The sequence below is a fragment of the Arachis hypogaea genome, chromosome 4 (assembly GCF_003086295.3).
Source record: "Arachis hypogaea cultivar Tifrunner chromosome 4, arahy.Tifrunner.gnm2.J5K5, whole genome shotgun sequence".
Taxonomy (NCBI): Eukaryota; Viridiplantae; Streptophyta; class Magnoliopsida; order Fabales; family Fabaceae; genus Arachis; species Arachis hypogaea.
This window is the reverse complement of record NC_092039.1, coordinates 123,466,816-123,610,994: the sequence shown is the minus strand read 5'-3', so window position 1 is coordinate 123,610,994 and position 144,179 is coordinate 123,466,816. Positions and strand designations below refer to the sequence as shown.

At 31.5% G+C, this 144,179-nt stretch overlaps 16 protein-coding genes, 1 long non-coding RNA gene and 1 pseudogene across 22 annotated transcripts in view; 8 read left to right on the top strand and 10 right to left on the bottom strand.

The window, feature by feature from the left end:
• The window catches only part of LOC112797816 (uncharacterized), a 4,580-nt gene extending 3,778 nt beyond the window's left edge, over window positions 1–802 (bottom strand). Inside the window, exon 1 of one of the 3 annotated variants that reach the window (XM_025840914.3) lies at window positions 663–802. The gene's annotated coding sequence lies outside the window, so the exon portion shown is untranslated. Of the gene's footprint in view, window positions 505–662 lie in introns of those variants that run through there. The other 2 variants (XM_025840916.3, XM_025840915.3) reach the window with 2 other exon arrangements.
• A 2,816-nt stretch (window positions 803–3,618) lies between these two features.
• Window positions 3,619–8,128, bottom strand: LOC140184508 (uncharacterized). The gene is made up of 2 exons (XR_011881509.1): window positions 7,618–8,128; window positions 3,619–7,449 (listed from the first exon to the last, which is right to left on the bottom strand). It is a non-coding gene; the product is annotated as an uncharacterized lncRNA (long non-coding RNA).
• A 6,637-nt stretch (window positions 8,129–14,765) lies between these two features.
• LOC112794476 (SNF1-related protein kinase catalytic subunit alpha KIN10-like) lies at window positions 14,766–20,153 on the top strand. Its single transcript, XM_025836481.3, has 10 exons — window positions 14,766–14,809; window positions 15,043–15,227; window positions 15,316–15,503; window positions 16,265–16,447; window positions 17,132–17,263; window positions 18,056–18,244; window positions 18,332–18,508; window positions 18,723–18,863; window positions 19,528–19,728; window positions 19,834–20,153. The coding sequence occupies exons 2-10, from the start codon at window positions 15,059–15,061 to the stop codon at window positions 19,945–19,947; spliced, it is 1,494 nt and encodes a 497-aa protein (XP_025692266.2). The 5' UTR covers window positions 14,766–14,809; window positions 15,043–15,058; the 3' UTR covers window positions 19,948–20,153.
• Window positions 20,154–23,621: 3,468 nt separating this feature from the next.
• Window positions 23,622–29,521, top strand: LOC112797814 (SNF1-related protein kinase catalytic subunit alpha KIN10). Its single transcript, XM_025840912.3, has 11 exons — window positions 23,622–23,922; window positions 24,744–24,935; window positions 25,236–25,420; window positions 25,628–25,810; window positions 25,933–26,064; window positions 26,824–27,009; window positions 27,355–27,444; window positions 27,525–27,608; window positions 28,128–28,268; window positions 28,501–28,725; window positions 28,837–29,521. Exons 2-11 carry the CDS (start codon window positions 24,752–24,754, stop codon window positions 28,948–28,950), a joined length of 1,524 nt encoding a protein of 507 aa, XP_025696697.1. The 5' UTR covers window positions 23,622–23,922; window positions 24,744–24,751; the 3' UTR covers window positions 28,951–29,521.
• Window positions 29,522–30,076: 555 nt separating this feature from the next.
• On the bottom strand, window positions 30,077–31,770 carry LOC112797815 (ethylene-responsive transcription factor ERN1-like). Its single transcript, XM_025840913.2, has one exon. The coding sequence runs from the start codon at window positions 31,398–31,400 to the stop codon at window positions 30,291–30,293; it is 1,110 nt and encodes a 369-aa protein (XP_025696698.1). The 5' UTR covers window positions 31,401–31,770; the 3' UTR covers window positions 30,077–30,290.
• Window positions 31,771–34,078: 2,308 nt separating this feature from the next.
• LOC112795384 (CSC1-like protein HYP1) lies at window positions 34,079–37,641 on the bottom strand. Its single transcript, XM_029298119.2, has 10 exons — window positions 37,308–37,641; window positions 37,050–37,199; window positions 36,824–36,887; window positions 36,516–36,725; window positions 36,197–36,385; window positions 35,687–35,985; window positions 35,158–35,434; window positions 34,785–35,060; window positions 34,469–34,702; window positions 34,079–34,373 (listed from the first exon to the last, which is right to left on the bottom strand). Exons 1-10 carry the CDS (start codon window positions 37,580–37,582, stop codon window positions 34,203–34,205), a joined length of 2,145 nt encoding a protein of 714 aa, XP_029153952.1. The 5' UTR covers window positions 37,583–37,641; the 3' UTR covers window positions 34,079–34,202.
• Window positions 37,642–39,197: 1,556 nt separating this feature from the next.
• Window positions 39,198–41,086, top strand: LOC112797813 (vesicle transport v-SNARE 13). The gene is made up of 5 exons (XM_025840911.2): window positions 39,198–39,506; window positions 39,613–39,671; window positions 39,763–39,951; window positions 40,203–40,373; window positions 40,764–41,086. The coding sequence occupies exons 1-5, from the start codon at window positions 39,413–39,415 to the stop codon at window positions 40,914–40,916; spliced, it is 666 nt and encodes a 221-aa protein (XP_025696696.1). The 5' UTR covers window positions 39,198–39,412; the 3' UTR covers window positions 40,917–41,086.
• Window positions 41,087–41,307: 221 nt separating this feature from the next.
• LOC112797812 (pentatricopeptide repeat-containing protein At5g48910-like) lies at window positions 41,308–43,495 on the bottom strand. Its single transcript, XM_025840910.3, has one exon. The coding sequence runs from the start codon at window positions 43,095–43,097 to the stop codon at window positions 41,631–41,633; it is 1,467 nt and encodes a 488-aa protein (XP_025696695.1). The 5' UTR covers window positions 43,098–43,495; the 3' UTR covers window positions 41,308–41,630.
• A 2,337-nt stretch (window positions 43,496–45,832) lies between these two features.
• Window positions 45,833–48,674, bottom strand: LOC112797811 (transmembrane emp24 domain-containing protein p24delta7). The gene is made up of 4 exons (XM_025840908.3): window positions 48,270–48,674; window positions 47,634–47,843; window positions 47,067–47,143; window positions 45,833–46,514 (listed from the first exon to the last, which is right to left on the bottom strand). The coding sequence occupies exons 1-4, from the start codon at window positions 48,501–48,503 to the stop codon at window positions 46,370–46,372; spliced, it is 666 nt and encodes a 221-aa protein (XP_025696693.1). The 5' UTR covers window positions 48,504–48,674; the 3' UTR covers window positions 45,833–46,369.
• Window positions 48,675–49,814: 1,140 nt separating this feature from the next.
• LOC112797810 (cystathionine gamma-synthase 1, chloroplastic) lies at window positions 49,815–53,669 on the bottom strand. The gene is made up of 11 exons (XM_025840907.3): window positions 52,973–53,669; window positions 52,656–52,759; window positions 52,461–52,534; window positions 52,196–52,364; window positions 51,952–52,011; window positions 51,644–51,847; window positions 51,445–51,531; window positions 51,235–51,342; window positions 50,631–50,726; window positions 50,399–50,517; window positions 49,815–50,156 (listed from the first exon to the last, which is right to left on the bottom strand). The coding sequence occupies exons 1-11, from the start codon at window positions 53,421–53,423 to the stop codon at window positions 50,033–50,035; spliced, it is 1,596 nt and encodes a 531-aa protein (XP_025696692.1). The 5' UTR covers window positions 53,424–53,669; the 3' UTR covers window positions 49,815–50,032.
• Window positions 53,670–59,631: 5,962 nt separating this feature from the next.
• LOC112795383 (GDP-fucose transporter 1-like) lies at window positions 59,632–61,505 on the top strand (annotated as a pseudogene).
• A 5,950-nt stretch (window positions 61,506–67,455) lies between these two features.
• LOC112795382 (transcription factor MYB16) lies at window positions 67,456–70,725 on the bottom strand. Its single transcript, XM_025837313.3, has 3 exons — window positions 70,249–70,725; window positions 69,966–70,095; window positions 67,456–68,927 (listed from the first exon to the last, which is right to left on the bottom strand). The coding sequence occupies exons 1-3, from the start codon at window positions 70,379–70,381 to the stop codon at window positions 67,799–67,801; spliced, it is 1,392 nt and encodes a 463-aa protein (XP_025693098.1). The 5' UTR covers window positions 70,382–70,725; the 3' UTR covers window positions 67,456–67,798.
• A 21,494-nt stretch (window positions 70,726–92,219) lies between these two features.
• On the top strand, window positions 92,220–93,483 carry LOC114927601 (uncharacterized). Its single transcript, XM_029297664.1, has 2 exons — window positions 92,220–92,883; window positions 93,065–93,483. The coding sequence occupies exons 1-2, from the start codon at window positions 92,220–92,222 to the stop codon at window positions 93,481–93,483; spliced, it is 1,083 nt and encodes a 360-aa protein (XP_029153497.1).
• A 74-nt stretch (window positions 93,484–93,557) lies between these two features.
• LOC112795381 (uncharacterized) lies at window positions 93,558–94,148 on the top strand. Its single transcript, XM_029297663.1, has one exon. It carries the CDS (start codon window positions 93,558–93,560, stop codon window positions 94,146–94,148), a length of 591 nt encoding a protein of 196 aa, XP_029153496.1.
• A 3,529-nt stretch (window positions 94,149–97,677) lies between these two features.
• On the bottom strand, window positions 97,678–99,472 carry LOC112797809 (NAC domain-containing protein 92). Its single transcript, XM_025840906.3, has 3 exons — window positions 98,827–99,472; window positions 98,462–98,739; window positions 97,678–98,376 (listed from the first exon to the last, which is right to left on the bottom strand). The coding sequence occupies exons 1-3, from the start codon at window positions 99,023–99,025 to the stop codon at window positions 97,861–97,863; spliced, it is 993 nt and encodes a 330-aa protein (XP_025696691.1). The 5' UTR covers window positions 99,026–99,472; the 3' UTR covers window positions 97,678–97,860.
• Window positions 99,473–126,462: 26,990 nt separating this feature from the next.
• On the top strand, window positions 126,463–129,230 carry LOC112795380 (berberine bridge enzyme-like 17). Its single transcript, XM_072234583.1, has 3 exons — window positions 126,463–127,301; window positions 128,018–128,460; window positions 128,892–129,230. Exons 1-3 carry the CDS (start codon window positions 126,476–126,478, stop codon window positions 129,228–129,230), a joined length of 1,608 nt encoding a protein of 535 aa, XP_072090684.1. The 5' UTR covers window positions 126,463–126,475.
• A 1,009-nt stretch (window positions 129,231–130,239) lies between these two features.
• Window positions 130,240–132,089, top strand: LOC112797807 (pentatricopeptide repeat-containing protein At5g15300). Its single transcript, XM_025840905.3, has one exon. It carries the CDS (start codon window positions 130,374–130,376, stop codon window positions 132,009–132,011), a length of 1,638 nt encoding a protein of 545 aa, XP_025696690.1. The 5' UTR covers window positions 130,240–130,373; the 3' UTR covers window positions 132,012–132,089.
• Window positions 132,090–137,217: 5,128 nt separating this feature from the next.
• Window positions 137,218–141,970, bottom strand: LOC112797806 (RNA-binding KH domain-containing protein RCF3). 4 transcript variants are annotated; one of them, XM_025840903.3, is made up of 7 exons: window positions 141,002–141,810; window positions 139,799–140,221; window positions 139,425–139,682; window positions 139,051–139,317; window positions 138,905–138,969; window positions 138,758–138,825; window positions 137,218–137,648 (listed from the first exon to the last, which is right to left on the bottom strand). In XM_025840903.3, exons 1-6 carry the CDS (start codon window positions 141,635–141,637, stop codon window positions 138,777–138,779), a joined length of 1,698 nt encoding a protein of 565 aa, XP_025696688.1. In that variant the 5' UTR covers window positions 141,638–141,810; the 3' UTR covers window positions 137,218–137,648; window positions 138,758–138,776. The 4 variants fall into 4 exon arrangements, with proteins under 4 accessions (XP_025696688.1, XP_025696687.1, XP_025696686.1 ...); XM_025840902.3 differs by having other exon boundaries at window positions 137,499–138,161; XM_025840901.3 differs by lacking the exon at window positions 137,218–137,648 and adding an exon at window positions 138,195–138,587 and having other exon boundaries at window positions 141,002–141,970.
• Window positions 141,971–144,179: the final 2,209 nt, after the last annotated feature.

Genomic DNA, 144,179 nt, shown 5'->3' with positions numbered 1-144,179 from the left:
GATAAAATGTGCAAACAAATAATATGATTGGAGGTTGCTTCTAGGAGATGAAAACAATGATGAAATTCAACACCATACAAAGCAGAATTAAACTATATATATATATGGTTCATAAATAGGCATCATGTTTTGACTTTTGATAGGTCTGAGTTTCAAGGAACCTACTATTGTCTCCTTCTAGGAAGAGGGTAAAGGGTCATAATTGAGAGACAAAGAATAATAATGAAGACATATTAACAACCTTCAAAAGAGAAAGAGAAAAAGATATGTACTAAGAAAAGAACAAAAGAGAGGAAATTATATATATAATTATTTATGTTTATGTACAATGCATCCGTGCACAAAGAATTTTGTGTTATGGAAAAGAAATTAAATTGTTTATATAATAAAAACATATTGGAATGTGAAAAATTGAAAATAGTAGCTCCAGGGCTGAAGAATATGCAGAATTCTGAAACAGTGAAGAAGGAACAAGACAAGGACCACATCAAAATCTGAGGCATCATCTTTTGACTAAAATGTATAAACAAAATATATACCAGAAATCTTTATTGTCATTATTATTATTATTATTATTTGTGCATCATATTATTCAAGCTCCAAATAAATACAATGAAACCAAACAAATCCATGAATAGATAAAATAATAATAAGTTACATACCTAATTTTTTATATGAAATTCAGAGATGAGAGATGAGTAGGTATGATGTTGAATCTTCTCCTCTCCCTCTATGCAACAAGAGAGGGAGAGGATGCTGCAAAAAAATCAAACAGCACCTTCCTCTTTCTTTCAAATAATTATTATACAAACAAGAACACCCTAATCAATGTTGAGTTGAAGAAACAAAACCTAGTTGTTTGTTTATTTATTTATTTATATACACATCAAAGGGATACATATGAAACATTAATTAGTAAATTAGTATAAAATGATAGCTCTTTAATTATAATATTTCGATATGTTCTCCTTGAGTTTAGGCCTTTCATGCAGTAATGGCTTATATACCTGGCAGGAACTTAATCTGTTTTTTTAATTATCTGAATTTGGATTATCTTGATATCTCGTTTTGCTTAATTATACCTTGATCACGTGATCATCTTTTACTTGATATTTTGACTTTATCTATATATATACAGTGCATGTATTAAGAATAGTAGTGTGCTGCATGGCTAAAAAACCAGAAGAGGAATTTAGCTTCTTTATAACTAACGTGTTTAAAGTCAATTAAGAGTTTAAGACTATATATATATATATATTGTAATGTTAGGGTTGACAAAAAAAACAGCCTAAATTTGTTTTATTTAGTATTTATTTATGAACATGACTAATAAATATATCATTTTTGATCCGTACGTGACCATCAATAATTTATACCTGTATTTGCAGAAATTTTACGCATAAGAAGTATATAGTTTATATCTATATTTATTAAAATTTATACAGATAAATTAATACAGTTTGTATTTATATTTTTTAGAATTTGTATACATAAATTAATAAAATTATTTGTTAAAGATAATATAGTATTTATATTAATCAAATGATGATAAAAAATACTAAAAAATTACTTACTCTAAAAAATTTCCTTTATTTATATTATTACAAAATACATTAAATAAAATTAAAAATAATAAACTTTGATAATTTTTTACTAATATTTTTTTATTATCAAATATTTACCCCATATATATATATATATATATATAGTGGTTTAACCTATGATCATTAAATGATATATAATTTATATAATAAGGAGGCAGAAGCACATGATGATGCTGGCCAACAAGATAATCATGCATGCATGTAAGTATAAGCTAACCAGGTCGTACTTTTGTGAATAAGGATCTGTCTTTCACATGCAACAGCACTAATCACACGTGCACCAACACGCACTCAGAGAATTTATTTTAATTATTTATTTATTAGTCCTTAATTTTAATTTGTGGTTTTTTTGTATTTTCCTCAATTAAAATCTAATAAATTCTTGTTAGGATTGCTCTCTAATAGATAAAGTTTGTAAGGTCACTTTAGTATATTGAAAATTAAAATTTTAGACTTCTATTTATATTTAGTTATTAATTCCTATTAGATTATGAAAATTTAAGTAAGATAGATTATTATTAGGATTCGAATCAATAAATAATTTTAATTTTTTATTTATTAAATGATACATAATCAAACCACTGTATATATAAATAAAATATAAAATAATTAATACGATTATACTTATTTATGTGTATATAACTTACAAAGTAGATAATGAAATAAAATTTTCTAATGAACTAAACATATCCTCATGCATAGGGGTGTAAGTTATCGAATCGGATCGAAAATTATCGCAAACCGAACCAAAAATTATAACAACCGATTTGAAAATTGAAAAAATCGATTTTTTTTTGTTTTTCTGACAAAATTGATCGATTCGGTTCGGTTTTCAGTTGGTTCGATAGAAATCGAACCGAACCAAACCGAACTGAAGATATGCATCCATTTTAATATTTTAACCATTTTAATCTTTAACCTAATAACAAAAATCTCCAACTCCTAACCATTTTAATGTTTTACTCTTATTATTTTAGTTTATTGACTATTTTGAACTTCTAATTATTGTGATTCATATTTTGCTCATCAAAAATTAGAAATTAAAAAAATTGACCAAACCAAACCGCTGTTAATTCGATTTGGTTCAGTTCGATTATTGTAAAAACAGCAAACCGAACAATTGTGTATTTGTAAGAACCAAATATATCAGTTCGATTAGTTTTTAATCCAAAACCGAACCAAATTGAACCGATAACACCCCTGCTCATACATAATGTATAAACTCTTACAAAAATACTTACAAATTACTTACTAAAAGTTTTCTTAAAAATTCAAATTTATTGCACTTTTGAAATATATTTCGAATCCGTACCGGATATACCACCTAGTTACTTTATTTGTATTCGTTGCATGCTTAACAGTACAGTATATTTTTGCACTCTATGTATAGTAGATTTTTCTTGTTTGACCATGCTTTGCTTGTACTCATATATAGGTCTCTGCTAGCTTAATTATTTACAAGACACTTGATTGATCTAATCAACAAGTAACTACTATGCATTATAAAATCCATGGTGTGGTTATTACTCATGCGAATAATGAAACAAATGATATTTATAATGAAGTGAAGATCATATATAATTGTCTTTATATAAAATTAATAGTTAAAAATTATTAAATAATAATTTAATTAAATATATTAAATTATTTAATAATTTTTAATTAGCAACTTCATCACATGATATGTAAATTTTCACTTTATAATAATCACCTAACAACAATGTACAACAAAGCTTTCAGAAACTAAATGTAGGTCAGTAATATCATTTTTAATTATCTAACCTAGGTGTTCATGTAATTAAATTGTGGAATTAGATACCAACATGTTAGATGTAGTACGTAGAAGATAGAAGAGAAACTAATCTGATATGGTTAGTTAGTTGGAGAAGAATTAAGTTTGTTACTTTGTTAGAATTAGTTGATCAGTATTGATAAACTAATAAGCTTACATTCAGTTACAGATTAGTTAGAGAGCTAATCCATACGATGCTATATAAGAAGCATTACTTCACTGTAAGAATTAAACACAATTATTTTTTTTTTTAAAAGAAATAAGCTCAACATATTGAGTGGAGCGTACAAGAAACACAAATAGATTTTAGTAACACCTATGTCGTCATCTCTGGTATAGCCATCAACAACATGAGTTACTTTGACACCAATCCTTAGAACAACAAAACAAACTAGCAACACAGTTCACTACATCTGTTGCCTTGTTCTGAAAAATATACTCGTTTCTACATCTCCATATATTCTATATAACGGAGAAAAATCCCACTAACCATGTTTTTCGCGCGTCTTTCCTCAAGGGCATCATCCTCCAACTCTCAAAGTGCTCCTTTATAGATCCTGGGATGCTCTATATATGCACGACCCACATAACTGAACCATGCGCACCACACCTGCCAAGTGTACTCACATGTAACAAATAAATGTTGTACAGTTTCAATATTCTTGTTACACATGACACAAACATTATTACTTCGTTCAATGATGCCCAAGCTACTTAATCGATCCTTTGTATTAACTCGACCTACAAGTACAAACCATGTAAGTAGCTCTACTCGAGTAGGTACTAGACCTTTCCAGATTCCATTTGTGAATTTAAAGCTGAGGATATCTTCTGTTACAGTTTGTACCTGTATAACCTGCACAAATGAGTTAGTAGTATAAACACCTTCTTTATCAAACTTCCACACCACTCTATCTTGTTTCCCTTCTATTAATCTCACAGCTTGCAAGATGTCAAGCAGTTGGTTCAAACTGTCATTCTCCCATTGGCGGAGTTCCCTCCTTCACTGAAAGTTCCATACCCACTCAATCCCATCCCAAAACCCACATTCCTCGGATCCTTTGTTATTTGAAATCAAGTAGAGCCTCGAAAAGGAGTCTTTTAGCTTTTCTGACTGTAAGCATGTATCTTCCCAAAATCTGGTTGATCTGCCATCACCTACTTCCATAGCCAGACTGTCAATCATCTTTTGTCTGATATGTTGCTCCTTTATTTGCAGATGACAGATATCTCTCCACGGGCCTCCTTTTTCCGGTACAGTTTGGATAGACAATAACTGTCTAGGATTCAGATCATTGCAGGAGCACACAACTTTCTTCCACAAAGGACACTCCTCCTTAGAAAATCTCCACCACCACTTAAAAAGTAAAGCGGTATTGCAGATCATCGCATCTCCCACACCCAGCCCCCTAGCTTCTTTGGTGCTTGTATTAACTCCCACTTTACAAGAGCTAGTCCAGGTCGTCCATCATCCTTCCCCCAGAAGAACCTCCTTTGCAATGAGATTTTTTTTTTTGCCACAGTAACTGCATTTTATACAGGCTCAAATAGTAAGTAGGTAGACTATTGATTAATCACTGACTTGATGAGTACCAACTTTCCTGCTTTACTGAGCACCTTTGCTTTCCACAGACTAAGTTTCTCTTCCACTTTCTCTATTACTGGTTTTCATGTTTTAACTAGCCTCGGGTTTGCTCCTAACTCAATACCTAGGTACTTCACTGGTAGCCTCGCCGCCTGGCATCCTAATAATTGGCACATGCTACCCACCCACTCTTGACTACAATTCACCGGTATCAAATTGGACTTGTCAAAGTTAATACTCAAACCTGACATCACTTCAAAGCACCTTAAAAGTCTTTTGAAATTTCTGACTGTCTCTTCTTCCGACAGACAGAACAATATAGTGTCATCAGCAAATTATAGGTGTGATAACTCTATATTATCCCTCCCGACTAAGAGAGGGGTGATCCTCCTATTCCTCACTGCCATCCCTGTCATCCTGTTCAAAACATCTACAACCAGAACAAATAGAAATGGTGATAACGGGTCACCTTGTCGAAGACCCCTTTCCATCTTGAATGGCTTCGATGGTGCCCCGTTAACCATTATGGAGACAGATGTTGATCTGATGCACTATGTGATCCACGCCCTCCATCTCCTACCAAAACCCATCTTTTCTAGTACAATATCAGCGAAGTTCCATTTGACTCTGTCATAAGCTTTCTGGAAGTCCAGTTTGATGATTGCAGATGCCTTCTTATTCAGTTTTAACCATTGTACAGTCTCACATGCTATTAATGCACCATCATGTATCTGCCTTCCCTTAACAAATGCACTCTGTGATTCCCCAACTAACCCCGACATCACACTTCTCATCCTTCTTGTCAACACTTTTGATATGACCTTGTAGACGCACCCAACCATGCTGATTGGTCTAAGATCCTTTATCTCCTTCGCGCCCACAAACTTCGGAGCCAGCGCTACCCAAGTGACGTTGGACTCTACTGGTAACCTTGCCGTCTCAAAGAAACTCAGCACAGCTTTAGTAAATTCCGCTCCAATCTCCTCCCAACACCTTTTTATAAAGTTCATGTTATATCCATCACTCCTCGGAGCCTTAGAAGATTCACACTCCCAGACTGCATCCTTTACTTCCTCTTCTGACGGTAATACCTCTAGTGCTTGAGCTTCCTCTAACTCCAACCGATTTACTAGGCCATCCCAAAAACTGATGTTTGGCGAGGCTTCCTGGTGGTACAGGTTCCTGTAAAGTCTTTAGTGGCTATCTTGATCCTTGCGTGATTCCTTACTAATCTTCCATTAATCACTAAAGAGTCAATCCGGTTGTTCCTTCTTCTTGATGAAGCAATATTGTGGAAGTATCTAGTATTCCTGTCCATCTCCTTGGCATGCCTAGATCTAGATATTTGCTTCCAGTGTATATCTTGTCTTTTATACCATACCTCACAACATCTTACCAGCGCATTCTTTCTTGCTTCTGTTGTACCATCATGTCCACCGTTGCTAACTATATCGTCCACTTTCTTTATCTCGTCCTCAATCTTTTGTATCTTCTCAGTTATGTCTCTAAAGTACTGCTTGTGCCATCTACTTAGAGGCTTTGATAGTGCTTTCAATTTTTCTAAAAACTGTACATCGCCCAACCCCCTCCATTCTTCCTTTACCATCCTTAAGAAACCTTCATGCGTGAACCACAAGTCTAAGCTGTGGAATGGTTTTGGACCCTGGACTATTCTTCTATCTTCCATTATCAAAGGACAGTGATCTGATAAGCCTCTCAAACCTCCTCTTAGTCGCGTGTCCGGGTACGCGTCTAACCACTCCAAGTTAACCAGACTTCTATCAATGCTACTGCATGACTGACCTCTGAACCATGTAAACTTGCGATCATTAAGTGCCAAGTCCACCAATTCAATGTCATTTATCCAGGCTTTGAACTCTTCTGCAGAAGCTGGCAAACTAGTCGCCCCTTTCCTTTCCTCGATGTGCACAATTTCATTGAAATCTTCCATGTAGCAAAAGGGGATTTGACATTGTACACAATTAAGCACAATTATTATCGTGAATAATACTCTCACTTTTGTTCACATTTTCTCTGAGTGCTTTCTCTCTTTTCTTATTCTGCTTCTGATCTCACTCTTCCTCACCTTCATAGTCTTCGATACCTTTCATGGTATTAGAACTCCAATTCTGATCCATACCTGACAAAAGCAACACACACACTTTTACCGTTATGAGCACAAAAGCAACAATCAACACTATTTCCTTTAAGCTTGACGAGAATAATTTTGTGCCTTGAAGACGTCAGGCCCTAACATTCATCAAATTGAATCGACTCAAAGATCACCTCAATCCGAAGAAAATTTCAAAGAGATTCAACACGGAAGAAGATTGGGATGAAGAGATCGAGTTGAAAGTGTTCAGCGATTGAAAACATGATGAAGATCAATTTCTCGTCTCATGGTTCTTCGTATCCATAGATCCAGGACTTGCAAGTCAAGTGGCCAATTGTGAGTTTGCTCATGAGATCTGGTATAAACTTGAAGATTACTTTGCAAAACAACTGAAATCAAAGGTAAAACAACTAAAAGCACAAATTAAATCTATCAAATTGCAAGATTCGGTAGTGGAGTATATGACAAAGATTAAGACGGTGACAAACACAAACACACTCTTTGCCCTAGGTGCGCCTCTTACCAGTAAGGAGTTTGTTGAAGTCGAGACACAAGGCTTGAATGAGGAGTACAGTGCCTTCATCACCATGATTAATTCCAAGTCTGATACGATTACCAAAAGCAAAGTTGAAGCACTACTGATGAGTCAAGAGGAACTGGTTGAATGCTTTAAGAAAACAATAATTCGAACTGCACACGTGAATCTAGCACAAGGAGCTGAAGCACGAGCTCACGCTCAGAACAATGGTGGTTACACACTGAAACAGACTTATCAATCATGCTCTTACTCGAATTTGCAGGGGCAAGCCAGAGGTCAAGGATTTTGTGGTCGATTCTGAGGTAGAGGCATCCGTGGTGGTAGATGTAGCTTCTACGGCAATAACAAACCACAATGTCAGCTTTGTGAAGATTCTAATATGAACAATAAGAAAATACAGAACAAGAAAGAACCAACAACAAGGAAAGGAAATAAGAAAAACTGAAAATGTAGAGAACTAGTATTGAAGTGAACAATAAGTATTCGAAAGAGTAAAGTTTACAGTACAAAAGTAAAGTGTTCTGCCTATTAATATATATATATATATATATATATATATATATATATATATATATATATATATATATATATATATATATATATATATATATATATACTTAGCTCACTCACATAAAAGTATATTGCTAGTACCAAAGTCACACCAGTTGACAGTAACCACAACGAATTACCTCAATCTTGATTTAATTATTAATCAATCTTGATTTTCTTGTTTGTTTGTTAAGCAATTCTGATGCTTTAGTGTACTGTCACTAACAACCCCCCCCCCCCCAAATCAATCTTGATTTTCTTGTTTGTCTGTTAAAAAATTCTGATGCTTTAGTGTACTGTCACTAACAAGATTTGCGATCGAATTGGACACATTGTGTAGGAGTGCTACCATTGATTTAACCAAAATTTTCAAAATCCTCATGTAACAGCAACAAATCTGCCTCCTTTTCCTTCAACCTCTTTCCATCAGCCTCAGCAAGCAAATGCACTACTAACAGCAGCTTCGCCGTGTACTCCTCTCACGGATAAGGCATGGTATCTTAATACAGACGTGTCACATCACCTTACTTTTGATGCGAACAATATGATTTCAGGCTTAGAGTATGAAGGCATAGAACAGGTGTTTACAAGTAATGGCCTAGGTATGAACATAAATAGAATTGGCAAAACACTCCTACTTACAGACTCTAACTCTCAATACTTTAGGCTGCTAAATCTACTTCATGTCCCAACTATCACCAAAAACTTTATAAGTGTAGCTAAATTCGCCCTAGACAATCATGTTTTCTTCGAGTTTCATTCATTTGACTGCTTTGTGAAGGCTCAGGAAACCAAGGAGATACTGTTAAAAGGATCACTTAAGGGAAGACTTTACACATTTGACAACATAAGTATGCTAGTCAAAGGAGTCCAGTCTAGTAGTAACTCACAGTTAAACCATGCCAAAAGCAAATTAAAACCACCAAAATTAACGAGTCATGTGTATACCACATTTACTCCTGCAGCTACTTTTACAAGTGACACAAGTAAAGTTAAAAGATAGATGATAATGAGTCTGGTTCCAGTAAATTGCTTGTTGATGAATCTGATTCAAGTAGAATAAGCAGTACTGATGTTCATAGGTATGACAGATTGGTTGTTGTTGAGTCTAATTTCAGTAGAATATGTGATGTTGATATTGGTAATAGTGGTACAGTGGCTACTAATAAGCCTAACTCAAGTAGTTTGTTGTGTAGTGAGACCAACACTAAGGAAGGAAATAAAAGTAGCGTAGTGAGTCTCCTATTTTTTATGTATGGCACAAGCGGCTAAGGCATCTAGTTGCAAAAATTATAGAAGTTGTGTTGAAATGTTGTAATCGTGATATATTTAGTTTAAATAAAATAGCAAGGCCAGTTGTTGAACCTCTATATGCAATGCATGCTGTTAAGAAAAACATTATAATTTACCATTCTCTGAGTCCAAAATAGTGTATGGTGCACCATTGGAACTTGTATTTTCAGATATTCGGGGACCTGCCCCACTAACAAGCAGCTCTGGGTTCCGTTACTATGTTGTGTTTGTTGATGCCAAAACTAAATACACCTGCCTTTACATTCTCTAAAACAAATCTCAAGCTCTTCAAGCCTTTATCCAATACAAATTGTTGATGCAAAACAAGACTAATCATCATATCAAAACCGTTCAAACAGGCAATGGAAAAGAATTCTTATCCCATAACTTCACCAAGTTCTTGATAGAAAATGGCATAGCACACAGATTAAGTTGCCTGTACACACACCACAGCAAAATGGAAGTGTCGAACAAAAATACCGACACATTACCGAAATATGGTTCACCCTCTTATCTCAAGCCTATATGCCCTTAAAGTTCTGGGACGAGGCATTCCTCACATCAACCTCACTTATCAATTTACTACCCTCCCCCAACACAGGTATGAAGGCACTCTTCGAACTCATCACTAATAAACCACCAGACTACTAGTTTCTCAAGAGTTTTGGCTGCTCATGCTTTCCTCAATTAAGACATCACACCACCAATAAGTTTGAGTTTAAAACTCATAAATGTGTCTTTTTAGAATACTCACGCCTTATAAGGGGTATAAATGTCTATCTCCCTTTGGAAAATCTTTTATTTCACAACATGTTTTGTTTGATGAGTCTGAATTTTCTTATTCCTCTTTGTTTGCCACTAATACTTCCCAGCCGTGGGCAATTGTTCCCCATACTACAGCCCATCCTTATCTCAATCCATCTTAGGCAACCATCTTTATCCCCTGTGACAGCACCTACACCACCATTGTCTCAATCCTCTTTTTCGCCAACTCCTTTTTACCTTGTCACTCAAAGTCAGGAGTCTAACATTAATTCTACTTGTGTTGATATTTGTCCATTATTTATAGATACTGGTTTTTGTACTTCTACTATTGTGTTTTCCTCTAGTAATATAGGGTCAGTGATAAACCACTATTTTATGGTTTATCTTGTGCTCAATTGAGTGGTTTTTATCAAGCCTTTGCACACTTATTCATACTATTTGCATGATTTTACAATTCCTTCCCAGAATTTATTCTATGATTGAAAACTTGCTTCCTAGAGTCTTTAATTTGTGTATTTTAATCATCTCTTATTACCATTCGATACCTTGATATGTGTGTTAAGTGATTTCAGAGTTTAGTCAGCTGATGAATCAGGAATTAGAGCTGGAAGTGTTCCTAGCAGCAACACTTACAATGTGCATCCCATGATAACTTGCAACAAGTTGGGGATCTTTAAACCCAAGACCTATGCAGCTAATGTTAAGCCTTCGGTGGTCGATCTGTCTCAGGTAGATCCCGAGTCTGTGGCCCAAGCCCTCTCCTCTCCACATTGGAAAGCAGCCATGGACGAGGAGTTTGTAGCACTGCAACGGTGCCAAACATGGAAGCGCGTTGCGGTTATGCCAGAAATGGAGACCATTGGGTGCAGATGGGTGTTTCGAGTTAAGAGACATCCGAATGGCAGTGTTCAAAAATATAAGGCACGTCTCGTTGTGAAAGCTCTTTCTTCAACGAGAAGGCTTTGATTATGACGAGGTATTTAATCGTGTGGCTAAGCCTGTGACCGTCTGGATTGTTTTAACTGTGGCTGTGTCTCATGGTTGGGCAGTGTGACAATTTGATTTCAATAACGCCTTCCTCAATAGTGATTTATTGGAAATGGTTCATATGACCCAACCCAAGGGATATACAACGAGTGCCGGTATGGTGTGCAAGTTGGAGCGAGCATTGTACGGGCTGAAGCAAGCGCCTCGCACTTGGTATTTGAAGTTGAGTAGCACGTTGAAATCTTTTGGGTTTGATAGCACAACCTCATACCTTTGTCTCTTTGTCAAGCACTCTTCCTTGTCCACCATCTATCTTCTTACTTATGTCGATGACATTCTCATGACCGGGAGTGATCCAAGGGAGGTGAACTCCATTATTTTGCGATAAAATAGTATTTTCACACTAAAGGATCTTGGTGAGGTTAATTTCTTCTTAGGAGTTGAGGTAACTAAAATTGATACAGGGTCACTGGTGTTTAAATAGTCCAAGTACATTCAGAATCTTCTCAAGAGAGTTGCGATGTCAAATTCTAGACCCATGCCTACATCGATGGTGAGCAATCTTCGACTTGATTCTGACTGAGTTGCTGACCCTGTTGATAGGAGGTCAACGACGGGATATTGTGTCTATCTGGGTGCGAACCTCATCTGTTGGTCTAGTCTGAAGCAGGGCTTAACGTCAAGATCAAGTACTGAAGCTGAGTTCAGAGTGCTATCAGATGCACTGACTGACATCATTTGGGTGCAGAAGTTACTGTATGAGATGTGCCTACCTCCCAGTTTAGTTCCAGTCTTGTATTGTAACAATTAAAGTACTGTTCTCATGGCCAAGAATTCAACTTTTCATAGTAGGTCGAAGCACTTCGAAATTGATCTTTACTTTGTTCGTCACAGGGTCACTCAACAATTTGCCATGTTATGCACACTAAGCCAGTTTCTCATGATGCCTTCGATCCAAATTAAGGCTGGTTATTCAACCACCCTCAGTTTGAGGGAGGATGTTGAGTGTAGTAAAAGAAGATAGGAGAGAAACTAAATCCGATATGAATAGTTAGTTAAAGGAGAGCTAAATTTGTTACTATTAATTGATCAGTATTGATAAGCTAAATTGGCATTCAGTTACACGTTAGTTAGAGAGCTAAGCCCTATAATGATATATAAGAAGTATTACTTCACTATAAGAATTAAACACAACCATTATCACGAATAATACTTCCATTTCTGCTCACATTTTCTCTAAACTCTCTCTTTTTTCGCTCTGCTTCTGATCTTACTCTCCTTTACCTTCATAGTCTCTAATATCTTTTCTAACACTACAAAAAATTTTCGGAACAATAATCAACTTAGCAATCAAAAAATTAGTAATCAAATTAGCAACTAATAACACGTTAAGTAGTTGCTACCAAAGACTGAAAATATAAGTTGATATTTGGCGACAATTTTAAACAATCGTAATTTATTTAACAGCCAATTTTTACAACCAATTTAATAATAGAATTAGTTTGTCATTGCTTTAGTAATCCTTACTTAAAAATTAGTCGGTAGATAATTGTAATTTAACAACTAAAATTTTAACAACTAACGAATGGATTCCTAAATCGATTGCTATTTCTATAATTTCTTCCGGTGCAAGTTCTATCTTGATGCAATATGCTTGCTACCTTAAAATAATAAATCACATAATAACTAGATATCGTGCAAGATCCTTAATTTGCATTATCATCATATCATGTCACTCTACAATGCAACTTGAATTAATTTGCATATACTTTATGGAATATGGATGACCATTTTCCCAAGATTAACTATATGACAAGGTGTTAATCTATAAACCGTGAATTATATATATCTTTGAAATGGCATATATTCTTTATGAAAAATACACACTATATTTACCCACTTCACTTTATCACTTAAAAGAGTGAATTGATGAGCACTAACTCATTGCTCTCATCACTCCCTTCATGCCAGTCACATCTATCACTGCGTACAATTGCCATTTGCCACACTAAAATAACTAACAAAGAGCTAGGATTTTTTATTCGAGATTAGTTTTGATGCGCTGATAAAATAAAATATTTTATATGGTCGTATAATTATATATATCTATTTTTTGGATAGTTATTTATGTGATTAATATAAAAAAATAAAAAATAGTTATTTTTATTAATATAATATTATATAATTAAATATATGTGTAAAATTATTTTATATTAATAATATATTAAAATTAAATTCTTTTTAATCTGACATATAAAATTTTGTTTTCTAGTCATTAAATTATTATGCCCAAAATATTTATTTATCCCAATAATCAATATGTATACCAAATATGGATGGTTCGATTCTCACTTTTATTATAGAAAAGTGATAAAAGTTCAGACCAATTTTCATGAGTTGCATTGGTGCCACACAGAAAAAAAAAAAAAACTTTATTTTTTGTCTATTACCTTACAACATATGGCTCCGTTAATTAGGCTACTTATTAATTTGGTTTTTAATTAATAACATATCTTTTCCATGTCACTTTCAACGTCCTGGCCGGTTTTAAATCCCAAACGTCGTCTTCATCATTTCACTTTCACCAATCATTATCCTGTTTTCTTTTTCCTAATTTTCTTAACTAGCTTCCCTCTTAATTATTTACAAGAAAAGAATATAGAATCAATTTTTAAGATTTAGAATTTATAATTCAAAATAAAAAAATAATTTAAAAAAATTAATTAATATTAACTGAAAAAAATTGACTCCATAACATTATTTTTTGTTTATAATTTATAAGTAGATATAACGATGCCCAAACTCATTTGTCAGATCTCTTTGGCACACTTTAAACTTCTCTTTTGCATACAAACAAATTTAAATAGCTGTATTATTTTTCAAATTCTAATGTATAGAATTTGAGAAGAACACAATCTAGGTGTTTGATGAATATATAAGGCACAAATCATTAATTATTAAACTTATGATAGAGAATTTTAAATTTCCTTGACAAAATGTAAGTCATCTGTCCTAGGTAGTCCTTAAAATAAATCTCAAATTCAAGTTTAAATGTTTTAAAATTAAAGTTAAGTAAGGTATAACAATAAAAGGGTTAAAGTTAATCAAAAATAAAAAAAATAAAAAAGTTATATATATATATATATATATATATATATATATATATATATATATATATATATTTGAATGGTTCCAAATTGCACAACTCATATGTTTTTTTATTGAAGATAGAGAGACTTAAATCCACGATTTTTTAATTGAGTATAAGGAGACTATGTCATTTGAGTTATAATTCGTTGGCACACAACTCATATAAAAAAATAAAAAATGTTATACGCACCATTTATTTATTTATAAGTACTATTTTTTGTGTGTATATTTCTTTTTATATAATTTTTACTTTTGAGTTTTGATACTAAAAATAATTAATAAAAAATAGAAAACGATAAAATTTTTGTCTTTTATTCTATGCTGATCGATACAAGCATTGATGGTGGAAGAATAAGAAGAAGTAAAGCCAAAACTTTTTATTAGTCCACATCGCCATCCATTCTTCCCTTTCCCAATTCATCATTGCTCTCTGGTGATCGAGGGTTCTATCTCATCGTTTTAATATATCAGCTTTCATTTTTTGATTCACTTTATCATTCATTCCTTCTGTTCTATATTAATTAATAACTTAATTCTATGTTTGGTTCCTTAGTTTGTCTCCGTTTTTGGTCAACTACTTTTATAATATAAGTTCATATCCTTTTTTTTTGTTACCGATTATTAATTAGTGGTGTATATGTTTATATGATTATTTGATTTTGGTAGTAGTGGAGATAAAGGAATGGATGGAGGTGCAGAAATGTTTATTGGGAATTATAAATTAGGAAAAGTGATTGGACATGGATGTTTTGGTAAGGTTAGAATTGCTCAACATTTATCAACTGGTCATAAAGTTGCTATCAAAATCCTTAACCGTCACAAGCTCAACCAAATCAAAATGGAAGACAAAGGTAGTAGTCACACTATTCTATCTCTTCTTCCTTATACTATTTAACAATAAAAAGCCAAATATTCTTATATATTCAAAATTTGGTGCAGTGAGAAGAGAAATAAAAGTTCTAAGAGTGTTGATGCATCCTCACATCGTGCGGCTTTATGAGGTTGTAGAAACTTTAACTGACATTTATGTTGTTATGGAATATGCCGAATCTGGAGACCTCAATGATTACATAATCATACAAAAAGATAGATTGCCAGAGGATGAAGCTCGCAAATTTTTTCAGCAGGTAAATATATATATAGGATTGTATATTATATAGACTTCAATTTAGAGAATCGGATCGAACTTGTCACTTGGATTCGATTAATTGGTATTAGATCAATTCGGTTAAAAACAATCAATTAGTTAACCGTGAAATCGATGCAATTTTTTAGTAATTAATGGATTTAAAATAATTAGCATGAAATCACTCGTCTCAAAAGTTTAAATTAATAAGATAATGTATAATGAATAGTTATATTTCTAAATTTTTGGGGTTCATTAAGAATTAAATTTTAAATTTTTTAAATATAGAACTTTAATACTATGTGATAAAATTATTCATCCCAAAAATTTAAATTAGTAGAAAAAAGTAACATAAATGTTATATCTCTAATAATATTAAATCACAAAAAATCAATATTTTTAAAAAAAATTATATATTTTACACATAAATATATTATTTATCAGAATTTAATTAACTTTGATACACTCTCGGTGTAGAATGGTTTTACATATGTATTCAATTACATAATACTACATCAGTAAAAATAAATATTTTTCACATTGACTAAGTGAATGGTTATTCAAAAAAATAAATGTGATTGTATAAGGGTGTAAAATGCTTTATACTATAAATGAATCAAAATTAAACTCTATTTATTATATCTAGTTCCATTTCATTTGAGTCTTTTTGAGTCTCTATTTCTATCAATCTCATGATTTGTTCGATTTCAAAACTTAATTATTATATATGAATAACATTTTTGTTTGTGGTTATGGAAGTAGATAATCAGTGGAGTGGAGTACTGTCACAGGAATATGGTGGTACATAGAGACCTGAAGCCAGATAATTTACTTTTAAACTCTAAAGGTAATATCAAAATTGCAGATTTTGGGTTTTGCAACATCATGAGAGATGGTCACCCTCTTACTACAAGTTGTGGAAGCCCCCTCTATGCAGCTCCAGAGGTTTGCTTTACTTTCAAAATTAAACTTCTTAGTAATTTAATTTTAGTTAGTAAATGATATTGTCTCATTACTTTTTGAAAAATATATTTGACACAACTTTAATTCTTTGAAATGTATGCAATCTCAATTTATTTAGTGGTACATGAATGTATATAAGACTAAAATATTATTATATATGTTATGTGTAAATAAAAAATAGTTATTGAACATTTTTATATAAATATATAATTATATTATGTGTATATTATAAATTAACTATTAACTATATATTAAAATAAATTAAATCATGTAAATACATATAGTGGATGATTCCATAATTTATTTTTTGTGTGATAAATCATAGTATTTTTTATTAATACATGTGTTGTTTTATATATTTTTAATGTGTATTTTATATTTAAATATATATTTTATACAAATAATTAATTTAGTAATTAATTTTTAATTTAGTGTGAACTTAACATCACTACAAAAATTTTTAGCTAAACCAATATAACCCGTGTGTTTCTCATTAGAGATAGATTAGGTTGATATTATAGAAATATTTTAACAAATAATAAAATTAATATTAAATATACATTTGAAGGAATAATTTGTTGCTGTTGTTATTAAATTTTGAGTGATTATTAATTATTTTTATTTTTCAGCTCATATTTTGTTGGTTACACTTTTATGAACATGCAGGTTGTGTCGGGGAAACCGTATGCAGGACCAGAAGTAGATGTTTGGAGCTGTGGAGTAATTCTATACGCTCTTCTTTGTGCTCACCTTCCTTTTGAAGATGACAATGTTCCAAATCTCTTTAAGAAAATTAAGGTACTATATCTACTTTCTTTATGATCATAGTAACTAATTAATTAAGTGCAATAATAATAATAATAATAATGTTGTATCTAAGTTATTTTCTTATTATACAGTAGTCATAATATTGAGAATCGAACCCAAAAAATCATCTAATTTGATTCGGTTAATTAAGAATCGATGATTATATCAGTTCAGTTTAAGTAAGATAAAAAATTATTTAAGAATCAATCAAAAATTCAAAAAATTAGTTATAAAACAGTTTAGTCAATCGAATTGATGCAATTTTTTAGCGGTTAATCAATTTAAAATAATAAATGACAAAAAATCAAATTTTAAAATTTAAATATTTTATATATAAATATATTATTTTATTATATTTAATTTAATTCGAGTTAAATATTTAAATTATTGAAATTCTAATTCTACCAATTTGATTTTTAAAATATTGTATAATGCAGTTATTGAGGAAAAGAAAAATCGATCTCTGATTTTTTTGTATGCGGATATTTAAAATCCGAATACATTGATTTTTAGGTCTAATTTGTTCCATTTTAAAAATTCTTTTACATGTGTATCTGTATCAACTAGGTCAGTACAACAAGAATCACGTTTGATTTTTTTGTAGATCTAACAGACTTAAGTGAACATGAGAGATCAATATATCCAGATTTTGAAAAGATAAAAAAACTTAAATATACTTTTAAATTATCAAAAGACTTAAATTCTACGAAACAAAAAATCAAGAATCTATTTGTCCTTTTTTGGCTGTTATTTGAACCACGTAATTATAATTTTGATATATAGGGTGGGATATACAGTGTTCCTCGTCATGTATCAGGTGGTGCTAGAGATTTGATAAAAGGGATGCTGGTGGTTGATCCAATGAAAAGGTTGACTATACCTGCCATCCGTCAACACCCATGGTTTAGACTTCATCTACCTCCATATTTAGCTTTTCCACCACCACCTCATACCAACCAACAACAAAACAAGGTTTAATCTCTTTACACATTTTTGTTATCAGCCAATTGAAGATATTCTTGATAAAATCAACCAATTTATGATATCATTATTTTGTAGATTATTGATGAGGAAGTCCTTCAAGAAGTGGTGAATAAAGGATTCAACAAGAATCAATTGGTTGAATCACTTCAAAACAATATACAAAATGAGGGTACTGTAGCATACTCTTTGTTATTGGACAACAAGATATGTGATTCCAATGGCTACCTTGGACCAAAGTTTCAAGAATCAATGGTGAGCTTAATTGCTTTCCGAATAATAATTCTTTAACATATCAATTATGATATGTTTATAGTTTATTAATGAGTATTCGAATTGAGATTGAATGAGCTTGATTTAATTCTAAAAGCTAGTTCAAAGAGTGAGGGTTTTCTAAATTATATAGAGACTATATTTTAGATGTAAAACTTGTAATAATCAATTGCAGTCTTGTAATGTGACTTCTTAGGATTTGGATTTTAACCGCATCCTTTCAAGGGAAGTTGTTTCTTCCGTTGTTGGTCCCTGCTTTTCAAGATCTATGAACAATCCAAGAGTATCATTGAGACCACAGTTCTCTGTTGAGAGAAAATGGGCCCTTGGGCTTCAGGTAAGGGCTTTACAAACAACAATTATATTAAACTGATCAGTTATAGGAAAATTATCAGGGGTACTCACAAACATTGCCAGTTTTTTTAACCGTTGATTTTTATTAATATATATTATATATATTTTTTATAATTCAGATCAACGGTTAAAATAACTAAAACACCGGTGTTTCCGGTACACCTGATAACCTTCCTCAGTTATAATATTATTTTTCATATCAAAAGATGGCTGTCATAGTTAGTAAATATCATACTTATTAACTAATTTAAATTGCTTTAGTGGTGAGTTCATTAGTTCGCTTAAGTAAATGTTGGGAGTTCGAATATCGCCTTGTGCATGCAGTAATCCATTGGCCAGCGACAAATCTTTAAATAGAATTCTGATCCGCGACGAATTAGTCCTTAACTTCTTGGATTAGAGAATACCGTAGAAAACCAAAAACAAAAAATATCAGACTTTATCCTGAGTATTTTCTATTATTCCGACTTTGATGAAATACCAAAACTCATCAATTTGTATTGCAAACAAATTATATAAAGAATGGTATTTGCAAAAATAATTTTGATTTAACTACCTTGTAACCTAAAAATCTTAGGCTTAGTCCGGAACAAGATTCATGTACTTGTGTTTCAGAAATTAACATTATGTTTAATAAATTGTGACAGTCTGGTGCCCATCCTCGCGAGATAATAAGCGAGGTCCTTAAAGCTCTACGAGAATTACAAGTTTGTTGGAAGAAAATTGGGCATTACAACATCAAGTGTTTGTGGGTTAATAATCATGACTTTGGAGATTATGGTTCCAACAATGTTGACAATGATATTGCTACTTCCTCTGCTTCAAATGTGATCAAATTTGAAGTGCAGGTAATTAATAATAATTTGCCCTTCTAATCAAATTATTTTAACTTCCATGACATTATTATATATTCTCATCAAATGCTTATGTTGACATCATTATTTATCAAACAGCTTTACAAAACTGCAGAAGGAAAATATCTGCTTGATCTTCAAAGGGTTCAAGGTCCACAGCTTCTTTACTTGGATCTTTGTGTTGCCTTCCTTGTCAAGCTTCGTGTCCTCTAAAGTCTAAACTAATAATTTAACTTACTTATTTGTCATCATTCATGAATATAAATCATAGGAAGACAGATTGAAATATAAATCATACAATTCAAGACAAGTGTTTCGGTATGAGACTATAAGTATTGTATAAATAAAATAGCAATCGTGTTAGGTATATACTAAAATCAGCTATTAATATAAAATATTAAAAATAAATTAAATTTTTCATATATTTATAGTGGCTGAATTTAGTTTATACTTAATATTTTTGATAAAATAGTATAGTCTATGATAATGGTCAATAATCTTTTGATCAATATGTAACCAACATTGATAAAAAAAATTGTGTGAAATATTTGTTCAGGACAATAATGTGAATGTAAATTATCCTCATGGATGTGTGTAAACATGTGTTTATTATAATGGATTGTCCAAAAATTAATCAATTATTTGAAAAAAATTATTGACCTTCTAAATATTTTGTAAATATAAATTTAAATCTAAAACTTTGTGCACATCATTAAAGAGAGTAGTAAAATTGCATGGAGGTATGATGAGGGACAGATGGTAAAGCCAACAATTTCAAAACATATATAAGTTTGTACGAGGCTAAGTTTTTAATTAGTTCCTACAACTTAAAACTTTATTATTATATTTTATACAATTAATCATGACAATAGATTCCCTAAATTTAATTTTTTACCCGATAAAATCAACTATAACATCTTTTCATCACTTAATCAAAGGTAGCTATATCAAGTTATGGTTTTATGGTGATAAAACAAAAGGTATTTGTACCGAGTAAATAGTCAAATTCGTTCTTAAAAGATTATTTGTTTTTTAAATTAGTTATAAAAAAATTTCTTTAATTAAATTTATTATTTAAATATTTTAGAGTAATTCACATAAATAAACTAACATTCATCTAATATTACGTATATAACCCAAAATGAAAAATATAACGTGAATTATTCTAGTTACATCTTTATGCAAATCAAAACAGATATACTAGATTTAGCTTTCTATATAAATCGAAACAGTCTAGTTCGATTTATACATATTTGCATGTTGTCATAGTAAATCTAATTAGGTTATTTCAATTTATACATACATGCATGCTGCTCTAGTAAATCTAATCAGTCTATTTAGATTTTACTAGGATAATATGCATGCATACATAAATTGAAACAGTCTGACTAGATTTACGTTTTGGTTTTCAATTTGTAATTTGAAAAAAATTAAAAATTATTTCTTTAAAATATTGATACACTATATATACACATACATTAGAATTTTTTAAATAAATATTTTATTTATGAATATAGGTATTTTATAGTATATTTATCTATTTTTATTTTTTTACATATTTCATTTACTGTGTAAGCAAATTAAGATTGATTATATCTCGTTTACCGTGTAAACGAGATAAGATACGATTTTATATCTCATTTATATTTTAAATTTTAAATTAATGACTTTTTCATATTTATTTGTACTGAACTATTTAAAATAGATGGTTTCAAATAACAGTAGAGATAGACTGTATCAATATTTTAAGAAAATAATTTTTATACTTAATTTTATAAATAATGATAATTTTGTTGATATAATATGTTAATTATTTTTCTCAAATTACAAATTGAAAATCGAAACGTAAATCTAATCAGATTGTTTTGATTTATGCATGTATGCATACTATCCTAGTAAATCCAAATAGACTGATTAGATTTACTAGGACAGCATAGATGCATGTATAAATCGAAATAACCTGATTAGATTTACTATCACAACATGCAAATATGTATAAATCGAACCAGACTGTTTTGATTTATATAAAGAAATAAATCTAGTCTATCTGTTTCCATTTGTATAAAAATATGATTAGGTAACTCACATTACATTTTTTATTTTGGATGATATGCGTAATATTAAGTAAATGTTGGTTTATTTATGTAAATTACCCAATATTTTAAGTTTGTCACATTAGTCTTTTTGTCGTTTTTATTATTGATGACATCAAAATTTATTGATTTGACAGACTTTTGTACACATGACAGTTTTAATTAACTGGTAACATAATAAATTTATATAATTAAATCAAATTAATTCTAAATTGAAAAAGATTTTAAAACAATAAACAATAAAAATAACAAAATAACTGATACGATGAATTTAAAATTTTTAAAAAATGAATTTAGTTAAAACTTTTTTCGAAGATTAATTTAAAAAAATAAATAATCTTTTATAGACAGATTTGACCGCTTAATCTATTTGTTGTTAGTCACCTAAAAATTAAAGAATAAGTTAATAAAGCTTCCGAAGAAAACCATGGGCTAATGAGGAATAGCATCGTCTTTTATTTATTTAAGTTTGATAGAATTATGATAGTGGAAACAGATAGCAAGTTGTTGATGCTTGCTACTACCATGAAATAATTGACATAGCAAGATCCTTAGAATCACTTTACGGGTGGATCCTAATACACAACCATTCATGTCGCTTTACATCTTACTTTAGCATATATATATATATATATATATATATATATATATATATATATATATCTTCCACCTTCCTAATATTAATTCTAAATACTTGTTTCAATAAAATGGCATATGCTTCTTGCCTCCGAAAATCTCGTTCAAGAAATAAGGGTTTGATTAGATAAAAATAAAATTACATTGGTTTCAAGTTTTATTATACGTTTAGCTGTTTTTCTTTTCAACTTTACAATTTAACCCTCTACTCACCGTTTAGACTATTCTTAATTTCTTACACATTCGTTTTGTAACATATAATACACTGACACACACATTTATCTTATAGTTTAAATTTGATCGCCATAATATTGTTATATATCTAAGTTGAACATAACTACTACCTCCAATTCAAGTGTTGATAAAAGCAATTTTAAAAAATCTAACAAAAATATGACAAAATAATTAATTGTTTAGTACTTTAATTTAATTTGTTTCTTATATAACTACATGACATCATATAAAATTGTCGCTTAAATATTTCTGTTAAGTTTAGTTTTAAGAGGAAACTAAAATTGAGTCATTTGATAATCATTTCTTTTTTTTTCTTTTATCAATAATTTTCAGAGTGTAGTTATCGTTTTTAAAAATTATTTTTATTATAATATAATATTTTAAGGTATAGATTTGGTACCATTTTATTTTTATATAAGTATATCATTATGATATTGTTAAAAAAATAAGAAAAAGCAATAGAAAAAATATTCTATGTATTCAAATTATATGTAACGATATAATATAAAAGAGTATTTATAGGTATTAAAAGAATCGAAATAATAAAGACGTAATATTTTATAATAAATATTCAGATATATTAAATAATACTAATTAATCCTAATTATATTCTAACAGATATGATCTAATTTTCACATTAGATATAAAATTATAGTTGGTTCAAGAGTATTCTGTATTGGTTTCCCACGGCCACGGTACTGAGCTCCATTTAAGGGTTTGTCGCTGGCCAATGGGTTGCTGCATGCACAAGACGGGATTCGAACCCTCGACACTTGCTTAAGCGGACTAGTGAGCTAACCACTAGACCAAACCAACTTGGTTACCTTTGAAACATATATAATATGCTATTAGAAAAGAAATATGCTAGCTAGAAGCTAATAACATTGTTAGTGAAAAAAAAAATAAATAAAAGGAGCCAAGTAGGGATTTGTGATTTGTTAGTTGATTGAAGTAGCATGGTATGATTAAAGTGAGGCATTATTGGGACTGTTTGAAGGAAACGCAAACATGTTTTTGGCGTATTAGCAGATTGCCGGGATGCTGACGTCATCATCTGTCATCAACGCCAATTCCTTCCCTCCTTCTTCCGCAATTCTTCTCTTTCCCAATTCTCTCTTCTCTCTCTAAAATATAAATACGATTCCCAAATACTTTCTCTTTCTCTCTCTAGGGTTCCCATTTCTCTCTCTCTCTCTCTGTGTCTGCGGCAATCACACTCTCTCCGGTGAGCCTTCGCTCTTCTCCAATTCCCCTTCTTTCCTCTACAATTCGAATTCAAATCTCATTCTCCTCCTACTTTTCTTTTACACTCATTCCCCCTTTATTCCTTTTCTTTTATTATCTTCGTTTTAATTTCTCACCGTTTAAGTGTTTTCGATCGAGCAGGATTGGCTACGTTTTCAGATTTCAATTGAATTGATTGGCTTCCATGCTTATGAAGATTCTTTTTTTTTGTTTTATGTTATTTAATTTTGGGAATGATTTTGAATTATTTCCGTTTTTTAGCTAAAGTTATCAATTTTTGTCATGAATTGATGATTGATGAGACATTACTGACCTCAGGTGTACAAGATGTTCATTCGTGTGTGTGTGTGTGTGTGTGTTGTTATTTTTTTTTAGCTGGTTGGTAGTGGAAGTAGATGGCAGCATATGAAATCTGCTGATTATGAAATTGTTGTGTCTTCACTACACTGTTGAAACAGAGTACTCAAAGGATAGTGGTTCTGAATTAAGTCACGGGAAAGGGGCCTGCCCCCTTTTACCGGCTTTAGGTGTGCCGTACATCAGTAACTTGTTGTTGAAGCACCCTAAAAGTCCAGCTGGGTAGCTTGCTAAGTGTGATGTTTGATTGGGTAACATGCTCCGAATACTGGGAAACATAATTAGTTGTTGAACTTCTGCGTTGTTGACCGCTTGATTAGCTTCAGATTTTGTTAATTAATCATTGAGACAATTTAGTAAAGTTCTGTACAGTTTTGCCCATGATCCTCATTATATGCTAGCATATTTCTTTTGGTACTTTCTTTACCTTTATTTTTAATGTAGATTAAAAAATGGATGGAGGCCGCGGTGCTACCGGTGTGGATATGTTTCTTCCAAATTATAAACTTGGAAAAACACTTGGCATTGGATCCTTTGGCAAGGTGAAAATTGCAGAACATGTATTGACCGGTCATAAAGTTGCCATTAAGATTCTTAACCGTAGGAAGATAAAGAACATGGAAATGGAAGAAAAAGGTTTGTGTTGTTTTTTCAACAATAATCTCTAGTATTCTTCTAATTTCGTTGCTTCATATTATTTTCAATTTTCCATTATCATCTTTTGTTGGATGCATATGGATTTATGGCTTGAAGAACATCTGGTATTCCGATAATAAGTGGCATTGGTATACTTTCTAACAACTTTCAGTTTGAAGAGGAACTTAACTGATTTTCTCAAGCTTTAATTAAAAATTTGCATGCTTGGTGAATCTTGTTAATTAAAATATGCTTATCTTGAATCATTAATTCCCTTTTCTTTCTCCAAATTTGTTGCAGTGAGAAGAGAAATCAAAATTTTAAGACTGTTCATGCATCCTCACATTATTCGGCTTTACGAGGTTGTAGAAACTCCAACTGACATCTACGTTGTGATGGAATATGTGAAATCTGGAGAGCTCTTTGACTACATAGTAGAAAAGGGCAGGTTGCCAGAGGATGAAGCCCGCAATTTTTTTCAGCAGGTATGATTGTCTACTACTAACTTTGCTTATGTTGACTTGTTGAGCTTGTTGCAAAGATAAAAGAAAAGGGTTGTGTTAGGCTGTTGACAACCAATGTAAAACTTTGTTGAATACTCAAATTCCAATGACAAGATTGTGTATTAAGTGAACTTGGAGAGCCTTGTTTTGTCGCAGATTATGTGAGTTTATTTCTTTTATTGGAATCAGATAATCTCTGGTGTGGAGTACTGTCACAGAAATATGGTGGTTCATAGAGACTTGAAGCCAGAGAATTTACTTTTGGACTCCAGGCGCAATGTCAAGATAGCAGATTTTGGCTTGAGCAACATCATGAGGGATGGTCACTTTCTTAAGACAAGCTGTGGAAGCCCTAACTATGCAGCTCCGGAGGTTTGGAATTCTTTTGATTTCAATGGCATAGATGATATCGATTAATCATAATTGTTTGCTTTCTAAAATTTATTTTCCTTTGCTTGTGATTCTCATTTCTTGGTTTACACTGTTAATAACAGGTTATCTCTGGGAAATTGTATGCTGGACCTGAAGTAGATGTTTGGAGCTGTGGTGTAATTCTCTATGCCCTTCTTTGTGGCACCCTTCCTTTTGATGATGAAAACATACCTAATCTCTTCAAGAAAATAAAGGTATCGTTGATATTAAATTCATTTATGATTAATTTGTATTATACTTTCTTCATTTTCTTTTTGATGAGTGTGAAAGGGATGATAGTATACTGCTGCTTGTTCTAAATTTATTTTAGGATAAACCACAAAAAATGCACCCGAATTATCTTGGCGCTGACAAAAATGCCCCCGATTTTTATTATTGACAAAAATGTCCTTATCTAATTTTAAAATGTGCCAAAAATGCTCAGTCATGATAAAAAAACTTGCTTTGTTAACGAAAAAGCGTGACGTGGTTCACTTACCAATGTCTGAGTCTCACTTGTCACACAGGAAATTCCATTTGTCACATCACTCTTTTTCGTTAACGTAGAACGTCTCAATTCACGAATGTGCACTTTTGTCACGTTTTTAAATAATTTGAGGATATTTTTGTTGATAACAAAATTTGGGGACATTTTTGTCAGCAACATAATAATTTGGGTGCATTTTTTAATCACTGGTTTGTGCTTGGCATGTTTCTTATGATTTGCGATCTTGCTTCTGATCCACAATCATTTGATCTACTTGCTCTTCTGATCCATAGCTATATCTTACTAGTTATAGTTACTAGTTACTTAAGGCACACTCTTGTAACCTTTGAAATAAAATTTTGTATTTTGTTCTATATTAATATACTTAAAAAATTTCTCTGAGAAATGAGAACTACATATTGGAATCAGATTTATTCCTTCAAGATGTAATCCTTGAAGACATTTAATTACAACATACCTTTTATAGGGCGGGATATACACTCTTCCTAGTCATCTCTCACCTGGTGCTAGAGATTTGATACCAAGGATGCTTGTGGTTGATCCTATGAAGAGGATGACCATACCTGAGATCCGTCAACACCCATGGTTCCAGGCTCGTCTTCCTCGTTATTTAGCTGTGCCACCACCAGATACAATGCAACAAGCAAAAAAGGTTGGTTTGTACATCTTCGTTATGCGCTCTCAGAATACTTTTTCAATTTCACTCTCCTGTGATATTTCTACCTTGGGTCAAAGCAAACCTAGCTCTATTTCTTATTCCCTGTATTTAAACATAATTTATGCAAAATGGTGTGGTTTCAAGCCTTTTGTTACTACACGAACCACGTCTTTAGTGTTCTGGCTTTTTTGAGTTTCTCGACATAATGAGTTCCAATTGCTTTGTCACTTTGTTTCCAAAAATGTTGTAATTTATGCAACAATAATTGTGGATATTATAATTCAAGTTAGGTGATATAATCAGTCCAAAAAGTAAAACTTGCCAATATGTTTTTTGTAGATTGATGAGGAGATCCTTCAGGAAGTAGTGAATATGGGATTTGACAGGAATCAGTTGGTTGAATCACTTCGCAACAGGATGCAAAATGAGGTTTGTACCTTTCCGTTACTCCTTGCATATATAATCCTTATTTTAGGAATTTATCTCTTAATACCATTTATTTATTTCAGGGTACTGTAGCATACTATTTGTTATTGGACAACAGATTCCGTGTTTCCAGTGGCTATCTTGGAGCTGAGTTTCAAGAGTCAATGGTTAGTGTTTTGCTTATGATTTCCTAACATTTCAGTAGTGGTCTTTCTGTAGAGAATTAATGATGCATAACTTGTCTAATTAGTATCCTAGACATACCTCTAATTACCTCTAATCTAATGTTTGTGCATGTATTCCCATTTGATCTGGGTGCATGATATATACCATAGGAGTATTTGAGCTTAGTAAATTTTAGGCATCTTGACTTGCTTGCTAGGAAAATGAGAGGTGTTGCAAGGAAGATAAGGGATCCATTAAGGTTAAGGGGAGGGAGAAGGTCAACAAAAGTGATTGTGAGAGAAAGGGAGTTGCCTCTGGACCTTGTTTATGTAATTTGAGTCCTTCTCAGTATTTTCCGTAATTTTAATGAGGTTCCTATCAGCAAACCATGTGATTTATTTTATCTTTCTTGCCTGAACAATTTCATAATTCATAATATATTTCTTTTGATGGTTTTTCCTTTTCAAAAATGCATCCTATACTAAACTCAGAAGTTTTGGTTTTACAATGTGACTGCTTAGGATTCTGGTTTTAACCAAATGCATCCCAGTGAAGTTGTTTCTCCAGTTCTTGGGCACCGCATTTCCAGCTATATGGATAACCCAGGTGTAGGATTGAGACCACAGTTGCCAGTTGAGAGAAAATGGGCACTTGGGCTTCAGGTACACTGTTTACACATATATATTGTTTTCGTACTGGAAGTAGATTCAATCAATGAAATGCTACGATCACCAGTGATGTTCTATCTATAGCCATTCGAGTGGAAAACTATTGTCCTTTGGGCTCTGGATATGCTCATTTAAGACATTGTTGTCTAACTTCTTGTCAACAGTTGTTGCCAGAGATATTGATTGTTTTGGTTGTTAATAACTCTTCTTGTGTAAATTGTGACAGTCTCGTGCCCACCCTCGTGAAATAATGACCGAGGTTCTCAAAGCCCTTCAAGAATTACATGTTTGTTGGAAGAAGATTGGGCACTACAACATGAAGTGCAGGTGGGTTGCTGGCATTCCTGGTAATCATGAAGGGATGGCTAACAATCACTACTTTGGAGATGATTCCAGCATTATTGAGAATGATGCTGTTTCTAATACCAATGTGGTCAAGTTTGAAGTGCAGGTAATCTACTCGAGAACCATGATCTCTACTTTATTTGTCATCATATCGGGTAAATCTAGTGTTTTCTCCAGGAAATTCTCTAATTCTTGATGATCTCATCTTTTGTAACAGCTTTACAAAACTCGGGAAGAAAAGTATCTGCTTGATCTTCAAAGGCTCCAAGGTCCACAGTTTCTCTTCTTGGATCTTTGTGCTGCTTTCCTTGCACAGCTTCGTGTTCTCTAGAACACAGAGCCTGTAAACTTGAGATGCGTCGCATGTCTCATGTCGCATGTTGCATATGAATAAAGCCTGCAACGTTGTACATAAAAAAGTGACATTTTCAGTCTTTTACTCTATCTTCTGTTCATACCCCTGTTTTTCTGTGGGAAATCATTATTTCGAGCCAATCCAAAATATGGGATTGACTTGGTTAATAGTGGTGTTTGACTAGGTTTCCCTTTATGATGGTGAATCTAATTTAATCAATGTAGTGAAATCTTTAACTATCTGTATGCTGTTCAGCCTAGTGTTGTAGATTGCTATTTGGACGTGGAAGCAGAAGGGTGTGCCCCTTTAGTCTCTAGGGTGGGTCTAAATGAAACTTGCCTATCTAGCCTCTTGTTTTTACTTTGCATGTAATTTCAGATTAATCTGTCTACATTGGCTGCAACAGTCTTGTTTATCAGGCATTAACCAAAGTCTATATGTTCTAGATACATGCTGCTGTAGCACTTTAGCATTTGCCTATATTTGTGTCAAAACACTAGCCAAATATTTGTTATATTTAAATATAGAAAAATGTTGGATGAATCAAGTACTTTTGTAATTAAATTCTAATTAAATTTCTAAAAGTTACTTTTTTATTTTTTGAAACAACTGGGTTTTTTTTTCCCCAAATGATAGAAACAGGGAAGCTTAATTAAACTAAACAAAAAAATTATAATAAATACGAAATTTTTTCGACCAAAAGTACAAATTTTTGAGAAGAGTTAGAAGTATTTAGATAAAAAAAAAAAGGAAAATTGCATTTCTTTTTCCTCCATCCTTTTTAACTACTTCCTTTTCTTACTCTTTCTATTTTTCTCTTCGTTTTCTTTCTTGAAAAGGGAAAGAAAAGGAAGAAGAAGCAAGAACAAAAAAAGTGAAGAAGAAAAAAACTAGAAGTAGAAGAGAAAAAGAAAAAAGAAAAAAAAGCAGCAGCGAAGAAGTAGCATCAGAGATGAATTGGGAGTTTCTATTTAGAATATTATCTGTAAGATTATGTATTGGTGTTCTAAAAGATAAATTGTCTAAAATGATAAGCTTGTGTTCGCAGTTCACTTTGGTTTAACCTTAAAAATAAGTGGAAATTATTTGAAGAATTTATGAATCAACGATAGAATATGAACTTCTATCTTCAACATAGAAAGATCAATAACTTTATTCAGTATCAAAGACTAAAAACATATCTAGTTCTTGTCTTTGGTTTGTATATTTATTTAGTCTATTCATTTATCACTATACACTAGAGAATATTTGCTCATTTTGATTACTACATATGAGCATGCACCAAAGTTACTGAAATTAATAAAACTAATTGTAAGTTAGAAAATATTAGGGAGATTAAGGGAGTTCCAAAACAACAAATCTCCATCAATGGATTCCTTCTCCTTTTCCTTTTCATCTTCCTCCTTATTAACCTCATTTTTGTTCTTGCTGCAAGCCTTGTTAAGTTTGCTAATTTGATCTGAAATTCCTGTTCTACTCTTTATGTTCCCTGACTGAAGCTTCAACTTCAAGCACTCATAATCATGTATCCCATTGAAGGCATAGAGAGAAGCTGAGAACTTTCTCTCATACTTCATTCTGTTCATTATAGCTTTCATCATTGAAGGCTCATCATCACCATCATAGTTCTCTGCCTCCACAGGCTCCTCCATCTCTTCAACAATCTCAAAAGGAGAATAACAGTAACTTGATGAAACAATAGAATTCTCATCCAAGAACCTGAAATCCTCAACAATCAAACCTTCTTCTTCTTCTTCGATTTCTTCCTCATTTTTCACTCTTGAATTCGAGTCAATGCTTGATGTTTGTGTTGCATCCATTTCTTTATCCCTTTTTGCATCTTTCTCTGTTAAACACGATTCGAAACTACTAGTGATGCAAGCAATTTGTTCAATATTATCACTAAATTTGTTGTTGCTTGCGCTACAAGCTTCAGGATCATAAAGGAAATCTGCGAATTGATCAATCGAGAAAGCTTTCGACTCTGCTCCATACACATCAGCTTGATGATCTTGTTGGTGAGTAGTACTAAGATTAGAACAAGAGATGATATTATTCTTTGCTTTAAGCCTTTGAAGGAGGAGATTTGCAATCTTTGAGGAAAGAGCAGGATTTGAAGAGGAACGAGGATAGCAAGGATTGAAGTTGGTTCGAGTATTGGATCCGCGGAGGATCCAAGCTGCTTCATCATAGGCTCTTGCAGCTTCTTCAGCAGTATCAAAAGTTCCTAACCAAACTCTGATCTTCTGAATGGTATCTTTGATCTCAGCCACCCATCTTCCTGATGGCCTTTGTCTCACACCAACAAACCTCTTTCTTGATCTTCTTGTAGATTCTCCTAATGCTCCACCTTCTTTGATCATTTCATGCCATGATTCCATGTTTTCTTCTTCAATTGCTTCAGCAACCTTTCTCTTCCTTGCCATTTTTCTTGATCAATTACACTATTTTTCCTACTTGGAACTCTTGGAGATTCTTGGTTTTATTAGGTGCATATGAAGGTGATTTTTTGAAGTGTTGAAGCTTGGTTGCTATGGTTTAGTTTGTGATGGTTTTAGCCTCTTATATATAGAAAGGGGTAGTGACTAGAGAGTAAGCAATAGTTCAGTGATTTTTTTAGGACTTGAATTTAAAATCTTTAGTTAAGAGATTAAGATATCTATCACCTTAACTAATGTTAAAGTTACTTAATTTTTAAAATTATCTGTCTGTAGACACATTCTGATTCTCTTAATTTATTCGCTTAAACTTTGTAATTGGTGAAATTTGTTGGACCATGGCAAATATTATTTTTAATCTCTTTTTATAATCCCATTTGAGAATTTAACCATTTCTTCTTACCACAGACTAATGGGCACGCTTGAATTGGTCAATGCCCATTGCTTTCAATCTCTCTGATAAAAACTAAACATGCATGACAAATAATTTAACTATGCATGCACATTAAATTAGTTATCAAATTAATTATTTGTATAAAATACATATGAAAAATATATAAAACAATATATATAATAAATATATGTAATTAGATGTTGATTATTTTTTTGTATATAATACTTTTAAAAATAATTTATTTATTAGTAAAATAATTTTCTTCTGTGAGAGAGAAGATTTTGTTATGAAATTTTATTTCCCTAATTTATTCTACATGCTATTAATTAATTAAAATATAAAATATAAAATATTATATATAAAAAATAAAATAGATTAAGAAAATAAAATTTCTTAATACAATTTGATAGAAAAAGACAGCAATAAAAACATCCAGAGTAGCAAAATCCTAACGCCAATAGAATGAACTAGAAAGCATAGCAAGCTAGCTGCATCTAGCTGGAATTTGGCATTTGGATTCAACCTAAGAGTACACTGGTTATTATATATTTCTATCATTAGTTATTGTCTTTTGACTTGGTACATCTTTTGTAAGTCGTCAATGCATGTAAACAAATTAAAAAAAAAAATACTACACCTAATTCTTGTTGCTTATGTATCGTTTTTCTTTGAAATGTTTAATTATGCAAGTTAAAGGGGAAAAGAAAAGAAATTATACAAAATAATAATAATAATAATAATAATAATAATAATAATAATAATAATAATAATAATAATAATAATAATAATAATAATAAGTGTAAATAATTAAAATTCATCTAAGAATTTTCTAGTTGGAGATGAAGCAAGTCTCTTTCAAACCGAAGCTAGGTCCTAATCATTTTAAGTTAATCTTAAATACCCTGAAAGAAAAATGCTTTTGTTGTTGTCTTCAATGATTAAATTTCAGAGAGACGATTTCAACAATGCTCCATAGAGACATATTGTCCATATCCAGCCACAACATTAAGTCTGCGTTTGAAAGAGAAATTAAAATTGAGAAAAATTAAATTAAATTTTTATATTTTGAAATAAAATGTACTAAATTAAGTTATGTCTCATCATTATATTTAATTTAAAATAAATAAGGAGATTGAAAAATAAATTTAAAATTTGAAAAGTTAAATGAAGATATTTTTATAAAAAATATTATTAAAGTTTTATGTTTCGTTTCCAAAATTTTAATCTTTGTGTCCCAATTTTTTGAAAATACTGAAAAAACTGAAATTTTAGAGGCGAAGACTGAAATTTTAGTTCTAGTCTCTAACTACTAAACACAATCATGAGTCTTAGTCTCCCGGTCTTAATCTCAGTTTTCTAACCAAATGCTACCTAATAATTCCAGAATATAAATATATTTTATTTTATTTTGCAATGTCGTGTCATCCACTACTTTGATCAATAATTATATGCTAAATTCTCTATGGAAAAATATATCATTCGTTATGGATTGTGACATTTCTGGACCAACTTAGGAAATACTTTTCTTCTTGTATAGTATTGCCGATGGCCGTTGGCTAGAATAAACCGTGGCCAAATTATATGAAAAACTCGTTGAAAATTCTCACAAGACTAGTTCTGTAAATTTTTTTTGTTTAATAATTAATAAAATGTATTCTCAATTTGATAATAATATAAGAGTGAACTATTTTGTAACAGAGCACCAAAGTTTTAACTATTTACACCTATACTGTTGCACATAAATCATATTACATTTTCAAATTAAAAGTATTACTCTATTTGTAGAAACTCTTTATATGCAGTTATCATTGAGAAATTATATGCATGCAGAATGACAGAATCAAAACTGAAACAGCTGTTTGCATTGCAAGTGGATGTTATTAAAATTTGAACAAATTGAGTTTTATATTATCATATAGTTTTACATTCGAGGCAGCATTTTGAGTAGTCAAATGGCTTTTACAATGAAGTTCCTACAAATGATCTTTTTTTATATATATAAATATAGAGTTCTCTTCTATTAAATATATTCTTGTTTAAACGATTTCATTTGGAAAAAAATACTTATCTGCCAAAATATTAATAATATAAAATATTTACTAGAATTATTTAATGAACTATGATCAAAACACTTCAAAATTTTTAAACCAGTCATAATTTTTACCAACAAGATTCTATGAGAAGTTCAAAACACCTCATATTCTTTACAAGTAAGAATAAATTCTGAATCTATGAAAGGAAGCTACAAAATTTAAGGCACATTATTGCTAGTTCTACAAGCTCCACAAATCTATCTGCTAAACTCTCTCTCTCTACATTGTTAGTTCTGGTTGGTTGCAGCCATTCAGTTCCAAATTGATGGCATCGTCATAGTGAACCTACTATGTGATAAACTTTTAAGCTTCTGATGAACTTTGAAGTAGTGGAGACCTGTGTTTGTGACCAAGAAACATTCCAGAATATTTGATTGGCATCAGAGCTGGATCCTTATATGCATTGGCCAACTTTTCATAAAATTCAGACATGTTTTGATCTTCTTGATCCTGTCTGTCCTTCTTGATCAAACACTGCAGCAGTACACATAAGTTCCATAACAATGCATTAAAAGAAAATTAAAAAAGAGAGAATGAGGTAACTTAGAATGAATCATCAGCCAACTTACTTCGGCCGGATAGGCCTCGAATATAGGAAGGAATCTTTTCCGGCAGTACTCATTGAACAGAAATGTGAGAATTGGAAGAGGAAGAGTCAAGCCAGATGCTAAAGGAAGCTTTTTCAGCCCAAATATCCCTATCACTATGATATGCATCAGCAACAATGAAAAGATTGTGTAGTTGTGCACTGTAGGCCAAAATTCTCCTCCAGTTTGATACTTTGGGATATACACATTTAGAAGCTGTTGCAGAAAGATGATTAATAAAGCATTAGAATGTTATTTGATTGCATTTTGTAAAGGAAAACAAGAACAATCGGCGAACCTGGTTGCGATAAATGATGTATCCAACACAGAAGTATACTACGAGAAATGGCAGTATCAGTGGAGCAAGGATGAAGTAAGTCACACCAAGAAGTCCAAAGAACAGAATCCTGGGAACTTCTCTGTGGTAAGGGATCGATGGCGCCTCAAAGTCCTCGTCGCTTTCTCCTCCGAAAATTCTGTCTATATAGTTGTAGAAAAGTCGATCCGATTGAAAGAGTTCCAATGCTATATTGGTCCATCCAGATGTTACAACATATGCTATAAAGAATGATGCCTGCAATGGATAAGACATAAGACATAAAGATGCCTTGTAGTGCAAGTAATACAGAGAGTTCAGAATGTTGTGAGATAAAACTTGTCATTCTTCTCACCTGTGTCGGTACAGCTTCGGCCAATACTCTTGGAAACTCTTTAGGCTCGAGAAAGATGTTCAAGCGATAGAGCGCCGACCCTGATAGAACATTTGCAAAGAACAAGTTCCATATGGTAAACCACAACACTTTAGTACATGCACTTTTTTGTATTTGACTCCATGAGATGTGTCCTTGCAAGGATGAAAGAATAATCATAATTTGCGGAACCAAGGACAAGAACAAATGAAGAATCTGAATGGGAAGGTATCCTGTTATAACTTGGGTCACAAGTGCTCTGCAAACAAATATTGGTGGTGCCAAATGTTACTGATAAAACAACCAAAGAAATCCAATAATCAGAATATTACAAGTACTGCTATTAATTATTGATGTGTTTCTTTTTCATGCTTATGTAAACAACAGCTAAGTCTTGTCCTACCAAGTGGAGTCAGCTACAGAGATCAAAGGACGATCATTTAATTGAATCCATTTTGGCACATTTTAGCAGATAGATATTGAATTCAAGATGCAATAATTTGTAACTTACGTTCTAAGTATATCTTTCAGAGCAGGGAACATGGTTTCCAACTGATCAAGATGTGTAAGACCTTGTACTAGTGCAACTGGGATCAAAAACAGAATGGTAAGAACAATGAAGGCTATAAAAGCCACCAGCTTGCTGATCCATCTTCTAATAAACGTGACAGAAAAGAAAGGCCAATAAACATCGTGAGGCTCGGGAGCTTTCTCGGTTATCCAGTTAGTTGGATTGATGCCTCCTTGAATCTTCAAAGCTGTCGCCGCACCAAATCGCGACTTAAATGAGACAAAGGCAGCTGGAACTTCCTTTTAATATAGTTATGAAACAAGTTTATGTATTAGATATTTCAATTAATAAGCATGAAAAATAATATCTAGAGCCAAATCTAGTAGACAAAAGTCAAGGCTAATTACACATCTAATGATGATTTGGTTTAACCGTTTAAGTAAATGATTCAATGAAATTGGTTGCTTTGTTGATATGTAAGGTATAAACCAGAGCAGACATGATAATCACCTTTCCTTCAATTGAAGACTGCTCTATTCTCACATTATCTTCTATGTCTCCCAATGTTTTTTCATACTGATCTACCATATCAACTTTTTGTCCGAATATTCCAAAACATCCGTCGCGCCGATACCTATTTGGAGAATTATCTTTATGTTTCAGTTGGGTAAGCCTTTTATACAGTCTCTCTGCATCAGTCTTCATGGAAATAATAAACTGTTAGTAGTTAAAAAATTACAAGTAACATTGAAAGAAAGAATTGAGATTAGGTAACAAAAATTAAGTAAATCATTAAAGAAACATCTTAGAACTCCAAGAAAACGCTTACAATTAGAACTTGAAGTTTGCTGCTGCGACGGACAACCGAGTTTGTAAGATAAGTAGAAGGATGATACTCCATGAAGAAGCGCTCAACCGTCTCTTGGCAGTTGCTTTCTGGTGGAACTGGAATACCTCGGACTAATATGGTAAACTGATGAGGCTCAGGCTTGGCTGAAAAGAAGCATGCAATTCTCTTTGATGAAATATATGCATATTCCTGCATATGGTTTTAACACCAACCATGAAAGTCAAACCCCAGAGGTAAAATCAAACAGCATGCACAAAGTAAAGAAGACTCGAACAATAAAAACTTACATGATAAAGAAGAATGCAGACAACTGCGGTGAAAACATATGCAGCACAAAAATGGATCCATAACCTTGAGAAAGGCCAAATCTAGCGATCAGAGATCCCATGTTATGGCTTAGGTGAAAATTCAGTAAAAGGAATCAAAATTTTCATATACACCCAATGAGATTTCCTAAGATTTGATGTGCCTAAGAGACAAGACTATGTATCATGATCAACCATATTTACTTACCTCTTTGAACCATTGTTAACATTAGAAATACTGAAGGAATCCAATGACTTGTTTGGAAAATCAGAATCATCACGAATCTGAGTCCCCATAAAATTAATTGGAAGAAGAATGAGTATCCCAACAATTCCTCCAAATGTAAATACTTTTACACTGCAGATCAGAACACCATAAAAGCAAAAACAGCCTTACACTGCAGCTATGCTTGAAGAATAATAGCATTGAGTTTGGTAATTAAGAAAATTGATTAATTTAAATCACCTAAAGACAAATATGCGCATGAAGACAAACGCATCTAGGCCTGCATTTGAAATAAGTTCATCTTCAGAGGGCTCCCATGCTCTTCGCATCCAACCAGCCGTAGGCCGGCGTCCCAAATTGAATTGAGCCTCTGGAAGTTTATCTTCGGAAACTAAGCGCGATGCATAGACAGGAATATTGCCAGGTTGCTCCCTCAGTATAGAGTATAAGGTGAAAAATATAAAACACAAGCTAAAGTTAATTCCAACTGAAGTTAGAAGAGCTGAGAGAATCATTGTTGAAATCTGGTTCAGAACCAGCAGATCATTAATTGTTTGCTCCCAATATCTCAAGTATAGTCCTGAAATCAAATAAAATGCAACTCTCAATAGTTGATTCGAATTTATAAGGAATTAATGTGAATATACCATTAATACCTTATCGGACACCATTCATATAAAATAATTAATTAGGGTTCGGTGTATGACTGTTTCAATCATGTTTACCTCTAATTAAGGTATTGAACTATTAAAATCCTTTCACTCATAAAGCATCCACGCATCACTCACAACATTATCAGTGCTAGTTATCCAAATCTAATTGCTTGGATACGCATATGGAGGCAGATCAAACCACAAATTCCCATGAGCTACACCAATTTATTCACATCCAAAGATTACGGGTTTGCTCAGATTAAATTGGCAGAAAATTAACAGATCCACATCCAATTAGTGCAATTAGAAACTGGCACACATTAACTTGTAACTTTTTCTACCTGAAAACTAAATCATGCATTTTAACATCCAAAGATACACGTTTACATCACGATTCTGGAATATGATATAAGATTATTATACACATTGCAGAATTTGGTAGATTCATAAGGTAAAAAAGAAAAAGATTATACAAGATCAATAGTAATCATATAGAAATTGAAGATTTCCAAACCTGGTTACGAAGGAAAAGAGAGAAGCATGACGATGATGCATGGGGTAGAGTTTGTTGCATATACAGTTAAGGAATAAGAATATGAAGGTAGATTGAAATGAAAAACACAAGGAGTTCCCGGGGCGCATTTTTTGGTAGAGGACATGAAATGCACGTCCACGTGTTGATGCATGGATTCAATTCTTTTCACCTTACACACAAGCTAAGGCTACTCCTTCTTCGCTCAGTTTGCGTAACATGTCATCATATTTTAGCGGGTAAAACTTGAAAGTAATATCATTCAACACAAATAATATATTATTAAAATTTCAAAATATTTAAAGAAGTTTTTAGTCCAGTAAAATTTAAAAAATATCTATTAAATTCAACTGTTAAATTAAATTATAACTCAAATAGTATAATCTTTTCATACTCACTTTGAATCTTTTTATCTTTGGTTAAAAAAATTATATTTAATCCGTTGCGTTACGGCTTAAGGAAACAAATTAATTAAAATAAAATTCTTTTAAATTTTTTTGCTGAATCAAAACCAAAAAAATAATATTTTATTATGATGAAAACTTATTTAAAACAATCGAACTATTTTTCTATTAAAAGAATTTGAGCACAATTCTTTAAAAAAAAAAAAAAAAACTCAACATATAAAGCATAACTATAAAAAATAAAAAATGGATAATTTTCTTGAAGATCCAATTTCTTTGGAGTTTCGACATCCTCTCAACTCAAATTTTTCTTTTCTTCTACTTTTAGATATCAAATTAATTTACTGTTGTCTGTGATAAAATGGCTAGGACTGAAATCCAGAATGAGATAAACTAAAAACATTTATTAGAGAAAAAAAAAATGTAAGAAAAATAGCACACGTGGAAGGTAGGTAGCATAGAATATTCCAGGTGTAATACTCTAGTAGTACTTTTCAGTTAACACCTGAAACTGAAGAAGAAAGAAACCATGCACATCATCATCATCATCATCATTTTCATCGCCCACACTTCCGTTTCCATCCTTTCAACTTTCAACAATTAAGTCAACTAAAACAATACCTTACTGTGCTCCTTCTGGAACCTTCGTATCCTTTTCTCCGCCGATCGTGCTTTTTCCTAATGTCTTGATCCAATTAGGATTTCAGTTCCAGTTAATTTCGTCTTCTGAATTCGGTAAAGTTGTTATTAGAAAGGATGAGTACCGTGTTCGAAGGATATGAACGACAGTACTGCGAGCTTTCTGCTAATCTATCAAAGAAATGCACTGTAGCTGCTTCTCTTGATGGAGGTAGGTAGTTAATTAAAGTTCTTCTTCATCCTTTTTCTTCTTCTTCTAATTGAAGTTTGTGATTTTTATGCTAGAGTAATACATTCTGTTTCTGTTGAATATGCAGAACAAAAGAAGCAAAAAGTTTCTGAAGTAAAGACTGGAATTGATGAGGCAGAAGCTTTGGTACTCTTTTTCCTCTCTTTTTGGTTAAAAATCTGCCTTAATTTCTCATATTCTCTAAGATTCGGATTCCATGGTGTATATGAACTTGTAGATTCGAAAAATGGACCTTGAGGCAAGAAGTTTGCAGCCGAACGTTAAGGCCGTAGTTCTTGCTAAGTTGCGGGAGTATAAATCAGATCTGAACAATATTAAAAGCGAAGTTAAGAAAATTGTAGCCGGTAACTTGAACCCTTCTGCTAGGGATGAGTTGTTGGAATCAAGCATGGTATATGTTGTGACGGTATGATTCATTTTTGACATTGCTTTACACATGCACACACATTTCATTTTCATGTGAAAGTCACCATTATGATGCAACAATTTGGAGTTGCAGCCATTTATATGTGTCCCTTTCAGTATGGAACAAAGTTAGTTATCCATAGCATCTTATGTCCTTATACTGAGCTTATATCGAACTTTCATTTCTGAACACTGCTTTTCTTGGATTGGCGCTGTCAAATCTGATGCCAGCTGCTAATGTGACTGTAATAGGCATCAGCTGATCAAAGAGAAAGATTAATGGCATCAACTGAGAGGTTGAACAAGTCTGGTGACAGAATTGAGGAAAGTAGAAGAACAATGTTTGAGACAGAAGATCTTGGAGTTTCTATTCTTCAAGATTTGCATGCACAGCGACAGTCTCTACTGCATGCAAATAACACGGTAGTGTTTAATTTCTTGAATAACTAACGATTTGTCTGTGTTTCTTTTGGTAATAAGTCAGGAAAGCTTTCAAGTATACTGGTACATCGGTGTTTCAATAAATTTTTATAGTTGATCTTAATTATATATATTATATATATTTTTTATAATTAAGATCAATGATTAAAGATTACTAAAACACTGGTGTACCCGGTGCACTTGAAAGTTTTCCAATAAGTTATATTTTAAGAACTCTACACCCCTGAAATAAAAACTTAGGCAGTATTGACTTTTATCTCTGGGATTTGACTCTCATGTGGCATTTGTATAGTGTGTTACTAGTTTCTTAACTTTATTTGCGGTTGAATTATATGCTCTTCTGTCTATTGATGGTTATGTCATCTCATGCAGCTTCATGGAGTAGATGATAATGTAGGCAAGAGCAAGAAAATTTTGTCCAACATATCAAGAAGGATGAGCAGGAACAAGTGGATTATTACCACCATTGTTATTGTCCTGGTTCTTGTTATAGCCTCGATCCTGTACTTTAAACTTTCTAAGTAGCCAATGCAGGCCCAGTTTTCTTCCCTGGTCGTTGAGTGCTTGGGAAAAGATGCTATGTTGGGCAACGGTATAAGAAAATTGGTGGTGTTTTCTTCTTTGAAGTGCATGATTATTGACGAGAGTATGCTGGTTTTGTAATATATGAAAATTTGCTTTCTTTTTTTGTGTAACTAGTGTCATATCTTTCTAAAATGGTATTACTCTTGTAATATCATTCCCCCAAAAAAGACGTTCAAAATTATCAAATTGTTTTCACTTGCCAGTTCCCAGCTAGTTTTCCACTTAATAATGTGCCTAGATTTTAATACATCGAATTCAGCAATAAAAAAAGATAAATTTCAGGTTCTAGCTTCTACTTATCAGTGCAATAAAAAAATTTTAAAAAAATAAATAGATAAAATCAACAATTCTCATTTCGATGAGTTTCAAACAGCATGAACAACTTTATGGCGGTAAGATGCATTGATTTCTGAAAGCCTTCAATAGTAAGGACAATCCAACAATAATTGCAACAAAACTATTGCTTGTTGCTGGCTAGTATTTACAATAGTGTCAAAAATCAGGAATTTGGAAGATTCCCTGTGGACAAATCTGCAGCAGAAATGAACTAGAACAATAAACTATTTGCATATCATTAATTGTGATACTTATGCTGTTAACTACGTATAATTAGGAATTAACTATGCATCAACAATATATTGACTGCTGTAGCTTTCATGCATCCACCCAACTACAGCCAGGAGTTTTTCTTGCTCCACTGGCTAACATGGCTTCCCTCATCCCGTTCGCTTCAACCGGTCGGCCGGCAGCAACATAGATGTCACGGAGAAGAATATAGTATCCCCCTTCATCCGGCTTCAACTCCAATAATTTCTTTATAACCTTCTCTGCTATTTCTACATCACCATGAATCCTGCAAGCACCAAGCAGTGCTCCCCAAATCACATCATTGCAGGGAATAGGAATGCTTGTAAGGAGATCATATGCCTCCTGTAGCCTCCCGGAACGTCCCAGCATATCCACCATGGCGCCGTAGTGCTCAATCCTGGGTTCAATTCGATACTCTCTTTTCATGCTCTCAAACAGCCTAATCCCTTCATCGACCAAACCCTTATGAGTATATGCAACTAAAAGCGCCAGAAGTGTCACCCCATCTGGCACAACCCCAGAACGAATCATCCACTCAAACAACCCAAATGCATCATTGGCATTACCATGGTTTGCGCACGTAGAAATCATTGTGTTCCATGTGATCAAGCTTCTCCTCCTCATGCCGTTGAATACATGCCACGCCATCTCCAAGCATCCACACTTCCCATACATATCGATCAGGGAATTGCAGAGTGCAACCATCCACATAAACCCATTCTGCTCTATGTACTCATGCACCATCCTCCCTGTCTCTATGTCTCCCAAATTTGTGCAAGCCGAAATCACGCTCACCATGGTAACCTCATCCGGCCTCACCTCAGTATGCCTCATCTCCCAAAACAACTCCAACGCTTCCTGTGGAAGCTTGGCCTGGGAATACGCGGATAACATTGTGGTCCACGAGACTACATCCCTCTCAGGCATTTCATCAAACACCCGTCGCGCAATTTCTAGCTCCCCTGCTCTTGCGTGTGCGACAAGTAAGCCTGACCAGGACACAACATCAACCTCTAATCCCACTCTTAAAGCCTCCTCAAACACCCTCCTTGTCGTCAAACTCATCCCCTTTGCTGCATAAGCATGTAACAATGCATTCTGCACATAAAGGTGGCAGCAAAACCCGGCCTTCAAAACGGCACCGTGAACTGAACTAGGAAGGAGGTTGGTCTTGGAGGTGGATTTAAGCAAGAAGGTGAAGGAAAACCCATCTGGAAAGATACCCTTTTGGCGCATAAGGTTAAAAAAATAGGTGGGATACGAAGGGATGGAAGTGCTGTTGGAGTGGCCACGGATGAGAAGGTTGTAGAAGAAGGTGGTGGTTGGTTGAGGCATATGATCAAACATGCGGTGGGCATAGGACAAGTCCCCGAAGGGCGACACTGCAGCGAAGCGGAAAAGCTTGGCAAGGACGAGAGGATGGTGATGGAGGGAGGCGCAGAAGGCGCGGGCATGGAGGACCTTGAGGTCCCGCATGGAAGTGCAGGTTTCTGCCATGTGGGCAAGTGTTGATGCAAGTATGCCATTTTGCATTGTTTTTGAGGTAATATGGTTAGTACACTCTATGGAGGATAACTGATTAACCGTAACATTCTCAATTGTTAATCATGTTTGGGGAAGAGACTGAGGTCTTTAGTTTTTGCCTCTTGTTATGTTTTGTAACAATATGATTGCAGCATTCATGAAACTGGTAATGATTGAGTTCCAAGTTCACAATTACACAGAAACTATAGGAACTAATTCTTAATTAGTTACTATTAGTTAATTTTAGAGTTTAAATTTATAATTTAAAATTTAAAGTTAAAATTTTTTATTTAAAATAAATAAAATAATTTTAAGGATGTTAGCTAATGTTGGTTAAAAAAAAAATTAAAAAACATTACCTAGCATTACTGCTTCAACAAGTGCTACCTTCTTCCCTCATAACTTGAACAATTGAAACGATTTTCATGGTGTTTTTTAACAAATACTAACCAATTAAATTCTACTCGATGATACTAGCACAAAACTTTTTGTACTAAACAGCATTTGTATCGATTTATCCTAAAGTAATTCATATTTTAAATATAAATTACTAAGACAATTATTAGTCTACATGTACAAATCTTTTTGTTAAATACAAAGTTACGCGGTTCTTCTTCGTGTGTCTTTTTCTTCTTTGTATTCCTCCTCCAATGTCTTATTTACGTTGCTCCTCCTTTTTTTTCATTCTTTTTTCTTCTTCCTGTATTTTATCCTTTTTGTCGGTTTTTTTTATTGCTACCTGTAACTTTTTTTCTTCTCCTATTTATATTGCTTTTGCAATATTATATATTTTTTTCTTTGTTTAATTTTTTTTCCCAAAAAGAATTATAAAAAAATAAAATAAGAAGATGAAGAAGAAGAAGAAATAATAGAAGATGAGGAGGAAGAAGAGTTTTGAATTATGCAAAATTTATCAGAATTAAAATACACCAAAATTTCTTAACAATAACTAGGGATGGCAAATCTCCCCGAGACGCGGGGATCCCTGCGAGGACTGCCCCGAATGGAGATCCGACTATGGGAAATTTTTTTCGTGGGGATGGGGACGGGGGACAAAATTCCCCCGAGGCAGGTGCGGGAACCGAGCGGGGATCCCCGCCCCATCCCCGCTAATCCCCAAAATTCACAAATTTACTGAATTGTCATTAATAGTTTATTTCTCATATATGTTATTTTAGTCATTTCACATATATAGAAACCCAAAACTCCTAATCGTCATTTACATAACCCTTCTTCAATTCAGAGATCTCTAACACTGTCCATACTCCATCCAACCTCTCTACAGTCATTCTCTCGCCACTCTCCCTTCTCACTGCATCGTCACACCTCATGGTGCTATCACCCTCATTGCATTGTGCTCTCTATTTGCGGCGTCTCTTTCCGTAACTATGTCGTCATGTCCATTTTTCTCTCTGTTGTCGCGTCTCCTACCTCATCCACTACTCTGTCCTCTGGCTCGCCGTTGGTCTCCCACTGCGTATTTTGAAAGAAGTCATCATCTTGTCGTTTAGACTTTTTGTATAAAATCTTGCTATTTTGTATAGGATTGATACTTGCAGCTCTATTCATATGAAAATTAATAATTAGTTAGAACTATCAGATAAATGGAGAATGGGGTCTCCACGGAAAATGGGGCCCTTTGGGGAATGGAGATGGGGAGGAATATTCTCCCATGGCAGAGAACGGAGACGGGGACGGAGAGCAAATCTGGGGAAGAGGATGGGGAGCAGGGAGGCATTTCCCGCCCCCGCCCTTTTCCGTTGACATCCCTAACAATAACACATAACTTTCTTAGTTTTTACACCATAATTTTGTTACAAATGCACAAAAATATTTTCTTTAGTGTATCTTTTTCTTTCTTTTTTTCTTATTTTTTTTCTTTTAGTTGAATGAATGTAGATTCATCCTCTTCCAAGTAATTTTGCACCATTATGTATTTCTTCTTCGTCTTTGTTTGATTTTTTTTATTATTGTTCAGAGAATAAAATAAGAAGAAACTTAAAAAGGTAAAACAAAAAGAAAAAGATGAATAAAAAAAAGATGATGATGATGAAAAGAAGAAGAAACAACAGCAAAAGATGAAAAGGAGGAGGAGGAAAAAAAAGATTTTCAAATTATGTAGAACTTATCAGAATACAAATACACTGAAATTTCTTAACAATAACACATAAATGTTTTAGTTTTTTACACCGAAATTTTGCTACAAACCTCAATTAACTCAAAAATGCACTAAAATTTTGCGACACACAAACTCAGTTTGAAAACAACACACAAAAATTACTGACAAAAATACATCCAAATCAAATTTTGGATCAGGCAACGCTATCAATATGGCAAAAATTCTATGATAATGATAACAATAATAACGATAATGATAACGACGATACATATAAGAAAAAGACGACGATAACTATAACGATGATGATCATGATGATGAAGATGATGGATGAGGAGGAAAAGGAATGAGTAAAAGAAATTTCGATGAGAAAAGAAAGAGAAAGAGGAGGAGGAGGAGGAGGTGTTGATAACGACGATAACGAAAGAGAAAAATAACAAAAAAGAAGGAGAAAGAGTAGAAGAAGAAGACGAGGTATCAAGGGTGACGAAAAAGAAGAACGTGCAACAGGAGCTCAAAGAAAAATGTGCACGCGTGAGTGTAAATGATTTGGTTAGAGTTATTAAATTAAATGATGTGTATGTAAAGATTAATTCTACTAACTAATAGGACTACTAAGTATATCTAATTAGGAATTCTTGTCCTTGCATATATAATATATTACATAGCAAAAAATTTACTCCCTTTAGCAAAATTTTCATCTCACAGTTAAAACATCAACAAAAAGAAAAATATATAAAAATAGAAAAAACTAAACTCTATTTCATTGTACATTGTAGTGTCCAATATTTTCTTTTTATGACACAAAGGTACACAAACACATAATTTGGTTCCCTCTTAAGCGGTGGTACACAAATTTTGGGACATACACAAACCACTTTCAGCAATATTTTTTCAACAATATCCTGAACGGAGTTTCAACGGTGGTAGGATAGTGGTTATGATGGTTATGATTTAAAGACAAAATTGACATTTTAGTAGAAGATTAATTTGTGTATTGTGTCCTGTTCTTCATTACCAAGCAAGTGTAGGAATAGTGTATTTGTATCTATGTACCTAGCATCTATGTCTTTGTGTCTATACCTCATCTCAGGGTGCGCACTAGCCAAACGCAACCCAAGCTAGCAAAAGAATGAAAGAATTTTGGTGTTAAGGAACTCTGTACTCAGAGGACCTTCTTTCTCACAAAATATAACTTCAAATGCCATAGTTGCAAACCAGCCACAGACAAGCAAACCAATAATGAAAGTAAGCTGAACGTAAACATCTTCTTGTTCGTCATTTTGTTAAGTTCTTGCATCTGTTCTTCCCTACAAAAGACATTTTGGGAAAACACTTTCATTATGATGAATAAAATTAGAAAAGCCACTAGAAGTGGTAAAACAATGAAGTGTTTGGATAATGTGAACGAGATGTTATGCTCAGATCTCATGCTGTTTATGTACCCAAGAAAAATATAAAGGCTTAAAATAGAACCTTATTATCTACTATGTAAAACAACTTCCTTTCTCGCCTTGCTTAAAACTTTCATGTCAAGTTGCTTATTTGATTGCATCCCTAAGTGCTTTCTTGGTAGAACAAAAACATAACTAATACTATAGCAGATGTAGGGAACAACATGGATCACTATTGTAAGTATAGTTGATAGCATTACAGTGCAGTTAAAATGGTCTTTCAGAGTGTGTATGCACAATGTTTGGACTAATATGCATAACAATATATTTCATATAATTTCCATAAAGGAATATTTAAAGCCAAAACACCTTTTCATACAAAGTTTATTAAACATAGAAACATTTTATAGAAAAACAAAAAATGTCAAGATCAATATGCTTATAGGATGAAGTCATGAACATTAATACCTTTTACGAAGATAAAGCATCTCATAGTGGATGTTCGAGAGAGTATCAAATAACTTTTTCAACTCGAGTTCCATTGCCTAAGAAGACGAGACAACACATTAGAAAACATGCAACCATACCCACACTGATTATTAAGCATCTGGTATAGAAATGCCAGATATTTCACTGCATTTTAATCAGTCATAAACATAAGAGAGAACTAATCATGCTGACTTGAAAGAATTCCAAATGATCCCTCTCCAACCTATACAATACCAATCACACATATACATGAAATGCTAACTCAAGGAACATCAAGTATGTTTGGTTTCCCTGCTCCAGTCCCCAAAATCAATTTCATCACCTCATAATTGATTTTGGATTCTCTCCATCTTGTCTGGTTTAAATTCCAGGCTGTGTTAGAATCAATTCTGAGAGATGGAAAGATAGTTTGCATGCTATCAAACAGAAATCACTATACATTAAAATCAACTCTAACTACATCAATTCCTAAGGGATCTATTCTGCTTCCTAGAATCAATTCCATAAAATTAAAAACATAATTAAAAACAAATTAGGTACACTTACTTCAACATGTCCTTTTTTAGCAACCTTGGACCAGTCTTTGATAGTGACCCCACTTTTCCAGTCAAAATCAATGATCAAAGTTACCGCCGGAGTGTGATCAATTGCCCAAAAACAAGCGGTGTAGTCACCAGCCTCTTTGGAATTAAACCAGAAAGTACCAGAATCCACTGTTTCAGCATAGTGATAACTGATCCCTCGAGGTGAACTCACCTGCCCCAACATTGCAAATAAAACAAAATATTATTATAACAATATTATTATAACAAAATATTATTAGAACAAAATATACTACCACTCAGTATCTGTTTAAATCAGGTTTTCTGAGACAATTTGAAAAGAAATTTCTAAAGAAAGAAAGAAAAGAAAAAGATCATGTCCCAAAATAATCACTTTCTTTTTTCTCTTATAAGTTATAACCTTCCAGATTAGTGATTACTACTACTCAGGATGTAATTAAATAATCTTAGCTATGTTAAAAAAATTGATCATAATTAAAATGCTTCTCAGCAAAAAAATTAAATAAAATCTTGACGTAAGTTCAAAGAACCGCAGGTACAGAATCTGAAATTGAAGATATACATGAAAAAAGAAAAGTAAAAGCTAGGGTTTTGCAATTGAGTGAAGGAAGAGCAATACCCTGACAGTGATCTTGTGAGAATTGGGTATGGGATGCCCTTCGTTTGGGTTAACAATGATGTAATTGCCGACACTCATGGCATTGTCGCTGATTTCCTCCGATATGCACTTCGTGTGCCCCGATTTCAGCTCCAACTGCACCGATTCCACCAAGCTGCAAAGTAACAAGGAAGGTGCAACAACCACTATAAGGAGAAGAAGATGATGAAGATGAAGATGAATAGAATTCCACATTTTGTTGGGGAAAAAATGGATTGAATCTTCCTCGCGAATTTTCGAGGTTCGAGAGAGTGGTGATGAAGAGTTGAACGGCGGGAATCGAAACGGCGGGAGCCAAGCGAAAAAGATTTTAGAAACCAGTTTTTTGAAGCTAACCGTCAAGAAGAAAAGTTATTACCGAACTATTACTTTTTTTTTTTCTCGCAGAAGGCTTTGACATTTGATTATATGTACAATGTGTTTTAAGTCACCAAAAAAATATGTACAATGTTTTTACTTAAGAAAATTTAGATCACGAAATTAATTTTACAATTTATTCATATACCAAAATCATCCATTAAAATCAGTTATTAATGTATTTATTTATAAATATATGTGTAGTTTAATTTATTTTTAATATATATTTAAATTCTAACATGTATTTTAGTGTACACACAACATAATCTTTAATTTTATACTCATAAAAAATAATATTTAAATGCAAAATTAATTTTTTTTAAAGATAAATGTTATTTTATTAATATAAAATAAAGGTGTTTTCATAAAGAAGTACAAAAGAATTGAGTATTTTCATTTATCACCAAATGTGACTGGAAAACTAAGAGGTTAAAGAAGAGTAAAGTAATAGTAAAAAAAATTAGCAGCATCAGGTATGGCTCATAAATTCACAACACTAAACTGCTGGTTTTTTTTCGCTTTCCAAGTGCTCCAACACAGCACCACTATGAAGAGGGTCTTTTGTCTTTCTCTAAATGCAAAATTAATTTTGTTCAATTGATAAGTAAATTTGACATTTTTATTTGATTTAAAGCAAAAATTATAAGTTATGATAACCTAATAATTAAATGACGTAATAAGATATAAGCTTAACTTAGTCTTGTTAATGAATTAAATTGAACCATCTAAATCTATAAAATAACCTATTTGAGTTGGTTATGTGATCATTTACTCTTCCACTTAAACAAATGTTAAATATCTAAATTTTGTTTTGTATATGTAACAAAAAACATTTAAATAGAATTTAAATTGAGTCACCAAACAAAAGAATTTAAATTGGCCCTTGACCTAGTAAGATAAAAATACCTTTAAATAGAATTTAGATTTTATCCTTGACCTGTCAAAATAAAAATACCAGTGCAAGAAAAAAAAATCTAAATTTATAAAATTCCATCTATTAAGAAATCAAATTAAATTCTTTAAAAAACCAAGTTGAGTTTTACACATTAGGTTTATATGAATTAACAATTAAAATTGTTATAGTAATGTTTAACTATGTAAATAATATTTACAAAAATTTTAGCTAAAATTTAGTAAAAGATATTGTGATGGAGGTAGGATAAAAAATAAATTGAAAATTTTGATAGTTCAAGACATTCAAATGAGACATCATTCTTCCAAAATAGCACAACAAAACATTAGGTGATCAAAATTCAATTGATTCGCTTATACATGATAATGAAAACAGAACAAAGAAGACGAACAACGAACACTAAGGTAAGTGCACATAGTGCATACTGCATACTGCCTAATTGCCTTTTAGTATATTATATGGCTTCCAAAGCTTGCAGAACATCAGCCTTCAAATCCTCAAAATCTTCAACTCCAAAGCTGAAGCGAACCAAGTTGTCATTAATACCATACTTGGCCCTTTCTAACTGAGGAAGATCCCTGTTCCACAACACATGAAACCCTTAATATACATCAATAACCAAACCTTATCTTAAAATAATATTTCATTAATTTGACACCAAGAAGTTTCAAGCAAAAGGAACAATTAGAAAGAACGACGATGCTAGTATAATTACGATATGCAGTGCATCATACACATAATATATTAACCATTCAAAATACACAAGGGATAAGTGTTGATCATTAATATGACAACTTAAAGAACAAATTCAAATGAGTACCAGTAAGACATGATAGCAGGTTGATCCACAATGCTCTCACAGCCTCCAAATGAGGGTGCAATATATGGGATTTTCAGTGCATCAACAAATTTTATGGTGGTTATTAGATCTCCATCAATCTGCATGATTAGCGATGGAATTATCAGAGTTTGTCAATAAGGTTATTAACACCACACAATTATAGAGAATGTTATGGCTGGTTTCAACCACAGATTTGGATAGCAATCATCACCTCAAAACTGACAACACCACCAAAACCAGTCATCTGCCTCATGGCAAGCTGATGTTCAGGATGACTTGGCAAGCCTGGATAGTACACGTGCTTCACCTGCCAATGTATTGTTTCATTAACGCCAGTTAACATCAAATGCAGAACTTAGCATTTCATTCTAGAATCAGTTATATTATATATGATTATAGTAGCATCATTCCGAATTTGTGAAACACTAAAGTGTCACAAATAATTATATGTATAATTGTATATGATGATAATTACACACTATACACGCAATAAACAACTTATCTGAACTTTCTTTTCTACAAGAAATGAAAAGTGAAATAACACAGAGAAGAGCCGGTGGAAGAACACATACATATTTGCTTCCAGCGTATGAGGAAAACAGTTATAAAAAGAACAATTAATTAAACAAACACGACAGATTCGTTGGTTTTGGGAGAAGAAAGGATGCCAAATATTTATGACAATGTGTTTTTATGCCATTGTATGGTGGATTTGGTTGTAGCATAACTCATGCATCTTTAATACAAGGGTTTCCAGCAAGCAAAATTTCTCGGCTAGGATCAAGCCAAACATTGTAATATCAACAGAACCATACCTTGGGATGTTCCTCTAAAATTTTGGCCATCCTCAATGCTGTTGAATTCTGCTGCTGTACACGAAGATGCAGGGTTTTCAAGCCTCTAATGAATAGGTATGCAGCATTCTGTGAACACATTTGCACTATGTCAGGGAAGTTATCAATTGCATATTCTTCACTGCAAGCATACACCACAAACTAGGGCTCTGCACTGAAGAGATGACTAACCGGATTAAGAGTACCACCCAAAACATGATGCAAAGTACGAACTTGTGAAACCAACTTATCTGGACCACTAATGTAACCACCAAGGACCTGAAACGAAGGGGAAAAGTTTCCTTGATACTTAATAATGAATAGATAAAATGTACAATGTCTGCATCGCTGTCTACCACCAAATTAGGTTTGAAAGAGCAAAATAACTAACATCATTATGACCCCCAATGTACTTTGTTGCAGAGTGCAAAACAAGATCAGCACCAAGGGCAAGGGCCTTCTGGTTCAAAGGCGTTGCAAATGTACCATCAATGCAGACCAAAGCCCCTTTTCTGTGACAAATCTCAGAAACCAGCTTAATATCAACGCATCTGAGGAAAGGATTGGTAGGAGACTCAGTAAAGAATAGAGACACCTGCACAAATGCACAATACAATGTGAAGTCTAGAACATCAAATAATTCCAAATCTAAGATAGAAAATCCACAGAAGGAGACCAACTATTCTCTCCAACACTAACATTGTTCTCCTCCAATGCAGATTCCAAGGCTGTAACATCTGCTGGATCTATAACAGATGCCTGCTCATCAAATTGAAAATTTATTAGAACAATAAATAACATATTTACAAATCTGAGAATAATTATGAAAGCAAAAAAGGCATGTGCTCCCAGTGCAAACAACTTAAGCAACCTTAACAATCACAGCGACATAAAATAGCAAAACAAAATACATTCAGATCTCCAAATAAGTGTGATCATGTACCTTGATTCCCATCTTTGGAAGCACGGTCTCAATGAATATTCTAGTCTTCCTGTAACAATCTGTGGTGGTCACAAGATGTCCCCCAGCTGGAACTAGTGCCATCAACAAAACTGTGCTTGCACACATCCCAGACGCCATTATCAAAGTTGATTCGGCCCCCTCCAGTGCACTGGTTTATAAAGATAATATACCTCATTAAATGTCAATAATAACACATTAACATGTAAAAGCACTGCAAGATCATGATCGAATCAAACACACAAACCTTAACTTCTCCTCTAAAACTATTGTTGTCGGATTTCCATATCGCCCATATTCAAAACTAAATTGGCGTTTCTCCTGCAACAAAAACAGATGACAAATTTATCAACCCTAATAATTGAAAATTTTCTATTACATTCTTTCAACATGAAAACTTCATGAAGTAGAATGAAGCTTTGAACAATTGGAAGTATAGTACCTTGAAATCAATGAGATCAGCGGTTTTCTTAAAGAAGTAAGCAGAAGTGTTCACCACAGGGGTGGTAATTGCATCAGTTACAATACCCCTACCTAATCTTTCAGCTGCATAAAGCCCAATGCATCACCAAGTAATTACATTAAGAACAACATCAAAGCATCTTATAGATTATGTAAACAAGTTACAAAATATTATCAGACATCATTATAGAAGCAAGCTTGATTGAAAATCATATATAATAATCACAAACGATTAATATTACAAAATGAAAACTGAATAATTATACAAAAAAGTGAAAGAGAAAAATGTTCACGTACCGGCATGAATCGCCATGCTTCCATCGGATTTCAAAAAAGAATAACTAGAACTATCAACCGAACCACTGAACTGTACAGGCACAGCTCCGTTTCCGCCAGCACCGGCGGAAACGTTATCGTCGGCGGCGATCTCAGCTGAGATCGCCGCCGAGGTGGCGGCAGCGTCAACGGCAGATGCCGCTGGAGCGCTGCCGCCGGAGGAGTCGGCAGCTGGTGCATTTGACCAAGATGCGGCGACGATCTGAGCGAGGCCGATGTTGCTGCAGTTGCGGCGAGCCTTGGTGCTGAGCTGGCGATGGAAGTTTGGAGGGAAGCGGAGGATGATGGCGGAGGGACCGTAAAATGCGGCAGAGTTGAGGCGGCGGTTGAAGGAAGGCGGAGGTGCGGAGAAGTCGGGATTGGAGCGGCAGTTAAGGGCAGAAAAAAGCTTGTGAGAAGTTGGAGCTGCCATCTTTTCTTTTTTTTCTTTTTTTCTTTTTCTTGTTGTTTTTGGATCTTTGTTTTTTGGGGAGAAGGATGAAAATTTTGGTAAGGTTGTCTGAATTGGAAGAAAGTAAAGCTTATTATAGAAGGATTTAGGGGTGGTTGTTGGAATGGATCGGAAGTTTGTCGCTATTAGCCACTTCTACTCCAACTTGTCATAGTGAATCACACACTTGGATTCTGACTCAAAAATCAGAATACTACTATTGCCTTTGAACAAGTATATTAATTATTAAATAAATAAATATAGCTGTTGCATTTTGATTGGCCATTGTTTAGGGATAATTCATCTTGATTTTGGGCTCTCTCCCAAATAAAGTACGATTTTATTAATTTATATCCTAAAAATATAGGTTAATCATATCATAAAAAATATTTTACAAAAATTAATTTTTTATATTTTTAATATATTAAAAATATTTAAAAATTTTATTATTATACTTTTTAAATATATTTTTAAAATAAAAGTTAATTAAATCTAATAAAATAATAAATATAAATAGAATAAATAATAAAAATAAATGTAAGTATTTATTAATATATACAATTTTATTAACTTAATTTTAAAAATACAAGTTAATTTTAAAAGGTATTGTTTTATATGTTTTAAAAGTATTTTTATTTTTTTAAAACTAAAAACATAATCACATAAGAATATTATTATGACGAAGAGTATTTTTTAATGGAAAATAAAAATTATACTTTTATAATAAAAAATATTTAAAAATAAACACATTATTTAGATATAATTTTTTTAAAATTTAGTTATAAACATTAGTTTTTTATTCAATTTTACTCTTTATTATAAAAACTTTTATAACCTTTTTTATTAATCAAATTAAAAATAAAATAATTTTACTTACCAAAACTATAAAAAAAAATTACTAATCCAACCTGACTCAAAATTCAATTGACGCCAACCATCAGAAAACTGAAATTTTGTTGAGAATTTTATATTTTTTATTTTTCAAAGAGAGCATTTGGTTGAAAAGGATGGAACACCCGTCAGCTAAGTGATACTCTTAAGTCTTAACCTAAATGGCTAAGTGCTAATATCTGATTAATGAAGATAACAATAATACGTATGCACTCGTTTAATAAGATAGAATAAACAACTAAAATAGCATTCGAAAATTTATATCACTCACAAAAATAATTGCAAAAGATCTTAACAATAAATAAATTTTTAAAAAATTTAAAAATACAACAAAAAAAATTAAATATTAAATATATATTTTAAAAAATTTTAAAAATTAAATTTTGATATAATTTTTTACAGATATTATTAAAAAAGTAAAAAATTTTCATTCTTAAATTTTAGTAATTTGACGTAAAGTAAATTTTTTAAAAAAATATTTAATTGTGAATGATTATATTATTTTAAAAGATAAAAAATCTAAAAATTAAATTTTGTTTTGTATTTTTGTGTGCATCTTCTAAATATTTATTTAAATATTATCACAAAATTTCGAATGAAAAGATAAATTATTTGCAAACTAAAAAAGTCTTTGTCATTAATAAAAAATATATAATATATTGGTTATTTTTATCGCATTTTGATATCATCTAAAAATTATTTTGTCGATAATATTTTTTATGTCCTATTTGTTAGCATATGAATCTTTCGATACTGGATTGGTAATTAACTCAATAAAATAAGAAGAAGGGACAAAAATACACCTAAAATTAAAGTTTACACGCTGAACATAATTACATTTGAATCATTTAATTGGTCAAGCGTACACACTATTTATTTACTCCGACATATACATTCATCCTTCCGATCATCGTGTGGTTTCGTTAGTTAAAGTGCACATGTGGGACTTTAGTCCATACTGGCAACATCACTGTGAGTGATGTGTTTTCTTGGTGCTAAATCAGATTAAATAATTTAATTTTATATTTAAATTATTAAAAAAATTAAATTAAAAAATAAAAAGAATTGAAATATAAATAATTAAGTTTGTTTATGATGGATCTAGTTGAACTTGAGAAGGAGATTGAATCAAGTTAGCTTAAAACTTAAAGCTTCAAACTCTATTTTTGTTGTAGCACGATTTGTAGGAGATTATTTGAAATAGTCTCATACGCAGAACAGTAAAGAGTAGGGAAGAGAAGATGAAGACCAGCATATATCCTGGTTCGGATTCTTTGTGCAATGAATCCTACGTTCAGTCTCCACCACAAACCATGGTGAAATTTTTACTAATCATTCACAGATTACATACACCAATACTATTGAATTACTCCCTAATTCAACTAGTATCTACCCCCTAAGCTTTCATCACCAAAAGCTTAGCTTCCCATAGTACTGACCCAACTAGGAAGGGGAATCAACCAGATTCAATTTCTCCAAGTGCTAACCCAACTTGGTAAGGGGAATTAATCCTAGTTCATAAACCCAAAATATATCAGAAATTAGTGGCTATTTTGTATCACTCTTGCCTTTTCTCTCTTGCCTTTTGAACCTCACATAATTGCCTTTTCTCAAAACAGAAAATAACGCAAGATAGCCATAACACAAAGATCAGAATTAAGCTTGAGTAGAAGAAAGAGATTCCAGCTCTGTGTTAGAGATGGTGCTCTAAGTGTGTATTATCTCTTTCTTGCCTTCAAATGGTGGAGTGAAGCCTATTATATATCTTCAACTTTGCTTCATTGTAGCTTCATCCTTTTGCTTGTCCTTGCTGCCCGTTGGAGCTGGCACAGTTAGCAAGCTGTCCTTCTTCACCATGCTCCACTATCCCTGCTGCTGGAGGAGCTCGTCCACTACCTCTGTGGTCTTTTTTCTTGCTTTCTTTCTTGGCATGCTCTTCTTTTGTATTCTGCTCCATTTTCTTGCTGCTGCTGCTCTGTGCTCTTTGCTCGTTGGTGTTTTGCTCAACCACGATCCTAGTATTGCTCAGCTGATGTCCTTGGGTTAGTGGTTGTCCTAGTGTCCTTTCTTGCTTTTACCGAGCCACACCTGTCCTTGATGTGTTGTTGCTTTCTTTGTTTTCCAGCTGTCCTGTTTTGCTCATGATGTAGACAGCTGCCCTTTTTCTTTTGCCAAATGCATAGTCTTTCATTCTTGCTGAACGGTGAAACAAAGATGAGGTATTGGGCTTGTGCATTTACTTGAAACACCAAAAGAATGAACAAGTAACATTGTTTGGTTGTGAGAGAATTAATGGGCCTGCCACAATAAAACACACATTAAACAATATTGGGCTTTCAACCCAATTGAATGTTTGTCATCATAAATTAATCCAAAATCAAACTAGGCTCAACAGTTTATTATTCAACGTAAAAGACTTTGCACTTTAAGAGAGTTAGAAAGTCCTAACAGAGAGGCAATATCATTGCGGTGAAGACATCGCTCGATTGAACGTTGGAGGAGTTCTTTGCTAGTTTACTCAAAGAAGGCAACCTATACCACAATATCGACGATCACGCACTCGAGATATCAAGGGAGAAAGGATCAAAAGATACTAATTTTTCTAGTTCCAACTATGCCGATTATAATTAAAAATGCTCTTAGATTTTTGTTTAATTACTACTTAGTGATTGTTATAAATATTAGGTTTTTCTAGATTTAGTAATGATTATGAGAGTTTTATTTTTTTCGTAGATGTCAAGTCACATCACGTTTGTATATCACCTAAAAAAAAGGTTGGAGAGAAATTCAAAGGGGTTTTCGTATACAATGGAGGTGAAGTATTTTTAATACCCAGAATTAATGTCAATACACTGAACTTTTTTTTTTCATGGAGGGGTTATTCAAGGACTTGGGATATATGCATTGAAAGAATTTTTACTGGGAGAAACCTGATGCAGAGGGTGGTATTGCTCTTAAGTTAATTAGGCTTGATAGGAATGTGATGAACATGTATGAGGATACAATTAGGAATAATGATAGAGTGGTACATATATATCGAGAGCATACTGTATGTGGACAATCCAACTAAGATTGAGGTGGTTAATATAGATGCAGAAGAGGTGCATACCTCTGAAACCAAACCATCCAATACGAATTCAAAGACCTTAAACAAATCACTCAATGGAAGAATGAAAAAGAGAGCAAAGGACTCTAACACCAACTAAAAATCATGTTCTAAGACTAAGAAAACTCACAATCATAATAGGCCACAATTCATTTCAGACATCTGTTGCACAATCTTTAACTTCAACAAGAAGATCCCACTAAAAAAAATAATCAAAAATTAAAATAGGCCAACCTAAAACCCAAACCTATACACAACCTGATCTAGCCACTAAAGCCTAATTCCAGTCCAAACCAAATCCATCTGTAGCCGAAGCTCAACTCATACAAGCTAATCCATCACTTGTGGCCTAAACCCAACCCACACAAGTTGATCCACTACTAGGAGCCCAAATCCACTACCACACAAACTGAATCACTACCTCAATATGAATCTAGTGCTCAACCTCAATCCTAAGTTACACAAAATAAGGTCCCTACTCAAGAATTAAGAGACAAGCAAAAGAACAAAAGAACTTCTTATAAGAGGCCAGCTCCGAGTGGACAAACCTTTGTGTAAGGAGGCAAGGGTGAAACTCTTAAGGTATATGTCCCTCGTCCAAGGACTAAGTCTTCAGAAAGTGATGATAATGACTCTGACCCAAATTACCATCAATATGAATATGAGGAGTTGCACAACCCTTATTCCTCAGATTATGAGAGTGACTATGAGACAGAGCGCACTGTTTGGCCTCAAGAAAATTCAAATGATGCTTTTGGATCAATATATTTAGAGCTTGAGATGGAATTTGATACTATGGACTAATTTAAAAGAGAAGTTAGGAAGTTCAATATACAAATTGGAAGGAGTATCATGTTTAGCCGAGTGGAGCCTAAGAAGTGCGAGGCAATTTGTCGTGATGTTAATTGTTCTTGGACTATCTATTATTCAAGGTCTAATGAACCAAAGAGCTTTCAAGTAAAATTTTTTGTGAACTAACATGTTTGTGTAAGAGGTCACACTAACAAATCAGCTGATAGAAAGTGAGTTATTGAACAATTAGAAAAGAAGTTAGGAAAATTTAAAATTTCTGAAAGTGAGGCATGGTTTAAGAGAGAGTTTAATGTCACCGTTAACTACAAGAAGATATAGAGAGCAATGAAGAAGGCAAGGAAAATATTGAGGGCTCGGAGAGGAAGTAGTATGCTGAGTTGAAAGATTATATTCTTGCGCTATTGACAGTTAATCCAGGAGCAACGACTGACATAGACACAACCCTTATGCCTGATTCTCTCTTGCTTTTCAAGAGACTTTATATATATTTTTATGCTTGCAAACAAGGATTCATACAAAGTTGTAGACTATTTATTAGACTGGATGGAACATTCCTAAAAGGATATTATGGTGGATAGTTGCTTACAATGGTGGGGTAAGATGCTAATAATCAAATCTTTCCCATTGCATATGCAATTATTGACTCAGAGACAAGAGATAATTGGAGATGATTTTTAGAACTCCTGTATCGTGATTTGGAAAACTATAGGATGCATGGTTGAAACTTCATGAGTGAGTAACAGAAGATAATTACTCACTTTTCTTTGATTATGCATTGTCTTTTTTCTTGATTTGGGAAACTTTTGTTGTTAATTATTGTTATTTGTGACTTTGTAAGATCTTATACTAGCCATGAAGGAGGTAATGTCCCAAGTCCATCATAACTATTGTGCAATGCATATTTTGGGTAACTTCACTAAAAGGTGGAAGGATAAACAATTAAAAAGGATAATTTGGAAGTGTTGTAAAGCCACAACTATTCGTGAGTTTGATACTGCAATGATGAGGTTAAAGCGAATCAACAATGCTGCCTGAAAATACTTGGATAGACTTAACCTAAAGACTTGGACAAAGACACATTTTAGTAAGTGGCCAAAGGTAGACAGTGTGACTAACAATAGTTGTGAGACATTTAATGAAAAGATTTTGATGTACAAAGACAAGCCAATTATCATAATGTTGAAAGAGATCAGAGTACATATGAAAATGGATCCTCTCCAATTTTTTTAACACTTGACAAAATACAGTGTGATCTCTCACCTTTGATTCTATAAGTGGGACCAGAAATAAATAAGAGAGAGAGTGATGAATGATTAGATTAAACACTGCACACGATCCAATTTTTTTTCACTTGAGAGGATCCACTCCCGAGTACATATAATGACGGTTATGACAAGAAACAAAAAGTATCTTAGTGGTATTGGTACTATTGCACCAATAAAGCTTAGTATGCTTGAGAGAGAAAAGGAGAAAAGTAACAAATGGACTCTCAATGGGCAGGTGATGACAATGGAAAAATATATGAGGTTGAGAACCATTCAACCAAGGTTACTGTGGACTTAGAAAATCAAAAGTGCACCTATAGGTTTTGGCAGCTCACAAGCTTGCGTTGCAGGCATGTTTGTGCAGCACTTGCTCTGAGAGATCGTAAGCCGGAAGATCATATCCATAACTAACTTGGAATAACATCATATAACACAACATATGAACATAATATCAATCCTGTACCAAGTAAAAATTTTTGGAATAAGGCCGAAGAATTTCTCCTACTGCGTTTCCATTTCAAGAAACCTATTGGCAGATCAACAAAAAAGATAAGAAAAGACATAAATAAAGCAAGACCGAACCCCAACCCACACAAACTTAAAAGAACATATGGAGCAATATTTTGCAAGTACTGTAATGAGGTATGAATGTATTTTTTTTTTGTGTCTTCATGTTGAAAATACTTCTAATATTTATATATTTACATCAACATATATTAAAATATTGTTGAGTGGTCATAATAGTAGGAGTTGTCAAAGGAAACTTGATGATATAGCTAATGAGGTAGCAGCTATGAAAACAGAAGAAGCTGCTATTGCAATTGGAGGTCAAAACCCACTCCAACCTACACAAGCACCACCACCACAAGAGAACCCTCAAATTAATGCATCCCAACAATAAAATCTAAATCATACAGTTACAGTTTCAAGACTCAAATCTAACCCTGTAGTCTCAACTAAAAATAAAAGAGTTGGAGGATTTTTAATTTAATTTTTTTAATAATTTAAATATAAAATAGAATTAGAATACTAACATTTATACCCATGAACTTTGTGAATGCTGAAAAAAATACTCATCAAACACAGAAACTAACATTGTACCCATGAAAGATGGGTTCTATGCGACAAAAATATCCAAACCCTAATTTTTTGTTATTTTTTAATAAAATTCTCAAATTATCCCCATCCTTTATCTTCTTTTTCAAATTCCAAACTTTCACAACTTTCGCAACTTTCACTACCATCAACACCTTTTTTATTACTACTGCCTCCCATCCCCCTCTCTACAGAATCTCCTTTTCTTGCGATACGCACTCTGCTCCAGTCTCTTTGCCATCATCAACAAGTACGCCATCACTCAATTCAACTACCCCGGCCTCTTAATCGCACTCTAGTACCTCACTTATGCTCTTGGAGTCAACCTTCTTAGTAGATTAGGGATCCTCTGCCACGACCTCTTCACTATCGACATCGCCAAATGCTTTTTTCCGGCCACACTCATCTTCGTCCTCGCCATCTTCACCAAGACCAACTTCCTCCCCCACGCCAATGTCGACACCTTCATCATCTTCCGATCTCTCATTCCTCTCCTTGTCGCCCTTGTGGACACCGTCTTCCGCCACTAGCCTTATCCCCAAACTCATTTTTCTCCATATCCTCGTCGGTGTCGGGATATGTCGCCACTTATTCTACTTTTATCTACTTATTCTTTAGCTTTTACTTATCTAGTCACAATCACCACTGAGATGATTTACATCAAGCACATAGTCATGAATCTAGGGTTGAACACTTGAAATTTTGTTTTGTACAACAATTTGTTGTCTCTCATGATTGCGTCTTTGTTTTGGTTCCTTACTTGTGAGAATCTTTGAGGTTTTTGATGTTCTGAGATTCGATTCTGGGTGCTTGTTTGATCCTATAAAAAAAGAGATGATGGTAGTACTGGTGATGGTGATGGTGATGGTAGGTGGTGGCAGTGGAGAGGGATAGGGGAGGCAGTGATGATAAGAGAAGGTGTTGGTGGTGGTGAGAGTTGTGAAAGTTTGGAATTTGAGGAAGAAGATAAAAGGTGGGGATAATTTAGAAATTTTATTAAAAAGTAAAAGAAATTAGAACTATGATATTTTTGTCACACATAACCCATCTTTCATGGCTACGACGTTAGTTTCTTTGTTTGATGGGTACTTTTAATCAGCGTTCGCAAAATTTATGGGTACAAATAGTAGTTTATTCAATTAAATTATGGGTAAAGTATATTTTTTATCCCTGAAGTTTGACAAAAATTTAAAAAATACCCCTAAATTTTATTTTGTTTCAATTTTGTCCCAAAAATTTTCGATTTGCATCAAATATACCCCTAACGGCTAAATTTTCAAAAAATTTAAGACCAATCTAAAAATAATGCATGAAATTATGCTTGATTTACTTGTGTTGAGGGTTGTTCTTATGAAATGGTTGTTGAATTGGCCTTAAATTTTTTTTAAAAATTAGCCGTTAGGGATATATTTGATACAATTCGAAAACTTTTGGGACAAAGTCGAAACAAAATAAAATTTAGGGGTATTTTTGAAACAACTGTAAAATTTTAAAGACAAAAAATATACTTTACCCTTAAATTATTTAAGTGACATTGCCAGCATGGACCAAAGCTTCTCACATGTGCATTTAAACTAACAAAGTCACACGCTATGGTCGAAAGGACGAATGTGTCCGTTGAAATAAATAAATAATATGTGATTCAAGTATAATTGTTGAAATAAATAAATAATATATGATTCAAGTATAATTGTGTCGAGCGGGTGAACTTTCAAGTATATTTTTATTCATTTTTGGGTAAAATAAACATTTGATTCCGCCAAAACATCTTTACCGTTAATCTTTATCTCACAAATACGCTGCGTTTTGAGTTTCTCAGTGTGACGCCCTAATTTCTGAACTCTGACTCATATAAAAGGACCCTGTTCCAAACCCTAAACGTTTCACCCTTCATCACAAGCTCACAAGTACATCGCAGCTCAGATCTAACTTGAAAAGAGTCTCGCTTTTGAACATTCCACTTCGTGTGTTGCTGAAATTAAGCAGCTTTAGGATTCTACTTCATTTGATTATGTTCTCTTCACAATTGGGATTTCTATTTCATACGAGTTTTTGAATGGTGGGTTTTGATTGTTTCCAATAGTTTAATTTGAGTTTTCAATCCTTGATAATATAGATTCTGGAGTGCACTTTTACCGAGGCTCTGTGATGGCTTGAAAATTATCAGTTGCCTAATTTCCAATGTGCAATAAAAAATATTTGGGCACCGCTTTGCAGATCTGACTCCAATATGTTTGATCCTGCCAGTATCACCCATACATAAGAAGCACCAATTTTTTAGCAATCTGATTTGATTTCATGATTTTTTTGTATGTAAACTATGCACTCCTACGAGGCTCCATTGTCACTATATCATTGGAGACCTAATCTAAAAGTGCAAAAATTAATATTGGGAATTTGTGAATATCACTTAGCAGTTAGAACATCACATGTTTAGCTGCCACAAATTCCCTCACAACAAACCGGTACATAATACAAAAAGTGATGATTTACTTTGGTAAAATTTGTTCTATTTGTATTGTATCATGACAATTATATCATTGGATTGCCTAATCTGAATGTGCACAAATAGATTTTTTTGGGCACACACATTATTACTGTTTGTGCTGGTTTTGCAGTTATCCCCTTACATGTTTGGTTAAGGCCTAAGGTTTCTCTTCATAGAATTTAACTGCAAGTACCTGCTGATTCAGCTTAATCGAATTGGAACTTTAGAGCATGTTTGACAAACATTCACATATTAAGAAATTATTATCAACTACCCAACTTGGTTTGATCGAAAATCAAATAATTATGAATTGAGTAATTTGTATCTTCTCTCTTTAAAATTCCACCAATGTAAGGAGGATGAAATTGTATAAGGGAAGAATTATTCAATTAGAGAGAAATTAAGGAGAATTAAGAGGGAGAGAATAGGAAAGAAGATACAAATTACTCAATTCATGGTTATTTGATTTTGTCACTATTACTCTATTCATAGTAAATTCTACTCCTAACAATAATTTCCTAATTGGGCTATAGACCCATTTTTACTCCTTTCCTTCATTATATCACTTAATGAGAGAATCAAACTATAATAAATTATTGCTGATTTTCACAAACTCTTGAGCATGAATTGGCCTGGCTAGCCCCAGTTAGATCATGGAGGGCGGAGAGGGCTCATCCGGCCATGTCGTCCTCCGCTGCCACCTTGAGGTATGGTTTTGGTGGGGATTTGGCCCCGAGGAAGGGATGAGACCCTTAGAACTTTGCCCTAGCTAGTTGTTTTTCCTTATTCAAAAGTACCCTGCCTGCTAGATTTGGCTGAGCATGAACCATAGCAAAAAGAAGAACCACTGCCAAAACAGCCTTGAGAATCCTCATCTTATATGGAGTAATATGATGTGTAAATAGTTTAGTTGATATTTGATAGTTGATAGTATATCATAGTGCTCCAATGAAGGATAAATTTACAGAGGGGTTATATGCTGAAAAATTCAAGCACCAAAAGAGGTGCTTAGTGCTTGTTTTCCAATCTACTTACCCTAATGTTCTGAATAATTGGTGATTTAATAAAATTCAAGCACCAAAACTTGCTTTTCAATGCACTTACCCCAATGTATGTTCTGAATAATTAGTGACTTTATTGTGTTTTTAAATTAATTCTTACACAGAACATGAGACATATTGTTACTAACCTCATAATGTTTTGATTGACGCTAGTGGAAGCTATTGCATCAGTTTGCATTGATTCATTGAATGTCAATATGTCATTATGATCTAGAGGGAGCTTTGTGATTTGCATCAATTGACAAATTAATCACTTTCACTCCCCAGTTTTTGTTTTTGGTCTTTAAGTTCTAGCCCATCTGAAGTTGAAGTTAAGATAGGCCCAAGTTAACCTCAAGAAAACCACTTTAAGTGCTCTTTAAACTCAATCCAAAAATTTAAAGCTTTAGGTCAAAGCTTTGACTAAGGGAGAATGTTACCAAGCAATACATTATTTTACATTTCCAGAAAAGAAAAATGATGTAGCTCCGTCTCCTAAACCAAAAAAGAAGATGCTCTACTACCACAGACATAATTAAGGAAAAAAAAAGAATGGGCCTCAACAGGTGAAATGCCAGTTTGGAAGGAATGGCTTGTGTTATAGGTGAATTTTCTTTCTTCATTGGCAGTTGCTCTGCCAATAAGGCTTATAATGGGGACTAGACCAAGGTTTCAACATCGCTTGGACAATGGGGCTGAGAAGAGTTAGAGTGGAATGTGATTCCAAAGCTATTGTAACTCTTTTAAATAGTAGCAACAAGAATTTAACAAATCATTCTAATTCTTTGATAAAAAACATTCACAAATGGAGGTTGAGAAATTGGAACATTTATTTTGTAAATATTTACTGAGAAGACAATAGAAGTTTAGATTGTCTAGCTTGAAAAAGTTTAGATTTAAATCATGAATTATATTTTTGGTACTTTCCTCTTAGAAAGGTCGTTAGCATTTTAACAGATGATGAACGAAAAACATCTTTATTTGTCTAACTTGTATTTAAGTTTCTTTTAGTTTTATCCTTGTTTTTATTCCAAAAAGAAAAAAAAAAACTAAAATTATAGTAATAATACCAAAAAAAAGAAATACTAAAAAAATTAAATACTTATTAAATTTAAAGATAAAAAATAAAATTGAGTAGAAATAAATCAAAACCACACTAACAACTAACAAGTGTCCAAAACTTTGGAATAACATTGCTTGTGGGTTTGAATCATATTGATTTTTTAAATTTGATTCTGATAAAAAGTAAATTAGTGTTACTATTGATGAAAATGAATCATAATAAAATAAATGTTGTTTGGATTACCTTATTCAAAATCACATTTTTAAATAAAAAATTATTGAAAAAGAACATAAATTTAAATAACTTTTCCATATTACTTTACCATTTTATTTTATATATTTGAATAAATCTTATCAATTAATTTTATAAAAATTATAGCATTTAAAAAACTTGAACGTGCTTTTTATATTTCAAACGCCAAACTAAATACAACATAAATAAGTAAAAATAATTATGACCGTTTTCACTTTTTCTCCAACTTTCACCACCACAATTTCATCTAGTCACCTGCCATCTTTTCTAAAACCTTAACTTTAAAATTTAAAATTTAAAATTCTAATTCTAAACTCTAACTTATATATTCTAAATTTTAAATTAAAAATATTAACTTTTCTTTTTAGAAAAATGACGTTTATTTGCAATATTTTCTTACATCTTGTTTGTACATTTTTCTACGGTATAATCTCTCTTCTTATTAATTACTTTTAATATAAAAAATAAAAAATATAAAAATATATATAAAGGTAGCGTACATATTTTTTAAAATCCAAAAATAGTTAATTATTCTAATTGTAATAATGGGTATGGACTGAAAGAGGTGTTTGTGTGATTTTGACATTTTGAAGATCCCAATATGTAGTTAAGATTTGTTTTCTTGTGGAGAAGATCAAATCCAAATTAAGTCAATTATATTTATCATTGAGGGGCTATATATATATATATATATATATATATATATATATATATATATATATATATATATATGGTTTTTCTCACTCTCTCTTGATGATAGTTGATACATACAACTCCATGTATAGTACATGACAACCAAGCAAAATGAATAGGGACGTGAAAGAGAACCCCCTAAATACATAAACAATGAATTAAAAACGTTGAAAAGCAAGAATGCGACATGAAACTAACAGCAATAAAGTCCCTAGTAAATACTTCTATTATTGGATATGGTTGTCTAAGTAGAGATTCAAATCCAAATAAAGTAACATAGGAAAATCATAAAAAATTAAGTCAATAATTAATTATTAATATAAAATTTAGATGTATAATTTATATTTTAAATGGGTAATATTTTAACTTACAGATATACGAAATATTTACTTGCTGATTTTTTTTATTGTGTTTTGTTATTTCCTTAGCATATATAATCGAAAAAGAAAGTTACCAAGAAGTAAAAATGAAAATCATGAAGTTCACGAAATTCATGCACTCTATCATCAGAATTTATTGTCTAGAGGAAGCATTATCCTTTACCCAGAAATCCGGAGACTTATTAGTCTTTGTTTGCCTGTTAGAAAAGAATTTAAAGTTTAGTATTTTTCCCAAAAAAAAAAAAAGAGATTATGACAAATTAAGTTAATCCACTTAAAGAAGATCACATCAGTTTACAGAGATCGTATCCATGCTATTTTCTTATGAGTAGGATCAGAGCCAAGTTCATAGCATATTTAATGGCACTTAATGAAAAAAAAGAAAATAACACTAAGTTTTCATAAAGAAAAAAAGAATTTAGAATATTTTGTAAGATAGAAAAAGTGAATATTACAATATTCATTGAGATATAATTACAATTGGGATGAGCTCCTCCTTTTATAGAGGTCTCGGATAACATTATCTATAATTAATCTCCTCCTATAAAAAACGTGTATATATATATATATATATATATATATATATATATAAAGAAATTAAATATTAGATGAACATAATTAATTTTTTATGCGTTTCCTCTTTTTTATTCAATTAATTTTTATTGTATCAAAAAATTACTAGATTAATTTAATTGAATTTAATTATCAAAATAACTTAGTTATATAACACTATCAATATACATATAAATATATATATAGAGACTGATTTTAAATATATATGAAGCATGTTTGTATTCATCTTATCTATATAGTAATATGTCTAATTAAATGTAACCTTGTCATAGAAATTGAACTTCCTTAATTAAACTAAACTATTTGTAAACTGTAAACAAAGACATACATCATATATAACTCTAGATACCTAATAAAGTCAAACTCAGAACAAGTTGATATATATGAACATATTTGGTGATGCACAGTAGATAGAAGCAACAAAATATATAACTACTTGACATTTTTGTTCCACTGATTGCTTTTCAGACAATTGAAAAACCCTAATTAATTACCAAAAAAAAAATAGTCTCCATGAGAGCATCAACAAAAACAACTACATGGAACCTTGGAAGCTAAGGAGAATAAGAATTTAAATATGTAACAAGAATTTTCTGTGTGCATGCATGCATATGTTCTTGCTTAAATAATTCTTATGCCAAATTAAATTAAATATGTTCTTGAAAGGAAGGTAGAGATGCTGCTATATATATATATAATCAAAAGATTGGTGAATCAGAAGGTGAAGAATCCACCAAATGGAGAATGCTGTTCCAATAGTTCTTATCTTCATAGGAATCACCATTGTCATTGTTATGAGACTCTCCACCACCACCACCACCACCACTACCATCACCACCACCACCTTCAGATGACAAACTTAATTCATTATTATCATGATTAGGGTTGTTATTATTATTAGCATTCAGCAGAAGATTTGTGAACCCTAACTCTTCATCTTCTTCTTCAGCAATATCATCATCGTCATCATCATCACCAACATTAACATGTGCACCATTACTACCACTTGTCCTAAGAGATTCATCATCATGATCATGATTTTGATGATGATGAGAAGAACTTCCCCACGTGGATTCCATGGTCATCATTGTCAATTCATGCAAGCTAGGGTTGAAAGTTCCCATTGAAGAATTATTATCATAGTCTTTCCACTCATGTTGATGATGATGATCATGATCTTCACTACCTTCTTCCTTCACGTTTATACTCCTAATAATTCCATCATTCTCAGAATATGAACCTGAAGTAGCTCCAACAAACTCAATCATAGGCACCACTACATTAACATTATTATTGTTGCTATTTTCTCCAATTATTGCTGGTGATGCGTTGTTCTCCGAGAATGATAATGTAGATGTTGGTGACTCAAGTTCAGCATTTCCCATTCCACCACCACCATTACTTTCATGATTAGATCTCAATAACCAATCTTCATTATTAGTCCAATCTTTGGTTGTTGTTATCGGAGATTCGTCTGCTAATTTGATCATAGCTTGAGCTGAGGATGAAGACGAAGACGATGATGGAAAAGTGGTAATAGAATTTGGAATTTGCAATGAATGTTGTTGTGATGAACGTAATTTTGATTCCCTAACCAACCTTGCTTCGGCTTCGAGCCTAGCACTCTCCCACTGAGCCATGTGGCTGAGGTTGGCGGCGACCTTCTTTGAATGGCCGCCGTCACCAGAGACTAGGGCATCGTTTCTGGGCTTGTGAGTCACAGGATCGATGCCCATTTTTGTTAATCTTTTTTTGAGATGTGTGTTCCAATAATTTTTTATCTCATTGTCTGTCCTCTTTGGCAAATGTGTGGCTATAGCTGACCACCTATAAACAATAACAACACAATTTGTTAGAATCCAATGCAAACCCTAGAATTTATCAAATGCTCTTGGATGTTGATCTAAAAATATACTAAAAATGATAGAATATATGAATGATTATTAAAGGGTTTAAAATTTAGTTTGAGTTTAACTCATATCAAGTAAGATTACAATGTGTAATTATTCTTTACCTATATGAACTAATAGATATTATTGTTTTTGATGAACTTCTAGTTTTTTGTGTTTATTACTATAATAATTTTTTTTGTTTACTTTGATCTTAAAAAAATGCAACTCAATTGAAGAGAAAATATTTATTAGAAATCACATTCATGGACAATTGATTTTAACTTTTGTGTGGAATCTAGCTAGAAGATATGTATACTTCATTTCTTTTCTTTTTTTTTTTCTGTATTTAATCAAGGACCATATATGTTGAATGAACTAATTGGGTGTCAGGAAGTGAATTTATGGAGATGGCAGGAACCACAATTAAATCAGTGTTGGAAATAATAATTATAGGCTATAGAAAATGTGGTTCAAGAAATTGAGAGAAGACCATTTGCATTTAAGACATTCTGCACAGCAATGCAAGTTGGAAAAGCAAAAGAAATTATTATTCATAGTCCCCCCCTCCCCCCCCCCCCCCCCCAAAACCCAGTTGGCAAATGCCTGATCCCAAATGCAAATTAAGAAAAATATTTTTTTTTCATTATACACTTGAGGTGTCAAATCAAACAGCACCAAAAATTATTTTCAGCTTCTAGTTCTCTCATTATAATTTTATAATACGAATTTTATTTATTTTTTATTTATTTTGGGTGCAAAGAGATCACACTTTTCAGTTCTATCTCACTCTTTGAAAAGAAAGAAAAAAGAAAGAGAAATAATAACAATGATAATACCAAGAACATAACAATGAAATGATGAGCACATTTGATTTAGAACATTCAAGCACAAAAATAATAAACCTAAACATTATTGTACTACTGTACTATATATATAACTAACTGCACAAACATATATATACAAACAAAATTACCTGTTTCCTAAGAGTGCATGAAGCTGAATGATGGCTTGTTCTTCTTGCAAACTGAACTTTCCCCTCTTAATATCAGGCCTTAGATAATTTGTCCATCTCAATCTGCAGCTCTTCCCACACCTTTCAAGCCCTATACAATAATATCACATACAAAATTAAACATTACACTTTTTTCTTTTAAATAATATAATTAAAAAGTCCTTCTTAAAAAAAATAAAAATTGTTTGAATATCGAAATAAACACTATATGAAAAAAGTACTAGTTATCAACGACTAAAATTACCTGCTTTTGCTGGCAAAGCGCGCCAGCTTCCATGACCATGTTCTTCAATATAGGCTAAGAGCTTCTGATCTTCCTCTGGTGTCCATGGTCCTTTCTTCAAACCCACTTTGTCACAACATGGTGATCTTCCCATTTTGAAGGAGGAATAGGAACAGGAACAGGAACTAACAGTAATATTGTATACACTAGTTGCTACTTAACACTGAGATGGCTTTTTCCTATTTCTTCATATATAATAGCACAAGAAAGAGTGATGATGGATTATTCATTAGTGGCATAAATGGTATAACAAACTATTTTTGACAGTGTATCTGCTTTGTCATTACAATAATACCCTTTCATTTCATGATGATATACTTTAATTTGGAGTTCATCATTGCATAATTGATTGGACTGAAATGCAAATGGAGTGGTTCAATTGTCTTTTCATATATTATAATTTTAAACCCTATGGACGCAGCTTTGAGGTTTTGAGCTAAAAAAATTAAAGTCATAGTCATAATACTTGAGTGATACGTCACCTAGAATTTATGGCACATATTGCTAGCTAGGGCCAATTTTTAATATTCATATGGGTCCATCTCATGAGTGTTTTTCTTTTTATAGCTAGATAGATTGAATTATAATAATCACCTTCTTTTCTAATTAGTTAGTGAATGTATTAATTAAGATGCTTGTTAAGAAAATGAAATAAAATTCAAATACTAATGAAAATGCTAAGACATATATGGCCACTTTTATGGTGCTAATTATTTAGTGTTTAAATTTTGCCTAATTTATTTTTTTATAATAAATTTTAAATCTTTAAAATGTATTAAGTTTTATACTTTCAAATTAAATATTAATTATTTAACTCTTTTTGGCAATTAGACGCAAAATTTTTAGCACAATAACAACTACTTATATATATAGAAAAATACTGAAAACATTTTTTTTCAGTAAAATATTTTTTGTTACCTTTTTAACAAGTGTTTTGAGTATATTTATTAACAAAAAAAACTAATCTTAAAAAATCAAAGATTAATTAGTCAAAATTATATCAGAATAAGTATAGAAAATAAATTTTTAATTAATCAATATTAATTAATATTTTATTTTAAAATTGCTTTTTTAAATTTTATTTTTTAAAAAATATTTTAAGTAAAATTTAAAATTAGAATTTAAAATTTAAGAAGATGAGAAATATATGAATAAAAAAATTTAATTAATATTAACCAAAATATCATTAATTCTCTAATTATACGGATTGACATTCGTATAAAATGTAAAAACTCTGTTGTTACTAATTAATTATATATATTTAAATTATTTTTTAATTAATAAAATAAAGAGTGTGTTTAATTGTTAAAAAAATATTAATGGTTAATGAGTTTTATACACATATGCAAAACGGGATTTAAATTATTAATATTTATTTAAACAGATTAATAAATTTATTAATTAACCATTAGATGAAGGTAAGTTAGTTGTGAGATGGTAATATTATTATTATTACATTTTAGGCCACTTGCCATTACTAATGGAAAGCATGATGTTGCGAAAAGGTGGGCACATACCCGTTTGCCGTTTCTTATAATCTCTTTTATTGTTGCATTAATTTGTGTCCACTCTGCAATGGCGCACTACTATATAGACTAGACAGTCCCAATCCAAAAGTATCAAATTAAATGACCAACATTTCAATTATAGCATTAGGTTGAGATGTCGTACAATAAACCTATCAAGTTAATTTTCAGAGACTTATTATTTTTACATAATGGACCTACACTACAAAGAAGTAATAGTAATTTATTACTTAAATAAAAAGAAATATTAGTAAATATAGTAACATGTGGTGTACATTAGATATTTACATTTATTAATTTGAATTAGTTCATTGTAGTACATATTATAGTCATATTAATAGGTTAACTCTTAAAAATGCATTCGAATTATTTTGTTACTAAAAAAATATTTTTAAGTTTTATTATTAATAAAAATATTTTTAAGTTATTTAAAAACATGACAAAATACATAATTATAAATTAATTTTTTTACGTTAACAAAAAAATATGTGGTAAACTTAGTTTTCTATGTATAAAGTGAAACTTTGAATTTGACAAATAAATCATGTTATATATTTTTTTATTAATAAAAAAGGTCTTTGATCATTGTTATTTTTTACAAATTTTTAAATTATTTTGAGTGAAAATATTTTTATCGATAACAAAATTTAAATATAATTTTATCAAAATAATTTGTTGATTGGGGAGGGGGGAGGGGGGAGGGGGGAGCACATGACCTTTAGCTAGCTAAACGAAGAAGGCACTTATAAGAGTCATGATGGCACTAAAAATAGTCATCACTTATCACTAATCAGTTTCCTATACATATAAACTTACTAATATAGTAGCAATTACTTTATTTGAGATGATCCCTTTGAAAAAATTTCCTAATATAAGCTAAACTATTAACATCTCATAAAACTATATTTTCTAAAAGCTTCATATGTGAAGAAAAGGTACATAAATAATTGTATTTTTAATATATTTATTTTTTATGTAAAAGCTTTTTTGAATTTATGTAATTTTGTATAAATTTTTTATGTTAAAATTTTTTTTAGAGTGAACAAAGATCGACTTCTATAGTTTTTTATTATAAAAGTTTTGATATTATATTATAACATTACTTCTTCTAAAAATTTAAACTAACAAAAAAATACACATGAATAATTATATTTCGTACATAACAAATATATAAATAGAAGAGATGGAAGAGAAAACATTTTAACATTTTAAAATAATTATAAATATGAATATAATGGTAAGAGTTAATAAAATTATAACTACCAAAACAATACTCAAAAGTTTATCATTCAATTGACAAAATAACTTTAAAAAATATGAACAACAAATAAGTCTCCAAATAATTTAAAAATATAACAAAAATAACAAAAAATATTATATTATTTTTATAAGTGATAAACAATTTTTGTATTTAACAAATGATTTATCTATTTAATTCGAATTATTTTGTAAACTTTTAGATAATTATTTAGAAGGCACGTATAAAAAAAGAGCAGAATTCGATCACTAAACTATTTTAAAAAATTTTCTAAAATATTTCAGTCATTCACAAAAATTATATTTATTTGATATAAAATTATTAATTTTTAAAAATAAAAATATCTTATTTTTTTAATCATATTTATAAAAATCGCATCAAATTTTATTTTAAAGCTCTTTTTAAAATATATATTTAATATTAATCATTTTTATGATATTTTTTTATATTTTAAGAGATTTTTTTGTTATGTATGTCTTTTAAAATTATTTTTATTTTTGACATAAAAGTTTTGAATACTATTTAATAGTGTAGTAAAAAAATGGAGTAATTTATGGGATGATAGGGCAATTTAAGAGAGTGGGGTTTGGAAGGGGGGTGGTGAAGGGGCATCATTCTTGAATGATGTATGAACTATGGTACATTATGTGAAAAGACAAAAAGGAGGGTCCCGTGATGAGAAAAAATTAAAGTAGAAAACATAAATGTGTGTGTGAGTTGAGTGCAAAGGAAATTAAGGTCTTCTTCTCATGGATCCAAGACTTGTTATAATGCTATATAGTAGTAGTAGAAAGGACAATGGGGACACCCTCTTTTTAATTTCCCTTCATCACTATTACTACTATGCCAGCTTTACCATATGGTAATGGTCCACTATATTCTTAAATGACCCTATTAAATGAGTGCACATTACACTTGTCATCTTCATATAACTCCAACGTGGTCTATACTCTATATCTCACACAATTTAATTAAAGAAATTAAATCCAACATGAACCCAATATTAATGCTATTTCTTCATCAGTATCTAAATAGGAGGATTGATAGATACAACTCAAACATCATCAAATTTGCTGTGTTTATTATTCTTGTTATATGTTAGGGTTTTCTTTTTTGTAATTGATGATGACGCTTAACTTTTTTTTTCTTTAAATAAATACAAGTAATAATAAGCAATTTTAAGAGAAATTAAATAAAAACAAAGTTAACAATTACTTATGGATAGATATGGTTTGGATAGATATGGTATGTTGTTATCCTCATTTGGATAATGTCATTTTTATTAGTGGTATTTTTCTTGTGAAATTGCATTTAAAAGAAAATATGCATACAAAAGACATTATTATCAAAATAAAAGTAGTAATATTCACAATAATTTGCCCCCATATATTTTCAAAACAAAAAAAAATATTTAAGAGATGCTAAGAATCAGCTTAAAATAATTTAAACTTTTTATTTTATATTTTTAATTGTTACTAAAATAATAAATATTAAATTAAATAAAATAATTTTATATCATTATTTCTTTTGCATTATTCCAAAACATTAATTTTTTTCAACTCACATCAAAATATCTTTATATATAGAAAGACAATAAATAAGAACTGTTAAATAGTTGATATATTTAATTAAATTATTATTTAACAATTTTTAATTATTATCGTAACATAAAGACAATCTCACATGACTAGTTTTTATTTATATTTTTTTTCATTAGTAACCACAATAAACAAAGCACCATTCTTACAAGCAGATCAGAAATGTCATGTTCCCAAACAGAGACACCGGAAAATACTATTCTATTAGGATCATCCAACATGTTAGAATCGTCAACAGTGTTAGGAACCCTTTATAGCCAAAGAGCATACAAAGCCACAAGCACCATTAATGCTGATCTCAAGCACATGAAGACTTTTCTTGATCAAATTATTTTACTATTTGTTAGTTGTTAGTTGTTACCAAAATAAATTGCCGTAAGACTTTGACCAAAATTAAATTAAATTAAATTACTAAGGCTATGCAAGAAAATAAGAGACCCTCATTTAATTTTATGAATAAAACCTATATGGCACACTAGGAAAGTTGACAATAATATGAACACTACTGCTTTATTGTACAAGAGGGAAAAAGATACATGTCATATATATCCATCTTAGCTTCATAATTTAATACTATGCTAATACAAAAGAAGAAAAAAGATTAAGCCCCGGCCCCTACTCAAAGGGGTAAAATTAGGGTTCAAACTGAAAATAGAGGAAAGTGGGCCATGCATGCATTCATTGAATGATCCATAATTAAAAAAGAATTGCAGATATTAAATTATATGTTTAATTTGTTAATTCACTCTTTTATTAACTAATTAAGTATAAGTAATTTAAATAATTTTACATATACTAAAATATGTTATTATCTTAGTTAATAATTTCTTCATTATAAAAAATTATTTTTAGTAAAAAATTATTTTTTAATAACAATAAAAATAACAGCAAACATATTTATTGATAATTAGATATTAATTGTCTTATTTAAAAAAAATTTAGAAATAATTATAATATTTGTCGGTAAAATTTTTTTTAAATGGTGGCAAAAATTCTATAACTTATTAATAGAATATATAATAATTTGTATATATATTTTTTAAAATTAATAAATAATTAAAAAAAAGAGAGATAATGGCTATTATTACTAAAAGTTTGTAACTAAAACTAGTATTTCTTTATCTAGGAAGGTTTATTATCATGCATGAATGTATGTGTATTATTATTTGCCACGTTAAACTCATCATAACACAATGTCATTAGGGAGAAGAGGTCTTTGTCAAAAGAGAAATTTATTCCAACATTGGTTATGATTAAGGGATAATATGGGGACACCGACTTTTGATGATTAATTTGGCTTAACCACGCGAGTATAGTTTACTGAACTCTTACTTAGCTTTTTGTGATGAGACAAATAAATTATATATCTACTTATTAATGTGTTTCCAAATTCAAACGAGAAACTGCTAATTAATATAGAAATATTTTAGGCATGCATTCTTCCAAGTAGATATTATTAGTGGATTAAACCCCGAAACTAATTGAGTTTCAGAAAGTGAAGAATATATTGGGTTTGATTGGGTGAGTTTTTTTAAAAAAATATTTTATAAGTTATTTTTTTTAAAAGATTTTATAAAAAAAAAAGTAAAAATAATTTTATATTTAGATATTTTATGTAAAAAATTTTTTTAAAATTTTTCAATTAATATTTGAATATAATTATATAAAAATGTTTTTTTATTTATTTATTATGTGAAAAATATTTTTTTTAAATTTAAAAAAAAATATAAATTATAACTTATCAAAAAAAATATTTTTTATTTTTTTAGTATTTTAAATTTTACTACTAAAAATTTATCAAATACGCTAAAAAAAATTTTCAATAACTTAATGTCTCCCAAACAAACACATAATATAGCTATCATTAGGAATTAGATATTTTTTATTCTTTGAGATACTATATATAGTACGCACGTATAAACTAAAAACTCTTTTGATAAAACTTATTAATTCATCTAAGAACAGGTTCTAAACTATTATAAGTCTACTATAATTGGTTAGCTAACTTTTGTTAAATCCACCTACATTTTTAATTAATTAGGCTACTACTAATTAAGCTCAACAATATAACGAAAAATGTTTTAATTTTCCTCTGGCATATTAAGCTACTAAACAATAATACAATATAACATATACAGGCTTCTGAAATGTATGGTGTAATATAATATGAAGGATCTATAATGTGAGCTACAAATTTTGTTTGGTTACAGCTCAGAGCAAAAGAAGCCATTAATTTGAAGAATGTGAAAGCTTTGGTAAATTTCGAAGCTAAACCTAAAGCTAAAGCCCCCCATAAGTCAATTCCTGTATTGGAGTTGCCAGCATTAAACATGCATCACATGCATTTCATTGAAAATAGACAAGCATTAACATACATAGCACGATCGCATAACCTAAATATCTCAAATATGTGGTGCCCAACATAGTCTACTATATATATATCACAAGCTAATTTCTCATTAAAATTAAGGTGTAACACTCTCGACAACACATGATCTATGAAAAATACTTTGCCATTTGTTTTGGTTCATATATTACACTCTCTCAGCGAGGGCAGGGGCAACCAACTTCACTAGTTCAATTACATTTCTTAGTTGTTGAGACAAGATATAAATATAAAATAGAGAGACAAAAGGTTTGGGTTCTATTTATTTTTTGGTTACGTTAGAAACTAATTAGGAGGGTAGTTAACTAGAACTAACTAATTGAAAAATAAGAGGTCTGTTATAAAAAGGAAAAACTACCTTAATTTTTTAAATTTCAAATCTAGAAATATAAAGAATTGATTTGAGTTGACTTGTGTTATAGTTGGCTCTCTAAACTTTTTTATTTTATTTTTATTCGTCGTAAAGACAAAAAATTATTTTGTATTCCTATTTCTGGTAGCAAACACTTTATTTATCTTCTTTTTTTTCTGTATTTATATCCCATCTTAACTATTATTATTATTTAAGTTAGTAGACATAAATTCATTATTAGTTGATTGGAAACCAAGGACTGATCCCTAACTCCATCGAAATTCATCTTTTAGTGAGTAAGGATCTCGATGGCTATAAAATTTGTTGCATATACATCTCCCCTAGGAATCTTACATGTGACATGATGTTGAAGTAGCTACTACTAATTACTAAGCACAATGTTTTTGTGTTTTGGTATTGAAACACAATTCTTATTCTTTGTTTTTTTTGTATTTACAATTATTATTATTCTTTATTGTGTGTTTAGTATTGAATCGGGCATATATCCAAAAAAAGAAACAATAAAAAAGATGAGATATAAATAAGTTCTTGTTAGTACCCTTGGTTTTGTTCAGTAAATGGGTTTTAGGCCCAACAAGTTCTAGCATCCCTTTCTACTAACTTTTAAGCCCTGTTACTTTACCGATTTCCTAATAAGTAGAAGCAAGGCCCAGATAATGTTTTTAACCTCAATTATATTGAACCCTATCAACTAACTTGGGTTGGTCGAGTGGTCAGCTCACTCGTCCGCAAGCACAATCCTTCTACGTGGAAAGGTTGATTCTTATTTGCGACGGATTATATTTCTACCATGGAGTCAAGAAATATAGTGGAAAATAAAAAAAAATAAAATAAAAATCAACACATGACGATATGATGGGACAAGAATGTCCAAGAGAAGTATGAGAGTTTGTGTTTTTGTGCTGTCATTAAGTTTTCTTTTTGTGGGATTAGATAGTCTCCATTCTCCAATCCTAAGCTACGTTCACACACACTCACAAGGGTGCTGTTATTAAGCTTAATAAGTATAATTAGAGACTAATGATGGGCTTATTTTTATTGTGTTTTTTTGTCAGATTTTTATTGTGTTGGGTCAATCCTGAAAACTATTATTGGGCCTTTAAACTGTTGGGCAGTTTTATGGGGTGATCATGAGTTTTTGTTGGAACTTCTAAACTTGTTATATTAAAAAATATTGATATAAGGGAGGAATCACTTTAGCAATAATATTTAATTAGTCTATATTAAATGTTTCAAATTTCACGTAAAAAAATGCTTCAAATTTGAATTACATCTAAAGCTGAAGGAAACGAAATGTATGTATGTCCCGAAAAAGAAAAGAATAAGATATATACGCTATAAATAATATATTGTATATATATCATAATTAAATATAGTAATTGAACTCGCTAAGCTTAATGGGCAGAACGTAAAAACACAAACTCTCATGGTTTTCTCTGACATTTTTTAGCAACCCAGCAGTGGCAGGTGTTACAAGTCAAGTCACTGCCACATCTGTGACGCATCATATCCTCATTTGCTCATACACATCAGTTTCTACATCATAGATTCTTTTAGGTATAAACACCCAATTTGATATCTGAAGATTATTTTAAAGGACAAAACGTTTTTTCTTTTAAAAATAAAAAAGTTCAATCTAGTATATATTTATCTGGGCAAATGATCCCATATAAACCAAGTATTGGTTAAATTTACACAATTTTATTAAAGTAAAAAACGTTACAAGATTCACCAAGAATACATTTCTATATATATTAATTCGAATTACATATTTATAGTAATTCCAATCACACTGATTCGAACTACACACATGCACTCAAGCACTAATTCAAATCAAATTGATTCAAATTACACACACAAAGAGACACTAATTCGAATGGGCTAGGTTCGAACTACTCAAGTTTTCGTACCCATAGTAATTTACTCCATGTTTTGTTTATAACAGGAGTTCGAACCAACCTCATTCGAACTACTATTCCAAATTCATACCCCACCAAATCCTAGAGAAAACGACCCAAAACGACTCCAACAAAGACTTGAGCAGAATATTTAGCCGATGAGAGATAATCCGGACAGACTTTATGATTGGATGGAGTAGCCCATAAAGCTGGTGTCATTAATGAAGAGGTTAGTGCGAACTTCTTCTTTTAAAATTTGAGCGAGTAACTTAATTTTTTTTATATATTTATTATTAGTGGTTTTGATAGTGAATGATGTTAGTGGTTTTGTTAGGAGTTTTGTTAGTGGTTTAGGGGGTGAATGATGTTAGTGGTTTTGTTAGCGGTTTTGAGGGTGGTTCCGTTAGTGAATGATGCTAGTGGTTTTGTTAGTGGTTTTGTTGGTGGTTTTGTTAGAGGTTTTATTAGTGGTTTTGTTAGAAAATGATCTTTTGTTAGTGAATGATTAAAGTTGTTTTTTTATTTTCTGGAACATTATCTTTTCAGCCCAGCGATGCATCTCGAGCATGCGACGGCAGCAGGGTATGCGTCTAGACGAGAGGTACGTTCCGTACTTGTAGATGGTTGGCTTATACCATCTTACGAGGCTGAACGAGAGATGGTTCAGACTGGATGAGCCCCTGGTCAGTGCGTTCATTGATCGCTGGCATCCGGAGATGCACACGTTCCATATGCCATTCGGAGAGTGCACTATTACACTGCAGGACGTGGCGTACCAGTTAGGACTACTGATCGATAGACGTTATGTTAGTAGTTGCCTGACAGATTTCCAGACGTACATCCAGGGTGGTCGGCCAGCTTGGGTGTTGTTCCAGGAGTTGCTGGGTGTGTTACCTCCTGCGAACCAAATCCAGAAGTTTGCAGTGAACTACAGCTGGTTCTAGGAGACCTTCGGAGAGCTCCCTGAGGGAGCCGATGAGCCCACAGTTAGAAGGTATGCCCGAGCCTATATCATGATGCTGTTAGGGACTCAGCTATTTACCGATAAGTCCGGCAACCGCATTCACATTAGGTGGCTCCCATACGTAGCTAGGCTTGAGGACAAGGGTGGGTACAACTGAGGATCACCTACTCTCTCGTGGTTATACCGGTGCATGTGCCGAGTGGCGAACCGACATGTGGTGAAGTTAGCCGGACCGTTACAGCTACTTCAGTCATGGATCTTCTGGCACTTTCCTGAGTTTAGACCCGCAGGATATGATACGTTCAGCTGGCCCTTGGCCTCGAGGTACTATTAATTTCTTCTATCGTATACTACTATTTTCTGATATCTACCCTTGTAATGCCGGAGACTTAGCCTAATCAACCATGTGCACCCGTTCCCAAACTCAAAACACTTCCCTACGTACCGGCGATAATCGGACTCCACCACTTTGTAGTGTACCCCGCGTCGGATGCTATACGTCTTCACGCTTAACACGGCCTCCTCTTTATCCTGAAACTGCTAACCAACCTGAAACTCTGTAAGACCCCCAGTCCCCTGGGTATCTCTAACACCAAATCCAGTGGGTTCCGCAGGAACCCCCTCCTGTCTCATGGCATCCAAGTTCAAAGAAGAAAAGTGCGGAGGGTACGACTGATTCCCAGAGCTAGAACCACCAACAGCCCCAACTAGGTTACTACTACAATGTCATCGCCACTGTCATCAGCAATGCGGTCAGGCTCCACATCATCATCACCATCATCATCCTGTAATGCATCACTGATCCCAGACGTGGTCCCACACTACAAAGAAATCGGTACCCTCTCTACGATACCAACCTCTCTGCCACCACTGCAGTTGAGATCAATGGCAAACGACGGGGACGCGATAGGCTCCTCCCTAGGTGCATTCACGGGCACGGACGAACATGCACCAACGAGTCTCGAGCTAGAACCGGCTACGGTGCCTAGAGTTTGGGTATTCTGATTCGAACCTTTCGAACTAGATACCACATCAACCAACTTTGCCAACAACTCAGGTGTCCTGACCTCGAGAAACTAGCGACGACAATGGAATAGGACCTGCAAATCCTCGTCACTCCCTATAACAAAAGAATTGTACTTCACGTCATCTCTAAGCACTGAGATCAGAATGCGTTAGAATAGCTTCTGAACACGTTTCACGCCTTGTAGCCCAAGTTTTTGTATTATAGAATTTAAGAAGTCATCGAATCTCGTCGTTGGTCTCATAAAAATACTCAGAGGATCTTTATCAGTAAACTTCACACCGGAGCGTGTCTTTCTCTTAATCGACCCTCTATAATGCACCAACACTACAAAGCTCTCCTCACTAGCCATTTAGTCTTACTCAATAAACTCAATTCACATTCACCCCATATTTATAAATGACTGGGGCTTCTTAATTCGAAACAGCCCAATTTGAATTACATACACATAATTCAAATCAGATACATTCCAATTATAATCAGAATTCCTCACCATGTAATTCGAATCAGATAGATTCGAACTCCCCATAACTAATTCGAATCGATGTAATTCGAACTTCTCCTTGCATGGTTCAAATAAGTGTGATTCGAACTATTCACACTATGAACTCCCTCACTAATTTGAACATGGTTGATTCGAATTACTAAGCTTTTTAGTTCGAAAGGGTTTCATTCGAATTATATAGAGACATACTTTTAGTTGATCCATGTCTAATTTTTCTGTTTGGCTTAATAACGTAAATTCTCATGCAAGCTGGCCTAATAATACATGATTAACTGTATTTTTGTCTCTATTTATAGAAAAAGTGTAGACAAAATGCTCTTAATTGGTCGAAGCAATTTTATACAGATACTGGGAGCTTTAAGACAACGACCAGGCTAAGGGATGAAGAGGTAATTATGTGTGTATTATCTTTCATACATTTTTTTTGTGGTTTGTGATATAATTCTGTAACATGTATGATTGTGTAAATATTTAATGTGGTTACAGGAGAAAAAATGGCAAAAGCGCATTGGTAGAGGAGAGATATTTATTATGACTCATAAAAAAAGGGATGGCTCATATATGAATGATGATGCGCATGTTGTTGGGGTAAGTGTTGGCTAAGAATTATTTTTGCTCTATTCATGTTGCTAACTTCAAAATCACAACATTTTTGCTCTTGCAAATATTGAGAGCCAAGATGGTTCATCGAAGGAGATTTCACTTACTGATTCTCTTGCGCAAGTTCTTGGAAAGGAGCATTCAGGACGAGTTCGAAGGTTAGGTTTTGGACCATGTCCGACCGAAATTATTCGTAACACGACCCAACAATTGAACTTTGGAGTGCAAATATAGGAGTATCAGAGGGAGATTACAGAATTGAAGGCAGCAGTAGTAGAACAAAAGGTAGAGATTACAGAATTAAAGGCTGCAGCAGCAAAACATAAGGTAGAGGCAGCAGAAGAAATGGAAAAGAGACAGACCATGATGAATCTGGTAAAACACATAATCCAACAGCAAGGAGACACTTTGCCACCTGAAATTGATGCACAGCTGAAGTCTTTGGGAAATTGAGCACAATAGGGATCTTTTAACAATTAAATTTTTTCTTCTTTCCTTTATGAACAGAATACTTTGAGATCAAATTATTATCAACTATTTTATTTTGTCATCTATATATATGGATCATTTGAGATATCTTAGTATTGTGTTTTATGTCAAGTATGTTTTTTTTTTAATTGTAATTGCAAACATAATCAACTAAATTAATACGAAACATTTTTAAATTAAAATATTTCATGAATGTTGATCGTCATATGAATACAAAATTCAAATAAAGTATTTGTTTGAAAAAAAATTACCTTTAGCGGCAGTTACAGTTGAATGCTGCAAAATCTAATTTTAAACAAAATTAAATAGCAGCGGTTAACTAACCGCCGGAAAATGTTTCTCAACCCAGCCCTGGAAAGTAGCATCGGTTCTCAATTGCCGCAAAACGTATTCGCCGATAAAACGAAGTTTGATAGCAGTCATTCCGGCGATCACAAAAATTACTGCTAAAAGTTTGCCGGCGTCTTTAATTTCAGCAGTCACTTACCTATTGCTGTATGTTTAGCGGCGATTAAAAAATCGCTACTATCCAAATTTTTAACTGCCACTATCTACCGCTCTTATTGTAGTGTCATGAGATCGATTGGGTGTTTATTCATTTTTTTTTACACAATGGTTTACATTATGTTTCCATCCAACTAATGCAAACTATTTTACCCAAAATCAATTTTGTTGGGAACGTTGAAATTTTGACCTTGTATTCCATAAAAATGCAGTTACCTTTTTTATTCAATTTTTTTCGAAAAAAAAAAGAAAACTCTCCAATTAAACATTGCCATCTAGGCATCTACATCTTACCGAAATCTATTTGTATTGGATAGCAATACTGCATGAAAATATCATACATACAAGTGTGGTTGAATCCCATATGAAGGGCCCAAAATATCCAACCTAATAAATGGCGATGGCTTTTCTAATATCTATTTGGATTTGGATAAGCATAAGAAGAACAATATTATTACATAGGTGAATGAACGAACTAAAAATAGCGAAGACAATAAACATAAACAATTATTGAATAGATTTTGCCAAAAAGGTTAGGACCAAGTTCACTCACTGTCCAACTAGGATTTGGTGTATGTACGTATCAACCCAATGGCAACATTGGCATTTGGCAACATATGAAAATGTTTGTTCGTACTATATTTAATTAGGATTTAGGAACTCCAATTCATTGTATAAATGTATTCTCAATTGACGCTCTATGTCTCTCTCTCGCTACCACACACGCCCACAATTTTTTTTAAGAGTAAACGTTTCCAAAGTAATTTTGAGATTTTTAAGAGTGATATATAGGTTCATCTTGTAATCAAACTTTTTTGTTAACTCATCAATTCTACGTTTTTTTTACTAAACAAGAAAGAAAGAAAATACAAAAAACAAAGTCAAATTAATTGACGGAGCTTATATCAAAGCTTATACGATGTTGCAACTCATTCTAAGGTTGACGTGAATTTAATTAGGACTCCTTATAACAAATAATGAAGAGTAATTGGTTAAATTGGATTTGGATCTTCTAAAGTTTGAATTTTACTTTAGAGAGTAAAGTGTAATCTTTCATCATTGATTTATTTATCTTTTATATTTATTCTTGGTCCTATCTATAAAATTAATAGTGAGAGATTACACTTTACTCTCTAAAGTAAAATTCAAACTTTAGAGAATTCAAATCCGGTTAAATTAGTCTCCAAAAAATTATTTATTTTTTAAATTAGTTTTTGAAATACTTTTTTAATTAAATTTATTCTTTAAATATTTTAAGTTAATTATTTTAGTACTTCTGTCACTAATAATGTCAAAATTTGTTGGTATAACACGTTATTAAGTGATATCACAATACAAATCTAGTAGTTCTAATTAGCGACTAACATGATAAACTTATGAAATTAGATCAAATCAACTCCAAATTGAGGGATTTCAATGTCTAAAGTTCTCTTCTTAATTAGATTTTGATTTAATCTAATTACCATAAACTTATCATACTAAAAGCCAATTAAAACTCTTATATGTGTATTATAATATCACTTAACATTTTAAATCAATAAATTTTGGCACTATAAAAAAAATGACAGAAAGACTAATACGATTAATTTAAATTTTTTAAAAAATAAAATTAATTAAAAAATGTTTTTAAAAATTAATTTTTTTAAAAAAATTCATAACGAATTTAATTATTCACCCTTATTTTAGTCATATAATTTACTGTACTATTTACATCTTTTTGAATTACATTACTTCAATAATAACTCTGCAATTCTAATTCATAATCTCCTAAATTTGTTTAGTCAAATTTTCATGTAAACTATCATTACCAAGTAGATGACGATGCATTAAAATAAACGCATCCAAACAATCTATTTCACAAATATTCTTACGGGGTTTATATGTTTAATGTTTCTTTCTTGGGTTAAATTTTAGCAACATCTAACTATAGATCTATACTAAATTACTAACCAAAATTCAAATTGAACACTCATGTGAGTTGTCACCGAACCTTCGAATTTATATACAAGTGATGTAATAGAAGTTCATGTATAAGGAAATAAAATGGCCGCATTATATGAACAGTATTCTATCGTTTTCAATAAATTCCGGTCCCCGCGGGAAGCTGTTTCTAACCTTAAAGAGCCAAATACGTACAATAAGGTTTAAAAGAAACATTAACTAACAAATAGAAAAAAATTATTGGTTAAGATATTTAAATAAATAATTTGATATGTCTTACTAATCTATTTAATACAATGTATCTTAATATCTAAATTAAAGCGTCTTCATCATATGATGAGCAGCAGCTTTAAAAAAAATTACAGATAATTAATTTTTAGTTAATTAACATTAGTCAATTTTAATATTTATAATTTAAAATATAAAATAAAAAAATTATGATTTAAAATTTGAAATAAATAAAATCATTTTTAAGAAATTAATTAATATTAACTAAAAAAATTAATTACCTAATATTACGCTTGAAAAAAAATCTTTGGCCACTCTGTGTTGTAAGGCTTCTCCATAATATTGTATGTCCAGTTTACATATTTGAAGCATAGCTAATATATTATATATATACAGCTAATATATGATTTGTGAACCCACTTTTCCTAAAATAGCTTTTGTTTTCGAAAACTGAGATTAGAGATCGGAATTAGTATTGTGTTTGGTAGTGTGTGATAAAAAATTGAAATTAAAATTTGTAGTTTTAGAATATAAAATTTCAGTCTTTTCGTTACTTCTAAAAAATGAGAATAAGGAATTAAATTTTTTTGGAGATGAAAAGTAAAACTTTAATAACATTTTTTTTAAAAAAAAATATTTAACCTTTTAAATTTTAAATCTACCTCTCAATCTCCATATTTATTATAAACTAAACACAAATACTGAGACATAACTTAATCCAGTATATTTTATACTAAACATAATACATAGACTTAATTTAATTTCTGCCTCTTAGTCTCTTAGTCTAAGTGTTAATACTATATTCTTGATGAAAATTAAAGTACAGAAAGAGGAGAAATAAAAGAATCCCGCTAGGAGAACAATAGGAGATGTGAACAACATGAACAACGGGCCGCTTTCAGGCCCAATAACTATAAAAAACCCTAATCCACATCAAATTGTAACCCCCCTTTTTTTACAGCAGCCTCCTAAACGCACACTCATCTTGTCCGTCATGCCGTCGCATCTCCACCGCATCGTTGACTCTTCTTCTCGTTTGCGCCGTTGTCATCACCATCAGAGACGCACGTCAGTGCCGCCTCGTGTCGTCCCCGTCATGTCACCGCTGTTGCTGTGCCGAATCTCAGCGCCGCTGCCCTTCATCCAGTCCACACCACCATTTCGTTGCGCTGCCGCCCTTCTTTTTGAAGCCCTTACCATCACAGCGCCACCACTCCTGCATCCCTACCGACGACAACGCCGCCATCGTCGACCCTTAGAAGGAACCTACCTCGCGCCGTCGCTGTCTCCGCAGAATCGGATTCGTCGTGCCGTCAGCCCTAAGTCGTCCCCGACACCCCTGGTAACGATAAGCAACCCATCTCACATATAAACATCCCATCTGCATGAAAAATAACCATCCGCATCTGCATGAAAAATAAACATCCGGAGTGGTCCTGGGGTCGTGAACCACAGCAAAGGCAGGAGCACAAAATCTTGAAACAACTACGGCTGCGGCGCTCTTGGAAGGAAAGGCATCTCGCCACAAAGCTGCCTTTGGCGATGACGGCGAGTTGTGGATGTGGACCAGAGGTGCCCTCTATAGGCTACACGGCGAACATCCAAAATTCTATTATAGAGAAATTAGAAATAATCGTACGTAGTATGAATGTGTTTAAAGGTGTTAATCTTAAATTTTAAAATTTTAAAATCTGATAATAATTAATTAATTAAGAATATACTAAAATTTAAAATTAATTAAACTTTTTTTTAATTTGTTATTCGCATTGTTTACTATATACGTTATTCATCTGTATTTTTTTGAAATAAAAAGAAAAAAAAATCTCATTTTTCTTCACGTACGTAGTTGTTATCCACCTTAGTAATGGTCCCGCCATATAAAACAAACAATACACTAAAATCATTTTTGCCAATATGCATCATGCATGGTCATGGATGCTATATACACCGCTAAAATGTGTTGTCAGCTAGAAAACAATTTTTGAGAGTAATAAAACTCGACCCGTATAGCAAATCATGAGTGCTGGCGATGTTTAATTTCGTGGTTGGAACTGAGTCAGGAGCTGGCGGAGGTTCTCCTCCGTGACTGCACCTCGGTGCTGTAGGCTGCGTTTTTTTTCTCCCCTATGTTGGGTTCGCTCTTTGTTTAATTTGTCCACACACCAAAAAAAATATCATGAATGGATGATCGATGATTTGATATATCATACAATAAAAAATATAGAAAAAGTCTCAAAGACAGCAAGTTTTTATAAAGTTGGTCAGTATTTAATTATTAAAAGAAAATTAAATGATCCCACATCATTGGATTTAATCTCACTCATTAAAAATATTATTGATAATTAATTGATGGTTACAAAACACAAAAATTACTGACCATCTAACACTCCTTTAAAATATATAGGTATTTCATCATTTTAATTATTAATTTTAATATATATATATATATATAACAATTGCTATTTGCTCAGAATAATTTCATGATTGGAATTATTATTTGAAATTATTGAAACATCTAATTCCGTAATAAATAGTGTTAGTGTTAGAGAGATAATAATGCAAAATTATTTTAATTATCGAAGCACCTAATTTCATAATAAGTAATGTTAAAAAAATAAGAATATAAAATTATCTTATTTAACTTAATTTTTATAATTTTTTATATATAATATTTATAATTAATTATATATTTATTACATCTAAAATTATTTATTTAATAATAATAATTAAAAAGTATAAAATAAAATAATAAATATATTAAAAAATACAAATGATGGCTCCCTATAGTTCCGAAACTACGGCTTCAAAACATTTTTGTTATAAACTTAAAATGTTTCCAAAAATATAAATATCAAATCAAATGACATCATAAAAATCTTTGATGTTCATCCCATGAATTTATCATGCACACATGACACGCATTAACACCAAAAGTTTGGCACAAATTCAATTGGTGAATTGTTCTTAATTATTTACAATACTGGAATCCTAGCAAACGACGATGATTTTTAAGTCAGACACCGGCGGTTTTTCAACGCGTAAAACGGATAGCGATAATTTGTTAATCGCTGCAAGTTAGGACGTTGCTAAACTGTTAATGGCAGTTTTTCTTAATTGTTGGTAATCGTTAATTATAAATTAATATTTAGTTATAGATATATTTTGTGGCGGTTCGTCATCGCCACTATATTCCAGAATGATCTGTTTAGTCTTTTATGTATACACAAAAATTCAGTCGTTAAATTAGTCATTATAAATTTGTCTATAAGTGTGTATCATTTTACATATTTTTTATATATATTTTATATTTCAATATGTATTTTATACGAATAATTAATTTGATGGTTAATTTTTAACGTGCACAATAACATAGTTGCTAGATTAAATACACAATTCAGACACTATCTATAGACTTTTTTAGAAAAAATATAGGGAGATAACATTCATACTAAACAACAGGTTAAGAAATTAATTTTAAATCAATTTTAAAATTAAAAAACCCATTAAAAAAACACTACCCCAACTAACTCTAATTTCACTTCAGAAAACCTTCTCCTTCTCTCTCTAGCTGCACCCTTTCCTTTCCCATCTCTCACTAGCCGCACCATTTACCCTAGTATGCAGCCACCGTGTAACACCACACCGCATTGCTGCTCTGTGTCGCTGGTCACCGTTGCCCAACGTCATCCGTCGCCCCGCACGGATTCCTCCTCACACCATCCCCACCTCATCACGCCATCATAGCTTCCTCCCCCATGCGCCGCAACAACCACCGACCATGCAAGCAAAGCTGCCATTTGTCCTCTTCTCCCCTGCGTTGCGACGAATGTTTCGGACAAAGACGTTGGTCCTCCTCTCCCATGCGTTTGGCTGCGTTTGTGCTCTCCGGAAGCAATGCCATCGCCAACTACCGTCCAACAGCGTGGCATCGTCCTCTAGCGCCGCAAACCGCTGCCATCACAGCTTCCTCCCCCTCGCAGCAACTGCTGACGACGTAACAACCTCCGCCTAGACGTGTACCCCGGCCAATCAACTGCATCTCTTCCTCTGGCTACCTGATTTTTTTTCTTCCCAACCTAGGGGTTTAGTTTAACTTGTGTTTTGTATTATGGGCATTTCTTTTTGGGTTAATTGGGTGTTTTCAATCATTATTGGTTTGAGAATTAAACTCTTATGTGGTTGGATGTTTCTTTTTAAGTTAATTAGATGTCTCTTTTTGTATTATTTGGACTTTTTTTTATCATCCTTGGTTTGAGAATCAAACTTTTATAATGATTTGGGGTTGGATGTTTCTCTATGAATAAGTTTTATTTTTTCGAATGTTAACTTTTTGTTTTGGTGGATGTTTCTTTTGTTGCTTCTTTAGACAACAACGACAGCGATGAGATGTATTAATAGCAGCGCGATAAGAAATGAGGAGTGAATCTGTTGTGGTAAAAGGAGAGGGAGGTAGAAGGTGAGATGCTAGAGTTGTGGTAGATAAATAGGGTGAGTTAATTTTTTTGTTTTAGTTGGCTGGAATTCTTGAAATGCAGCTCGTTATTTATGTTGTTCGTACTTTCTGTTGTTTATCTAGTGAAATTAAATTTCTTAATATTTCGTCCAATGGCTCATGGTTTTGTGCACGGACGGATATACTCAGCACCTAGAGGGGGCAACTGCCCCCAGTGAATTTGAAAAAAATAATTAGTAGTTCTTAGTAAATTGTCTAATTTGTCCCCACCATCTAATTCATTTTGACCCTACTCCCCACCTCCAAATCCCTAACTGGCTAACCCTTCTCCTTCTCCCCTTTTTCAATTTTGTTCTTTTGCTCCAGCCTCCAACCTTCGCTTTCAGACTCCAGCCTTCAGTTACTGTCGTCTTCCGCCACTCACCCACTCCGCCAGTTTCTCTGTCGCTATCCCGTTCAGCCTTTCTCCCGCGTCGGCTCCGTCGGTTTCTCATTGCATCACCGCATGCCCGCGTCTGGTTCTGCGTTCCTTCAGCGTCTGGTGTCTGGTGAGGTCTTCTTCTTCTTCTTCTTCTTCTTCGTCGATCTTCACAGCTTCAAGCCTTCAATCCTCGTCTGGTTCTATCTTGTCGTTCCTTCGGCCGTTCAGCGTCTATATTTGGTTTTGTCTTCAGCAATTCAAGGTGTGCGGGGTGTCGCTGGTTCTGCCGCTGGGTGCCGCCGTGCCACTGGTTCTACAGTTTTGCCACTGGTTCTGTCGCTGGGTGCCTGGGTCCTGGGTGCCGCTGGTTCTGGCTTCTGCCGTTGGGTACTGCTTATGATTTGTGTGGTTCTGCCGCTGCGTACCTGTGTTCCTCTTTTCAGTTTTCTGGATTTGTACCTGCGTTCCTCTTCTGCTGCTTATGATTTGGTTAGGTCTTAGCCTTTTAGATGGTATTTGTGTTGGTTTTCTTAGCCTCTTGGTCATAATTCATATAGTTAGTTCACTTAGTTGCTTCATTCAGTTTTTATTCTCATTTGCTGCATTGTTATTAATTTGATATAGTTCATTAATTTATTTAATTTGATATAGTTCATTAATTTGTTCTGATGTGATTGAATTTATTCTAATGTAATTGTATTCTGATAGAGTTCTAATGTAATTGTTGGTTATTTTGTTAATTAACAATTGTGTTCTGATGGAATTCTAATGGAGTTTTGAACTTCTGATATAATTGTGTTCTTAACTTCTGATGGAGTTCTAATATAGCCTTTTATGATCTTATTTCCTTGAGTTAGATGGGTATGGTTGAAAGCAACAAGAAGTGCAAGAAAAATAGCAAAATATTTATGCGTGGCTTGACATTTTAGGATTTTCCCCTAGTAGAAGAATTGTTTTGAAAATAAAAAAACACAGATCTAGAAACTTATGATATAAATGAGAAGAATGACTGAATGAGAAGGGATTATGATATGAATGTTAGAAGGAATGATGATGTATTTATAATATGCTGAGGAAAAAGGCTAGCTTCAAATGTTTCTAATAAATTAAAGCTATATACTCTTATATTCTTATTTCAATGGATCTTTTATATTAATATATTAAGCAATGGTGCATGTAAGAATATATTACTTGATGAAATGCGACTCTCGTTATAAATATGATCTCTATTATTGTTTTAATGAGTTTAGATAAACGAGTTACTGATATAGGTTCCATTAATTTTATTAATTGATCAATTTTATATTTATAATTTTATATTGAACTTCTCAATCTGTATAGAATTGTGAATTAATTTAGGTTTATAATTTTATTCTATTAGTAATGGAAAAATATTTTAAAAGAACTTTATTATTGAAGATTGGATTCCAAAACAATTCATCGACTTCTTCTAATAAGAGAAGGTTTTTAGAATTTGAAGTAGAGAGTCTCATAGCAGATCCAGGACAACGACCAAAGATTTCAAGTTATCATCCGAATGACAGAGACAAAGTTAGATGTGCATATTTGCAAAAAGGTCCTTGTCAACCAAGGACTCATGATTTTCCGCAAACTGCTTGTGGTTATTCTTTTCGAAGATTTAATCCTAATTGTTTTGATGATTATGGCAATTGGTTAGAGGATAGTATATAAAAAATGCTGTTTTTTGTCTTTGTTGTTATCTTATGAAACCTGAGACTGAAGGTGGCGATGCTTTTGTAACTAATGGCTTTTCAAATTGGAAAAAAAAAGGAGAGATTACAAACTCATATTGGGATTCATGATAGTGCTAATAATCAAGCTTGGAGAAAATGTGAAGCACTTATGAAACTAAAACGACACATTAGTGCTGCTATTGAAAAACAATCTGAGCAAGCTAAAAAGAATTATCAAATTCATTTGACAGCCACAATTGATTGTATTAGATTTCTTTTGCGACAAGGATTGGCCTTTCGTGGTAATGATGAGGTAGATGATTCTGTTAATCAAGGAAATTTTTCGGAACTTCTAAACTTTCTTGTGCAACATAATGAAGAGATTGATCGTGCTTTAAAAAATGCTCGTGGAAATCTTAAGCTAAGAGCTCCCTCAATTCAAAAAGATATTGTAAGAGCTGCTGCAAGTGAAACGACAAAAGTTATTGTTAATGATTTTGGAGATGAATTGTTTGCTACTTTGGTTGATGAAGCCCGCGACATTTCTATTAAGGAGCAAATGTCAGTTTGTTTAAGATATGTGAATAAAGAAGGGCAAGTTAGAGAGCATTTTCTTGGTCTTGTTCATGTTTCTAATACTAATGCTTTATCTCTAAAATTAGCATTGGAGTCATTATTAGAAACATATAATTTAAGTTTATCAAGAGTACGTGGTCAAGGATATGATGGTACAAGTAATATGCAAGGAGAATTTAATGATTTGAAAACTTTGATATTGAAAGAAAATTCTTATGCTTTCTATGTATATTGCTTTGCTCACCAACTTCAATTAGCTCTTGTAACAGTTGCAAAAAAAAAAAGTTAAAATTGCTTTGCTTTTTAATTTGTTAACCAATTTGTGCAATGTTGTTGGAGCTTCGTGTAAACGAAGAGATATGCTTCGTGATAGTCAGATGACTAAGACAATTGAAGCATTACAAAGTGGAGAAATTGCTAGTGGACGTGGTTTGAATCAAGAAATAGCTTTGAAAAGAGTTGGAGATACTAGATGGGGTTCACACTATGGAACTATACTTAAATTAATTTCTTTGTTTCCTTCCGTGGTCAATATTTTTGAATATGTTGAGGAAGATGGAAATAATTCAGAACAAAGAGCCGAAGCATGTCATTTATTGAATGTCATTCAATCATTTGAATTCATTTTTAACTTACACTTAATGAAAAATATCTTGGGAGTTACTAATGAATTATCTCAAGCATTACAATGGAATGATCAAGACATTGTAAATGCTATGGCATTGGTTAAGTGTCTAAGTAACGGTTGCAAACTATAAGAGATGATAGTTGGTCTCTTTTACTCGACGAAGTCTCATTATTTTGTGACAAATATAATATTACTGTTCCAAAAATGGATGATATATTTGTATTACCAGGAAGATCAAGACGCAAAGCTCAAAAGATTTCAAATTTGCATCATTTTCAAGTTGAGATATTCTATCATGTAGTTGATAGACAACTTCAAGAACTCAACAATCGTTTTACAGAGGTGAATACTGAATTACTTCTTTGTATAGCTTGTCTGAATCCAAGACAATCATTTCTTGCGTTTGATAACGAGAAGTTAATCCAGTTAGCTCGATTCTATCCATTGGAATTTTCTTCTACTCAACTTTTGGCACTTGATAGTCAACTTGAGAACTTTATACTAGATGTGCGTTCTGATGATCAATTCTCAAACTTAAATGGGATTGGTGCTCTTTCTCAGAAATTGATTGAGACTCGAAAAAATATTGTTTATCCATTAGTTCTTTTGAAGTTAGCTTTAGTTTTGCCTGTAGTAACTGCATTAGTTGAAAGAACTTTTTATGCGATGAACATCATAAAGAGTCGGCTTCGCAGCCGTATGGGAGATGAATTTTTAAATGATTGTTTAGTAACATACATAGAAAGAGAGACATTTGATTGTATTGACAATGAAAAGATTATTCAATCTTTTTAAAATATGAAACACAGAAAAATAGAATTTTAAATTATTTATTATTTAAATTATTATTTTATTATTGTAATTTGTTAGTTAAATAATTTGAAGAATAATTATATTTTAAAATACTATAGTATAATTATATAAATTATTATTATATTATATATATTTTGTCCTATTGATAAAATTTTTTGGACCCGTTACTAGTTTTGTGCCTTGGTTTAATTTCTATTTTGAATTTGATTCTCCACCTGACCTACATATATCAAATTTAAATATTTAATCATTTTAATTACGAAAGATATAGAGCGAAAAAGAGAGGACTTAAATATAATTACTAGACCAATAATTAGTACTACATAGACCTTGACACTTTAACAAAGAATAAATGCCTAACTATCACTAATTATGGTACTTTCACATCATACATGCAATACTCTCTCATATCATATCATCGGTGGTTACTAACTTCATGTCAATACATAAAACGAGAGGTTAGGGTGGTACAAGGTTTTTATGGAAATAATTAATTAATATGTGCACGAAACTATTAAGATTAGATAATTATTCTGCTCATATAAGACAATAATAACTACATGAAACCCACTTGCAATGTTTTCACCAAAACATGCAAAAAAAGTTTCAGTAAAACGTCTCAAATTTGATGAAATAATAATATGGGGGCAACATCAGCATGTGTTTGCCCATACAATAAATGACGCAGTAACCAAATTGAATTGCTAGTATAGTATAGTGATGAGGTATGTGGTTCCAAACTTACATTTGAATATTTTGTCTCTTTATACACTAATGACATATGTTAAGTCTAAAACTGAATTATCATGCACCTAAAAAAACTGAATTATATATCATGCAAGTAAATACTATATATGAATTCTTTGCTCCCGAGGAGAAAATTTGGTTTGAATTAATTTACATAATAATAATCCTTTAAATGTCTTAAAATTAATTGATTATGATTTTTTAGGGAATAAAGCAAAATATTCTTTTTAAAATGTTTGCATTCATATCATATATATGAATTTTTTTTATACGAATTAAGGAACGTTTTCTAAAAGTTTGGACAAAAATTATTGTATAGAGAAAACTATATATAGTTTATAATATTTATATAAGGATATAAAAACCTCTAAGTCCAAAGACAATTATATTAAAATATAAAAATATATTGAATTATATATTTTTTAATTAAATAATATTAAAATAATTAAATTTATCATAAAAAATAACTAAATTTGTAATGGACGAATAATTAGATTTATCTATAGTAATATAATAAATCTTTTTATGAGATATACTAAATACATATTTTTATAGAGTTTAATTTTGATGCACTGTCAGTGTAAAATATATTGTACAGTCGTGCAATCATATCCATTTTTTGGATGACTATTCACGCGGACGCAGTCAATGTGAAAGACAGCTATTTTTTATGATGTGATATTATCTAATTGAATACACGTATAAAACTATTTTATATTGACAATATATCAAAATTAAATTTTATTTTTATATGTGGGGCTGATTTTTTGTTATATGAAAAAAATATTGGTGTTTTTGTTGAAAATTGGATTATTTAGTGTAATTATAGGTGGGTGGATTTTGTAAATGTAAAGTCAACACGTGGGGGCGTGTTGCAATACGTGGGGAGCGTGTTGGACACATGGCAACATCCTAGCCAACACGTGGGGGGCGTGTTAGACACATGACAATATTCTGACCAACATGTGGGGGGCGTGTTGAATAATTTCCACAATACTGTAATACACTACAAATGTCAATATTCAATCAAAACACCATTTTCATTTCCATATCAAAAATAATTTCTGAATTTTTGGTGCCTAGTAGCATGCTTGTAATTATATAATAAGTTAAAAAAATGCAATATTAAGGTAAAATGTTTTTTTTTTCAAATTATTTAAGAACTGATACCGAATGTGAGGCAATGTGAGGATATATGTATATTTATGTAATCTACTTCTATGAAACAAATTACTTTTAGGTTTGTGGAAAAGGAGATAAGGCTACTAAATAAGTAAAACCTAATTCGTTCATATAAATTAGATACGTAAACTACTATTAGTATATCTAGTTTTTTAATTTGTCTTCTTATTATAATATAACCATGAACATCTCTTACAAAAAATTATATTGTTCAAGAGAAATAATGTGGTATTATAATAAGGTAATAATATTCTTATTACCTAATCTAAGAATTTTTCGTTAGTTGTTTCGAGGTCAAATCGGCCAGTAAGCATCCGAGAATTAGCATTTTCTTAAGCCGGGAAGAAAATTATAAAAAAAAAAAGATGAAATGCATGGACGATATGCATTATATAAGTTATAATGACAGATAATAAAAATGAGTAATTACATTTATTTTTTTTCAAAGTTTGTCATACGCAATAAACAACAAATTAAATATTATTTAATTGAGGGCCTTAAGAATGAAATGCATGATGCAATCACACAAAACCCAATTGTGACGGTTTCTCAAATTTGCTACGGATATTACATGATGAGATAAGTCTATCAATTGCATTATATTTTCCATATAAAAAAAATATCTCCATTATATAGATAAATTGAACCAAACAATAAATAGATAGAATTATTTTTCTCTACTTAATATATAGTAATACTGTAACTATATATATATATATATATATATATATATATATATATATATATATATATATATATATATATATATATATATTGTTTCTAAATGGTGGCATTGACTTTTGGCCAAAAAAAGTTGAGTAGTTCTGTGTGATACGCCATGCACCTATGTGTTTTATGATTTGTTATTAATCATCCATGCAAGCATCGGTAGTTGGCCTAACGCTGAGACACAGAATAACAATAACTAATCTTCCAAAAATCAAAATTTTATATCAAAATTTCTTAATCATCAAGCGTAGCTTAATACGTAACCTCAGCTACATTTGATCACATTTTAATTTAATTTTATCTGCAATTAAAAAAAGTTTAAATTTTATAAAATCACTTTCCGGTTAACTATACTATGAGACAGACAGTAAAAAACTAAAAAACTGTACACAATTTTATTAACACATCATAAAAAAAAAATAGCACTACTACTAATAATATTGCAATAATGTTAAGTTCAATGGATAGTACAAAGATTAACAAAGATCAGATAAAAATGTTTGACTATTGAACATTAGTATTTTTTTTTCTAGTGTAAAGTATTATTTTTGTTTTTAATTTTTGGATTAAATTTTATTTTAATTTTTAATGTTTTAAATGTCCTATTTTAATCTTAAAAAAGTTTAAATAAATTTAATATTGTTCTACTATTAAATTTATTTAACTCGAATAATTAATAAAAAAATTTTACACTAATAATTATACTGAAATTGAATATCATATTGCTTCTTAAATATGATAACTATTCGTATCAAATTTAACTGTAAGACAATATTGATTTTATTTAATTTTTTTTTAAATTAGAATAAGACGTTTAAAATATTAAAAACTAAATTAAGATTTGTCTCAAAAATTTGGAAACAAAATAGTACTTCACCACCTTTTTTTCAATTAAAGTTACCAACCTAATAATAAGTTCATGCATTTGCAGGTAATCAATTCAGAATTTAAAGGTATGATATAAATGACATGTTTACTTTAATTTGTCTTAAAAAAAGAGAGAGTAATAATATTATTTAATATCCTTCAACCTTATCTAGTAATTCCATAGGTTGCAAATGTCTGCGGAAGCTGAAGATGAATGTTCTTGGTTCCCAAAGAACCTGTAAAACATGTCATTGTTGTAAATCAAAGATGATATATCAGCATCAAACTCTGATTTCTGATTCTGCCTTGCAATTGATCCGTTGTTTTCTTGAGGCAGAGTATAATAATCCGGATTCTCAATTTGGTTTGGAATCTGAATTAATTCTTCATTGATGGAAGCAGGGGAAAAGTTCAAGATAGGAGTTTCCCTGCTTTCAACTATGTCATCATGCAAATTGTTCTGGACATCGGCTTGATTTGGATCCGAGGAGTAGCACGTCGCCTGAGATAACTCGCCGGGGGTGGTTCTCGATGATGAAGAATCCATCAATGGAGGCATCAAAGGAGTAGGTTTTGGCAATGGTAATGGTTCCTTTCCCGAAGAGTTGAGCCTCTCCAACTTTGCAATATTCAGTCTTTTTCCATTATTGCCCTTCTCAAATACTCTGCATATAACCCATTCACCCTATGAATGGTAAACACTTGTTAGCAAAATTTTCATTTTAAAACAGAGTATTAAAACAGAGGAAAACAGAGTAAAATATACTAACTCTTTCAGGTTGTGACAGATTATAAACAGATTTGTTCCCTTCCAATCTATATTCATGCATGACCCAATTAGTCTTTTCACCTCTTGGAGCTCTTCCTTTGTAGAAAACAAGGGTCTTCTTCATCCCAATCTTTGAATTCTCCTTTGATATCTCCTTGTCTTTGCCTGTGGCCTTCCAATATCCGGCCTCGGTCGCCCTATTAGTCCTTTGGCCAGTTGGGTATTTTCTATCCTTCATACTAAAAAAATACCATTCTGTTTCGCCCATTTTCGCTAAACCTTTAAACATAATAAAAGGGAGCAATTTAGGTAATAAAATTGCCATCTAAAAAGATATGTAATGATGAGAAAGTATCAAAGTTTTACCGGGTAAATCCCATGGCTCAGACTTGTTCATATCAGCATCAGCAATTGCTATAGAACAGAAGTGCTTATCATCAAGAACCTTCTTAACAAGGTAGTAATTTATGAGCTCTACATCGGTGGGATGAAATCGAAAGCCGGACGGCAATTCGAACTTCTGATCTTTCTCTCTTTGCATTCTAACATTCTCCATTGATTCCATCTCTATGCTAGGCTCCTTTGGTTCATAAAAACCATCGAAACACGACAAATATGTCGGTTAAACTTGGCAGCTATCGAACATTCGGCGCCGGAATTCAAGTGGGCTAAATGCAGAGAAACCAACCTTTAAAGGGTAGTGGACAATTTTACACTTGTGTGTTGCAAGGAGTTAAAAAAGGAACGTTTTGGGGTTAGGGTGGCTACACTTTTTGATGCATATATCATGGGTGTGAAGACAAGTTAAGAGAGTGAATAAATTGAGCAGTTCTTCTTTTTTAGTGTGGAGGGTTTAATTTTTCTTTTTTGAGGAATTTGATGGGAAAAAAATGCAATTGAGAGACACTCAAAACAAAGATCTATGTTATGAGAAACAGAATCCTTAAATACTGGGTTTTTAGGTGCATAGAACCGTGACTAATAAGGCAACTTGGGTAGGGTGCGTTTTCATGCTTTAAACCGTGTGTTTTTCTATGGTGTATGTGCATGATTGAGTATGTCCAAAATTGGAAAGTGAAAATTAGATTTTAATTTTGAGATATTTATGAGGTAAATTTTTTTACGAAATAATTTTTTTACATATAATTTTTTATATGACTATTCAGATGATAAATGTGTAAAATAATTATTTTTTTAATTGACTGTTTAAATAATTTTTTTTACATCGATGATATATTAAAATTAAATTCTTGAAAATCATACCAAAAATTACATTCTACCTTAGGTTGATATAAGAGGAGAGAAAAAACATTGTAAGTTAAGGGTAGAATGCTTGGTGGGAATTCATTTCACTTTAAACTGACCCCTTTTTTTTTCAGTTATGTAAATCGTTACCATTTTAAATTGGTTACAATCATTATGATTTTGTATAGTACATGATATATGATGATAAGATCTAACTAGTGTCCAAGTTAGCTTGCATGTAAATGTTGATGTTATTGAATTCTCTTATTGCATCTTTGTTAAATGGATTAATGCAAAATAAAATACAACTGAAAATCTATCTTCTTCAATTGTTTTTTGTCCTTTTTTCTTCCTTTGTATTTTCAAATGCTCAACATAGAAAAAAGACCGTTAATGGCGGCAATGCACCAAGAATTTGCTCTTTTATTTACTCAAAAAGGGATATATGAAGGATTTTATGAGAGTAAATAAATTGTCTTTTTTTTTAATTGCTGAGGTTTAAAGTTAAACATTTCTGTCTAATATGTGTTTTTGTTCTCTTTCTAACAAATTAAGAGTGATTATTAATTTTTTTTATAAAAGAATATCAAATAATGTCGAACCAATTCTAATGTCGAACCCGCATCTTTAATATATGATATAAATATTAATGAAGTAATATATATATATATATATATATATATATATATATATATATATATATATATATATATATATATATATAGAGTTAGTAAAAATTTTAACTTTAAATTTTTTCCTTTTGCATATATATACTTAGTTCAATTTACTAATCATACATAAATAGTATTTTGAGTGAAAATATTTTTTTTGCTAATCGAACAAGGCTGGATCGAAATATTTAGAGTGTTAGTAAAATTTCCAAATAGAATTATAATGAAATTTAAGCTCCATGTACTCTACTCTAGCTATTGTCATTTTTACCAACAGTTATATCCTACACATTTTTTTTTATTTCCTATGTATTTATTGTTTTAGATGATCACAGATCTTGTTTATGAATGATGATATTTAGTTTGTAAGAAAAAATAGTATTTTCTTGTTAAATATAAATCAAAACGGTTTAGCTTAGAATGAAAAAGTATAGAAAATCAACATTTAAATCAGCCAATTTAAACAATTCTATTTATTAATTATTAATTTTAAATTAAAAAATAAAATTTAAATAATTAGCATTAAATATATTTTGAATAATAAGGATTATGTAAAATAACCGTCCCATAATCACAGTTCATAATCGCATTTGCACCCCTTCCCATCGTGTCAACGTTTTTGTTCATGTATACTTCCGCATCGCCGTTGCCAAAGTGCCTCGGCTCCCGTCGTGCAGTTCGCCACCTCTGCAGTGCACCACGCACATCATCGTTGGAGGAGATTCTCGCAGCCGATCACATCTCCGCTGTAGGGAGAAGTCATGCGAGTGAAGCAGTCGCGCCCCACCCCCTCCCCCCTTGAGTTGTTGTCGCTGTCGTTGTGTCGTTGTGCAGACTGCTGCCATGTCTCCGCAGTGCGCCAAAAAACATCCACATGCTACAAAAAGAAACATCTACTAATATATAAAAGAAACATTCAATAACAAAAAGAAGAAATATTCCAAATTTTATACATTCCAGCTAAGAGTAACGAAATAAGCACCAAATAAAAGAAACATTCGCAATCCGATAATAAGAAGCATCCATCTATAATACAAAGAAACACCCATCTACTATACATAGTATATGGACCATGGAACAAAGAAGAAACATCCACTTAACTGTAAATATCTACTAACCTTTTGGAGACAACCACTAGGATGAATGAAGAGCAGTAGCGCACAACGGAAGAAGAGGAGATATGACCACGCGGCGTGGAGAGTGGAGACAGAGGCAGAAGAGGCGCGACCTGATGAAATGATGGAGGTGGCGGCGCGACGTCGCGGGTTTCTGAGGACGAGGAGTCCACGCAGCAATGTTACAGGCATCGGAAGCGGCGATAGCGCGATCGCGGGCGGCGGCAACAACGTTGAGGTGCGTAGAAGGCGGTGGCGGTGCTGTGATGTGTTGTCGATGGTGATGGAGACAACGTGTGTGGGAGGGTGAGCGACACGATTGCGATTTTCTGTGAAGAAGATAAACAGCGCAGTTATAGTGAAAAAGAGAGAAAGGTGAAATAGGTGAAATGTAAATTAGGATAAGAATGGATAAATAAAGGGATGTTTTTTTTGTTATAGTGGACTTTAGAGTGCAGCCAATACGAATTGGCAAAAGTTGATTGGTACCCTAATTAGTCTCTTAGAATATACCAAAGATGATACAGATTAATAATAATTATTAGGGTGAAGTACAATTTTGGTCCCTAAAGTGTAGGTTAGAAATGTTTTTTGTCGTCAACATTTTTTGCATACAAAATTGTCCCTAAGGTTTAACTTGGTTTTAAATTTGTCCTTTTTACTTAAATTTTAAATTTTATTACCAAATTACTCCTAACAAAAAAAATATAAATTAAAAAAAAAGAAAAAAAAGAAAAGAAAGATAACAGAGGAGGGGAAGAGGGGGAAAGGGAATCACGCGAGGGGGACGGAAGAAGAAAAAGGAGGAGGGGAAGGGAAGCAGAAGGGAAAGAAAGGAAGAAGGGGAAAGGGGGGACGGCACCGGTGAGGCTTGGAGCCGCCATCGCCGTCAGGAATCAGAACCAGAAGGAGAGAGAGCCGCTACGACTGCGCCGAACTCAGCTCCTTTGGGACAACCTCCGCTCCGACATCTGCGTCGCCATTGCCCAGTCCCTAAACAAGCGTCGGATCGTAGCCGAAATCACCCTCGACCGCACTCTCGCCCTCCTATGCTGCTGCCGTCGCAACGGCGGCATCCTCTGCTAGGTCTTCTCCATCACCACCACCGGCGATTTCCGCAAGGTCTGGAATCTTCTAGAGTCTTCTAACAGGAACTTACTCTGACTCCTCAGCATCTTCGATTTCAAAGGTACCAACCTCTCTCTCCCTCCAATTGTTGAAGGACCATGCTGAAGCTGCAATGGAACTTAGTTAATTAGATTGGGAAATCTATCATCTTTAGGGTTCTAATTCTGCTTATGTTTCTCATTTTGTTAATCAGATTGTTAATCACATATTTTTAATTCGGATTTTGTTAATCCACCAATTTTGATTCTAATTTTGTTAATCCGTTGTTAATCACATTGTTTCCAATTTTAATTCTGTTTTTTATTTTGTTAATCCATTGTTCTTCTACTTTTGTTGCTTCTGCTTTTGTTTTTGATGCTTTTGATTCTGCTTATGTTTCTGTTTCTATTATTATTTTCAATTCTGCTTCTATTTTTGTTTCCAATTCTGCTTATACTTCTATTTCTTCTGCTTATGCTTCTATTTTTTCTATTTCCAATTCTATTTTTTGTTTTTGTTTCATTGTTGTTGCTGAAGAAGGGAAAAAAGAGATATTTTTGTTTCATTGTTGTTGCTTCATTGTTTTTACTTCTAATTTATTGTTGTTGTTGAGTATTTTAGTGAAGAAGGAGAAGAATACAATCGTACGAAGAACGATTTTATAATAAACTTGAATCTTAAGAATGATTTTGTATACAAAAAATAAAAATTAAAGATAAAAAACTTTTTGAAATATACGTTAGAAACTAAAATCGTATTTAACTTTAATTATTAATTAGTGTTGTTTATTTTGTTACTTGCATGTGTAGGCAGTTTATGCAATACGAATTTGAAATAAACGAGGTTCCTTTAGAAGCTAGGTTAGAAACATTATAGCTGCTAGCTATTATTTCTAGCTGGAATATGTATAATCAAAATGCTAATTATTTACAATCCAAAACAATAAAATTATTGAAGGTTACTTTATATGATCCATCTTATGTGTTTGCTCAGAAATAGAATCGTGTCTTTGTCTTGGTCGCCACATTTATTGGTATTATATGTGTATTGTATGTATCATATAAAGTCATTTAAGTTTTTTTCTTTTTAATTAAAAAATGAAATAATAAGACAAAATATATAATGTCTGACTTACTAGATATAATTCAACCTTATCTCTAGGAGTTTGTCTTTATCTTGTTTATTTGGTAAGAATTTAGGTGAATTGCAAGAACATGACAAATAATCTGATCAAAATAACTATATATATATATGGTAAGAGAGTTGATAATAAATTACAATTTGTTATAATTAATACAGATTAGTACTCTGAACCACTTTGACGAAATTCACTTAGCTTGTAATATTTAGAAAAATGTGTTAGTCAAAATTACGTGTGATTAATATTATATTATATTATATTTATAATTTCACTACTTAAATAGCTTTGAAATTTCATATTTTTGATTGATTCCAGCCATATATATTCTAAACAGAATAAATTTAAGAATAATTGTCAATAATTTTTTTTCATAATATATTTTAATTTAACAAATTAAAAATTAATTTATTATAGATCTAAATTTTATTTAAGAGTTTATTGATTAATAAATTATTCATATACAAAATAAAATTTAAATTTATAATATTTTTTTAAATTTAACTGACCACTCGATCAAATTCAAATTAATTATAATCGTCAATAAATTAATCTTCTTTCTTTGACGTTAGAAGTTAGAATCTTCTTACGTTAGTCATAAACAATATTCATTTAATCTATACTAATTTTACGCGTGAGATGAATAATTATGAAAGTTTTAATATGACTGAATCCAGTCCTCTCTAATTAAGAGAGAGTCATTATATTCCATACGTGACTCATACTGCACCTAGCTATAACTTCAATTAAAATGTTTGGTAGGTATAAAATAAAATTCAAATTCAAATTAAATATTAGGATTATAAACATTTTTTTCTTAATAAATTTAAGAGAGGACGACCTTGAAAAAAAAAAAAAAGACATACAAACATGATACATTTCTAATATGTATTACTAAATGGAGAAATCTAGATACAATGAGAAATTAAACTTGCATGTAGCATTTGAAGTCAGTCAATGATGGAGGATTAAAAAGCTTAGCATATTTCACCTAATTAAGCTAGCTTAGAAGCTAAAAAGGATAACATATAAAATTGCTAGTGATAAAGTAACTAATTTGGTCATGAATTAGTTATTATATGATGAAGTATATTACATACATTCCGCTTGAAGATGTCATGACCAATAAATTCTACTATATACTTTGACTTATATATATATAGGATAATTAAGATGTGGCCAGAGGAGTCCCATATTTTCTTCTTTTCTTTCTTGAATGTATGTAATGATTGATTATCATTTATCAAAACACATCTAAATTGTAATCAATATAATATACAAGAATGAACCACTAATAAGCTCAATGAAAAAATATATATAATAAAAACACTTATAGATTGTTTACTAAAGCAGTGAGTCATGATCAATAATATCAACTACTCAGTTTGAATATCAGAGATTCGCAGCTGCTGTTTGATTCCATTTCTAGGGCGTGATGCTTTTAGCTTGTAATAAGACAAGTTCTTAGTCTGTATTTTTTATTTATTTAAAAAATAGTAAATATTTTAATTAATTTTTAACAAATATTTTTATTATTTTGGAAATCATCTAGCTAGATGAGTTTTTGGTGAATTTTTAATGTGAATTTATCATAGACTTATTTGGTAAACACATATATTAAAAAAATTTATTAAATTCAATAAAAGAATTAAATTTTTCAAACAGGAATATTTATCGAAAATTTTTAAAATAATAAAAAAATTATTAGAGACCAAAATATTTAATCTAAATTTTTTTAGAAATCAGTCAATATTTTTTATTTAATCAATTATTAATAATGCATAAATCAAAGGTCCATATTAAACTACAAATATTTTCCCTCAAAATATTATCCATATACATATATATACATTCCCCTTCCACCCCCCTCACTGGATGGTAATTGGATGTATGTTAAATTAATAATTGTTTCTTTATCCTCCATAATTTCATCTCAATATTTTCCTAAAAACAATTGATTAATTATAAATGTAACAAAATTCAATAATAATAATAATAATAATAATAATAATAATAATAATAATAATAATAATAATAATAATAATAATAATAAACAATTTAGTTTAAAAAAACTATTATAAATCTTAATAAATGAACCCAAATCCAAATCAAGAGGAATTCAAAAAACAAAAATTCATCATGCATTCATGCATCTACACATTTTCATAAAAATTTAGGTTCATATACCATCACCTTGGAGTTCGAGAGATGTGATATTTTGAAGAGAAATTGACACGATTATTAATTATATTTCAATTCTTTAGCTCCAATTAGACCATGCATTACACTTATGAATTAAGGAATTACTCTATTTCATGCAAGTGGTAATGAAGTGGTTAAGAACCAGCTATCACTTTAATTTGCAAATGATAAGTTTTTTTTACTTGATTGTCAAGCTCTAGGTTTCATTTTATTTTCAATTATTTAAGACTTAATTTTCATTGAGTATAAAGTTCTTTGGATTATTTAATTTGTTTATTAACACAAGAAACACTAATAAGTGATGGTACTGAGAACACTAATTTTCTCGGTAAGACTAAAATAAATGTGCTTGATCCAATTATGATTTGTAAATTATAATTAAATACAAAAATCTTGGTTTTACTTTTGCTAGCTAACATAATCAATAACATACATAATTTTAAATATAACACCACAAGAGACGTGGGACTTAGCAGCCGAAAATTATCGGCCGTTGTCCCAAACCGCTTTAATTTTGTTGAACTGATGCGGTTTCTATTGCGTAATTAACCCTCGCTCCAAATAATTTGACTTGAGGCAGTGTTGGCCCTCACTGCAGCAAATAATCTTGGGGGTTGTTTCACTAAAATACCCAATCGAAAATTAATTTGCATCATAAACCTTCAGTTTAATTTTTGGTGCGAGGACCCTTCGTCAGAGGCAAGGTAAGTCAATTACTGGTCTCCTTTTCTGCTGTTATGACTCTTCCTTCTGTCAGTTTCAACTGCCACATCCACTTCATTGTTCGTCTCGGTCATCAGTCTCCTCCCTCAGCCATGTAGCTCCCGTGAAAGTAAAGTAGAATGGGTCGTCCGAGTCTTCTCCTTCTGCCGTGCATGTCCATGACGTCGTCGGCGTCGTCCCAAGCCATCCGTCCCTGTGTCATCGTTAGCAGCCTTCTCCCCTTTGGCCCTGTTGTACGTTGCCGATCACAAGAGACTCCTCTCTCAGTCGTATGTTCCTCTTCTTTGTCCCAATTTAATTTTGGTGGCTGTTGAGAAATTAATTTTGCATCAATTTAATCTTTGTGCCTTCTAAATTTTGGTTTGAACAACGCTGATTAATTAATTTTGCCCAAAATTTTCTTCTCCAATTTACGCTCAGATTTAATTTTTTCCCAATATCTGAACTCCTGAGTCTTGTTATGTTTGTGTTTAGTGCTTCTGCTCATTTAGCACATACTGCTTAACAGTTTTCCAAGACAATTTCAAGACCTGGATTTTTGAAAATTTTCTAAGTTGTAAGATTTGAAATAATGTAAATAAATAAATAAAAAATCACTACAAGAAAAACACTCATTCAGGTACACTTGAAAAGTGTAGCCAAAAGTGAAAAAAATGATGCCTTAGGCTACGGCTACGCTTTTTAGGGTGATTTCTATTCGGCCGTTGCCTATTCTCAAAGGCTATGCTTTTCTGCACCAAGGGCTATGCTTTTGGCGTTTGGAAATAGGGTGCACTTTTCAAGTGATGCTGTCCAGGACCAAAGACTACGCTTTTCAGCTCCCATTTTTACCAGAATAGGCTACGCTTTTCAGTGCTACTGCATCACCTGAAAAGCGTAGCCACATTGTATACCATAGCTACCGTTTATAAGTGTAGCTTTAGGTCCCTCATTGTTTTTTTTTTATTTTCTGTATGTATATATATATATATATATATTAATTTTTTTTCTAAAATCTAATATTTAATAATATAATTATATATATAATCCTATATTTTTAATTAAATTAGTGAAACATTATAAAATAAAAATAAATACATAATAATACTATGTAATTTTATTTTAAATAATAAAAGTGATCCTTAAACAAGATTTAGGTTGCCATAATAAATTAGCAGCCATAAAATCTTCTATTTGGGAATAATACAAATTATTTCTCTAAAAATACAATTTATTTCTCTAAATATAATTTACTTCAAACATAAGATCTTCTAACTGGAAATAATACAAATTAGCAGCCTTCATTCTAGCTAGTAAACAAGTCCTTTTCCATCAACACATTGTTTCTGATTACAGTAATCCATTGACTCCTCAGTAGTTGGAAAAAACTGCAGCACATTTAATTTGCCAAATCTAAATAAAACTGAGCAGCATAAAGAGAAAGATGGAGTAAATGTAAAGCATGTTCATTAAATTTAGAAGAAAATGTTTAGATACTACTCACCTTTAAGAATAATATAATATTGAAAATCATCAACCCTGTTCTTGCCATTCCAGTCTTACAATGGACAACCACAACATTCTCAATATCTAACTTCAACCACGAATATGCACTATGACAGAATGAGATAATCAGTTGAAGTGGCAAGCAATTATGGTCATTAAATGGAAAGCTAGCCACCTGAAGATAGAATTTGACATTGCAGATGAAAGTAGCAGTTGGTTTGAAAAACAAATATAAGTGCTGAAAAAAACTATAACCCAAGTGAAACAGAAAGCTGACACATGTAGTCTAAACTGTCTAGCTATCATCATAACAAAACTAATGATAGATGATATGAATTAATATATTTAAAGTAGACAAAAAAATTAAAGCATACATTAATGACACACTTAAAATTTATGGAGTATAAATGAAATTCACATCGCTTTTGTGGTTCCACACTTCTCCTCAAAGACTCCGTAAAATTTAGGACTCACATTTCCCTCAAACAATGATGCATCATACAGCCGCTCAGAACAAAGATCGTATACTTTGTATTTATCCTACACATAAAAAACAAGTCAAACGCAAAACTATGCAACAAATGAAAAGAAATGACAGAGGCTCCTGAGCTTTCAAATTGTAGGACACTGAAGAAGCAAAACATCATGTATTCAGGTTGTCTGAGATTCTCCAATAAAATTGAAACTTACCATAAAGCAATAAAACACAAAAGGGAAATGGCAGGATAACAGGATAACACTAAACTTGTTCTATTATCTCGTTCCCGTGGCTTCTCAACAGTATCACTATCATCACTCTCTCTAAACCAATTTGAAGCACCAAAGCAATTCCCAATCTTATGGCTACCATTTGCTGGACAATCCCTGAAAATAATTTCGAACTGGCATTACAATTTTGACATTCAAGTAGGTTAATACTATTGAGAAGATAACCAAAAAAAGGTTCTCCTATATATACTTCACCTTTGCTTTGAAATGATTGAGTCTGGAAACTACTAATTCACAGAAGAGCTCAATGAACTCATTTACAGCCAAAATCATCACATGCTCAACCTATGAATTCACAATAATGATATTAGAACCTTAACTTAAATAATTCCATCTGAGACATGACCACACTTAATCATTAGAAATAGTTCAAGTTAAGAGTGTAACACCCTCACTATTAGAATGTCACGCTTCCGGCTGCGCCACTCTGATAGCAAGAAGTATTACGACTACTTTATATACTAAATATTAAAATAGGAGCCTGTGACTCGACACCGTATCGCTGATTTCTTTGAAAACCGGAAATAAATACTTTATCTTAAGAAAAAATGCAAGCAGGCATAGATTCATATACAATACTCCTTACACAATATCTCAAAATATAATATACATATAAAACATACAACTCCTATCCCTCTTACAAACTTGTAATAACAAAGGCGAGGGAAGAAAATAATCTAATTAATACAACAACATATAAACCAAACGCAGTATAACTCTTCATAATGCTTCATCCGGTTCCTGAAAAGGTAAAGCTATAGGGGGTGAGAACCTAACTATATGGTCTCACCACGGAGGTTCAAAGTTGTCATAAGAAGATATTTAATAAGAAAACTGTTTTCAAGCTCAGTGATTATCATTACCTTATGAATCTTTTAAAAACGAATAGGTAATCATTCAAAACCTTTTAAAAGAAACAATGTTTAATCTTTTAGAAATCTGAAACCTTTCCTTTCTTAAAAGAAAATCTCAATCAGAAATCAACCACGCAATCAACAACACAATCATTAATTTAGCACCAAAGTTCATTCTCAAATGTAGCACGCCAGGACAAACACAAGCAAGACATACAAGGAAGGCACAAGTAGGTAGCAGTTACAGCAAATAGATCAAGTAGCAGTTAAGTACAGTTTAGCAATTAGGCAAACCAAACAAGTTCAAATCCAAACAAAGCATACATGCATATGATGCATGCCTGTCCTATGGTTGATGAGGCTCATTTGTCGATTATCCAGCCAACCCGACAAGTCTGAATTGTCCTTATACTATCCCCCGACGTGCATCCCCAAGAGTCTATGCATAGCTTTTTCTCAAATAATCAATATTGCTCAATGGGGGTAACATTCTCGGGAATTTATATAGTGTCCGGTCACACTTATGTCGTAGGGTCAACAGAGTATCGAGTTTTCAACCTGGTACACGTGGTGGCAAGCCATGGTACTTTATCCAGGGAACCTCGTATCTCAGATAATTCAAATTCATAAGCCAAATGAATAATTCAAAGATCATATTTCAACATTCTCAATCCATATCTCAACATTCTCATCATTCTCAACATCATCATTATTCATCAATCCAAATCTCATTTCCAAATTCATTCAAAAACCATATTTCAAAGAAAATCCTCATCATCCTTCTTTCTATTCCGTCCATTAACAATCCTAATTCAAAACATAATTCTTTCTCTGATAGATAAATCAATCTTGAAACATATAATGTTTAAAAACAAATCTTTTTAATTAATTACTTCAAATAAAACTTCCAATTTTATAAAATTTTGGCAGCATCTCCTCTAAAACTCGGATACTACCACCCTTTTCGGGTCCCAACCAAACCAAACCAAACGCCTGTTAATCAGTCAATTCACTTCCAATAACCATTATCACAACAACACTCAATCCGAGAGAATTGCAAAATCCAAAATTCAACCAACCAATCCTATAAATCAGAATTAAAACCAACTTCAACCAACAACATCAATCAATAATTAAGAATTGTCGGTCTTCTCAAACAGTTTCAAACCAAACCATTCCTCAAACACTTTTCAAATCATTTCCAAAATAGCAAATCATTATCAATAAATAACCCATTTCCAAATATCAAGCCCTTTCCAAATTTATTTTAAAATCAAATTTTGATATTAAATCGGGTTTAATATCAAATCAAATTTTAATATTAAATCTTTTCTAAAATCAAACCGTTTTCAAAATTAACCTAAAATTCAATAATAAATCTTCTATGATAATTCAAAGAAAACCACTTTAACAGCATCAATCAACTAATCCAACTTTCTCAATCGAACAGTTTACCAATCAAACTAATAATCTCATTCATCCAAAGCAACTCAATTCAATTCATAAGACTTACAAAATCACAAAAATATATCTTACGCATTAATATCGATTTATAACAACTCTGGAAGGTAAAACAAGTTTAAGAAAAGCGCCCCTACCTCGTTCGTGACTTAATTACACGACAAAACCCTTAAAACTCTGATTTCACAGTGGCGGCATCAAATCCGACCATCCTCCAGCAATCACAGTCTCTAAACACAGCACACAAGAGCATAGTTCATCCCTAAAATATTAACGCCGCGTAAAACTCAATAATCTATAACAGAATAGTAACAAAGGAGTTGTCGAGACAAAAGCAACTTACCGCATAGCAAGGAACCAAGAGCAGCACAGTCGCAGCTCCGGCGGTCCTAACCGGTAAGAACAGAATCCTCGTGAACCACTTAAGATAGATCTGGTGCAATGGATTTCCACCGAATCAGAACCAAACGGCGGGAGAAACTCACGGCAGCGGCGCACGTCTTGAGAGGCAGAGGCTTCAGCTGCGGTGATGGACCTTTGGCGACGGTGGAGGAACGGCGGTGACGACGGCGACTCCACACGCAACGGTGACAGCGGCAACTTCACCTCCTCTGCATGCGCGCTCTCTTCTCCGTCCGTAGTTGTCGTTCGCGCTCCCTTCTCCCTTAATATCAACACGACGGCGAGGCGCAAGGTCGGGCTCGGCGATGGCAGAGAAAATAGTGGCAGTGACGGACCTAGAGGCGGCGGCTTGCACAGTGACAATGGAAGCTTCAAAGACAGTGACCCTCGGCCTCCTCAGTCGGTGGCACGATGGCGGCGGCCCGGGCAGGACGGCGCCACGAAGTAGCTCGGCAAAATGGCGGCGACGCGAGATGGACGACGGTAGGCACGACGGCTCGGTCTCCCTCTTCTCCCCAACACAACCCTCTCTTCCTCTCTGCTTTCTCGGATATCACTTTCCTTTCCCTGCTTCCCCTGTTTCCATTTCCCTTTTTTTTCTTTCTTTCTTAGTTTATTCAGAAGCTATGCTTCTTTTGGGAGAAAGGGGGGAAAGTGTGGCGGTGGTGGCTAGGGATTAGGGTAAGGTTTAATTTGAGACAAGAGTGAAATTAAGAATTTTGGGTAAATTGGGGTTTGGTCAATTTTAATAAAATTAAAGTATATTATATAAATTTAAAATCTAATTTGATCTCTTAAAATTACTTAAAAATACTACTTAATTATCAATTTACTAATCAGCTTTTAATCAAGTATTCTAATTTAAAAATTAGAAATAATATAATTTATTTTCTATTTATAAAAATTAAAATATTAAATTCTAGAATCTCTATTATTTAACTAAATTGTATAAAATTTTTATTCTTTTGCAACTGTTAAGCTGTATAATTTATATATAAAAAATTATTCAATAACTATAAAATTAAGTAGAATTTCTAATTTAATTATCAAAACTTGATTTAATTACTTTTAATAAAAATAATGTCTAAAAATAAGGTCTTTAATAAATAAATAAATTGAAATTAACTCATAATGATATTTTTCGAAAAGTATGGGTCTTACAAGAACAGCAAACCGCAAGCAGCAAAGGCTATTCGTTACTTCCCCCTTATTCCATGATTGCAACGGTTATACATGTCTAGTAAGACAGTCGTTGACATGCTGTGGCATAAGAGAGGTCCTAACTCTGATGGTATGTATAGGCATCCAAGGGACGCTGAGGCATAGAAGTCATTTGAGAGATGATATCCTGACTTCTCTGGTGATCCGCGCAGTGTTCGCCTAGCCTTAGCTAGCGATGGCTTTAACCATTTTGGAAACATGAGCTTGAAGTACTCAATTTAGCCCATGGTTCTTATCACGTATAACCTGCCCCTAGATTTGCATGAAACTCACTTCGTTTATCCTCTCTATGATTATTACTGGTCCTAATATGCCTGGAAATGACATAGATGTTAACCTAGAGACATTGATCAATGAGTTGAAGCAGTTATGGGTTGGTCGAGAAAAAAACCTTCAAGATGTATGCTGCATTGATGTGGACAATTAATGATTTTTCAAGCTTAGGAAACTTATCTGGGTGGAATACGTACGGTGGTAGAGCCTGTTTTGCGTGCAATTTGGATGATGAAACTAACCGGCTCACACATAGTCAGAAATAGTGTTTCATGGGTCATCATCGCTTTCTGAATCATGACCACAAATATAGAAAAGACCAGTAATCCTTTGATGGAAAGATAAAGGATAGAGGTCCACCAGTCAAATTCTCTGGTGGAGACATTGTCCGACAATTAGAAGGTGTGCATGTCCAGCTTGGCAAGGTGTAATCGGTTACGGGGAAGACGACACGCGAACAAACTGCCATGCAAAGGAAGTCATATTGGAAAAGCAATGGATTGCGTCACAATCTTGATGTCATGCACATAGAGAAGAATGTGTGTGACAACATAGTTTTCACCATATTGAACGAGAAAGGTAAGTCCAAAGACCACATTAAAGCTCGAAGAGACCTCCAGTCGATGGGAATCAGGCATGATTTGTGGCCACAGGCAGATGGAAAGTACCCATCCAGTATGTTTACTATGACCAATCCACAGAAGGAGCTCTTTTTAAGGACTATCAAGAATGTGGGCTTTTCAGATGGATACTCTAACAATATTTTCCGCTGTGTTGACTTACGATAGCGCAAGTTGTCGGGCTTGAAAAGCCATGACTGTCACATTCTAATGGAATATCTACTGCCAATTGCATTAAGGAATGCATTGCCTGCCCCAGTGTTTACTATCTTGGCGGATTTCTCATCTTTTTTCGCTGATTATGCAGCAAATCCATAGACCCTCGACAACTTCCTCTCTTTAGCTAGCTAATAAATGCTTAGGTTTGCTTATTTATGTGTGTAGAAAAGAATTGAGGCTATTGAGCAACGTGATAAATTCTCTAGACTGTTGTCTCAGAATGATTTGCTTGCTCAAGCTCTCGGAAAGGAACACTCGGGTAGAGTGTGTGGCATGGGTTTGGGTCCAACTTGTAGTCAAGTCTTTAGTATGAATTTTCATCAGCCGAGCAATGGAACTCAAACGGAGGAGACCCAAAGGGTGCTGCTTGAATTACAAGCAGAGTTGGCAACCGAGAGATTAAAAAGGAAGGCAATGGAGGATGAAGTAGCAGCCGAGAAGACAAAAGACAGGCAGTGGATGATGAAGTAGCAGCTGGAAAGATAAGGATGCAGGCAATGGATAGTGCTTTGATATATCTACTTCAAGGACAAGGTGGGAACGAAGCTGCCATCAGATGTCGCCGCATGGATGAATGCGTTGGAGGGACAGATTAGAAAGTAGATCTTAGGATTGTGGAACTTTTTTTTTAGCTATACACTTTTTTTTGTGTTGACTATGCAACTGTTAGTAAGGAGTACACTTTATTGATATTTGGATAATTATATGAATTTTATTAATGTTTTTGCTAATGTCGTTTACCGAGCAATTTATTTTTCTCGATATAAAATAATTTAACTTACTAATATTAAGAAGGATTCAAAAAATAACAAAAAAAAACCTAGTACATTCAAATTAAAAAGAGCGTTGATTGCCAATGTACAATATAGTATTTTTGCAGCCATTTATTCGAAAAATAGCAGTAGTTAATAGCCGTAGAAAATTGAAACAACAGGATAGGAGATAGCGGCGGTTTTAAACCGCCGCCAAATACATTTGAAAAACAATGACCGTTAACTAGCAGCGGTTTCGAACCGCCGGTAAATTTGTGTGTAATCACTATTGGTCAGATAGCGCGGTTTTAAACCGCCTCTAAATATTGCGCCACTATTTTTGGGTTTATGGCGGTTGTGCCAGCAGTTCATTAATACTTTTTGAAATTGCGACGGTTGTGCCAACAGTTCATTAATATTTAATATATTTATGACACGAAATATGTATATACTAATAGATCATTTAAATATAAAATAAAGATAATAAAAATTAACTAATATTAAAGTCATTATTAGATGTTTTGAAAGTAAAATAAAATAATTTATCCCCTTCAATTAATTTATACCACATATATTAAAGTGATTTTGTTATAAACAATCATGCATTAATAACTTATCATTTAATTAATATATCAGTATAAGAGTTATAATTTATAATAATAATTTATGATAATTTTTTTCTAATATTATATCACAATATTTTATGAGTGTAATAACAATTGTGTTTCATCACTCGATTAAAAAATAAAAAAATATTACACTACTGAAATAACATATAACCCATTTTACTATCTTTTTAAATAATTAATTAAAACGGACAAGTCTCAATTTTTTATACAAAGTAGAATAAAATAAAATATATCCATGTATCAAATAGTTATAAATGTATGTGAACATTATAAAATTTTATTAATAATATTATTGTACAAAGTTGTCTTTTATAAAACTATATTAACAATTTAAATAAATTTAGTATCATAAAACTTATTTAAGGGATAAATATTGTTTTGGTCCCTCACGTTGAGGGTCGGAATTGAATTCGTCCCTAATCTAATTTTCGATTTAGAATCGTCTTTAACGTTTTTTTCGTATTAAAATCATCATTTTTAATTTTATTCCTAAACTACCCTTACTTTAATAAAAATTATAAAAAAAAAACACGCGTGGGGGGAGGGGAGACGGGGCGGGGGTGGGAGTTGGTGGTGGGCGGAGGGAAGGGGGAGGCGGGAAGGGGAGACTGGGGGTGGGGGTGGGGTTGGTGGTGGGGGGAGGGAGGGGGAGGCGGAAGGGGAGACGGGGGGTGGGGGTGGGGTTGGTGGTGGGCGGAGGGGAGGGGAGGCGGGAAGGGGAGACTGGGGGTGGGGGTGGGGTTGGTGGTGGGCGGAGGGGAAGGGGAGACCGGGCGGGGGTGGGGCTGGTGGTGGGCGGAGGGAAGGGGGAGGCAGGAAGGGGAGACTGGGGGTGGGGGTTGGGGTGGGGGAGGGGAGGGGAAAGGGGGAAGGTATTTTTGTCCAAAAAAATAAAAAGGACGATTTTAATACGAAAAAAAACGTTAAGGACGATTTTAAATAGAAAATTAGACCAGGGACGGGTTCGATTCCGACCCTCAACGTGAGGGACCAAAACAATACTTATCCCCTTATTTAATGTCTATTTTAATATAATTACTGACCTTCTATTTTTATAATTATTAACATTTCAAATAAAGTAATATCTTAAAACTTACTTCATTATCTATTCTAAAGTAATTATAAATATTCTATTTTTTAATTATTTTATAATTTTATTTATCACTTATTTTCAATCAATTATATTGATGTATAAATAAATTAAATTAAATATGATAATACTTATATTAATCTTTGGAGTTATGAAGGTGTGGCTGAAGCACATATTATGTTTTCCGACTTGTATTTTTTGGCGGCTATCTGACATTGGATTATTGGGATCTAAAAATCTTTTGTGATGAACGTATAGATAAATCCTCTTTGAATTTGCCAAAGCCAATGAGCCATAGCTCATACGGCATTCCGTCCCCTCCCCACCTCAAAGGTCTCGGGTTTGAGTCCTACAAGCTGCATCCGAGGAAAAAAAATTGGTAAGTATGTGAGGAGTATATGGATGTATATTGTGTACCTAAGATTGGGGGTTATCTAATCTATTGGGGTACCTAGGATTGGGGTTGTCCAATTCACCAACCAAAAAAAAATTTACCAAAAATTTTTGGAATTTATTTATTTCTTATAGGGGTGACTTATTTTGATTTTGGCACATTTCATATAAAACATAACTTTTTAATTTGAGATTAACATAAGTTTAATTTACTATCATTTTCTATAAAAATGATTAATAGATCCAAAATAAATATATTAGACCAAAAACTTTTTTAAAATATATATCAAGATACGAAAGAACAATATTAAAAAATCTCAACCAAAAAATAGTAAAATATAAAATAAGAGGAATAAACACAATAAAACTTTATTCAATAATATTCAAGTGCATCATCTTTAAACTCTTTTAAAATAATATTTTTTTACCTAATTCTTCAATTAATTTCTTTATCTTATTAGTTATTATTTAATCAATAATAGTTGCACCCTTTTAAATATCTTTTGTTAAAATATTTGAGTCCAACATAAATTTAAGATAATATTCGACTAAAAAAATTAATATATTAGATTAAATGAAATAATTATCGAATAATTATAATATTTATCAAAATTCTATAGTTGTCTACAACAATGATAGATTTATTTTTTCAAAGTAATTTACAATATTTTTAATTTCAAGATAAATAATAAAAATTTTACTAAAAGAAAATAAGATATAATAATTTATACTTACTTTTTATGCATAAGTATCATTGTATATAATTACTCGTGATCCCTACAAAAAAGAGATAAGTCAAAAAGATGAAGAAAAAGACGCACAATAACCTTCGTTGATGTTATTTTACCTCTCAATCCTCCAAATCAAAAATAAAATTAGGTACATAAAAATAAAATTTAAATATTGAAAAGACTCAACATGTGAGGAGTTATGATAAATTAACTTGTATCAAATAAAAATGATAAAATTTATAATAAAATTTTAAAAACTTAAATAAATAAGAATAAAATAAAAGAGATAAAATACAATAACGAATAATAATATTTTATAGTTTATTAAAAAAATCAAATAGTAGAAATAATACATCACAGAAAAAAATATTATTAAATGGGTGAACAAGTGGTAAAAATCATGAGATTCTCTTTTAGCATATATATTTTTACAATGGATGAATTATAGAATACATAAATAGATAAAATAAACAGAAAAAATGAATAAAATTATATTTTTTAAAAAATTAAAAAAATATTTACAATAATATAATTGATGGTAAGTACAATATGTACCTATTAGATTTGATATTAAAATAAAAAATATAAACAATGAATAAAAATTTGAATTTAAAATTAAAATATTTAAAATCAATGAAGAAAATAAAAATAAATTTTTTTGGTAATAAATTGAATTAACGTGACAATAAATTAAATTAAATAATTGATATAATAAATTAATTATAATTGTTGGCTCAATAAAATAAGTTACATAAATAAAAATTATCTTATAAAAATGTCATGTAAAAATTAAAACACTTTTAAAAATTATTAATTAAATACATAAGACGAAAAAATTAATGCAAATAAAATAAAATAAATTAATTTATTCTAGGTAAACCATATAATTAATGTAATTAATTAGTTATGGATTTAATTACTCTATCGATCGTTTTAATTTTACCAAATTTAAAATTAGGCTTTTATACTTTTTTTTAATTTAATTTTTACACTATTTTTAATTTTGTAATTAGATAGTTGTCAGTATAAAAAATATTAGAACTAATGAAATATTTATTCACAAATTGAAGATACCCACAATTAAGAATCTAATTTGATCTTTGACCACATATTTTTTTATAAAAAGTATTCTATTAATTTTAATATTTTTAATACAAAAAATAATTACAAAATTAAAAGTAGTATAAAAATATAATTAAAAGAAAAAAGAGATAAAAATCTAACTAAAAATTTGATGAAACTGTATAAAGACTAGCATAATAATTAAACATTATATTTAATGTAGTCAAATAAATTATTAAATAATTTGATATTTATCTTAATAAAATCAAATCAAATAAAAAAATTAATCAATTAATGTATTTAAATAAATTAAAAAAATAAATTACAAATATTTTAAAAAAATGTCACATCAGTTATATTATTAATTAACAAAACTTAGTTTTAATAATATATAAGTGTAATAACTCGTGCCATGCACGTGATAAAATTGAAATTATACTTTTAAATTATTCTATTAAAATTAATTTGAATTGTAATAATTTAATTAATAAATAAAAAATATGATGTGCATTGTTCATATTTTTTTAAATATAGTATTAAATGTATTAACTCGAATGTAGCTATTAAATGTATAAAAATTATATTTGAATTATAAATTCTCTAAATGAAATTATCTCGTTTAAAATATTTAAATTATGATTTAAATCATAAATTACAATTATGATTTAAAAATTTTTTTCATATAATATTATATATTTTTTCATTTTACTATTAATATATTGATATTGCAAGTCTAAATTACAGTATTTTACTGAATCTTGACTGAAAAATAAAATAATTACGTGTTTCTATCATTTAATTTATTTAATACACAATGTGCTAACACTAACGATATTTTAAAAAAATATATATATTGATAAAAAAAGATATAATATAATTACAAATATAACATAAATAAATAAAATATATAAATAAATGCGAAACCAATATGTTTACCAATATCTTTGTTAAATTTTATAAATTAGAGAATAAATTATATATTCGGTTGCTTGGTGATTACATAGATGATCAAGTAATTGGATTGTAAATTGATCTTATAGTGTACATCTTATTTTTTTTCATTATTGAATGAAAACGAGAATTAAGAGAGTAAGTAGTAATATATAAATAAAAAAAATTTGTACCACAACACATAATTATAACCAAAAGAAATATTCATATTAAAATTTTACATACTGCAAATTATGAAGATCAATCACAATGTACTGATCACTCCTCTCTATTTTTGACCATGATATAAGTTTTTCTTTTCTAATCAAGAATCCAATAACATCTAATTGAACAAAAAAATTGAATTAAAAGTACCAAATTAAGAACAAATGAGTGAATAATATAAGAAATTATAACTTTGAACGTGTATAAAATAAAGAAAATGTACTGATTTATTTTATATTAAACGATAAAACTAACAATAGTATATTAATAAAAGGATATACCTTGAAAAAAAGTCACAATAAAATTTGAAATATTTTCATAAATAAACTGTTAAAATTATTGTTATCGATAAAATGACGCTATTATACAATTTTTTGGCAAAACTTAAAATCAAAAGGAAAATAATTTTGTGTGGGTTAATATAAATTAATTACATACCAAATAAGTAGAATCGTTCATTTGTTTGTTTCAATATATCAGCACGAGCAAGCAAATTAAAATGATTATTCAGAATTTTACGATCATCGACCAAACGTATTATACCTGACTCCATATTAAAAGATATTTTGCATGTGTGTACAGTCAGAAGATATATATATTCCGCTTGATTTTTCAATCTCAAAATTTGAGAAGACATAGACTTTCCTTTCTACCAATTCATTCTCAAATATTTTTGTCAAATAATTTTTGATTGACCAATGAATTTTATCGTATTGCAAAATAAATTAAATATAAAAGCTATTAGCATTTACAAAGCTATTAAAAGGAATTGTCTTTGACTTGTGAAATGGTGTATCTTATAAAATTAACTTAAAATACGAACTACAAATATTTATAAGAATTTAATTTTGATGCATTGACAGTGTAAAATAGTTTTACATGTGTATCCAATTACGGAATGACACATCAATAAAAATAAATACCTTTCACATTGACTATGTGAATGGTCATCCAAAAGAACGGATGTGATTACACGACTATGTAAAACGCTTTACACTGTTAGTGCATTAAAATTAAACTCTATTTATAAATTGAACTTAGCATTATTTGAAAAAATTTAGTAAATGAATCAATTAATCTTATCATTTATTAGAACTATTTCTATGTAAACCGTCTTGCTCTTGTCAAACTTTAATGAGACTTTTTATAGCCTTATAATTTTTATCTTTATTTTTCATACTTTCTCTTCGTATAATCTATTATAGATGATGCTATTGATAGGATCGTAGTCAATAATCATTATTAGGTATGGAAAAAAATAGAATAAAAATTATGTAAAAATTATAAATTTTTTAAATAATAAACATGAAAGGAAATTTACTGCTTATTATATATACTAATAATATGTTAATAATTTTAAAAATTTACTAATAATTTAAAAATAATTTTACTATAGTTATAATAAATTTAGTTATTACTCTAAATAAATAAAATAAATAATATATTTGAAAACTAAAAAAAACGATTAGCGGTAATAATGTTTAGAATGTTTTCATATTTTTTTTTAATTTTTTTACTTGCCATTCTTTCACTGCAATGCAATGTTAGATCAAAAAAAATTCTAAATTTAAAATATAATAATAAATATGTCATGTAATAGAAAAATAACAATATACATATATATATAGGGAGTCGATACACAAAGATATGTTATCATAATAAAATATTATGAATAATTATATTTGTCAAGTAAATTTATTTATATTCTATATCTATTATATTATTTTATGTAAAACTAAAATCTACTCTTCTAATTTAATATTATATATATTTGCTTCTGATATTGTCTAAAATTAAATTGAGATTATGTCTAAAGACTTAACACGGTAAACAGAATATAATTAATATCTAATATTTTACTAATTAAATACCTAAAATAAGTTAATAAATAATAATAATTAATATCTAAAATATCATATATATATATATATATATATATATATTTGATATTGTCCAAAATTAAATTGAAATTATGTTCAAAATCTTAATACCGTAATTGAGGTATAATTAATACCTAAAATTTTAATAAGTAAATACCTAAAATAAGTTAATTAAATAACAATAATTAATACCTAAAATATTGAAAAGGAATTTTAAATAAATGTGAGAAATAAAAATAAAAAATTAATAAATAATATTAGTGTTTAAATGAAAAATTGATAAAGAATAATAATTATAAGTAAAAATAGTATTTTTATTTTGGAAAAAAAATACATGAGAAATTGTTTAATAATCCGTGTCATGTACATGATAATAGATTGTTCAACAATTCGTACTATGCACGTGATAAGTTTGAAATTATAATTTTAAATTATTTTATTGAAATTAATTTAAAGTATAGTAATTTAATTAATTAAAAAGTAACATGTTATACGTTTATTTTTCTTAATCTAGTGTTATGTGTATCAACTCTAATATAGTTATTAATTATTTTTGTTAATCTACTTTTTTTCTAAATTTATGATTAAAATAACAATTATAAATATTAATAATTAAACAAATTATTATATTATAATTATTTACATTTTATTCCTAAAATTGAAAACATACTATTTCTTTTTTATTTAATGGTTTTTTATTTATACTACCAGTATATATTAATCGATTAGTCAATGGTTTTTTTATTCGTAGGATATATTTATTTATTTTGTTTAAATAATTTTAAATCTCTCCTTATTTAAGTATACATATATATTAAGTCACATATATTAATTATTTTTTTATTTTTTATTATAAATAATTTTTTTAGCCTACAATCATTCAATGATTTTGTTATTCCATTAATACCATTATATGCATAATAATATTCATAAATCATACTAATTTTCGTATTTATTTATATGTATATATATCAATTGTTTAATTAATAATTTTTTATTTTTAGAATATATTTATTTTGTTAAATAATTCTAAATACTTTTTTATGTAGTTTATATATATATATATATATATATATATATATATATATTAATTGTATGTAAACATATTTAAATCATATATATTAAATTTTTTATCATAATTAATTTTTTTTTTGAGCCTACAATCATCCAATAATTTTTTTATTCTTTATTATTAATGTCATGTATGTGTAATTTTTATAAATTATAATAATTTCTTTATTTATCTATACATATATATTAATTTTGTTGAATAATTCTAAATATTTGTTTATATATATATATTAATTATATAAATAAAAATTTAAGTCACATATATTAATTATTTTTTTGTTATGATTATATATATATATGATTATTTTTTATTCGACAAGCGAGTAATAATTTTTTATTTTTTATATTCATGCATATTCCTTAATCCCTTTTCATAGGTATGATTAACAATTTTTTTTAAATGGTAATATTTTAATTTTTTTCTTCCAGGTATTTTTATATATTAGCAAGAAAGCAAAACCACATATTGTGACTATTTTTCCTTTTTCACGCTTTAATCTTAATTAATTAATCTTATATCCACACAATATAATTAACTTTTTAATCATTCTAATTTATTGATAAATTATATTTCTCTTAATAATTGCATTACTAATATAAAATACAAAAAAAAGGTGATACATATATCTAAAAAAGAAAACAAACTTAAAAAAATCATATTAAAAAATTTAAAAATAACATATCCATAAAGAATAGTCATAATATATCAATTGAGACAACAATTTAAATTTCTCTAAAACTAATTTAATCAACTACCAATATTAGAACTAAATTATTTAAATAATATTTAATCTATTCTAATCCTTAGATACGTATAGATTAGAGTCATTCTCGTAACAATCAACCAAAATAACATCATAAGATCGAATACTTAGAATCGATACAAATTCAGACTATCTTCTTGTTAAAATTGTCAAATTAAATTAACTTTTATTCTCTTCAATGGCATTGCATTAATGCACCAAAAGATCGGTAGTTTATGAAAAATTACAATATGTTATAAAATTATTTATAATACAAAAAACCTAAAAGAAGAAAATTTAAATATAATACCAATCTTTGAATTGCATCTTTAAGCTTGGCACGAATTTTTCAAAGTTGAACCTAAATTGAGAAAATTCGATCTCATTATATGCTCCACTTCGAATATTTTTGGACAAACGTAGAAAACGTAGAAGGGATATGACTTGAACTTAACCTATAAAGCTCCTTAGAAACAATTGCCCAAACAAAGAAGAATAACAGATTAGAAAAAAATATTTTGATTCTTAGATTTAGACTTACTAACCACAAAAAAACACTATATATAGCCTTTAGTAGTACAAAAATAATTATAAAAATTAATTATTACAATATCAATTTACCATTATGAACGTTAGTATCATATTTATAGTAATTAAAATTATAAATTTATGTTTAATTTTTTATATAATTATAATTAAGTTATTTTTTAAATCAGTATAATTATGCATTATTCATTAAATGCTAATTGTAATATAATTCTAATAAAGATATTTTTAAAAATAAATTTAGAAAAGAGAATATTATTTTTATTTTGAAAAAAAAATAAATTCATGAGAAATTGACACCTTACTTTCATTAGTTGAGAGAAATTCAATTTTAGTATATAAGTAGATTATTTTATATAATTATAATAAAGATATTTTTTTAAATTGGTATAATCATACATATTAAATGCTAATTGTAATATAATTATAATAAAGATATTTATCTAAAAATAATTTTAGAAGAGAGAATAGTGCTTTCATTATATGAGAATAGCACTTTTTAAAAATAAATATTTTTTCTAAAATAGTATAATCATGCATTATTCATTAAATACTAATTGTAATATAATTATAATAAAAATATTTTTTTTAAAAATAATTTTAAAAGAGAGAATAGTGCTTTAATTACATAAAAATAGTACTTTCTAAAAATAAAGATATTTTTCTAAATTGGTATAATTATGCATTATTGCTTAAATGTTAATTATAGTATAATTATAATAAAGATATTTTTATAAAATAAATTTAGAAAAGAAAATGATGTATTTATTTTGGCAGAAAAATAGATTCATGAGGAATCGACACCTCACTTTTATTAGTTGGAGTGAAAATCTAATTTTAATATATTAAGTAGATAAATAAATAATAGATAATAGATGTGAGGTTGAAGGTTTCCCTTTTTATTTTATTTTATTGTGTCAGCATTTATTATGGTTAAAATAAAAAGAACGGTCAAAGCGTTTGTCTATTATTTCTACCGTAAACTTAACAAAAAATATTAAATATATGTTTATAAATTATTTAATTAAAATTATAACAATAAATTGAATGGCTTTTTATTATTTTTTGTTTTTTTTTTTTGTACTAAAGATAGATTTTTCATATAAACTATTAGTCCGATAAACAATGGCTGATTGACTTAGATAGATGAGGAAGAAACGCAAAAAAATTGTTTAAAGTAACAATTGATATAGACTTAAGGAGAAGAAACATATGGAGTAATGTTTCTTATTTCCTTTGAAGCACGAATTTAATGTATATATAAAACCACGAAGACCAAATTTAATGGAATTGAGAGAAGCTTTGACGACATAGAAGATGATTATTGTATTAATATTAAATTTAATTTTTAAAATATTCATTCATTATCTATTACTATTTTTATTAAGATCGAATTTTGTATGTTGTATCTTAAGAGTATATATTAATATTATAAATTAATTTTTTATTAAAATATAAAAAATTAGTTTTTAATATATTTAATTTATATTTATTATAATAAAAAATTTAAAAAATTTTATTAATAATAATATTCCTAAAACATATGTTAACTACACTTATATTATATTGTATGAGTCAAATTAAACACATAATGGATGAAGAAAAAATTCATTTCAGTGCCACTAAGTATTTTTTAAATATTATTTTTTATTTAATTTTTTAACAACTAGTACATAAAAATAGATTTTTAAATTAATTAAATAATAATAAATCTTTAAAAAAGTTAACTAAAGACTAAAAATTAAAAAGCAATAATTAGCATTTCTGAATTTATAAATGTGATTAGATTTTTTTTTTCCGATGACTTTTTTATGTTCACCAATGATTCTAAACAGTTGACTATGATAATACTACACGAAGCCCATAGGAAACGGAAAATTGTTAGGAGTTTTTGGTATAAACAAAAACGGCTGCACTTGTATATTAATTGAATGACAAAATATTAATAATTGTGTATAACAAAACAGTAGTTACCAACTTTTTATCTGTTAAAATCTGCCAACTTGAGTTGGGCTGAACATGAAGCCCATCTACTAAATAAAGTCACATCTAAGTTAATCATGGTTTAATTCTAATTTATCACGTGTTGGTAATAGTTGGCAGACTCTCTTTTAATAACGTATACTTTTCCATAACAAAATTATTTTAGTGTACTTGTTAGTTGTTATATATTGATGGAAGGGAATATATCTTTTTAATTAATATTTTTAAGGTAAAAATTTTAATATTAATTTTACGTAAAATTAATAATTAAAAATTATTAAATAATTTAATAAATTTAATTAAATTATCATTTAATAATGATCGATTATTAACTTCACATAAAATTAATTGGAGCGTGAGTTTCTATAACAACATTTTCGAATTTATTTACTCTAACATTAAGGCTATGTATAATGCTGCATGCAACTGCAATTGAGAAACAAGCACCATATTTTCATTTTCATTTCGTAACAACAATGGCGACATCATCATCGTTGCCATTTCTTCTCCTTTCAACTCTGCTAGCAGCCATTGTTGTTCTTCTTCAATCTCCAGTTTCACATGCAGACCTAGATCACCAAAAAGCTTACTTTCACGCTTGCCTCTCAAACAAAGTATGGACAAACCCATCAGCTCCCGTTAGCGTCATCGGAGCTTTATACACCTCCACCAATTCATCCTTCTCCGACATCCTCAACCTCCACATCCACAACAAGAGGTTTAACAGACCAAACACACCCAAACCCATCGCCATCATAACCGCTTTTCATGAATCCCATGTTCAGGCGGCGGTTGTATGCTCCAAAGCCAGCAACTTTCAGCTCAGAATCCGAAGTGGCGGCCATGACTACGAAGGCTTCTCCTTCGTATCAGATATCCCCTTCATTCTTCTCGACATGTACAATCTTAAATCTATTAGCGTCAACATTCAAAACGGCACCGCTTTAGTTGAGGCTGGTGCAACACTTGGTCAACTTTACTATAAAGTCGCGAAGAATAGCCATGTTCATGCCGTCGCTGCCGGAGTCTGTCCTAGTCTCGGCACCGGCGGCCATTTTAGCGGCGGTGGCTACGGCAACCTCATGAGAAAATACGGCCTCTCCGTGGACAACATTATTGATGCAAAAATTGTCAATGTAAATGGTGATATCCTTGACAGAAAATCAATGGGGGAGGATCTGTTCTGGGCCATAAGAGGAGGTGGAGGTGCTAGCTTCGGTGTGATTCTCTCATGGACGATCAAGCTGGTGGCGGTTCCTCCATTGGTGACGGTGTTCAAGGTGAATAGAACCTTAGAACAAGGTATTAAATTTTTGTGTTATTTTTATTTATTATTTTATTTTTTTTACAAATAAAATTTATTATTTAAATACGGACAATAGGCACAAATCAAGTATATTTTTTTAGATCAGGGAGCAATATGGAATAAGAATAATATATTCTTATATATATATGCTAATAATAATAATATATATTCTAATTAGAATTTTTTTTTGTCTTGTTTTTAGAATTATCTAAAAATTTTGGTTGTTTTATTTTATTTTAAAATTTAAAATTAATTTAATAATTAGTATAAATAGATATTATTATTCTCCTATAATACAACAACACAATAATAAAAATGAGATCACTTTAATAAAGATACTAAAATGTATTATGTTATTATTAGACATTTTTATTAAACTGATTAATAATTTATTTTTTAATAAATCAGAACAAAATCGATTTATTATAATAATAATAATAAATCTAATTGTTTGTATTATAATTATTAGATCTAATTTGATCCGATCGAATTAGACCGTCTAAACAGAATATCTTTAAACTTTTTGATAAAAAAAATAAATATATCTCTGATTTTTTATTGTGTGGACATTTAAATCTCTAAAAATTTAAAAATACAATTAAATCACTTAAATCATTTAATTATTCTCAACTATCAACTTGTCGATTGCACCTGAGTTTTCACCGATAAAAAATTCTTGTCTTTTCTTATTCTTTCACTGTTTTATTATAAGGTGTCACCGACATTGTTTACAAATGGCAACATGTTGCACCAAAGCTTCACAGGGATCTTTTCATCAGACTCCAGCACGAGGTGCATCACAAGACGGTTCAAGTTTTCTTCATTGGCGAGTTCTTGGGACGAACTGATAGACTTTTGAGTTTGATGAAAGAAAGTTTTCCTGAACTGGGATTACGCAAAAGTGATTGCCTTGAATTGCCTTGGGTCAACAGCACTGTTTTCTATACAGAAGGTCCAATCGGATACCCAGCAGAAGCGTTACTATTCGAAGCAAAATACCCTGCTCAATCCTACTTCAAGAGCAAGTCAGATTTTGTGAAGAAAATTATTTCCAAAAAGGGGTTGCGATCTATTTGGAAGAAGTTCATCGAGAGTGAGATAATTGTTATGCAATGGAACCCCTACGGTGGAAGAATGTGGGAGATTTCAGCTTCGGCTACTTCGTTTCTGTTGGGAATAAGACACAATTCCCCCTTGAGAAAACACCTTTGACAGAGAAATAAAATAGACACAATCACAACACAAGAATTTAACGTGGAAACTCCAATTACCGGAGAAAAAACCACGGCCGTTGTCAAATGACAACCAGAGAATATCACTATGTGAAAATTGTTACAACACATAGACTTCTTTCTCTCACCGGCACCCCAGTACACCCACACTCTTTCAAAGCAAATATCTAACTACACCTCACAACACTCTCTAATCAAAGAGTACAGAGGAAAAGAAAAATCAGATACAAGCTTAAAGTGTTTCTGACTGGTGCAAAAACAAATGAAGAACTTAGCCTCATATTTATAGCCTAGGCCACCCACTCCATTTGCTATCCTAAGCAATGTGGGACTAATTCAACCAAATCCTAACAGTTTCCTCATAGAGCAGGGAACTTGTTCTTGATTCAGTACTACATGATTTGGTTACAAGATGGAGAAGATATCACTAATCGTAACTTGAATGTTTCAAGGTCCATGTATGAGTTCATGACTCCTTTTGTTTCCAAATTTCCAAGGGAGGCTTTTCATAACTACAGGGACAGAGATATTGGAGCCAATCCAAGCAATGGAACAACCAATGTTGACAGAGCTCGAATTTATGGAGCCAAGTTTTTCAGAGAGAATTTTGATAGACTGGTGAAGGTCAAAACCAGAGTTGACCCTGAGAACTTTTTTAGATATGAACAGAGTATACCACCCCAAAAATATTAACTGAAAATGGATTATTATTTTACTTGGATTGATATGTATGCAATAATAAATTTAAGCAATAATATATGTATCAAGAAAGTCATTTAAGGAATACAGCTTTTATAAATAATTCAAATCTCTTTTATTTTAATCCTTCTACAATAGACAATTAGACTAGTTCATTTATCCACAAAAATTCGTGAGTTGGGTCATCAAAATGTTGAGTCACTTAAATTTTGTACCCCTTTAGAATTCATTCTTTTAACATGTGGCTTATGCAATACCAAACCTTATATCACAGCCATGGGGCATACATTAGCAACTTGCAAGTTGAGAATCAAGCCTCAATTTAAATCTTCTTTAATCAATAAGATACATCATTTCAAATATAAGTTATAGTTGTTGATCTTCTTATGTTTATCATTGAAATACTTAGCTTAATGTTAGTAATTATTAATAATAAGATATTTAAGATAAAAGAAAAAATTATATGTTTGTCTACTATTTCTAATTTTTAATTTGTCAAAAAAAAATGGAGTATATTTTGAAGATGAATGCATTATTTTAATAAATAGTTTATTTATTTCTATATCTATATCTGTTTTAGATAAATTTATATTTTAAATTATTTTTATATTTTTTATTTTAAAACAATTAAAAAAATATGGGCTTGACGATAAAAACACATATTTTGTATTGTCTCATGATAAAATATATTAATCGATTTGAGTTGGGTAATAGTTAGCTCACTTTTAACTTAAATAAGTGTTGAGATTTTGAATCCAATTATCTAAACTTTATTTAAAATTATAAATACAGAACTTGTTTTAGATATCTTTTGATTTTATTTATGAAATATAAATAAAAAATATATATATAATTTAATTAAATGTAAAAGAAAAAACCAGAAACTAATATATTATTTTTAATTTAAAAAATGAGAAATTATAAAATTTTTAAAAACAAAAATTTTTTTGTTCCTACTTCAAATAAAAATAAAATCTTCACCAAATTTTAAAAAAACAACAACAACAACAACAGGAATAGGGAAGGGCACAATCTTTTTAAGTATTTAACTAACACGACAATCTATTTGGAACAACAAAAACTATAACAAGTGTACCTCGTACACTTAAAATTCTTCCTAACAATTGAAGTGAAGACATGTTAGTGTCTAGTTCGTATCCAAAGAAAAGCCACCAACAAGACAGCTTCTACAAGCTCCCACTCATATGGAAGAAATGCACCAACCTCCAATCCCTGAAGCAGATCCACGCCTCCATGATCGTCAAAGGCTTCACCTTCAACACCACTACTTCCCTCACACAACTCCTTTTCTGCACTGCAATGTGCACTTTTGGCCCCACAATACATTATGCACGCAAAGTGTTCGATCAAATTCCCGAACCAGATACTTTCATGTGGACCACCATGATCAGGGGTTTGGCTCAGGGCCCTGATCCCCTGCAGGCGGTTGTACTGTACACCAAAATGGCTGCACGTAAAGTGAGCCCCGATAGCTTCACTTTCTCTTTTCTAATCAAAGCTTGTACTAGGCTATTGTGGGTCAAGACCGGTTCTATTATTCAAGGGAAGGTTTTGAGGCTTGGATTTGGTTCTAATAAGTTTGTTAGGAATAGCCTTTTGCGTTTTCATGCTGATTGTGGTGATTTGAAGATTGCACACCATTTGTTTGATGATGGGGCAAAGGAGGACGTGGTTGCATGGTCAGCCCTTACAGCCGGGTATGCAAGGCGTGGGGATTTGCAGGCTGCGAGAAAGCTTTTTGATGAAATGCCAGAAAGGGATTTGGTTTCTTGGAATGTGATGATCACGGGGTATGCAAAGGGAGGGGATATGAAGAGTGCAAGAAAGCTTTTTGACAAGGTTCCTGAGAGGGATGTGGTTACTTGGAGCACCATGATCTCAGGGTATGTGCTTGGTGGTATGAATAAAAAAGCATTGGAGTTATTCGAAATGATGATGAGGATTGGGGTTTGCCCCAATGAGGTGACATTGTTGAGCATTTTGTCTGGTTGTGCTGATTTAGGAGATTTGGAAATTGGCGAGAAGATACATGAGAAGATCTTGGAGATGAGTGCCGGGGAGCTCAGCATTTTGTTGGGGAATGCTCTTGTGGATATGTATGCCAAGTGTGGAAGCATAGTTAAGGCGCTTGAAGTGTTCCGGTCGATGAGGGACAAGGATGTGACCTCATGGAACTCTGCCATCTGCGGATTGGCTTTTCATGGCCATGCCAAAGAGTCTATTGATCTATTCCGAGAGATGCAGAGGACAGAATTTTGTCCAGATGCAATCACCTTCCTTGGTGTTTTGATAGCTTGCAGTCATGCTGGGAAAGTGGATGAGGGTTGTCAATTTTTTGATCTTATGAGAATTAAGTATAACATTGAACCAAACATTAGGCATTTTGGGTGTATAGTGGACATGCTAGGGCGTGCCGGACGTTTGAAGGAAGCATTTGTCTTCATTGCATCAATGAAGATGAAACCTAGTGCAACCATTTGGAGGACCCTGCTTGGGTCTTGTAAAGTTCATGGAGATGTGAACTTGGCGAAACGTGCAAATGAAGAGCTGCTTAAGATTAGGAGGGATCAAAGTGGCGACTATGTTCTGATGTCTAATGTATATGCTTCACAAGGTGACTGGGATGAGGCTGAGAGGGTAAGGAAGTTGATGGATGACAATGGCGTAAGGAAGAATCATGGGTCTAGCTTAGTTGACAGTAAAAGAGAACCAAACTTTATAACACCCCCGGCACATTTATCAGCATTATTATAGAGACTAGTACAAGTATTTTCATACTTATTTACAGAATAATCATCATCTTATCTAATTTTGCCATTGGCCAAATTCATCTTTATAGCTCTCAGACCATATATGAAAATTCAACTTGTTCCTTTTACATGCATACTTTTCATTTTGAAAAATGTACTCATTCCTTGTGCACTAAATTTCCCACAATGTTGGAAAAAAAACTTGCACCATTTTATTTGGTCATTCTTTTTCTGGTGAAAATCAACCAAGGCTGAGAAGAAGTCCTTTTATAACCCCGCATAAAAGCATATGCATTATTTGTTTGAATCAAAACCTGAGATGAAATTAAGAAGACCAAAGCTAGGTTCTAGACCTAGAAGGTGATTGTGTGCCATCAACATGATCCTTAAAATTACTTTCTTGTAGTCTCTGTGTGTGCATTCGTTTTTCCCTAAAATTATTTGTGCTTTTGAGCTTGAAGCAAAGGAAGAACCATGCTTAAACTATTTGAAGTTTTGAATTTTCTAACACTTTCATTGACAAATTTTTTAAGTTTTAAAGAGTGTGTGCATAAGAGTTTTATTCAATTTGAAGCGCGTAATGATTTATTTGAGATATTGTATGTTGGTAAATTGCTATAATTTTTCTTTTCTGATACATTAGTAAATCAAAATATTGAAACAAATATAAATTGCTTTCAAAGCATTAATTCAAAATAGCTTATTAACGTAAAATGAAGAAAGTATTATAAAAGATAAAAATGGTCAAAGCATTGTGAAACTGATTTTTAAACCATTTTGTTACCGGTGAATTATGAATGACACATCAAATTTCTAGACTTATGTTGCTTGTGCTTAGTGGCCAAAGGGAAGTGATTTTCAATGAACTTCATAAATTATCTTATTGAAGTATCCAAAGAATGTAACAAAAACAATCTAACATAATAATTAATAAATAAATCAATGACTGATTCTATTTCTTTGAATCCGTAAAACTCCCTTAAGAGCATTTTACTGTATAAGTGTATATCATCAAAACATATTTTGTTAAAATTCATTATTTTAATTATTCTTGTGTATAAATGGTCATACCCTCTATTTCTTTTCTTCTTTAAACCAATCACTCGCTTTAAAGGATCAAAATAAATTGTGTTTTAAAAAAAAATAAAAATAGGACATTATTCATTGAACACTCTTTTTTCATGTACTTTCAAATAAGTGAAAGGTAAGCATATCACATATTAATATTTAATTTAGAAAAAATTTAAGACTCAGCAATTTTAATTTATATTGGCCAGTATTTTTAGCTAGCAATCCAACATTTTTAGCCTTTTTAGCTAACAATCCAACATTTTTAGCCCTGCAACCCAACATCAATTTTTTTTAATCAATACTTTTAAATATTTGTTGGCTAACTACTAGTCAAAAATAATAAATTGTGCTGACATTGTAACATTATTCTTTAATTTATTTGAACCGAAAACTATTTCAATTATAAAAAAATTAAGATAATAAAATAAATTTATTTATTTTCACAGAATTAAATTAGTTAAAACATAATTTTAAACAATCATACTACCTGTAAGTTAAATGATTCAAGAAATACACCTTAGATAGTCACCAAAAGTGGTCATATTCATATACAAGCAATCATTTGTACTATTGTAAGTTGTACATGTGAGTAAGTGAGCAAATTATAAATGTTGCAATATAATCATATGTAAATTTGCATGTATGAAGATGAAATCCATTCAATATAATTAAAATGAAAAAATTCCATGCTTACATGGAATCATCTTAGATTTTTAAAAAGAATTACTAATGTTTTATACAAGTGCTGCACTAGGCCAATTTCCATTTTACCATTAATTATATCTTTAGATATTATGAGTAAGTTATAGTTAACTTCAAGACAAATAATTAAATTAAAATTAAATAAAATATCCACTATAGAAATGTAAGGACAAAATTCATCCAAAGAAAATATGTAGCAAAAAATGATGAATATAATTGTATTGAATGCATGCATCATGATGGTTATAATTATATATGCCATAAGCAGTTGAAGAAAAAATCTTAAGCCTTAGACATGGTGAGGAATTTTCAAAATTAAATTTATGGTAGAAACAATGCAATATAATGAAAAAAAATTTGTTCTAAAGTACTTGATCAAAGACATCAAGCTACCTGCTGATGATCAACATCTAGCTATTTTAATTTATACCTTCTGGATTTAATTTATTTCTCCGCTATTATATGTCTAATAATTATCTTTAAAATATTTTTTATGTAATTAATTTCATATGATTCATTGTAATTACATGCAAAAAGTATCACTATCATAAAAGAAAATGACATAACTTAGTGAGAGTGGAAGACAATTAAATTAACATAGATCATTTCTATATGATCATTGTTGTTTGAAACTTTGTAAATAAGAAAATATGTAATAACCAAGTAGCAGTATACATTGTGAGCAAGCTTATCCAACAAGGGAGGGATGCATGTATATTTCATCAAAATGTGTAGCATGAGAGAAAGAGGCTTTTGTGTAGCCAGAGACGACTTGCCAGTTCAATTAGTTAGCGCACATTGAGTGAACAAACAAACTTTACCGGCAAGTCATCCTTGGCTGCCCAAACATGTACTCATTCCCACATGCAAAACATAAGATGATCAAACTGTAATATCACAGTCTCCACTAGTAGATGTCATGTTTCATGCCATTCTTACAAAATCTAGTATTGTAACCAATTAAAGAAGAAGACAACAACATTCTCTGTTAAAATCAAGAGAACTATTTGACACTAAAATAGGATGAAAAGAAAATAAAGAGAAAAAGAATAACCAGGAGAGAAGAATGATATAATTGGCACTCAAGCCTTTGTTAGCAGAAAATAGATGAATGAGAAAGTATGAAGCAAACACCAAAAGACTATGATTAGTTTATATATGGAAAAAGATTGCTTCCACTATTTGATATGTCATATTCCAAAGCATTAAATGAGTTACAATCCTAAGTATGAATTGAAATAATAGATTGAATGACAAAGATATAAAAATAATTTATTCTAAATATATGTTGAGAACATATATTTTATTTTTATCATGACTCTATCTATCTCAGTATAACAAAATATATTTATATTTTATTATATTTATATTTTTATATATATGAATATTGATAGAAAAAAAACTTAATATATAGTAAAATATTCTAGTGAAAAGGCTTCTTAATGCTGGATGTGACATTACACAGAAGGAAAAAATCAATAAATACAACTACTTTATTAGATGCATCTCCATCATCACATGTATGCTTTCAGAATAGGTAGTATTTTCCCATCAGGGTCAACTGATGAAGGGTCATATATTTAAGAGAAGTAGCTTTTAACCTAGATGAAGAAACATATCTCAGTAGTATCGTACTACTTATATGTCAGTACTCAGTTGAGTTAGGTGTATTGAATTTACTGCTTTTGGCTATAAAAAAATACAGCATAAATATTCTAAGAACTCTTGTTAAAAGAAAGTTAGAATTCTTACTCTCTTCTACTTAATTTATTGTGTCTATCTTTGAGGACAAGTTAAAAGATTTTGTAATCCTCTCTACTTCTTTGAATACAATAACAAATATATGTACTCCCTTAATTTTTATAATCCAGTAAAAGACATGCATGGTATAATCGATTTTGTATATAAACAAACATATCAACTTTTCAAATTCTTTTCGTTATGTCTTATTATCTTCATATCATCACTAACTTCTATTGACTGTGAAAAAAACTCAATAATCTTAAAAGCACCTAGGAATTTAAAGAATACATATTAATCACATACCAAATGCAAATTCAAATTAAGATAGGAAAGAACAAAAAAAATTGGTGCGTGACAAAGAGGTAGGACTAGTCTTTCTTGTCCTACATGAAAAGTGAACAAACTATTCTTCTTCACTCCACAAAAGAATGTAGTTTGTTGTTTGGTTAATGTATGCTTACTACTGAAATGCTTTGTTTTACTTGAAGAATGAGTAATTAGCCAATGCAATTAGGTTTTGTTTATATTTTTTCTTTTTTTCAGCATTTACTTATATCTCTCCAAGAAAAAAATGTTAAGAGTTTTGATTGCATGGTGAATTTAAATTAGGTATCTTAGTTTGGGTTTTGTAAGATATTGAATTAAAAATAAAATAAATGACCAAAGTTAAAACAATTATTTAATAATTTCAAAGCTTTCTTTTTGCTTTAAAAAAAATCTAGAGCAAATAAGTGTAATACTCTACAAAATTTTTGGGACTAATAATTTTTAGTATTTGTTATTATTTAACCAACACATTATATATTCTTTTGTGCAAAATTCTATAAATATGGATACAAATTATTACTGATCCTGACAAAAATAATATTTACTGATTATGTTAACATTATTCATACTTTAATAATTCAAAAGAGTTAAGTAAAACATGGAAGAGCACCTTTTGAATATTACAAAAAATGAACACAATATATATCCATAGATGTTCCCAAAAATACGTAAATACATTGTAAACTTCATTACAATTTAGTCATTTCTTATAAAAAAAAATTTGACTAATTGAATTATAATTGAATAACCACCCAAAACACTTATTTTTAATTTGAATTTTGAAATACGAATGTGAATGTCACTAATGCTGGGTAGGGTAGGGTCAAATCCTATCCAAAATTTTATTGAAATTCTACCATATTCTATTCGCAGGTTGAGAATCTCTCAATCCTAACTCTACCCGCACCTTAAAGTTCTAAACCCTATCCTACCTGCAAAAATATTAATTTTTTTCAAAACAAATATAAAATTCAATCATTCTAAATTTCATACATATTAATAAAATAAAAAATAAAAAAACTAAAGATCCAAATTACTAAATTAATTAATTGCTCACTTATTGCAAGTCATTACACGAAAAAAAAAATTGTAAATTCAACTCTCATTTTCTTCACTATATACCTAATTTTTTTAAAATAGGTGCTATATATGTGGTACGGGTAGAGATAAGATAAACCCGTACCCTACCCTACTAGCAGGCATACTCGGACCGATCTCTACCCTACCCACGGGTAGGGTATGAATTTGCCAGCCCTAAATGCCACCGGCTTCTTTTTAAACTATGAGCTATATCTACTAGTCCCAAACTCTCAATTTTGCATCAATGGATATACAATCAATACATTTTCACATATATGAACCATCTATTAAAGCTTCAACTAACTTCACTTGTTTATTATAAAAGAATTAACGATAACCAAACTATAAAAAGACTATACCAGCATGTACTGATTCTGGTCTATTTTAACAACGAAGTTCAATGTATTGCATATTTATTTATAACATGCTTTGGTTAAATTGCGCAACAATGATTCCCCTTATCGAATGAACTCTTCACAAATTTCTTGCTAAAGTCCTATATATTTGCTGTGTACAAGTAGCACAATGATCCATGCTTTATTGCGCAAGACGAGGAAAAAGCATAAAATATTTCAACGGCTACCACACAAGTTCCCCATTGTATTTGCATTAAATTTTTAAAAAATTCATTTTAGAACTGTGCATTGCATTTGCTGCTGCAACTGAGTTACACCATGCAACCTTGCATGCTAAAATGGCCAACGCTTGCATACTAAACCTGTCAAATTAATCCAAAAAAAATTAAGCTGAGTACAGTTAATGTAACGGATCATATGCTAACATATCTATAAACCAACTTATCTGTGCGGGTGTCCAATGACACCTCTCATTCAGGATGAAATTCTAAAATAAAAAGAAACCTAGTGTAATAACTAATAAGCTCTCAAATGCAGCTGAATTCTAAATAAGCTCAACCAAAAGAATATGATGCTCCAGATGCAGAGTTTAAAAATAGACCAACCAAGCACCATTTTGACAAATCAGAACAAAAAAGCAACAAAGGCCATTTCTCCGTGTCACTAAATCCATGCAAGCTACGCCCTGCAAATTGTATTGCCTTAGTTGGTCAAAGTAAATGTATATTATGTCTCTGAGCTTCATTAGTAGAGTCACTGCGTATGTGAAACACCTTCTGAACCTTCAACTCACCACATCCGAATACTCAAAAACTATATGAATTTTCAGTCAAGTGATGCGGCACAACCTCACTTGTTTTTGACACGATTAACACCTGCAAGACAGAATACAGAGAGGCTCCGCCAAATTTTGATGTAAAAGACGCAAGTCAATTACCAGGAATTCACATAATTAAATCCAATCAAACCACAAATTTGGTACTGCATGTAACAGTGAATATCAGGAAAACAAAACCCAAAAGTAATAATACAGGTATACAACTACAGGAGGATCATAGCTACATGGTATTTTAGATTGAAACATCTGAAATAAAGGCAAGCCTTTATGGGTTCTGGGGAGCATATAAGTTATCAAGCTTGGGAATAAGGTAAAATGGACGTGGCCAATTTCAATAGTCTCTACATATGTTTGGTCCTCTCTAGGTAGAGGTGACAAGGTGGACATGACTTTGTTCAAATCCTGGTTCATCTGGTCTTCCAGTTTAGGAGGTAGTAGGCTGTGCGGGCTTCAGAGAGCTCAGCTGTTTGGATGGGAAGGGAAAGGCAACAAAGGGAAAACAACAGTATCAGAATCTAAATGGTACACATAGTTTAGGTTAGGATATCAATTTTGTATATTCTATATGAATGGCCAATATCATACGGAGTTGCTAGATGAAAGATAGAAGAAATCATGATAACTGTATTCTACCTGCATCGACTGACAAATTTTAGTAACCATGGTTTCTCCTCCGAGAAGCACTGCCCTGATTAGACAACCTAGCAATATATAGTAAATATCAGCATTGGCAAGTTTCGGAACACAGAGGACAGGGAAATAGATAGCTTGATTGGTTACCCAGATGCACTACTCCGTCCCAAAGAATAATTTCCATATGCTCCATAAGCACTGCTGTTACCACGCTGAGGATATAACAATAATGAAATCACTACAGAATTCATCTTCAAATGAAATTTTCACAAACTTATATGGTTGCAGAGTACCTGTGAACCTCCATAGCTTCCATAAGCGTCCCCAGAAGGCAAATCACTTACACCTCCATACCCACTTGAAAATGAATGGACACGTCCGTGTGGTTTACCATCTCTACTGTCATAGCTAGAACCATCTGGTGCATCAGCTGAAACAGGGAGATATGTAAGTGCTGGAGGGAATGCAGGCACAGCACGCTCCTTATCAAAAAGGTTTGCTTTCAACCGTGTAAGAACATGTATAAGAGCATCCTTGGCAATATCAAGGTCCCCAGAAATCTGACCATGGAGAACAAGAAATATGATGAACATTCACTATTCAGACTTAACGGGACAATTTCATCTCACCATACAAAGAAAACCATCAAACTATGACAATCCCTTACCATCACCATTTCATCATCTTTAGACGCAATTCTAGGAAGATTTTCTTTTGATAGTATGCGAATGTTAGCTTTTGTAAACCTCCTCATTTCAGCTATTATTGATCCACCTTTACCAATAAGGCAACCGATCCTTGAAGCTGACACCAGAAATCGTGTAGTGAAAGAGATCACCCCTGAATCTCTTTCAACTTTCTCACTGAACCGTGGTTGTAAACGCACAGCTGCATCTATTGTTGGAGAGAATGAATCTTCAAAGTACTGCATTAATCATAGCCATCATGGGTACAGATGTTATATATTATATACATCACATGTCCATACAACAAATTTTTTTTTTCTTTAGAAAAATGTACACTTGATAATAAATATTTCACCTCTTTTGTTGAAATGGTTATTAAGCAGTCATCTCCTTCAGTTGCTGAACTATCAACTTTGATTGTTGCCCCAGACTCCTGCCTAATTTGATTTATTATAGCACCACCTTTTCCTATCACCCCTCCAACGTTAGCAGTTGGACAAACAAACCGTACTGAGAATTCTTTTGAAGAAGCTTCATCCCTTGGAGCTGAATACATGGACCGTGACCAGTCTCCAGCATCACTCTTATATCCACCATAAGCACCCACAAGAGGACCTACTCCCACAATCCCTGCGGTTGGACCCATGAGTGAAGCACTATTTGCATAAGCACCAGGAGGAGCAGAAGTAAGCAGATGCTGAGACCGTGACGGGTTATCATGAAGTTGGGATGCAACTTTATACAGAGCTTTCTTCACCACCACAGCATCTCCAGATATCTGGAGTTTTACAATCGATGATAAAATTATACCACAAATAAAGATATCTACACCACAATGGTTTCCATTCGATCCAACTTACAAACAATTACAAAAGAATTTGAAAACATGCGAACCAAACAACCATCAACTAGAACTAATGCATCCACAACACAGACAAAACCAAGGCATCCATAATAATGAAACTCAATCCATGAAAATGCTTTCAAATTGTTGAAAGCAATTGTTAAGAATTGAAATGCCATTGCTAACATATGATTTTGGTTCACCTTATGTTCCTTGGGTTTTGTTAACTAGTGCTCAACTGACTACAGATTCCAAAAGCAAAAATTTTGAAAAAATTTACGTTATTTTATTCAATGCGTTGGAAATTTGTATATTTTGTTTGTCTAAAACAAACCTCCTTTTGAATCCTTAACTAGTGCGCTACTTATATTTGCTTAAATGGGGCCAATGGCAACACATTAGTATAATAATATTCTTCTTATGTAGACTATGAATGTAACAAGTACTTAAAACAAGGTAATAATTTAATGCAGCGTTCATGATGAGAATTACCAAGGCGATCCATTTTCAGGTAACTACCTACCCGTACACTAACATTATTCGCACATAATATGTTAACAATACACATAATATGATAAATTCTTCCTTCTTTATCTAATCTTGTTGGAGTGGCAATTGAGTGTTCAGTTTCAAATATTATTCAGCACGAATGCAAGTAGATATAATTGGCTAGCTGAAAGTTCTGAGAGTAAATTTCAGACACATTGAGTGTACCTGCACAAGTTCATCGTTGCTCAAGGCGCAACCAGGCAACCGCTCGTCCTTAAGGATCCGAATCTGCGCACCGGTCTCACTCCTGATGCTTTGAACAATCTGGCCCCCTTTTCCGATGACGCAACCGATCTGATCCGACGGCACCAAGAGCCTAGCAGTCACGTGCTTCTCTCTATCATCCTCATCACCGCAATAATCATCTTCGTCATCGCCACCGCCGCCGCGCAAGTCTTCAGCGAGCACTCTTTGGTGAACCCTAAACAGCGCATCCTGCGCCGGCGACACAAAATCGCCGCTATCCTCGAACTCATTCGTCTCATCTGAAACACTGTATATCATAACCACTCGCTCCTCGCATCCTGGAACGGTCTCACCGATCCGAATCTTTGCCTTCGTTTCAGCCCTGAGTTGCTTCACAATGTCGCCGCCGCGGCCGATGACGCTGCCGATCTTACGAACGGGGCAGAGATAGCGGTACACAGTGCCAGTGTCGTCGGAAGGTAGCTGATCCCTGTCCTCGGCGGCGCTAGGGTTCCGGCGCTTGTTTCCGCCGTAGCTGTTGCTGGTGGTGTTGTTGGTTTCGTAGTCGGAGTGAGAGTGAGAGCGCTTGCCGTTAGAAGGTGTTGTACCGGCCATAACGGAAACAACGTAGTTACGTAACTGAATTGAGGTGGTTGGTTACGGTTTCAAGCGAAACGAAAGAGAAAATGAAGTCGCCACTTGAAGAAGAAGAAGAAGAGAAGAGAGAAAAGAGAATCCAAGTTGCAGTGGCAAGCTGGCAATTATAGAGTTTTTTAATATTTATACTTATTGCCACCGCAGTGTTGAGATTTTTATTTTTTATTTCTTTCGCCGCCTCACACTAATAAGTAATAACCCTACAAATCCACTTGTTTTATTTGATATCTTGGATATTTTTCCTTAATCAACTATGGCAATTTTGCTATATCCTTGTTTGGGCTAAAGCATATTTCTAATGTGGGTAACATGCATGTTTTAAGGCTCTTGTCCGTGGATGAAATTGTTCAACATCATGCCAGAAAAGAGTCATGTCCAATAAAGCTGCAGTTAGTCAGTTACTCTTAACGAAAGCTCCTAACTCTATAATCTGGTAGCTGCATAAGGATATGAATATGATAATATCATAATATCAAAGAACAATAACTAAGAGGAATATCACAGTTAATGGATTATGTAAGCATATTTTGAGTTAGAAAATTTGTAATATTTAAATATGTTGGGGTGGAATTAGATATTAGATATATGATAAAATATATATATATATATTTGAAATGGTAACTATACACATGAAATTTAAATCTTGAATATTAACTAAGCTCCAACAAGTACATACATGTTTTACCAAAACTAACGGGGTAAAGGATCAAATTCCTCATTACAAAATTATTCGTTTTTAAATTAATCTTTAAATTTTTTTAATTAAATTTATCTTTTAAATATTTTAAATTAATTGTATTAGTTCTTCTGTCTTTTTTTTACGGCGCCAAAATTTATTAATGTGGCACGTTAAATGATACTACGACATACATATAGAAGTCGTAATTAACTATTAGCATAATAAATTTATGAAATTAGATCAAATTAAAATTTAATTGAGGGTAGAACTTGAAGCACTGAAATTCTTCGTTGATTTGATCTGATTTCATAAACTTATTATATTAACTGCCAATTACGACTACTAGGTGTGTGTTATAGTGTCACTTAACGTGTTACACCAAAAATTTTGACGTCGTTAATAATGGAAGTGACAAAAGGACTAAAATGACTAACTAACTTAAAATCTTTGAAGGACTAATTTAATTTAAAAAAATTAGGAACTAATTTAAAAAATAAGAGATCTTTTGAAGACTAATTTAACTATTTACTCAAACCTAATTTAAACCTAACTAAAGGATTGTAAGCTGTTTTATTTATTTTTTTTTTTTTTTTTGTCACAAGGATTGTAGGCTGAGTTCTATAAATTACATGTTAAGAAAATTAGAGATTCTGATACAAAAAAAAAATAACATATTGGGCCATGAGCAGAAGCCTAGGTGTCCAAACTGGTAAAGCCTCGTTAACCAATAACGCGAGAGATTTGGATTCTGACCCAAATAGAAAGGCTATACGTCTATCACAAAAACATAATGCTATAAGTCAAATCAAAAACATAAAAAGACTATACGTATACCAAAAACAACACTACATGCATGAAAACTGCTATATACGGCGAAAAATTACATTATACTTTAAAAAATACTCCCCTCTTGAAAAATATTTGAATGACACTTATCTTTCTCCTATTTACAAAACCTTTCTTACAAATAGGACTATCAAATGAGCCAGTTCGGCCCATTAAGGCCCATTCCATTTTGTTTATGAATTATAATGTTTTAGTCTAGATTATTTATGATTAACCCAACAGATTAAATAGGTCAATTTATTTATTTTTTATTTTCTTAAAAAAATATTTTGACAAAAAAATTATTTTTGAACAAAAAATGTTAAAACAAATAATTTTTTTATTGATAGATCAAATTTTTATATTGAATAAAAGAAATGTGAATAAAAAAGTCCATTTAATCTATTATTTTTTTAGATTTATCAACTTTAGCCTATTTAACCTAAAATTTAACGGGTCTAATTTTAAATACTAAAGTCCAGTCTTTTAAATGACTTAAATATATTAGTAAAATAAATTTAACATATTTTGACAGTCTTATATACAGGAAAAAATAAACTATTCTATCATTTATCTTACAAAAATATCTTTTAATGATAAGTATATCTAAATAATTTAGAAATCATTTTTTTATTGATTCAAATTACAATAATGATATAAAGTATGTATTTTAGGTTTACTAATGTAATAAATTGCACCTATTTTTAATATTTTACATTATATAGAATACTTTAATTTGCTTAAAAAACAATTTAATTTATTTTTTTATAAATTTTATTCATGTACTGCATGTGCATATGCATGTCCCTTCAGTTGGGGACATATGAGACAGCGAGGGATGATATATAGGGTCACATTGATTAGAACCTTTATAGATTAACTCTATACCTGGCAACCTATTTTCAGGAAGGAAAAAACAATAATAAACCAGAGAAGAACCTTGTTTGTGGACATAATTGAAAGATGCTTTTTTAGCTTCCTCTGAAAAAAAATATT

Bases quoted from the DNA above. Each gene is read 5' to 3' on its own strand.
- LOC112794476 (XM_025836481.3), top strand. From the start codon at position 15,059: ATGGATGGAGGTGCAGAAATGTTTATTGGGAATTATAAATTAGGAAAA. The intron at 16,448-17,131 runs GTTTGCTTTACT...ATGAACATGCAG, and splicing joins CCCTCTATGCAGCTCCAGAG to GTTGTGTCGGGGAAACCGTA. The intron at 18,509-18,722 runs GTGAGCTTAATT...GTGACTTCTTAG, and splicing joins CAAAGTTTCAAGAATCAATG to GATTTGGATTTTAACCGCAT.
- LOC112797814 (XM_025840912.3), top strand. From the start codon at position 24,752: ATGGATGGAGGCCGCGGTGCTACCGGTGTGGATATGTTTCTTCCAAAT. The intron at 26,065-26,823 runs GTATCGTTGATA...TACCTTTTATAG, and splicing joins ATCTCTTCAAGAAAATAAAG to GGCGGGATATACACTCTTCC. The intron at 27,010-27,354 runs GTTGGTTTGTAC...TGTTTTTTGTAG, and splicing joins CAATGCAACAAGCAAAAAAG to ATTGATGAGGAGATCCTTCA.
- LOC112797815 (XM_025840913.2), bottom strand. From the start codon at position 31,400: ATGGCAAGGAAGAGAAAGGTTGCTGAAGCAATTGAAGAAGAAAACATG.
- LOC112795384 (XM_029298119.2), bottom strand. From the start codon at position 37,582: ATGATTCTCTCAGCTCTTCTAACTTCAGTTGGAATTAACTTTAGCTTG. The intron at 36,386-36,515 runs GTAAGCGTTTTC...ATTTCCATGAAG, and splicing joins GCAAACTTCAAGTTCTAATT to ACTGATGCAGAGAGACTGTA. The intron at 35,061-35,157 runs GTGAGAAGAATG...TATCCATTGCAG, and splicing joins CCGAAGCTGTACCGACACAG to GCATCATTCTTTATAGCATA.
- LOC112797813 (XM_025840911.2), top strand. From the start codon at position 39,413: ATGAGTACCGTGTTCGAAGGATATGAACGACAGTACTGCGAGCTTTCT. The intron at 39,507-39,612 runs GTAGGTAGTTAA...TTGAATATGCAG, and splicing joins AGCTGCTTCTCTTGATGGAG to AACAAAAGAAGCAAAAAGTT. The intron at 39,952-40,202 runs GTATGATTCATT...TGACTGTAATAG, and splicing joins GCATGGTATATGTTGTGACG to GCATCAGCTGATCAAAGAGA.
- LOC112797812 (XM_025840910.3), bottom strand. From the start codon at position 43,097: ATGCAAAATGGCATACTTGCATCAACACTTGCCCACATGGCAGAAACC.
- LOC112797811 (XM_025840908.3), bottom strand. From the start codon at position 48,503: ATGTGGAATTCTATTCATCTTCATCTTCATCATCTTCTTCTCCTTATA. The intron at 47,844-48,269 runs GTATTGCTCTTC...ATGTTGGGGCAG, and splicing joins CTCACAAGATCACTGTCAGG to GTGAGTTCACCTCGAGGGAT. The intron at 47,144-47,633 runs GTAAGTGTACCT...TCGTCTTCTTAG, and splicing joins CTAAAAAAGGACATGTTGAA to GCAATGGAACTCGAGTTGAA.
- LOC112797810 (XM_025840907.3), bottom strand. From the start codon at position 53,423: ATGGCAGCTCCAACTTCTCACAAGCTTTTTTCTGCCCTTAACTGCCGC. The intron at 50,727-51,234 runs GTATGGTTCTGT...ATACATTGGCAG, and splicing joins TTTTAGAGGAACATCCCAAG to GTGAAGCACGTGTACTATCC. The intron at 50,157-50,398 runs GTACTCATTTGA...GTTGTGGAACAG, and splicing joins CCTGCTATCATGTCTTACTG to GGATCTTCCTCAGTTAGAAA.
- LOC112795382 (XM_025837313.3), bottom strand. From the start codon at position 70,381: ATGGGAAGATCACCATGTTGTGACAAAGTGGGTTTGAAGAAAGGACCA. The intron at 70,096-70,248 runs GTAATTTTAGTC...ATTATTGTATAG, and splicing joins CGCTTTGCCAGCAAAAGCAG to GGCTTGAAAGGTGTGGGAAG. The intron at 68,928-69,965 runs GTAATTTTGTTT...TATTGTTTATAG, and splicing joins CATGCACTCTTAGGAAACAG to GTGGTCAGCTATAGCCACAC.
- LOC114927601 (XM_029297664.1), top strand. From the start codon at position 92,220: ATGGCTTTTCAAATTGGAAAAAAAAAGGAGAGATTACAAACTCATATT. The intron at 92,884-93,064 runs GTAATATGCAAG...ATGTTGTTGGAG, and splicing joins TCAAGGATATGATGGTACAA to CTTCGTGTAAACGAAGAGAT.
- LOC112795381 (XM_029297663.1), top strand. From the start codon at position 93,558: ATGGATGATATATTTGTATTACCAGGAAGATCAAGACGCAAAGCTCAA.
- LOC112797809 (XM_025840906.3), bottom strand. From the start codon at position 99,025: ATGGAATCAATGGAGAATGTTAGAATGCAAAGAGAGAAAGATCAGAAG. The intron at 98,740-98,826 runs GTAAAACTTTGA...TTATGTTTAAAG, and splicing joins TGAGCCATGGGATTTACCCG to GTTTAGCGAAAATGGGCGAA. The intron at 98,377-98,461 runs GTTAGTATATTT...TACCATTCATAG, and splicing joins ATCTGTCACAACCTGAAAGA to GGTGAATGGGTTATATGCAG.
- LOC112795380 (XM_072234583.1), top strand. From the start codon at position 126,476: ATGGCGACATCATCATCGTTGCCATTTCTTCTCCTTTCAACTCTGCTA. The intron at 127,302-128,017 runs GTATTAAATTTT...TTTTATTATAAG, and splicing joins GAATAGAACCTTAGAACAAG to GTGTCACCGACATTGTTTAC. The intron at 128,461-128,891 runs GCTACTTCGTTT...AAATCCTAACAG, and splicing joins TGTGGGAGATTTCAGCTTCG to TTTCCTCATAGAGCAGGGAA.
- LOC112797807 (XM_025840905.3), top strand. From the start codon at position 130,374: ATGTTAGTGTCTAGTTCGTATCCAAAGAAAAGCCACCAACAAGACAGC.
- LOC112797806 (XM_025840901.3), bottom strand. From the start codon at position 141,637: ATGGCCGGTACAACACCTTCTAACGGCAAGCGCTCTCACTCTCACTCC. The intron at 139,318-139,424 runs GTAAGGGATTGT...CTCCATGGTCAG, and splicing joins AAGATGATGAAATGGTGATG to ATTTCTGGGGACCTTGATAT. The intron at 138,970-139,050 runs GTACTCTGCAAC...TTATATCCTCAG, and splicing joins GAAGCTATGGAGGTTCACAG to CGTGGTAACAGCAGTGCTTA.